General features: G+C 44.3%; 2 protein-coding genes, 2 long non-coding RNA genes, 2 other non-coding genes and 2 pseudogenes across 7 annotated transcripts; 3 read left to right on the top strand and 5 right to left on the bottom strand.

Annotated features, from left to right (window-relative positions):
* Window positions 1–25,746: 25,746 nt before the first annotated feature.
* TRAPPC11 (trafficking protein particle complex subunit 11) lies at window positions 25,747–68,004 on the bottom strand. Its single transcript, XM_066235342.1, has 30 exons — window positions 67,826–68,004; window positions 65,541–65,765; window positions 62,606–62,775; window positions 61,244–61,314; window positions 59,833–59,947; window positions 57,406–57,505; window positions 56,420–56,493; window positions 54,749–54,845; window positions 52,971–53,104; window positions 52,178–52,325; window positions 49,988–50,081; window positions 49,186–49,265; window positions 49,011–49,089; window positions 48,875–48,929; window positions 48,393–48,538; window positions 47,922–47,983; window positions 47,669–47,801; window positions 46,912–47,042; window positions 43,275–43,430; window positions 41,629–41,816; window positions 41,363–41,511; window positions 41,065–41,186; window positions 40,439–40,558; window positions 38,626–38,691; window positions 37,907–38,063; window positions 34,346–34,457; window positions 33,135–33,226; window positions 32,034–32,167; window positions 30,669–30,836; window positions 25,747–26,514 (listed from the first exon to the last, which is right to left on the bottom strand). The coding sequence occupies exons 2-30, from the start codon at window positions 65,742–65,744 to the stop codon at window positions 26,470–26,472; spliced, it is 3,402 nt and encodes a 1,133-aa protein (XP_066091439.1). The 5' UTR covers window positions 65,745–65,765; window positions 67,826–68,004; the 3' UTR covers window positions 25,747–26,469.
* Window positions 68,005–68,168: 164 nt separating this feature from the next.
* RWDD4 (RWD domain containing 4) lies at window positions 68,169–78,981 on the top strand. Of its 2 annotated transcripts, none has more exons than XM_066236528.1 (6): window positions 68,169–68,451; window positions 71,782–71,862; window positions 73,975–74,080; window positions 74,162–74,309; window positions 76,022–76,139; window positions 78,860–78,981. In XM_066236528.1, exons 3-6 carry the CDS (start codon window positions 74,055–74,057, stop codon window positions 78,964–78,966), a joined length of 399 nt encoding a protein of 132 aa, XP_066092625.1. In that variant the 5' UTR covers window positions 68,169–68,451; window positions 71,782–71,862; window positions 73,975–74,054; the 3' UTR covers window positions 78,967–78,981. The 2 variants fall into 2 exon arrangements, with proteins under 2 accessions (XP_066092625.1, XP_066092624.1); XM_066236527.1 differs by having other exon boundaries at window positions 73,971–74,080.
* Window positions 78,982–80,759: 1,778 nt separating this feature from the next.
* LOC136308799 (uncharacterized) lies at window positions 80,760–82,961 on the top strand. The gene is made up of 2 exons (XR_010726177.1): window positions 80,760–81,117; window positions 81,842–82,961. It is a non-coding gene; the product is annotated as an uncharacterized lncRNA (long non-coding RNA).
* Window positions 82,962–97,674: 14,713 nt separating this feature from the next.
* LOC136309711 (U6 spliceosomal RNA) lies at window positions 97,675–97,781 on the bottom strand. The gene has a single exon (XR_010726363.1). It is a non-coding gene; the product is annotated as a U6 spliceosomal RNA (small nuclear RNA).
* Window positions 97,782–99,314: 1,533 nt separating this feature from the next.
* On the bottom strand, window positions 99,315–100,219 carry LOC136309258 (developmental pluripotency-associated protein 2 pseudogene; annotated as a pseudogene).
* Window positions 100,220–113,245: 13,026 nt separating this feature from the next.
* Window positions 113,246–113,411, bottom strand: LOC136309643 (U1 spliceosomal RNA). The gene has a single exon (XR_010726336.1). It is a non-coding gene; the product is annotated as a U1 spliceosomal RNA (small nuclear RNA).
* Window positions 113,412–125,231: 11,820 nt separating this feature from the next.
* LOC136309257 (small ribosomal subunit protein uS8-like) lies at window positions 125,232–132,431 on the bottom strand (annotated as a pseudogene).
* Window positions 132,432–133,650: 1,219 nt separating this feature from the next.
* LOC136307616 (uncharacterized) lies at window positions 133,651–138,378 on the top strand. Its single transcript, XR_010725966.1, has 3 exons — window positions 133,651–133,928; window positions 137,386–137,576; window positions 138,267–138,378. It is a non-coding gene; the product is annotated as an uncharacterized lncRNA (long non-coding RNA).
* Window positions 138,379–144,179: the final 5,801 nt, after the last annotated feature.

Genomic DNA, 144,179 nt, shown 5'->3' with positions numbered 1-144,179 from the left:
TCTTGCATGCCAGGCCGATGCTCTACCACTGAGCCAACCAGCCAGGGCCTTATTATTTTTTTAATCTGGGTATAAGTAGAAAGAAGAAATTGTTCTGAAAATCACTGCCCAATGTTTCTGTCACATATAAAACCCATCACTTAGTTGACATCCCTTTGTCCTGTGAAATTATTCAAGGGAAAACACTTAGTCTCCATCTCTGAATTTTGGCAATTTAATGGTAATTTCTTTTAATCTATAATTTTTATTTTTATTTAGACAAAATTATTTTTTATCACATCAGTATCATAGTGAGGAAGTTGGGCTATCATACTGTGAAGATGTCCATTCAACATCAATTATTTACTTGAATATTTAATTTTTTAAAAATCTAAGTTTTGGCCCTGGCCGGTTGGCTCAGCGGTAGAGCGTCGGCCTAGCGTGCGGAGGACCCGGGTTCGATTCCCGGCCAGGGCACACAGGAGAAGCGCCCATTTGCTTCTCCACCCCTCCGCCGCGCTTTCCTCTCTGTCTCTCTCTTCCCCTCCCGCAGCCAGGGCTCCATTGGAGCAGAGATGGCCCGGGCGCTGGGCATGGCTCTGTGGCCTCTGCCTCAGGCGCTAGAGTGGCTCTGGTCGCAATATGGCGACGCCCAGGATGGGCAGAGCATCGCCCCCTGGGGGGCAGAGCACAGCCCCTGGTGGGCGTGCCGGGTGGATCCCGGTCGGGCGCATGCGGGAGTCTGTCTGACTGTCTCTCCCTGTTTCCAGCTTCAGAAAAATGAAAAAAGAAAAAAATAATAATAAAAAAAAATAAATAAATAAAAATCTAAGTTTTGGTTAAAGGCTACACCATGTAACCCTAATATATTCTAATCCCAATTTATCAAATTATTGAATTCAGAGCTATTTATTACAGTTTAATATTTTCCCCATTGTAAGATAAATATATATACAATATATATTGACTGCTCATAATATGGTTCCAAGAACATAAACAGACCTTTGCAGGTACAACCTGATGGTTAACTAATTGCTTAATAATCCCACACTGATTTATGCTACTGTAGCAATCTTATGCTGGATTTTCTAGTATCAAAACAGGAGTGTGGTCATTCTGTAAAGATAGTAATTATGCAAGAGTAGACCTAAATAAATTCTGTTGACCAGAATTTGCAAATGGAGACATCCCTTCAAAACAAATACAGGCCACCCAGAGAAATATAGATATATTTTTATATATTTGAGTATATAATATAAACACTTTCCTCAAAGGTGCCTGCATTTTGTTTTATAAAGCATGACAATCTTTACTTTATAATAAATGTTATTGTGTAACAGTTACATAATAAACACTTCATAATTTCTCATCTAGTTGAATAAGTCAAAAATATTTAAGATTCATACTTGTGCCCTTTCCTCAACATGTTTCTAATTCAATAGCAAGATTTATAAAATGTAAGGATTAGAAGGCTCATAAAATATTTAATTCTTCTCACTTTCAAATACTTTCTTTAATTTTTGGAAATATTTAGTAATGCAACTTAAACACTTTCTTTTTCTTCCTGAATCTCTCTGCCTTGGCAGCTACAATCAGACTGTTAGAAAATGATTCTCATTAAATCAGAAGGTCTTGGTCTTGGCTAATTGTTGAGCATGCAGATGCCCAAATTATGTAAGGGTCCCTTTAATCTGATAAATGACATCTCATGAACTATTTCTCCTCACTTTTGGCTGCAGATTAATGCTTTCTGAAACATTTACTTGAATCATAAGTAGGGTCTCCATCGAAAATACAGGCCATCCAGTTAAATTTGAACTTGACGTAAACCAGGAAAATATTTTTAGTACAAATACATCCCAAATATTACAGAAGAGATACTAAATTTCTTTTCATGGTTTATGTCAAGTTCAAATTTAACCTAGTAATATGTATTTTAAAAACAGCTTCACTAACATACTCATGTATGATCAAGTTCCAGCACTTCCATTGTACGAGTCCATGGTGTGTAGTATATTCACAGTTTCGCAACCATCACCGCAGTCTAATTGTAGAACGCTTTGCTCACCCCCAAAAAGAAGCTCTGTCACCATTATCAGTCACTCCCATCCCTACTCCCCAGCCCTAGGCAACTGCTAATTTACTTCCTGTCTCTCTAGACTGGCCCATTCAGGAATTTCACGTGCACGGACTCATTCATACCACATGTGGGTTTTTGAGACCGGGTTCTTTCACTTAACACGATTTCCAGGTTCTCCATGTTGTAGCACGCGTCTATCTGTGCAGCCTGTAGTTTTATGTGCTAAACCTGGCAACCCAGTCATCGGGCAATACCGAGGAGGAACATGTGGCCTAGTTCAAGGCCAAGAGCTGTTTTCTACTCCCGGAGGCAGGTCCAGACTCGTCCCTGCAGCCGCTCTTTCAGGTTCTGGCATCTCTGCTGGGCGGTCAGCATTTGCCATTCTGCATTGGCAAACCTGGGGTCAGTACTTCCATCAGGGTGACAGGAGGGGGCAGTTAGAGGAGACGTGGACAGAAACCAGAGGTCAAGGTTGGACAAAGAGCAGATGCCCCAGCTGGCGGTCAAGGACCTGCAGGAGAAGTAGCCGGCAGCAGCCAGGCCCACAAGCACGCGGGGGCGGGGGGCGGGGCAGGCTGCGCCCAGCCACACCTCTGGGCCTTTTATGAGGCCTCCGCCCTTCTGTTTCCTTTCTGATCTTCCCCTGATGTGGGCGTCTCCAGACTGTCCCTCTCTGAAATGTTAGGGAGGAAGGCTATGCAATTACAATTACACAGCGGGGAGAACGCACCCTGAAGGTAGGTTGGGATGGCCTGGGTAGTGATAGCGGTTGGTCCTGGGTAGGAAGATGTGATGTGAAGGAACAGAGCAGTTTTGTGGTTCAAGTCTAAAGAGCTTGATTTCACAGCTGCCAACATCGTTCAACCACCCCGGACCCCGGCTCCAACCTTCCCCACATCCCAGCCCCAACCTTCCCCACATCCCAGCCCCAACCTTCCCCACATCCCAGCGCCAACCTTCCCCAGCCCCCAGCCCCAACCTTCCCCCCAGCCCCAACCTTCCCCACATCCCAGCCCCAACCTTCCCCCAGCCCCCAGCCCCAACCTTCCCCAGCCCCCAGCCCCAACCTTCCCCCAGCCCCCAGCCCCAACCTTCCCCAGCCCCCAGCCCCAACCTTCCCCCAGCCCCCAGCCCCAACCTTCCCCCAGCCCCCAGCCCCAACCTTCCCCACATCCCAGCCCCAACCTTCCCCACATCCCAGCCCCAACCTTCCCCACCCCACACCAGTCCCCAACAGTCCCTGCACCCCAGCCCTGACTCCTGGGGCTGCTTCTTCCTCACTCATGTTAGCTTCCCTTCCCCACTCATGTTAGCTTCCCTTCCCCACTCATGTTAGCTTCCCTCAAGGAGGTGATCGAAGACCCGAGGCCCTGCTTTTGCCCGGAGAGTCCATTCTGTTCACTGCCGTACAGGTGACCGACCTTCCCAGGAACTGCTCTAGAATGTTCCTATTCGATTATGAAGGAGAGAGCCTGAGAGCCTCAGCAAACAACTCCACCAAATGATTGCTCTCTTTTGTCCTTTCTCTCTTTGTGCAATGTACTCTTCGCCTTCCTGAGAATTCAGAGACTTTTATTTTCTTAGCACGCACAGGTCTCGGGAGAAGTTCGGTGCCTTTGCTCCGGAGGGTGGGTGAGAGGATCTTGCCTCTCTCGGGACCGAGCAGTAAGTTCAAGGTCAAGGCTGCTCTCTGCCTTGCGTGCCAGGATGCTCCGTGCAGGCCTGGTGGAACCGAGGACAGCGCCCGCGCCCTCCTCTTGTAAAATATGCATTTCCAACACGATGTCTGTTTCAGCTTGAGCCATTGTCAGAGCTGCAGCCTGCGCGGAGAACGCCCCCAGGGCCTCGCTCTAACACTTCTGTCTCCCGCAGAGAAGGCAGCCTGCCCTCACCCCCCAGCCCCCACTGCATGCTCAGCTGGCAGAGTGGATTTCTATCACATTAAAAGGAAAATAAAAAAAAAAGGAAAAGAAACACCAACCATCATTCTCCCAAAACTCTTGCAAAGAGGTCAGCTTTAACCCAACGCCTATCAAATGCATTTCAAGGAATCCGAGGCCTGGCTAACTTGTTCCCAAACTTTAGTTTCTTAAGGTTTTTGGCTGTTTTGGTTTTTTTTTTTTAATTCCCAACCCATTTTAAATTCCAAATATCTATGGTCCCCTGAGAGTGAGCGGGCACCCTGTGCAGCAGGGCAGCCCCTCGCCTGTCAGATTCCGGAGGAGATGGTGTGATAAGGTGCCAAAGAACTGTAAAACTTAGTATTGGCAACGCCATTTTACAGAGGAAAAGCCAGGCTTCTTGTCCCCTCCTTTCTGTGGAGAACGGAGGGAGAAGAATGTGGGAGCTTCCTGGCTTACAAGGACAAGTGGGTCATCTAGTCATAGTTTAACTATAGTTCTCTGGAAGGACTGAGGCCACTACTTGCTAGACAACAAAGAGGATAAAACTGATCTGGAAACTCCCTCTTCCCCTTCCTTAAGATTCTTTAGAAGACAGTGTGTACGATCTTAATTAAATATTGCTACACTGATTCTAACTTTCCTCCCCTCCTGGAGTCCTGAGAGTGGCGTGTACCTCTACACAAAGGGATCATGAGCCCACTCCCCTTGCTTGAAAAACCTGCATTCTGTAGCATTTTATATGCTTTCTAATAATCATCCCTCTTGAAATCCTTTATACGTATAAAAACTAGTAAACTAAACAAGCGGGGACTGGCTTATTAGGTTTCCTAATAAGCGAGCCCCAACACTTTTAGCAAAGGCATAGATATTTACATTTGGTCTCTCTCCTTATCCTAAGCTAACCATTTCGCTGTGGCAACAGGGATGGGGGTAGACACTAGATTTGCGAATGTCTTTGCCGGGTGTGTAAAACAATTGTCACTATTGTTTTATCTCGTGGTGTAGGAATGCTTTTTTTTCCTTTTAATAGATCCTGTAGATAGATGTTGTAAGCTTGTTGGTAATTGACTATTGTACCATGCTCCTTCCTTACCCACCCCAACCGATACTTGATTTTGTATAAAAGAAGGTCAAGAACAGTAAGAGGGCCTACATGATTTGGGATCGTGCCCCATGTAGCTAGTCGGCTAATTAATAAAACTCCTCAAATTTCTTCTGTAACCTGCCTGGTGTCTCTATGTAACCCATGAATTACAGTACTTTACAACAATGGAAAAGTGACCTCAGACGTCACCGTGGGGAGGCTTGTGCCATGGGGACGCCATGGGGACGCTGCCGTGAGCCTCTGCACCCCGGATGAGCGGCTGAGAGGTGTGTGGCCTTAGGGAAGGCGCTGACCTACCGGTCTCCAGTCTCCGCTGAATCCGTTCCTGACCAACACCACGGAGAACACGCTAGCAGCTCATTAGGGGTCAGCACATTCACCAGTCAACAACAGCAAAGCCTAACGAGAGCAAGTGCACGCTGTATGGTGTAAAAACTAAATAAAAAATCTTAAAATGAGAATGTCATAGGAAACAACACACACAAAATCCCTGAATGAACCAGGACATCTCCTTGCCCTCTGTGGGCCCAGGAATTTCCCAACATCCGTCCCTGAAGAGGCCTCTTGTGAGGCCCAGCTTACAGCTATGTTATCAAGCTCTGCATCAATCATTACAGACTGAACACACCTACAGTATACAGGGTGGGGGCGTGGCGGGCAAAATGGGCGAAGGCGGTCAAAAAGGACAAACTTCCAGTTATAAGTAAGATCGGTCAACCATGTCTGGTGATGGATGTTAGCTCAGCTCATGTGGTGATTGTCTCGCAATATATACACAAATACGATGACGCTGTGTACCTGTGACCAGCATCATGTCGGGGGCAAGGATGCTTCAACGTACAGAAAAGTGCTGACCGCACCTCTCGTGGCTGCATGGGGTTGCTTCGTTATCTCAAAACAAAAACTCTCTAATTTAAAAATATGACTGACTTCCAAGATTTTACAGAGACTTGTGGGCTCATGAACAAAAGGTAAACTCTCAGAGCAAAAGTTCCTGGGAAGATCCCAGCTCATGGATTCCTCCTGTGTGGTCTCATGCCACGTCCTAGGCCTGGCCCATTGAGCCAAAGCGGTGAGGTAGCCACAGCTGTCTGTCATTCACCGGGCGGCTTTGGAGGCAGTGACCCTTCGCTATGGAGTGCCTGGGGGACTCCCTCCAACAGCACCCCCATTCTATATTATACCTATATTGTTCCTGAGTGCATGGGTGTGTCAGTGGGTGTGTATGCACATATATGTCTGTGTACATATGCATGTGTATACATACACCCTTATCCTGCTCTTAACTAAAATTAATCCACTTAATTTATCTCTAGCGTCTTTCAGATCAAAAGCACCAGGATTCTATGTTGTGTCCGTCAGTGTGTCGCTCAGCCCTGGGGACAGAGAACACAGGACAGGCCTGCGCTTATAGAAATGGGACGTTCTGGAACATAAGAGTCTGGCTAGGAGAGCGAGCTCCAGAGGGCTGGGCAGAGAAGGGCCTGTCCAAAGCGAGGAGGAGTCACATGAGAGCCGGGAAGACAGCAAAGTCAAACTCAGCCGTGACTACAGAGTCACCCAGAGCTCGGCCTATACCTGCAGAACTGGATCGAACGGCAGAGCGTCTACAAGTCGATGAACACATGACTGCAGGACCCAGTGAGGTCAGTAAGGGGCCGCATTCTAATGCTCAGGTGAATCTGCACTTACACCGTCAGTTTCCTCCTACTTCAGGCCTCAACTTTTAACTCCTCTCTTGTTGAATCCTAACAGGACGGGGCCAGAGGTTAATGGACTTGTGACTCTGAGGCTCGGTCACAGAAGTGCGCGTTCCATTATCACTTGAGCTTCCACACATTATCAGATGCAGTCCGTAAAATAACACCTCACTCATCTATGGTCCAACTATACAGCAGGTCATAAGTGGGGATCGGGAGAGTAGACAGGGGGCTGTGTGATGGGGTGGAGATTACAGGCATTGGGAAATCGGTGTTTGGGCTAGAGAGAAAGGGGTGGAGACAGTCGTGTTGTCATTCCTACTAACCCGCAAAGCAGGTAGCCTGCCTACATTGTAGACTATATTGGAGGGAAGCAAAGTTTTCTAAAGCAGTCAATTAATGCAGCTTGTATACTTTGCTTTGAACAAGTGTACAGAGTTGTGAATAGTGATACGAGCCTTAAAGAAAAAGGAAGAGTCACCCTGGCCTGTTGGCTCAGTGGTAGAGTGTCAGCCTGGCATGTGAATGTCCTGGGTTTGATTCCCAGTCAGGGCACACAGGAGAAGCGACCATCTGCTTCTCTACCCCTCCCCTCCCCTTTTTTCTCTTTTTCTCTCTCTCTTTCCCTCCCACAGCCATGGCTCAAATGGTTTGAGCAAAGTTGGTCCTGGGTGCTGAGGATGGCTCCATGGCCTTGCCTCAGGCACTAAGATAGCTTGGTTGCTGAACAACGGAGCAGCGGCCCAAATGGGCAGAGCATCGCCTAGTAAGGTGCTTGCTGGATGGATCCCGGGCAGGATGATGCATGCAGGAGTCTGCTCTGCCTCCCCGCCTCTCACTTAATAAAAAAAAAAAAGAAGAAGAAGAAGAGGAAGGACTAGTCGATGCAGAAACAAGAGCCAGCAGCAAGGGGACATAGCAAAGAGGACAGGGGCTCTGGCAGCTGGGACAGGGTCTGTGCCCTTGGCTGTAAAGCTGAAATGTTATCAGCTGATCCCTAATTACCAAGTATAGGAAATCAATATCAATACTGAGAATGGTTTGTGTCCCTGTCTAAATGAGTTATAGTATGGCCTCATTGAGTTCAGGCATTTTTTTTTAACAATCTCCAAGTTATTAAACCTTTAGAATTCTGGCTTATTTCTGTGTGTGCTGCATGTAACATCTGCATTAAATATAACTTACTCTATTCAAGGGAAGTCCCCTGGTCTGTTATTAATGGTGTTTAAGGCTAGATTTTGCAGTTACAGCAAACCTGGAGTTTGGATTTCTATCTCACAGAGGTTAGAAATGAGACAATGTCTACACAAATACAAACACTAACATCAGTAAGAAGTGACAGGTAGTAACAAAAAGGGGAAATAAAGTAGATAAACTCCCAAGTGCCTCACAGACCTCTTTAACAGACAAGTGATGGCCTAAGTCTACCCCAGAAAAAGTACAATTGGAATCAGTACATTGAATTTTTCAATGTTGAAAAGCAAGCAAGGATGTTTGGAAATATTTTGTTCACACGGGGTTAAAAAAAAAATAGAAACATGGCCGGAGCAAGTTGTCAAGAGATGTACACGACTGAGGTCTACACTGGGTTGAATAACGTCTCTCCAAAATTCATGTCCACCCATAATCTGTAAATATGACTTTATTTTTAAATAGGGTAGTTGCAGATGTCACCAAGTTAAGATGGGGTCATACTGGACTGGGGGGACGTCTACTCCAGTGACTGCTAGCCTTATGGGAAAGGAAAATGTAGAAACAGACACACAGAGGGAAGACAGTTACGTGAAGACCAAGGCCGAGACTGGAACGGTGCTGCCACGAGCCAAGGCGCACTGAGATGACCAGGGACTCCCAGAAGCAAGGTGGAGGGAGGAAGGACCTGCCCCTGGAGCCTTAAAGAGAGCACGGCTCTGCCGACATTTTGATTTCAGACTTCCAGCCTCCAGAACTCCGAGACAAAGTATTTCTGTTGTTTGTTAGCGACCCAGTGTGTGGTTTAGAAATGGGAAGTTCTGGAGCACGAGGTGCTAAGTTTGGCAGCCCCAGAAAAATGATCCAAGATGCTGTTCTGCCTGGTTCACTCAATTTATTTATTTATTATTTTTAATTTTTATTTTATTCATTTCAGAGAGGAGAGATGGGGCGGGGGGGAGAAGGTGGGAGAAGCAGGAAGCATTAATTTCCATATGTGCCTTGACCAGGCAAGCCCGGGACTTCAAACCGATGACCTCAGCGTTCCAGGTCGAAGCCCCATCCACTCTGTGTCACCATAGGTAAGGCCACTTAATTAATTTAGACAGTAGCTTTTGAAATAAGTAGATATTGTCTGTTGAGTGGTTACCATTTTTTTCCCAGGCGTTTTTTTTTTTTTTTCATTTTTCTGAAGCTGGAAACAGGGAGAGACAGTCAGACAGACTCCCGCATGCGCCCGACCGGGATCCACCCGGCACGCCCACCAGGGGCGACGCTCTGCCCACCAGGGGGCGATGCTCTGCCCATCCTGGGCGTCGCCATGTTGCGACCAGAGCCACTCTAGCGCCTGAGGCAGAGGCCACAGAGCCATGCCCAGCGCCCGGGCCATCTTTGCTCCAATGGAGCCTTGGCTGCGGGAGGGGAAGAGAGAGACAGAGAGGAAAGCGAGGCGGAGGGGTGGAGAAGCAAATGGGCGCCTCTCCTGTGTGCCCTGGCCGGGAATCGAACCTGGGTCCTCTGCACGCCAGGCCGACGCTCTACCGCTGAGCCAACCGGCCAGGGCCTCCCAGGCATTTTTGTAGGGGTCAGTTCACTCAATCTTTACAATAACCTCCTGAAGTAGATACTATTGTTATGAGAAAACCCTGAAACTCTGCTGTTATGGATGAGGATATGAGGCAGAAAGAAATCAAGGCACTTGCTCAAGTGCGCTTGGCTGGTGATGTTGGAACTGGAAACGGGACCAGGCAGACTGGTTCCAGACTCATGCTCTACTGCCCATTTGATACACTTTAGACACTGAGTAGATACACGTTGGACACTGAATCATCCTAATCAGTTGTTTTCATAGAGTGAACCATCCAAATAATTTACTTAGCTTCACTCTGGCTAATTCAGGCCAAAAGTTGGCAAAACAAAATGTAGTGAATTTTCTGGTTCATTGGCGGTTCTCTGTCATTGACCCTCAACTCTAGCAACAGGGTCTCGCCATCCACTCACTGACCGCTCAAGCCATCCACTCACTGACCGGGGTGCCCACCGTCCACTCACTGACCGCTCAAGCCATCCACTCACTGACCGGGGTGCTCGCCGTCCACTCACTGACCACTCGAGCTGTCCACTCACTGACCGGGGTGCTCGCCGTCCACTCACTGACCACTCGAGCCATCTACTCACTGACTGCTCAAGCCATCCACTCACTGACCGGGGTGCTCGCCGTCCACTCACTGACCACTCGAGCTGTCCACTCACTGACCGGGGTGCTCGCCGTCCACTCACTGACCACTCGAGCCATCTACTCACTGACCGCTCAAGCCATCCACTCACTGACCGGGGTGCTCGCCGTCCACTCACTGACCACTCGAGCTGTCCACTCACTGACCGGGGTGCTCGCCGTCCACTCACTGACCGCTCAAGCCATCCACTCACTGACCGGGGTGCTCGCTGTCCACTGACTGACCGCTCAAGCCATCCACTCACTGACCGGGGTGCTCGCCGTCCACTGACTGACCGCTAGAGCCGTCCACTCACTGACCGAAGTGCTTGCCGTCCACTCACTGACTGGGGTGCTTGCTGTCCACTCACTGATTGCTGAGCTGTCCACTGGTGCCTTTGCGATAGTTTTCGTATTTCCTGGCGTGTTCTGCCCAGCTTCCGCAGGGTTTAAATCGCATCTGATCTTTCAAGTCACAGCTAGAAAGGTTAGACGCATGTGCACCCAACAACAGATCTTGAAAATGCACGAAACAAAAACTGATAGAACTCAAGAGTCCTAAACAAACGCACAATTTTATCTGTTCATATTTTTTAATAGTTTATTTTATTTTACAGTGTGTCCGTAAAGTCATTGTGCACTTTTGACTGGTCACAGGAAAGCAACAAAAGACGATAGAAATGTGAAATCTGCACCAAATGAAAGGAAAACTCTCCCAGGTTCATACCTATTCAGTGCAGTTCGATGTGGGCTCGCGCACAGATTTTTTAGGGCTCCTTAGGTAGCTATCCCATATAGCCTCTACAGACTCGTCACTGACTGATGGCCTACCAGAACGGGGTTTCTCCACCAAACTGCCGGTTTCCTTCCTTCAACTGCTATCCCACCGAGTAACGTTATTCCTATCTGGTGGCACTTCGTTATAAACGCGCCAATATTCATGTTGCACTTTGGTCACGGATTCGAATTTAGCGAGCCACAGAACATACTGAACTTTCCTCTGTACCGTATACATCTCAACTGGCATGGCCGTGGTCTGCTCCGCTGTATACACAGTGTTACGTCATCATCTATGAATGCGCACATGCTGCCACATCATCCTACAGAAACTGGGAGGCTTTTTCCTTTTATTTGGTGCAGATTTCACATTTCTATTGTCTTTTGTTGCTTTCCTGTGACCGGTCTTTTGACATGGTGCAAAAGTGCACCATGACTTTACAGACACACTGTATATATTGATTTTGAGAGAGAGAGAGAGAGAGGGAAAGAGAGAGAAATATCAGGCCCTGACTGGTTTGCTCAGTGGTAGAGCGTTGGCCTGGTGTGCAGGAGTCCCGGGTTCGATTCCCTGCCAGGGCACACAGGAGAAATGCCCATCTGCTTCTCCACCCCTCTCCCTCTCCTTCCTCTCTGTCTCTTTCTTCCCCTCCCGCAGCCGAGGCTCCATTGGAGCAAAGATGGCCCGGACGCTGAGGATGGCTCCATGGCCTCTGCCTCAGGCACTAGAATGGCTCTGGTTGCAACAGAGCGACGCCCCAGATGGTCAGAGCATCGCCCCCTGGTGGGCATGCCAGTGGATCCCTGTCGGGCGCATGCGGGAGTCTGTCTGACTGCCTCCCCATTTCTAACTTCAGAAAAATACAAAAAAAAAAAAAGAGAGAGAGAGAGAGAGAGAGAGAAAAATATCAATCTTTTCCTGTCTGTGCCTGGACCAGGGATCAAACCCACATCTTTCTTTGCATATCAGGACAGCATTTTAACCAATCGAGCTATCCGGCCTTGGCACAAACACACAATTGTAGGTGGAGACTTGAACACTCCTCTCAGTAATGGAGATAACAAGTAGTCAGACAATCAGCAAGGATTTAGAAGAACTGAACACCACCATCAACCAGCTGGACCCAATTTGACATTTGTACAACACTCCACCCAACAGCAAAATGTACATTCTCTTCAACTACACATGAGACATTCACCAAGATAGACTATACCCGGGGTCACTGAGCAAGCCTTGATAAGTTAAAAGAACTCAAGTCATACAAAATATGTTCTTAGACCATAATGAAATTAAACTAACATATATTGTATAATAGAAAGAAAGATATCTGGAAAATCCCCAAATGGAAATTACACAATTCACTTAATCCTTACAATATAACCAGGTGGGGTGAATATCATTATTATTATTATTATCATTATTATTATTATTTACAAATAATAAAAATATATTTATTATATCTTTTATAATTATATTATATTTTTGTTATGTATCTTTTATTTATTATGTTTATTACATATTAGAGAAATTGAGGGGCTCATCCAAGTTCACTCAGCCAGTAAGCACTGGGGTCAGGAACTGGACTCAGGCAGGCTGGTCCAGTATCACTGTCCACATGTCCTCTTGAGAGCAGCCTACGTCCTGGACCCAGCCAGTGTCCATACACCAGGTGACCCAGATCATTCACAATCTTGAATTCATCAGAACTTTTTCCGGAGGTGACATGCCACGGTGACAGGTTGCCCCCGCCGTAAACACTTGCAAAGTGTATTTTCATCGTCTCCTGCCTCCATCGTTTCTGACCTTTGCTCTTCTATAGCTAATGTGCCTTTTTTCTTTGGCTGCTTGTGTCTGGTTTTTACCAGTTTGCCGATGACTTGGCTAATGGTATTTTTCTTTGAATTTATCCTGCTTGGGATTTGCTGAGCTTCTTGAGTCTATAGGTTGAAATACTTTTTTTAAAGTATTTTTATTTATTGATATCGGCGAGGGAAGAGAGAGAGAGAGAGAGAGAGAGAGAGAGAGAGAGAGAGAGAGAGGAACATCGATCCATTCCTGTGCCCTGACACAGGAATCAAACCGGCAGCCTCTGTGCTTCGGCTGCTGCTCTAACCCACCGAGCTATCCGGCCAGGGCTAGGTTGAAATACTTTTAATCAAACTTGGAAGCTTTCAGGCTGTTACTTTCTCCAAATACCTGTCCTGCCACATTCTCTCCTCCCCTTTCTTCTGGGTGCCACGTCGGAGGCTGTCCCACAATCATCGAGGCTCTCTTCACTTTATTTTTTTTAAGATTCTTTTATTTTGTTTGCTTCAACTTGAATGATGTCTATCCATCTGTCTTCAAATTAACTGCTCCTTTCTTTTGCACTTAAGTGTGTCCAATAAATGTTTTATTTCAGATATGCATTATCTAATTCAAGGAGATCTATTTGGTTCTCTTTAAAAAAATCTCCTGGCAGCCCCTAGAATGTAAGCTCCATGTGGTTATAAGGGCAGGGCATTTTATCCATTTTATTCACAGCTTTATCCTTGTCCCCTAGAACTGGCATGACATTTGTTGACGGACAAACACACGACTCCATCTCTGTGGCTGTAGCGAGCAAGATAAGGAGCAAATGTGAGCCAGCGAGCCTTTTCTATTATTCCCTCCAATGTCTGATGATCTCAAGGTCTGTGGATTCTTCTCCTTATAAAAAGGGGAGGAAGGAAGGAGGTGCAGGAGGGTAGAGGGGGTAGATGGTGATGAAGAGAGCTTTGACTTGGGGCAGTGAATAGACAGTACAATATACAGATGACGTATTGTTGAATTGTATACCTGAAACCTGTATAATTTTATTAGCCAATGTCACTCTAATAAATTCAATAAAAAATTTAAAAATCTATATTTAGGACAGTTGCTGATGATATTAATTTGGGTTCCAAAGAAGCAGACCCTGGAAACCCTAAATATTCAAGTACAAGCAGTTTATACTAGAAAGGATCCCAGGAAACATCCTGAGACAGAGAAAGGATGCCAACCAGGCAAAGGGGTGTGGCTGAGCACGTCACTTTGTGGACAACGGGTCCTGAACCCCAGGGACTTCTGGGAGTCAGTGTATGGTTATCCCACCTGAAGGTCCAAGGAACTTTGGCCTTCATACCCCAATCCTATCAGTCATCAGTTGAGGGTTGCTGGGATTGGGGTGAGGGAGTTGATTCTCCTGTCCTTTTAATCTGCTAAACTAACTTTCTTGGGGAGATGAGCGCCGGAGCCAAAGAAAGACATTAGGCATCAGAAGTCCTGCAGGGTGTTACAATGGAAAGGCATGAGGGGATATGCCTGGACCCTTTACCAGGTACTACACGGATAACCTCTATTCTTCTGTGAATATCTATCTAATAAGACAAATATTTACTACCGGGATGGCCCCATATAAACATTAGTCTAGAGCAGTAGCTAAATCATGGGTTTTAGAGTCAAGCCAACTTGGATTCTGTTCTAATCTCTTCTAGTTACCTGTTTTGTGACCCTGAAAAAATTTTACTCAAGTTCTCTGCTTTTCAGCTTCCTCGTTTATAAAAGGGTAGAGTACATAATATCGATGTGGAGAATAAATAAGACTGTACCCGGCACAGAGTCAGCACTAGAAAAGAGATTTCCAAACTTTTCCTTTTCCTGGCTTTGCGCCAAAACAATAAACTATGGAATCCCAGGCATCAGGGAAATTGGAGGAATTTGTATGGGGGGCATGAGAAAAAGGGAAGAGAACTGTCTGGCATCCTTAAATTACAGGTGGAGGGAAGACTTCTTTGCCCGACTTCCCAGTTTTAGGTTCCAGGGCCCAGGAGAGTGCAGCACAATTTACAGAAACACAGAAACGAGAGGGAGACATTGTTTCAGGGCGAGGATGACTAATGGAGCAATCAGTCAACTACGTGAACATTTAGTCCCCGGGAGGTCAAAGATTGTAACAACGTACTACCTCACCTTAAGCACTTAAGGAAAACGTATTTGCTTTAATACAGATCGTTAGATTTGAGTCAGAAAATCCAAGTTCAAGCTCCAGCTCTGCCACTTTTTAGCTATCGCTACACAAATCATTTGACTTAGTAAGGCTCAGTCTCCTCGCCCACAAAATACAATTATTTATGCTCTATTTCATAAAAGGATTACATGAAAACTCTATACAAATTATAAAGTGCTACTATAAAGGTATAAATATGCTATTAATACATTATAAAGAAATGAACATTGTTACCATTAATATTAACAAGTATTTCTATGGACTTTCAGCCAGGACAAGACCATTAGAACTATTTCCAAATTCTCACAGCAATAAGATCCTCGCATTTACAAACCCTTGGACAATATTTTCCATAGAATTAGGGGACAAGGTTGACTTAGGAACCACAGAATAGCTGTGGGGAGGTGGGATCAAACCACCGCTACCTACCAAACCTGCTCACACGCTTGGAGGGTCAGCGGCTATGCGAGGAATTTAAGGACCAAGGAAGGAGAGGCTGATGGTGCAGGAGCAGGCGCTGTGCTGATAACCGAGCTCTCCAAAAACAAAACAAACAAAAAGCAAAACTCAGAAACCAAGCTGAGCTGTAGTGTTCGCAGACTCGGGGGTATACATACTCCACCAGGATAAACTGACGCAGATGTGGAAGAAAGTGCACCCAACGGAGCCATTTAAGACAGCGTGACCTGAGAGCTATGGGATCAGAGCCTTGGAACACTACTGTTACAACAGAGCCGCCCTCACAAGAGAGGACTCCACTCCGACAGATTTCGCTCCTCAAAGATCTCAGAAATGCTCAGACCCCATGGATGCCTGACACCATGGATAGTGCTGAACCCCAAATATACTGTCTTTTTTCCTATGTACCTCTATACTTACGATAAAGTTTAACTTATAAACTAGGCACAGTAATAGATTAACAATAACTAGTAAACCAGAACAATTATGACAACATATCATAATAAAGGTGTATGATTGTGATCTCTCTCTCTCTCTCTTCAAAATATCTGACCATCCTGTATTCACCTTCCTGGTGAGGACAAGCGATGATACAAAGCCTATGTGATGAGATAACGGGAGGTGACACAGCTTGTGATGTGACGTTAGGCTACTCGTCACCTTCTGACGATACCTAAGGAGAAGAATCTTTGCACTGTGATGATGTCATGACATCCACCCACAAATGTAATGCCCTTCCCATCTTAACTAAGCACTTATTACACACGGTGGCCATAACTTTGGCAGTGTGAGGTGCGACAGCAAAACTAGCATGAATTTTTTTTCCTTCTTCACAATTTCATGGGTGGAAGACTAGTTGTTACTATAGATCAGGGGTAGTCAACCTTTTTATACCTACCGCCCACTTTCGTATTTCTGTTAGTAGTAAAATTTTCTAACTGCCCACCGGTTCCACAGTAATGGTGATTTATAAAGTAGGGAAGTAACTTTACTTTATAAAATTTATACAGCAGAGTTACAGCAAGTTAAAGCATATAATAATAATTACTTACCAAGTACTTTATGTTGGATTTTCACGAAGTTTGGCAGACAAAATCTTTATAAAACAACTTACTATAGTTAAATCTCTCTTTTTATTTATACTTTGGTTGCTCCGCTACCGCCCACCATAAAAGCTGGAACGCCCACTAGTGGGCAGTAGGGACCAGGTTGACTACCACTGCTATAGATCCTAGCAGCCTCAGTATACAATTTTTTTCTTTCCTTAGTAAGTCGAGAACTTTCACCTTTTCACTGACAAGGAGCTTCTCTGTGGCACATGCTGACTGCCAGCATCACTAGTCTTGTGCTTTGGGGACATTAAGTACAACAAGGGTGACTTGAACACAAGTTCTGATATAGAGTGACGGTCTCTCTGATCACCGACACAGCTGCTGAGCAACCCAAGGCGAAGGCGTGTCTACTGCGTGAGGACACCAGACAAAGGGAGGGGCCGCCTTCTGTGCGGGACTGAGCGGGACTAGCAAGATTTCATCACGCAACACAGAATGGCAAGCAATTTAAAACATGTGGATTGCTTATATCTAGAACTTTCCATCTCATATTTTCAGCCTACAGTTGAAGGATCATTTGTCCCCTACAGTCACCTATAGTCTGGATTTTGTCAACATCCTCATCCTGTCTCTAAATACGTCTTGTATTTTCTGTAAATTGGTAGTGAGGTATGGGAACACCATCGGAATGATGTTCAGTTTTTGGCAAAATTACTTCACAGGTCGGTGTACTTCCATGCGAGGCACACAGTGTGGGGGTGTCTCTTTCTGTAATGTCACAAGCTATTGATCATGGCCAACGTTCATCATTCGTTCGAATGTTTCTATGAAGACAAATTATTCTAGTAACTATTTAGTGACCCAAAAGTACAATTTGTTTAGGAATGGCAGGGGGAAATAATGCTTGATTTTTTTCAATTTATCAGTTTTCAATACAATATGGTGGTTCCTTAAAAGCCTCTCAACATGGCCAATGAATTCTGTGTGTTTCCTTCATCCGAGTGCCTTTATGAACTGATTGTTCCCGTGGGAGATTCCTGAGGTCACCTTGGCGTGACTCCAGCAATACTTGATGACATCCCTGGTTTCTGCTAAGACAAAATGTTCCAAACTTATATTTGCATTTCTTGTTTTCAGACGTGGAATCAGCAGTTACAGGGATTAGCTGCCTTTTAACTCCATTCTTAGCAGGAAATATACATTAAAAAAAAAGAAAGAAAGAAAATTCTGCTTGATCGGTAAAAAGAATTCTTGCTCAGCTATACCAAGTAATAAATACTGTCATTGTCAGAATAGCTACATCCACGACCCACCCCTCTGCAGGACCTAGGTTCCCCTGAGCAGCCAGCAGGACTTCTGGGAGCTCTGGTTTGGGAGAGCTTTCTCCCCAGGACTGGGTCAACACGGCAGCTGGTTTGAGATGCTCTCGCTTTTCTATAAGCAGTTCAATCACTGAGTTAACAAGCAGTTGGTTGTTAACTTAGGTGTTCCATTCACATAACTGTTTATAGTACTGTAATGAGCAAAGACAGCGCTGCTCAAACACATCCAGCTACCCCGCGGCCACCGGCGGCTGTGTCCTCTGAGCCCTGCGCTGGGCAAAGAAGGAAAGAACAAGGAGCTTCGTGCAAACTTTGAAGAAGTCCGAAGACGAACAGCCCACACAGGCAATGCTGGAGGGCCCCGGGAGGCCGCGGAGGGGCCCCTAAAGGCCGTGGGCCGTGAAGGGACCCTGTGGCGGGGATGACGCTCTGTGACCTGTCACACCATCTCCTCTTGGTGGGCCCGCATCCCCCTGCCTCCTCTAGCCACTGAGCTGTGGGTGGGCATTCCACAGCTGGCCTTTAAGAGGGAGAATAATGAGTCCTCAAATATCTCTCTGTGTCTTTGCGTCTTTCCCTTGTTGGTCCGCCTCCCTCTGTGCCCAGGCCCTGGCCTCTGGGCAGGACGCTTCTCCTGCGGGTCTCTGCAGCCGCAGCACACGTGACATAGAACCTAGAACATGCCTCGTCTCAGACACCCAACAGTGCTTACACCCAAAGGGAATTTCCCTTCTAGACGTGGGGGACCCTTTCAAGTCATGTTGCTAATGCGAATCCTCTGAGTAGGAAGAGAGAGTTCAGTGTGGGGACATAAATGGGACAATCACATCCTCACCTGGGAGCACTGCATCCTCGTCACACACCTTGCCCCCTTGTGACTGTCACAGGCCAGGAAGGAGCAGGGCTGTGCACAGAATGCATCCACGGACTCTCTTCCCATTGGTGCTGGGACACGTTCTTTTATAAATAACATTTGTTATTTTCTTTCTTACTAGAAAAGAACACAGTTTCTATAGGAAATGCTTTAAATCAGGTAAGATGAAGAAAATAAAATCACCTATAATCCAACAACCCCCAAACAGTTTGGTGTGTATCCACCTGGTCATCTTCCTTCGGGTGTGCGTCTGGGTAGTGTTTCGTTCGGTCCTACAGGACAAGATCACGCCACACGGACTGTTCTGAAACTTGCTTTTCCCCTCAACAATGTGTAGCGACCATTTCCCCATGTTATTAAATATTTCTCTCTGCCCAGAGCAATACGTTCACCAGGGAGGAGGGCCCTTCTTACAAAGAAAGATTTGTCTGGGGAGGTTCAGGCCCCACCGGGAGCTCTGGAGATCTGCCAAACCAAACAGGAAAGGAGGGTGAAGGGGGGACCGGGGCGGGGCAGCCCCCTGGGAGCGGAGGAGACTCGGGAGGCGCCTCCGCCAGGGGCCTGGCCACCCGCGCTCACCTCTCAGCACGGCGCCTGCCTTCTGGCCGCAGTTTCTCGCTTGCCTTCATCTGGACAACTGAGCCTGGGAGGGTGGGGGTAGCGGAGGGTGCAGGACCACCGTGGGGCGGGGTGGAGGCCCCCTGCCGACCCAGACACCCCCAGACTGCGGGGAAGTCTCGGCTAGGCACACCCCTTCTCTTCTGGACCACGTTTCCTCCTGGAAAGAAACGATACACTAAATGCCACTTCACCTTCCAGGTGGGTTTTGCAAAATCCTTCAAAGGCATTTTGCAGGAAGCCTCGGAAATGCCCTGGGCCGGGGCCGGAGGACTGCAGCAGGGCCCACCTTCTGGAAGCTGCCGCACTGTACTTACGACGGAGGCGGTCACCCGCAGGGTGGGCGGGTGGCCGGGTCACCGCAGCCCCGGCAGGGCCCTGGCACCCGTTGCTGGAGAGCTGCACCCCGGGGCGTGAGAGTGGGGACGCACTCAACCAGCACGGGCTTCTAAAGCCTGTTTTCAGCTAAGTACACGAAAACCTTTCCCTTCACAGCGGGGCTCCCATTTTAAAACATAAAGGCTTATTGTCCTGAAGCCACCCAGCCTGTCTGACGGCTCTGGGAATTTCTTCCCGCTCCACGGCACTCGGAGTCCGTCAGTCATCCCACCTGTCCCGGGCGCTGAGACAGGGCGCTTCCTGCACGGGCCCAGGGGCTCCGGAGGGGCGGCCGGGCCTGGTCTTCTAGGAGGGGGACTGGGCGACACTCACAGAGGAAGGTTCTGTTTACCCAGTGGGCGCAGACTTGGCTTTGAGAACAGTCAACACTCCAGTGCCTGACGGAGGAGGGGGAATTATTAACCTGCAAAATAAGATGCGTGGTTAACAGTTCTTTAACCAAGCTTAAACCAGGCTCCCCGCCCCCACCCCGGGCGCTCCGCTCCTCTAGGCCCGGCCCTGGCCTTCCCTCTCTGTCCCGGAGAACCCTGTTTGAGCGAGAATCCTTGTTCCCTGGCTGGTCCGCCCTCAGCAAGCCCCGCGCCCCTGTTTGCTCCTAGCCATTTTCCACCGCTGACCCTTCGGCTGCTCCTTGGCTAGATCGGCCCACGTGTCCTTGCTCTAGTGCAGTGGTTCTCAACCTGTGGGTCGCAACCCCGGTGGGGGGGTCAAACGACCAAAACACAGGGGTCGCCTAAAGCCATAGAAATGTATTGTATAATAAATATGTATTTTCCCATGGCTTTAGCCTGTATAATAAATATGTATTTTCTTCTTTTTTTTTTTTCAAGGTTATGAAGCTTTTTTTTTTTATTTATTCATTTTTAGAGAGGAGAGAGAGAGAAGAGAGAGAGAGAGAGAAAGAGAGAGAGAAGGGGGGAGGAGCTGGAAGCATCAACTCCCATATGTGCCTTGACCAGGCAAGCCCAGGGTTTCGAACCGGCGACCTCAGTATTTCCAGGTCGACACTTTATCCACTGCGCTACCACAGGTTAGGCAAAATATGTATTTTCCCATGGCTTTAGGCGACCCCTGTGTTTTGGTCGCTCGACCCCCGCCAGGGTCGAGACCCACAGGTTGAGAACCGCTGCTCTAGTGGAAGTTGAGTCCCACCTCCGTACAGAACCCCAATGTAGTACCCTTCTGCCTCACCGCCCTTAACAAGTGTCCTGAATAAGCATTTTTCCTTTTTATTGAATTTACTGGGGTGACACTGGTTAGCAAAACTATACAGGTTTCGGGTATACAATTCTACCATCCATCTGTACACTGTACTGTGTGATCACCATTCTAAGTCAAGTCTCTGTCCATCACCACCTGTCCTCCCATATTTTCATCCCCCCCGCCCTCCAGTCCCCAGGCAACCACCACACTGTTGTCCCATGTCCATGAGTTGTGTTGTTTTTTTTTTTGAGGAAAATCCTTCCACACCTCCAATCCCCCCACCCTGATTGACAGCTGGCAGTCTGTTCTCTATGAGTCTGTTTCTCTTTTGCTCGTTAGTTCATTTTGTTTATTAGACTCCACATAAGAGTGAAATCATATGGTACTTGTCTTTCTCTGACTGGCTTATTTCACTTAGCATAGTGCTCTCCAGGGCCATCCATGCTGTCGCAAAGGGTAGGATTTCCTTCTTTTTTTATAGCCACGTAGTATTCCCTTGTGTATATGTACCCCAGCTTTTTTATCCACTCAACTACTGATGGGCACTTTGGGCTGCTTCCAAATCTTGGCTATTGTAAATAACGCTGCAATGACCGTAGGGGTGCATATTTTTAACTGTTTGTGTGTGTATGGTGATAAATGCATCCGCCAGTGATCATCTGTTTTTAAAGAACTAATATAAAACAATTGATTAAACATAATTTCATCTTTCCTTCATGTCAGGCTTTTGCACTAATTTCCCAAGGTAATCATTTGGAATATCTATAATATATATATATTTTGTGTGTGTGTGTGTGTGTGTGTGTGTGTGTGTGACAGAGACAGAGATAGAGACAGAGAGAGGGACAGATAGAGACAGACAGGAAGGGAGAGAAATGAGAAGCATCAACTCTTCATTGCGGCTCCTTAGTTGTTCATTGACTGCTTTCTCATACATTCCTTGACTAGGGGACTACAGCAGAGCAAGTGACCCCTTACTTAAGCCAGTGACCTTGGGCTCAAGCCAACCATGGGCTTCAAGCCAGTGACCTTTCGGCTCAAGCCAGTGACCATGGGGTCATGTTCATGATCCCACGCTCAATCCAGCGACCCCACGCTCAAGCTGGTGAGCCCGTGCTCAAGCCAGTGACCTCGGGGTTTTGAACCTGGGTCCTCCACATTCCAGTCCGACGCTCTATCAATTGCACTACCACCTGGTCAGGCTAACATTGATTTTAAGTGCATGGCTGACAAAGGTTGCAGGTGTGAGTGTCAGATAACAGTTTGCAGAAGCTGTCTTGCTAGTTTTATATCTACAGCTGGAGATTCCTTGTACACTTGACTTCAAAGCAGAAGCTTTAAACAGGTGGGCACTGGTACCTGAACCCTCTGCTCAGCTGAAGCCAGGTGGATGGCGCTGGCTCCTCCAGAGGGGCTGACAGCTGCTACCAAACACATCACAGTCATCACAGCAACCTGACGTTCCTGTCTCTAGCCTTCCTGTACCAGATGATTTTATCAGACTGAGAAGAAAACAATGAAGACAAACAAACAAAACCAAAACCAAAGGTCTTCAACGACATTAGCTGAAGGCACCAATTCATTCCTTTGAAAATGGTAACGAGAAAGAATTAAGTTATTAAAAGTCACCGTTCCCTATAGGAACTTTATGTTAGGGTAATTGAATAGACTTAATGGGTCAGGGGAGAATTTTCTAGACAAAATAATTCTAGCCAAATAAGCAGAATAGCATTTTAAAATTACATTGTGCAACTTCTAATTAACTGATTCAGACAACTGCCAGATGGATGTTTAATGGAACCTTAAATAAAGGGATTAGGCTGTCATCCTTTAAAAGCCACTGATCAAGCTTAGCCTCACCAGAGGGAGGCAACCAGACATTGTGTGTGGCAATCCATTGTGCAACCTGTCATTTATGAGATATAACTACGAAAAGAAAAGAAAAGAAAAAAAAACCAAGGCAGACTCTCAGAGACCGGGGCAAACTTTGGCCTCCAACTCCCAGTCCACACGAATACAGGGGACAGAGAAACAAGGTCAGCAACACCCCGGGAAGCAGCCAGCCAACACCAGAATGTGGAGCATTTTACAAGAGAACTGACTGAACCTCTTCAGCACTTCCGTGATGAAGGAGAGAAAGGGGGAAGGGCACTGTTCTACAGTAAATGAAACTTCAAAAGGACACAGATACAACGATGGCCCTGTCTGGGTGCTGATTTAAACCAACCCACTGTAACAAGACTGCTTAGTCAATCAGGAAAAGTGAACCTATACTGTGAATCACGCAATCTTCAGGAATTATTGGCAATTTATTAATAATGCATGGCGGCTGCGTTTTTAAAAAGCCCTTTTATGACGGGTGCAATCACACAAGAGGAATAGGTGTGCAGTCGGCAAGTGCTAACAGCTCCGGCTCTGGGGGCTGAGTACAAGCCTGCATGTTCCGGTCTCCACTTTTCTGTTCGGAAATTTCCACAATAAAAAATAAAATGCAATAAAAGGATGGCAATCAGAGCAGAGGAAAGATTGTAAACGTGGTCTGAGCAACTCACACCTCTGACAAACATCATGAGCTGTCAGAGTTCCCCTGGCCTGCGTTTCATCCCGAATATGGGGCTTCCTTTTTTCCCCGTTCCATGTGGTGTTTGGGACTCGGTCCTGTGCAGAGACAATGAGGGTTATGTCATGTAGCATTTCATCCCGGATATGGGGCTTCCTTTTTTCCTGTTCCATGTGGTGTTTGGGACTCGGTCCTGTGCAGAGACAATGAGGGTTATCACCCAACAGCTAGCATTTTCCAAACTATAGTTCTCCAACCCCATGAACATGATAAAGCTAAAAACGGAGACGGGCTGGGCAGCCCCAAGTCCTCAAATGCCCACAGAAAGAGCCCTGCTCTTCAGAAACAGCAAGCGTTCTTTCTGTTCGCAGGTTCACTCCCCCGATTCTCTTATCGCTGAAAATGTACCACTCAGGTGCGGAAAAACGCCAGTCATTCAACAGTGGACAAGTCTGTCTATGCTCCAAGCACTCGGCAATCCCGCGTGCAGCGGGGTGGACGCCGGCCAGCACAGCCTTCATCACCTGGGAGGCTCTTCCTTGATTTATTTATTCTGTGGACATTTCTGTGTCCTCCAAAATGCAGCTCACAGAACACGATGTGTTCAAGGATGGAAATGTGCTCCCGTACAAGAAAAACACCGAAGAATTGTTATGAACACGGGAACAGCTCCAGCATCACTCCGGCAGGAAGCCCTACCCCACTGCGGCTTCCTCACCCCACCCCCCCACGATCACCTCCACTGTGCCTCCTCCTTTCCACATTCTGCCTTTTGTTATGTGAGATCCTGAAAATTTTCACACACCTCTGGAGTGAAATGAGACTCCCACGTACCCCCTACCCTCCTTGAACAATTATCAACATTTTCCACATCTTGTTTTACACATTTCTCCCCAACCTGTTTTCCGGTTTCGTGTTTGTTTCCTGAGCACTGGAAAGCGAATCCCAGACACCCTCCTGGGCTCCCGTGCATGTATCACACACTGTGGAGTTTGTCTACACAGCAGTGTCTCCTAGGGGACCCCTGGTCCTCAGGAGAGGCTTCTTTCATGGCTTTAGCAGCTGGCACCGAAACTGGCCCAGGATAGGCGCCACTGTCCGACAACTGCAGGGGTGACCCCGAGCCAGAAGTGCCCAGCCAGGCCCTTCCTGGACTGCTGACCCACTGGAGCCATGAAAGGGTGATCACTGTTTTAAGTCATTAAGTATTGGGATAATTTCTCTCGCAGCAATAGATAACCAGAACAGTAAGCAAGTCACTCAACTTCTGTGCCTCAGTTTCCACATCTGTAAACCGAGGATAATAACAGTACCTACACCACATTGGGCTTTTGCTAATATTACACGAGGTAAGAACATAGCCACCGGGCACGCTGTAATGCTCAATAAATGTTGGCAATTACCATCTGGGAAACACTCATGGGTTAGCAGTCCTGCCGAGCTCATAAAGACGGTCTGGACGAGCTCTTGCTGGCCGGGCACACTGCTGTTGGATAAGAGCACATTCCTCAGGGGGTGTGTGAGTTCTGCATTCCTTCAGTGACTGGGGAGAAAAGAGAGTTAATTCTTCCCCTGGCCTATCATTCCCATGGTGAATCGGCCTGCAACACAGGAGGTACTCTGATTGTACCTCCCCCACCCTCCAGGTAAAACAAGCCTTAGAAGCAGAATCAGGCCTTAAGATCACCTTTGCTTCAGGCCTCAGGTCGAGAGGAGGAGCTTCCGACAGGCGACCTGTGGGGACTGCATGCACCATCCCCATCAAAAGTACGAGCTCACCTTCTCCATCTGCTGTGTTTTCTTCCTTAAAAGCACTGTCTCTCATTGCAATGCCCACGTGGAAGTTACAACTCAGAATTCTTTACGGCCATTAGTAGGGAGAGTATCAATGGAAAGACTGCTAATGTTCTGGGTGGGTGGAGCTATATGGGCCATGAAAGACACGACTGGATTAAAAGAAAGTAAAACTCTTCCCTTCAAGAAATGTGAGAGACAGTTTACAAAATTCAGCCCTCTGCTCTCCACCACACCCCATGCAAGTGCTCTCAGTGAGAGCTGTTTCACGGAATGAAAATCAAACGAGCTCAAAGTAAAGACAAGACACACACAGGCATATCTGAAAGAGAACACATTTATTTACATCACTATTTCCTTGTTATAGCTCCTATTACTTTTAAATAATATGCATTTCCAGGAAAACAGGTAGTTTTAAATCAAGGTATTTAAACAAAGAAAATTTTCACAATATGATTTTTATTTACATAAATTTTCATCAGTCTTAAATGGTTTTTTCCAAACTGCACAACACAATGAAAAGCTCTTGTTTAGACAGTGTCTTTTTCAAAACCTCTCCTCTAGGAAATGATGCTGACAAGAGACCATGCGTGAGGCCCTCACAGAAGGGCCTTCACGGCACACCAGACACACACCCGCCCCACAAACGACCCCTCTGGCTGAGCTGAGCCTGTCTGACAGGTTGTGACGGCAGCAAAGATAGGTTTCAGACAACTGCATTGCTTCGATTAAACCTTTCTGCAGGTTTTCTGGGTCAGTCAGGCAATTGCTTGCAAGTTCCTGCGTCCATGTCCTGAGCACACAGTGAACTTAGGGGATGAACTCTGCGCAGTCTGGCCAATCGGACGGCCCCTCGGGGAGTCAGACCTCAGCGGGGCGGAGACCAGCGCACTGCGCTCTCCTCGTCCCCTCGCACTGGGGGCTTAAGTTTCCTCTGATGCTACACGTGCACATCATTGACTTTCCAAAGAATTTACTATTCATAAAATTACTTCCAACAATAACAACGGTCTGAAGGCCTTCCGCGTTGCACTGACAGATCTCAAATATTTATTAGTGAAGCTACACGAGCACAGATTTTCCTAATATTTTATGCATGAGTTCCTCTGAATACTTTGCATAACATCCATGAAAAAATAGACAAGATTAACGTTTACCACGGTCAGAGCTACGGTGGAGAATGACAGCCTCGCAGAGCTCTGGCCAGCCCTCCGCGAGGGCAGCGCGGCGTCAAGCGGCGGCGATGGAGGCGTCATCCGCGAGGCGACCCTGTGGCTATGAAGCGGGAAAATACAGTGAGTTTACAGAAAAACAGTGACCACGTAAGACGCATGAACTGAAAAGATTTTGAATTCTTGGGACTGTTCCCACACACAGTATAAACTTGTGTAAGTATCAAACAAAATAGATCTGCCTTTCATCTCAGCTTCTGTCTGCACGTGACCCTGGGGACAGCAGCTGTGTGGCTAGGTTCCCGCTGACCCCATGCGGACACCGCCAGGGACCGTGTACCTCCACCTGCTGAGTCCCCTAGTCCCCTTCTCTCTTAACCCAGCCTATCGCCAGGGGACTGTGAGAGGGAAGCCGTCACCATTCCTGCTTAGGTGAGGAAGTGTTATTCCCTCTCCTGCTCACGGCACTCCTGTGTCTCAAGCTCTCGTCGACAAGTCCCTTGGGGAGTCAGGGTCGCCTAATACCTGTCTGAGAAAACAAGTGATTCTCTGTGAACTCTAGGCTCCCTAACAAGGAACACTGACAAGCAGCAGATACGACAGACATTTTCTTCTCTAAAGCCATCGACTGAAAAAATGTAAAGCATCCCATTAGAAGAGTAAAGGCCAAGAATAAATAAAAGTATCATTGCTATCTTTCGGTGTAAAATTTCTCACAAGTTAGTAACACCCCAGAGTTGAGGAGCTTAAAAAAAATAAAATTCTTGCAAATAATTTTCTTATTATACAGATGTACGTTAGCAGACCTTGGTGGGGAGTGTGAGAGACAGTGTTTAATACCTGAATGAGAACAGTGTTACAACTTCGCCACCAAAGCCACCTGCTCTGCTTTAAGCAGAATGGTTCCCGCCGTGAGGAGGGAACTCCTGCTTTCAGTCTGCTTGCTGTGTGGTTGCACGCATGCGTGCATGTGTGTGGGCACGCACACAGGTACACTGGCATGCCTATATGCACGCATGCGTGCATGTGTGTGGGCACGCACACAGGTACACTGGCATGCCTATATGCACGCATGCAGGTATGTGTGTGGGCACGCATGCATGCACACTGGCATGCCTATATGCACGCATGCAGGTATGTGTGTGGGCACGCACACAGGTACACTGGCATGCCTATATGTACACGTGTGTGTAAATTAGGCCCCTGACATCGAGGCAGGAACAGATGACAGGAGGAACAGGTGCCTAGTCTTGCGTACTTCATGTAATGGTGAGTGCTGATGGGGAATGCTCAGTTTCAGAAACAGAATGGTGGACAACCTGGTTAAATCCCACCAAACACAGCTTTTCAAGCAGGGCAGCAAACAAGGACATCGTGCAATTAGAAAACTGAACTCTTCAAAGGAAGAACAGAACCAGCCTCGCTCCTGGCCAGCACTGTGCACAGAACTTCCTGTGACGATGGATGTGCTCTCCACCACGCTGTCCAACGCGCACCCACCAGTCCCTGCAGCTGCCGAGCACGGCACCGTGGCCAGTGCAACAGAGTAACTATTTTTAAATTAAATTTTAATTCGTTTAATTCAAGCCTCAGTAGGTGCACGTGGCTAGTGGCTACGGTACTGCAACAGCACAGCCCTGAGGTTTATTAAAGGTGTGACAGGACGTAAGACTCTAGCTGTGACTGTTCAGCGTGTAATCCTCACGCACTGCCCTTAGTGTGACAGGTGAAACAAGGCTAACGTCTCCCTAACAAGAGAGGAGCTGGTTCCGAGAAAGCCAGGCAGTTTTCTGGCAGCTGTCAAGTTACCAGAAGGTGGTACTCGTATTTTGAGGAAAGATCATAGCAGTTAGAAAAGGAAATGTTAATCATGTAAAAACGTATGAATGTTTATTTTTCTGGAACCTTCCCTTACGGATTTAAACACTGCCCAAGCTTCTTGGGGAAGAAAACCTGCAGCCGGAAGCAGCAGGAGCCAGGGCAGGGCAGGTGGGCTCAGCTGGGTGGGAGGGGGAGGGGGTTAGGGGGGGAGGGGGAGGGGTGGGGGGCTGATGGGGGAGGGATGATGGGGGCAGGGCGGGTGGACTCAGCTGCGGTGGGAGGGGGAGGGGGTTAGGGGGTGGAGGGCTGATGGGGGAGGGGTGGGGAGGCTGGGTGGGGGCAGGGGGTGGGGAGAGGGATGGGGGTGGGGAGATGGGCAGAGGGCAAGGAGAGGGATGGGGGTGGGACAGGGAGGGGGAGGGGAGAGGGAGGGACCAGGGGGATGGGGGAGGGACAGGGAGACAACAGCTGGAAGCAGCCCGAGCACTCAGCAGGACCAGGCCCCCCCCAACCCGCTGTGTCTCCCGCACATGACGTCGCCCATGTCTGGGCACTGACACACGTTCACACTGGTTAAGGCTGTGCTTCTGAGTCTAAAATAGCAAATTCCAGAAGCTCAAACACCTCAGAGGACAATCCCGCCCAGCTCCCCACCCAGTCCTGACCTCTCTCCTCTGCAGGGGCCAGTGAGGAAGTGATGGAAAATGACCTGACAATGTGATCAGGTGGAAATGTTTAAAAAGCCACTGTTGCCTGGGGACAGAGTGATCTCAAATCATGAGTTTGGCTTTTGTCTTTTTTTAAACAATTTAAAGTATGGAGTAGGACTGGGGCTTGGAAGGATTAATAAAATGATTTTTCTGTAGATGCATAAAATGTGTAAGTCTGGAAAGATGAAAGCTAGAACAATTATGAAGGACACACTAACAGAGACTAATGTATAATTCACCAAATCCCAGATTACATGAACAAGGCACAGCGCCCCAAACTGACAGACACGAAGAAGGAGACAGTAAGCAGTGTGACCTGCCATTCCCAGACGGGGCAGTCACTGAAAAGACAAGGAGGGCACAGGGTTCACGTGTCCCCATGGACGTCTGTCTGAGCCACAGAGGGAAGTCACACCTGACAGGAGGGACAGCCCTGATCTTCGGCCTCGTGAGCGGCGGATGCGCAGGTGAAGCTCGAGCCAAACGAATTTGCTCTCTCACTGGGAGCGCCTACACAGTCCCGCCCACACAGTCCCGCCCACACAGTCCCGCCTACGCAGTCCTGCCGGGGACCTGGGCAGGGGACCAGGGCGAAAGCATCCAGCACGAACCCGGAGGACGGCTTCCCACAGACGGTCATTTTCAAGAAAGACCCAATAGTACACAGTTAAGCTGAGAATTAGCCAAGTTCTTATACTGAGAAAGTCAATTCATTTTGATCAAGAATTAGTTACAAACCAACTCTAATTTAAAAACATACTTTACTAAAGCTAAAGATAAAAACATGTTTAAGGATACTACAAAGCATTTACCTAAGGGAATAAAAATCTTTGAAATTAGACTCTAAAAAAAATTAGTAACTCTATAGAAATGTATAGCAATATTGCCAAATTCATACAATAAAAGTCAAAACGATCCCTGTTACAGTCTCAAATTATTGTTTAGTGATGTTTACGTGAAAAAGCATCTTCTCCTGTTTGTTTCCAAGACAGTAGTTATCCCTTGCCACATCGCAGTTTACTTTTTGCGCTCTCACTGTATCGTGGATTTTTAGGTAATATATATCTAATTTTGTATCGTGGATTTTTTGCTATATCATGGGATTTTGCAGTCTATAGGTGTTTTTTATATTTATTTAAATTATTTTTGTGGCAAAATAAGCATTTTCTAGGCTAAAAAATTGAAAAAAATAAAAAATATTAATTAAAACCTATTAAAATAATAACAAAATAAAATACACAGCGTACAGCAGATGAGCAGCTCAAGACCCGCACGTACGGAGGCTGCGCCACCTGAGGAAGGGCTGCCCCTTCCTGTAGTGTGCTTCCCGGCTGGGCAGTGCCTCCATCTCCTCACCACCTTCATCGTCATCAGTGCTGCACAGCTAATTCATCATCCTCTTCACACGCAAGTTGTAGTCTAGTCACTGGTGAGTACCCATATAGAGTTTTATATGTTAAAATGACGTAGGTTTTAAGAGTGTAAAAGGCATTTAGGAGCATAGGAAGTGTTTATACGAGTGTGGGAAAGGTTAATAACAGCGTGAGAGAGGTTTATGAGGATGTGAGGAGGGTTTATAAAGCCTTAAAATACATATAAATAATAAAATAAATGTAAGGTCGCCCCTTCACGATGTCTGCCCATCGCGGGGGGTTCTGGAACCTGACCCCTGCGATGGACGAGGGACCCCTGTTCACGCAGAAGGTGGGTGGGGCCCGGGCCTCACCTTCACGAAGATGCTGGCGGGCAGGAAGCGCCTGAGCAGCTGGCTGGTGGAGCTCGGGAACCGCAGCAGGCTGATGCTGAGAGACGGCAGCCGCTGGTACCCGGCCATGAGAGGGTAGAAATTGTAAAGCATCTCCTGCTCGGAGCCAGGCAGGATACGCAGCCGGATCTAAATCATAAACAGTTTGAGATGGTCAAATACACGAACTTGCAATAGCTACGCTGTCACTCCTAGATTACTGACAAATAACTGGACACCCAAATCTTTCTGGTGAAATATTCTCCCTCTCCTCCATTTTCTACAGATTCCGAAATGTAGGGCCGAATTACTAAGAGGCTAGGACCACGCAGATAACACACGTATGAAAAATACATGTGTTATTTGTGTTCTACCAAGATCTAAAAGGCACTGATATAGTTTGCATCTGTAGACTAGGGAAATGTAACAGTCACAAAATGTTACAGGATAGTTTATAGAAAAGTATCTTTGTAAGCATTATGTCAACACAGGACAAAATGGTTTTGTTTCATTTTAGGGATTTCACCTTCTTGGTAAGTTCAGGGAGAAAAAGATGTTTGAAAAATTTTAACAATACTTTAGTAAGGAATGCAGACTGCTAAGATTTTGGTATCTTACATTATCAAATTACTTGTAAGTTAATATGTGAAAAAGATCAAGACACTCAAGAAAAGCTTACTCTTCTGCAAATGAGTGCACAGAGGTACATGATGTGTCCAAAACAGTAACTGCATGGAGTACAACATATCAGAGCTAATATTAATATTATACTTAATGTATAAGTTTAAATATGTAGATGAACTTAGCATATACTTCATATGCAGTTCTATTTTGCATCTAACAGCAGACATAGCACTGAGCACACGCACAGCACAGATGGCTGGTCAGGGTACGTGCTTCTGGGTGTTATAACAGGTTTGCTTCTCTGATTATGCTCTCATTAATATAAGTATTTACTGACTATAAAACTGCTGAAAAATTTCACTGATAGTTCAGAAGAGATGTAAGCCTCAATTATATGCCACACACACACACACACACATACACTAGTAATAAAAGGGAAATCTAAGGTTTTCGGGAATTCTATTATATAGTCCAAGGATTTGTGAACTCTTGTTTTATAAGGAGAAGAACCTGCCTATACACGGGTGATCTCAGTGTGAAGAGGTTTGCCCATTTACTCCACCTCTCTCACAAGTTGTACTTAATCTACAAAAGTGACAAACTTCACTACTAACAAAACAACAGGGACCAAGAGTCAGCCTTCTCGATCCATTTGCATAGCTCTCCATTTCCCGGCCACACTTCTGTGTCCACAACGGCACCCCAATGAGACGTGAGCTCTACCTGTTTCAGCCCAGAGAACATGAAGGCATCACTGGGCTCCACGGCAATCTCCACGTCTTGAACTAAACTGGTCTTGTTCTGTAGGTGGTACCTGACAGGCAGCGACTCTCGGACACGTCCAAATGACGGCAGGTCTGCAGAGAAAGAGGACCCGTGCTCCTGGTTAAAGAGACTAGCTCAAATGAGTCCTTCTGTAAATGAGTCTCATTCTATTAGACATGGGCTTACTTTAACGCACTGCACTCTTGCTAACAACAGCCACGGACTATGATAAAACAGGCTGAAACGAATAAAAGTCTCCTTGTAAATCTTACTGACTTACCAAGAGTGCTGGCTATCAAGAGCTGAATTACATTTTAGGAATAATTTCTAAATTCTATGCATGGTTTCCCTAAGTATCAACCAAGGTTCTAAAAGGAATGCTAGACTTGATGTGCCACTTGATGGGCGCGCATGTCATTAACAATAGAGTATTCTTGCCCAGAACTGGAAGCTGAATCGGACCACACCTCCAGATCTAACTACTAACTTATAGGGACAGAAAAACACTTCAAAATAATACAATCAGCAAAATCCAGACAGTAGCAAGCTCTACAGGACAAATGGCTCCATCCCCTCTGTGGATGAACATCAAGGATGGGGCGGGGGATTGGGCAGTGGAGGAGGCCAAGGAGGCGATGGCCACGAGCGGGGGAGAGGTGGTCTGCCTGCCCACCGATGTCAGAACATCAGCTGCACCGCAGAGGCCTGAGGACAAACTAAGGAACATTCCGAGTCGACTGGGGGAATCTCAATACTGGAATTCGATGATATTAAGACAATTTTGCCTATTTTAAAAGTCATGATAATGGTATTATAATTATATTTAGAAAAATAACCAGATATTAAAGATACACACTGAAATACTTAGAGATGAAATTATATCTGGACTTGCTTCGAATCAATGGGGCAGGAGGAGTGTGCAGGGGATCACAACAGCTCACAGTCTACTTTTGTAAATGTCGGGCTTTTTTTATAATAAAAAGGTTTTCAAAGTCTTAAAAGCTAAAACAAAGATTCTTCTTAGGTTCCTTCTATCAAGTGAAATCTGAATGCTGGGACCTGCGTTCACGTGCAGAGGAACGTTTTCCACGATCACGTGCGGCAGCGTGATGGCCGTGCTGATGACGGGGACGTCTCCCCGGGCGGAGGTCCTGCGGGGGAAAAGGGCACCTTTGATGTAGATGTTTTATGTGAGGCGTTAATAAACCAAAAACAGGGACCTGCACGTTCACCACCGAGTGTAAAGGAAATACACACCATCCACTTTCTAAAACTTCTTTAATTCAAGTGGCTGTGAAAGAAGAGCTTTCAGGACCCGTTTTGTTTTGAGCAGTTCCAGTCAACACAGGGTTTGGGAGACATGCTCTCCACGCAGGCAGTGGCGCAGTGATTTCCACTGTGACACCAGCACTTGGGCACACTGAGGACAGTGTCCGGGGGAGCCCCAAACCCCTTCCAGGTGCACCTGTACCTAGACTACAAGGACACAGGGGGAACTGAGGGGCTAAAAACATTTTACCAATAAAAGTAGTGACGTTCCAACATTACTGAGATAGAGTAACCATGTGAAAGTGTCACAGGCTTTCCCTGCACCAGTTAGGGGACCACAGGGCAGCCCTCTAACTGCCACAGGCACCCTCTGGAAGGGTCGGTGTTGAGAGGCAATATTAAATCTTAGCCAAATCCTACCCAAGACCACTCTTTCCCAGTTATTTAGGTCTTCTTTTAATGTCGTAAAGTTTTATCATCTTCGCCATGAAGGCACTGTAAATCTTCTGTTAGAGATATCACTACCTGTCCAGTAATTTTGTTACATACATGATTTCAAAAGTACATTGCCTACAGGTTTATTTCTAATATATAGAAATCCAACTGATCTGATGTTATACCCAGCAACCTTGCTGAAACTCTTATAATTCTAATAATTTGTTGATTCCCTTTGGTATTCTATGTAGACAGTACTATTAACTGCAAACAAGGGCAGTTTCTCTTAAAGTTTTTAATGTTCCTACCATCAAAATAAGTTTGGCTAACCTTTCATCAGAACATAAGTCACAAATCGGGACTAAACACAAATGAAAGTTTAATTATCCTCTTTATCTCTGTGTATCTGACAAATGGTCAGTGGTAGCACGTGACTAGTCTCCTGTCCAGGGCTGAGAGAGGCTCTCGCCTATTAAACGGCAATGACAAATAATAATAATAATAATAAAGGCATTAGAATAGCACAGACAGTGAAAAAAAGAGAGTGCTGATGTAAGTAAGTTTACCTCTTCCAGGAGATCACATAGTGCCCAGTGGCCACTCCACCTTCAACGTTCCCGAGAGCCGGGCACCGAAGACAGAAGCACTCGCTGGCGCTCTCCCCGGTCTGTAAGACAGCTGCAGGCAAGAACGTTTACAACCCTTGTGCGTGGGTCTGTAAGACAGCTGCAGGCAAGAACGTTTACAACCCTTGTGCGTGGGTCTGTAAGACAGCTGCAGGCAAGAACGTTTACAACCCTTGTGCGCTGTGCGTCTCCCACAGGGGTTGGCATCCGGGTAATACGAGAAAAGAATACCTTATTAGACCTCACTTACAGAGACTGGGACTCGACAGCTCAGAGATGTTAGACTTCTTCAAGGTCACAGGGTCCCTACCCAGTGTATTTCCTAAGCTAGCAAGATTCCGTTATAAAAAATGAGCGAGGCATCTGCATGTCTGTGACTCATTCCTATAGGAACTAATGAAAGGGAGAAGTCTGGAGTTAAAATAATACTCTTTGGTGAATATTTTTATTTCTCCAAATTATATCATGTCTCCAAAGGAAACATTCCACAACAGGGAATAAGCAGGTAATTTTAGTTACTCCTCATGGTACTCAGAATGTCATTCCAGAACGCTCTTGACTTCTCTGGGTGAACGCACACTGCTGCATCTCCGAAATGGAAACACGGCATGCGCTGCCTCCTTACTGCCGAGCGCGGCACTCACCTCTGGGGCAAGGACTGCTCCTCTCGCCAACTTCAGAGTAAATCCCCTGATCACCACGGACGCGCCTCTAAACCAAGCCCCTCCTGCCCTTCTGCTCATCAGTCTGCAATGTCACACCTTCCTGTGCCAGCTGGCAGCACCTTCTACCTAATGGCAACTTCCGCAGGTCTATGAGCAAAACCTGATAACACCAGCCAGGTCCCTGAACACCAAGTAACTGCTTTTATGGTTCTCCAGTGAAGAAGGCTGTGATAAATGCATGGTTATGACTGTGGGTAGGCACCAGAAACGAGAAGGAAAGAAGCTGGGTCAATCTTTACTTGAATTAACTACTCTTAATTTTTTGTGTGTGTGTGACAGAGACGGAGATGAACAGATAGGGAGAGACAGACAGGAACAGAGACAGATGAGAAGCATCCATTCTTCACTGCAGCACCTTAGTTGTTCATTCATTGCTTTCTCATATGTGTCTTGACCAGGGGGCTACAGCAGACCGAGTGACCCCTTGCTCAAGCCAGTGACCCCACACCCAAGCTGGTGAGCCTTGCTCAAACCAGATGAGATCATGCTCAAGCTGGTGACCTCGGGGTTTTGAACCTAGGTCTTCCGTGTCCCAGTTGATGCTCTATCCACAGCGCCACCGCCTGGTCAGGCTACTTTTAAGTAATTTTTAAGGACTAGGAAATGACATCATAGCCCAGCAAGTAAAACCCACATCAACTCAAGCCTCTTAGAACAGCTTGTTTAAAAACCTGGGGCGTTCATATTAAATTCCCCCTAAGTTCTCCCAAATTCTAAGAAGTTCATCAAAATGATCACTAACTTTCCTAACGATTAACATTAGGGTCAAATTTATGACCTAGGAAAGTTGTGACTTTTAATGTGTCAAACACGAATTTTACAGTGCACCAGTGCTGGTGTTCTCGGAGGTGGCAGACAGGATAATGCCACCCCCACAAAAGATATCCACCATCTGGTTCCCAGAACCTTCGAATGTTACCTCACATGGCAAAGAGGACTTCACAGATGTGATGAAGACGAAGATCTTAAAATAGGGAGATTATCCTGGATTATCTGGATGGGCCCAATACGATCACAAGAGTTATAGAAAGAAAAGGGGAGGCGAGAAGGAGCCTGAGGAGCAGCTGGGACCCCGGAAGCAGAGGTCACAGAGGGCGGGCCGGAAGCAGAGGTCACAGAGGGCAGACCAGAAGCAGAGGCCACAGAGGGTGGACCAGAAGCAGAGGTCACAGAGGGCGGACCAGAAGCAGAGGTCACAGAGGGAGGGCCGGAAGCAGAGGTCACAGAGGGAGGGCCGGAAGCAGAGGTCACAGAGGGCGGGCCGGAAGCAGAGGTCACAGAGGGAGGGCTGAGGACGCCGCCCTGCTGGCAGGAGGGTGGAGGAGGGGGCCGGGAGCCAGGAACCGAGGTGGCCCAGAGCCGAACAGGCTAAGGCAGGCTTTCCCTGGCCGGCAGAATTCAGCCCTGCCCACACCCTGATTTAGGACTTCCCCTCGCGATAGTTTTAAGATAATAAAAAGGTTTTATTCATTTGATAAACGCTGATTAACGACTGAGGCTGGTGATCCAGAGGAGGGAGTCCTGGCACCGGCTTGCAGGGGGCCGTGTGGCAGGGAAGCCTGTCGATGAGGGCACAGTGACGACGGGACGGGAAGTGTAACTCCGGTGCGGGTGTCCCAGAAGCCACGGAGAGGAGAGGGGAGAGCGCTCAGCCCTGCTTGGGAGGGTCGGGAGGACCAAGCTTCCCTAAGAGCAGACAAGAGTCCCATAGGCTGAAAAGGGACAATGGATGGAAACTGCGTGCCGCGGCTGAAGCCTGGGACGGGCAGAGGGGAGCAACGACACCAGTGGAGGCCCAGGCGAGCCGGTCTCCTCGGAAAGCTCTGGCACATCACGGAGGTTTGTAAAAGCAGAAACAACAAGTTCCAAATGGTTTTCTGAGGATCAGACTCTGGACGCATTACAGAAGGTAGACTAAGGGGAGAACCGGAGGGAGGCGGTGAGGCCAGAAGCTATGAGGAAGGTGGCGAGAATGGAGGGAAGCTGGACTGGGGAGACGTGGGGGAGGGAGCTGCCGCGCTGAGAGAAACGAGAGCCGGACCCACCGCTCCGCAGGCCGGCTGGCACAGACCAGCGTGAACTCCCCACGGCATCTCGTCAGCGTGACAGCGAAACTACACTGAAAAAAAACACTACTCAAGGACCTGCTGTATTATTTCATTTTCAAGGACACTTTTCAAAAAGATTATTTCCTTATAGCAGTAAAAATCTGATATTTTAAGGTATACTTAAACTGTAAATGATGCTAATTCCACTTTTTTTTTTTTTTTTTTTACAGAGACAGAGAGAGGGATAGATAGGGACAGACAGGAACGGAGAGAGATGAGAAGCATCAATCATCAGTTTTTCATTGCGACACCTTAGTTGTTCATTGATTGCTTTCTCATATGTGCCTTGACCGTGGGGCTACAGCAGACCGAGTAACCCCTTGCTCGAGCCAGCGACCTTGGGTCCAAGCTGGTGAGCTTTGCTCAAACCAGATGAGCCCGCGCTCAAGCTGGCGACCTCGGGGTCTCGAACCTGGGTCCTCTGCATCCCAGTCCGACGCTCTATCCACTGCGCCACCGCCTGGTCAAGTGATGCTAATTCCACCTTAATGCTAATGTATTTACTTTTGTGAGCATAATTCTCAAGTTCCATCCCTTCCAAAAAGCTAACTCTGTGGTAACCTACCCACATGCCTACATGCACGTACATGTGCGCACACGCGCACACACACACAATGCAAGCACAAAACTGTCTACTGCAGATTACGTGGGATGGCCCACACTCTCACCTTTGTCCAGCTGGGACTCCAGCTGATCCACGGACGTCATGGAAGGGGCAAGCTGTAGCTCACTGGAGACGACAGTGAGGGCCCAGGGCGAGGCACTCAGGAGCTCCGTCATCAGCAGAAAGGGGATGTCGGCGTAGACCCTTTCCAGGTGCTCAAACTGTCACAAACAAAGACAGAAGGTCTGGACCTGTGGTGGCGCAGTGGATAAAGTGTCGACCTGGAAATGCTGAGGTCGCCGGTTCAAAACCCTGGGCTTGCCTGGTCAAGGCACATATGGGAGTTGATGCTTCCAGCTCCTCCCCCCTTCTCTCTCTCTGTCTCTCCCTCTCCTCTCTAAAAAAAAAAAAAATGAATAAATAAAAAAACAAAGACAGAAGGTCTGTCAGAAACTACACAAATCCCCTTTATTTTTTCTGTTAATTTCTTTCTTTCCTTTCTTTTCCTTTCCTTCCTTCCTTCCCTCCTTCCCTCTATCTCTCCCTTCCTCCCTCCCTCCCTTCTTTTCTCTCTCTTTCTATTATTGATTTCAGAGAGAGAGAGGAAAGAAGAGAGAAAGACAGAAATATTGATCTGTTCCTGTATGTGCCCTAGCCGGGGATCGATCACACAATCTTTCCATTTCAGGACAATGCTCTATAACAGCTGACCTACTCGGCCAGGGCTTTTTCTGTCCATTTCTGTATCCTACGTGATTTCCAATATGCATCACAGGGTCATACCTTCGTAGAAACAAATTTAACTGCGACATCAAATGGAAATACGGTTTCTATTGTTACAGTTTCATCCTGCAGGAAAATGTAAGAGGTACATAAAATGGTTTTCTAAATCATACAATACGTAATGTTTTAAAAACAGAAGGCATACAAAATAATCTAAATAATCCCAATTTATATAATGAGAACCTAGAATTTTTCCCATAGATGTTTGTAAAACTCCATAGAGACCAGATTGCTTTTTTCTAATTAATGAACTCACTGTATTTTTATCACACTGCCCATGGCTTCCCTGCAGGTTATTTACTGCAGGATCCAGAGGAAGTGGGTGGGGCTGGCAGGGCTGCATTTTAGAGAAGAGGAACCAGAGATTTAGGAAGATATTAAGCGATTGGCCGTTGACCATAGCTAGTGGTGGCCAGCAGACTCTGGGTCTTCTGTCACCTCGACTCGGTAACAATGATGACAATGACAATAATGTAATAGGACACAGTGTTATCACTACACAAGTATTACGTAATGCTCATAATCGAGGAAACAGATGCAATTATTAATACGATTTGAAGATGAAGTTGTCACACAGCTAATAAGTCGCAAAAGGAGAAAGTGAACCAATTCTGACCCTGGAGCCTGTCTTTAACCAACATGCTACATCTCTTCTCTGGAGTCTACTCAGAAAACAGTGGGTCTGGTCTATTAGGTCTCTGGAAACAATCAAGCCACCCTGTTGGTGAGAAACCTTTAAAAAAGGTCATGCTGGCTAAGCACTTGGGCTGTAATGCTGGATTGATCTGGAGTTTAACCCGGACTGGGCACACACCAGCGGTGCAACCCTGGACACAGTGATGTGGCCTTGGGCAAGTTCTACTGTCTCAGTCGGCGTCACAATCTCACAGGGTGGTCATCATTAAGTGAGACAATGTACTAAAACATTATTATTATATGCTTCAAATTATTTCCTTTTTTTTTTAATTTTTTAATTTTTTTTATTTATTTTTTTTTAGTGAGAGGAAGGGAGGCAGAGAGACTCCTATATGGATTCTGACTGGGATCCATCTGGCAAGCCCCCTACTAGGCGATGCTCTGCCCATCTGGGTTGCTGCTCCATTGCTCTGCAACTGAGCTATCTTAGTGCCTGAGGTGAGGCCATGGAGCCATCCTCAGTGCCCGGGGCCAACTCGCTCGAACCAATGGAGCCATGGCTGCGGGAGGAGAAGAGGTGGGGAGCAATGGAGGAAGAACAAAGAAAGAGGGGGAGGGCATGGGGGGTGGAAAAGCAGATAGTCATTTCTCCTGTGTGCCCTGACCAGGAATAGAACCTGAGATTCCCACACACCAGACCCATGCTCTATCAGTGAGCAAACCGGCCAGGGCCTACTTCCTCTTTCAACATCAGCAAGCTGCCTTTTTAAAAGTGTCATCGGTAGGCATGGCGTTCTTATTCTGGCGGTGGGAAAGCGTGTGGTGGCTCCCTGCGTCGAACGCCTGGGGTCGCAGTGTTTCCCCACAGAAAATGTCTGCAAGGGAAGTGCAACTCAAGGGCTAGCTCAGATTTGGCCGACTGCATTTCTGCACGGCCCGCAAAGCAGGTTCTCGTGGCAGTAAAAATGAGATTAAGTCACTGAAGGAAAGGCATTTCCATTTAAATTTCCAAACATGTCTCCCAAATGACACTAGGACCTGTAAGATATTCCATGAGAACAGTGCTTCTTGGTGAAATAACTTTGAAAGATAATCACTATAACCTTCTCATTTTACAAGTAAGCTCAAGTAATAAAGGAACATTTATTCCTTAAGTAGATACAGAAAAAAAAAATACCTTGTGACACTTGCAAACAATTTCTTTCTCTTCAATAGTTGTGTTGATGAGGTAAGAAACATACACGAGGAACATTCTGGACCCCACAGTGCCACAGCGAACATACACTGTTTTTTCCAGCTGCCACAAAGTACAAGCAGTTTAATTCAATCATGATCACAGATTCCCATCTGAAATACATTCTAGGATAATATTCCCACTTTATATAATTTACTGTACTGACTGGCTAAATTCCTGAACCCTTTTTATGGGCTGTTCCTGTCACAGCTAAGGGGTCATTGCTACTCCATCTTTTATCATCATTCCAACTTCTTCCTGTTTGGTTTGGAAACAAAAGTTTTGACTGAAATGTTATTTCACTAAGGTACAAACTCAGTGTTATTTAGTATTATTTAGTTATTTTATCAGGCAACTAATTCTCCTTCCTAGGGTCATTTGTTCTACAATACCTTCTATAAAGACCACGTAAGACACCTTACCCACTTGAATATGTAACATGACATAAAGTGTGCATTAAATCAGTGTTTTAGTCTCAGGAAATGCTATTCACAAGCTCTAAAACTCACTACATATTTAAAACTACAAACTAATAGATGCTCTCTCCAATCACTGTTGACCAATTTTACCTGTTCCCCTGGGTGCAAGTCTCCGACAGGGATGTCAGTGAGTAAAGCCGGGCAGGACTCATCACACAGTTCTGTTCCGTGAAGAGTCACCTGAGTTTTCTGAGTTAAATTGGCATCCTGTCCTAAAAGCATTAACATTGGTGTTTTAAAATACAGAGAATGCAAACATTATCCCAACAATCTACTGCATAAAGAACACTATATCATAATCATAGCTTAAAGAAACGTCCAGAGCTGACACCACTGGTGTTTATTTCATGTTGCATTAATACAGACCAAATGTAAAAGGAATGTTTACCAGGCTTTAAACCAGCAGTGAGCTTCACGTCTCTGATCTGGGTCTTTTCGTGGGACTGAACAGTCACAGCCAAACAGTACATTTCATTCATCAGGGCAGGAGGGTCATGTCGCAGGTGCACCGAAATGTTTGGCACTCTGGAAATGATCCTTTGGGAAAAATACCATAGCTAAGTAGCCGATTGTTTTAAAAAACAAGTTATTCAAACGCAGAATTTAAAATAAACGAGAAGACCTTCCGCACCCCGCCTCACCAGGCCGACTCACATCGTGCTTGCCTGAATTATGACGCTGTCCCAGTGGACCTCATTGTCGGGGAGCCTGGGGCGTCTTCTGAAAGAACGTGAGGCCTGCAAGGCTTCTTGGGAGGAGGCTGCATCTCCTCCTCCTCCCTGCCAGTTTAAAACCACGCACCGTCCTGTCTCCTGGCCCAGAACCAGGTCCACAGAGGTGATCTAAAAGGAGGAGGGCTGTCAGAAACGCCAGCTGGTTCTCGTTTGCCGCCGACCCCTCTCAACAAATGACACAGCTGGTTCTCGTTTGCCGCCGACCCTTCTCAACAAATGACATCGCAGACGGCTGGTCTACGAAGTTCATATAGAGACCCAGGGAGTGACACCTGCAGTTAGTCTTATCCTAGCCATCCATTAGCCGGGACACTGAGTAACAGGATGCTAAGGGCCACCTCCTTTACCTTTACACAGAGACAGCAAGCTGACTTTCTAGCTCAGACACGGACTGTTATTTTGGTGCTGGCATAATACCTGATGTAACTAACAGGTCCTCAACCGGCTGCTGAGGTAGATGCACGGCTGCTCTGATAACTATTAACATACTCATGAGCTAACCCCACCCGGTTTTTCTGAAGACATCTAGGGTCGAGCAGTTGAATTCTGCACTCATTGACTAAACGTTCTTTTCAACTAAATCCATTAACAAATGTACTCACAATAGTATTATTAATTGTAATTTTTACCTCTGACAGACTTCCTTAGGTAACTTGTAAAAAAATGTAAGTAGGGATTTACTTAAAATCATGAAGACTTTTTAAAATGAACGAGCAAAAACTTATGGATATTGGTTAATAATAAATTCAACAGAGTCACAGGAAGTGTTATGGGAATACTGGTAGTGCCTTATGTTTCTATCTTAGAAAAGGTCCCAAGTTCACATTAGCAACCACTCTCATTCAAGCCCAGAGGGCTTGCACTTAATGAGTATTACTACAGCTAGTGACTATTCCAAGCACTTTACATTAACTAGCTCATTTAATGATGAAACATGGAGAGATAAGTACAAGTATCACCCCCATTTTACAGGTGAATAAACTGAGATATCAAGAGGTCAAGGAACTGCCCAGAGTCACAAACTAGTAAACTAGAGACTTGCAATTTAAATCCATGTAGTTTGGCTCCAAATTCATGCTCAATAAAAACACTACTTTCATCATTTATGTCTGAAAGGCATTTTAATTATCTACATTAAATGAATCCTTTAAAATATATATCTTTACTTCTTTCTTTAAAAATATGGAATCAGCAACGTTTAAACATCAAAATGCTATAAATCTTTAGATTGAGTTGTCATTATATAAAACATAATTGCTTACCATATAACATATATTTTATTTAATACCTTAAGGAATTATGTCACCATTAAAAAATAAGGTTGGTCTCATCTACAAATAGGAAATAATGTCTAATCTACACTATTAGGTAAGAAATCTTATGCAGAGTGCACGTTCTCAATGGAAGGAAACCTCCCAATCCATCACGAACAGCCTCCCTCGGACAGTCCAAGCGGCAGGCTTTCATTTTTTACTTAATAATCTTCTATATTATTTACATTTTTTCCTGACATATACATACACTTTGATCCTTTAAAATACCTCAGAAAAAAATTTCATAACTAACCTCAATTTTCTTTCCCACATCTTCAGTTTTTGCAACAAATTTAAATAAAAACTTTCTTGTTTTACCAGGAACTAAGCACATCTTTCCCTGAGTCAAATTTTCTAAAACTTCACTTGCTTTGGATGCTTCTTGGATGACACAGAACTGGTTGTATTCCTGAAAAAGAGGTAAGCAAGGGCCACAGTTTATAAACATCAACTGTCACACGTTTTGCTTACACTAGACACCGAGCGAGCTGGTTAAGTTTGCCTCTACTAAAACAGGAGCGTTCCGAAGTTATTAACAGAAAGAAGTTTTGTATGCAGTGGGAGCCTTGTCCACTCACTGCCCCACAAGACAGAGGCAATTCACCACACAGAGCTTATGTCTAAAAACACTCTCGGAGAGAGAAACAAAGGTCTGCTCTTTGTGGCAGTGGATGCTGTCATCCCCTTTTCTTAAAGACGTGGCTCCTGTGACCCTACAGAATCTCTAGTTTCTCATCCGCCACAACTGCTGCTTCCTGTTCTTCCTTCCTTCAAGGTCGGCCCTTTTTGCTTCTTCTTGTCCCCTGAACTCAGAGGTTCCCGAAGCCTCAGTCGTGGACTTTCAGCGCTTTTCCGTCTATGTTCACCTCTCCGTAGTCTCTCCACGCCCACCCATTCTGCACCTCTGTACTGAGGTTTCCCAGGTAAAAACTTCCAGTTCTGCCCTGTTTCCTTACTGGAGAGCTCACACACAACTGCTGGAGGGTAATTCCACCACCTCTTCCCACGCAGCGCGCCTCCCATGAAGCGCCGCCCCCTGGCGAGCAGCCTGCTCTCACGGGTGAGGAACTGAATGAAGCCTCTCGGTGTAAGTCCGCGGACTCCCCACGCGGGCGGGACACGGCAGAACCTCCGGGAGGTCCCCAGTCCAGCGGACGGATTCTCCCCACGGGAAACCCTTACAGGGACGGTTCACACTCGCGCTCTGATATCCGTTTGTATTCCAGGCCTAGGAGGCCCAACAACTTGCTACTACTTTCCTTGTGACTCGAACGTGAGTTTCATATAACATAACTCTAAAAACTAACTGCTTCAGTTTAATATTTTCATTGCCCTTTAATTATAAAAGCAACCTATGTTCGTTGTTTAAAGGAGAAAAGAACTAGAAGAGTAGGATCTGAGCAGAGCAGAAGCAGGGCCTCTACACTGACCCTAACTCCTCACTGCCAGCGAGCCATGTTTCCTGGTGAGCCAACAGATCACCTGTCCTCGTGGCGCCGACGGTCCAGTAAGGAAAAGCGGGATTTACAAGTCACCACACAGACAAGTGATGGCACAGCTGTGACAAGGACTGGGACAGGCCGTGGAGCCCGGCTGTGTCAACGGGCCATGTGCGCCAGGGAGGTGCCCGAGCAGGTGGGGCTTTAGGGGACAGAAGGTGAGGAAGAGGCAGGTGGGAGAGGGAGCAGCCAACCCGAGCGTGAACAGCCGTACTAACGCTGCCGTCCCAACCCTGGACGATCTTACTGATGTCTGAAATCGTCACCCGCAGAAACGGCACAACGGTAGCTCCCTCGGGTGGGGTGGGTGGGGGAGAGATGTTGGTCAGAGTACAAACTACCAGTTACAAGAAGAGTACGTTCCGGCTGTAACGAACAGCGACAATAATGAACAACACTGTGCTATCACTGAAAGCTGCTAAGAGATTATAATGATCCCAGGTGTCTCCCCACACATCACAAAAGGTTAATTATGTGAGCTGATAGATGTGTTCACTAACCTGACTGTGGTCATCATTCTGCGGTATGCATGCTATCAAATCATCATGCTGTGCACTTTAAATGTATATAATGTTATATGTCCTATCTCAACAAAGCTGTACAAATTAATTAAAAAGTAAATGAAATAAAAAGCTCTGGCCTTTAAAAGCTAGGTCCTGTCCTTGGCTCACCCTACCCCCACTCTCTGTCCCCCAGGAAAGCTCAGGAACCCGGACTTCCTTAACTGTCTCCTGCATCCCTTCCCTCAGCCACAGCCTCTCACCCACATCCTCACACAGGAGGTCAGGGAGGGGCCTCTGAACTGGGTCATAACCACAGTCTCTGACTGCTTTTCACGTTTCTTTCCCTCTATGTTGCTACTGGAATAAATTTTCTTAAAGCTTCTGCTTTAAAATTCTCAAACTAATTAGAAGAAATCCTTGGGTAGTGATTTGAAGTTGAATGAACACAGTAATCTTCAGGAGACCCAGGTGCATCTAAATGTTCCATTATAGGAACACTTCTCAGTTCTCACCAGTCAAAAAAACCCCAACTTTATTAAAACAGATAATATTCTTTACTACCATCCAATAAATAAATAGATAGACAGAACACAAATAAATGAATAAATCTTATGAGACTTCTACTCACTAGCCCGTCTCCGTTTAACCCCTCCGGTTCCTTCAGACCACCGCCCCCTCTCCTACCAGCGCCCCCACCCCCGCCCTCTCCTCTCACAAGGCTCCTGTCCCCACCGGCCACCAGCAGAGCGGGCACTCCTGCTCCCGTTCAGTTTCCACTGCTGGACATGCTCTCCACTCTGGTCTCCACACCTGTCTGAATTGTATATTCCCGCCCGAAACTACCTCCCTTCTCTCTAGCATGCCGACTATCACTGTATTTCTAGCCCACAGCCCACAGTCCAGTTCTCATCTCCTTCTCAGGCCATCTGTCAGTCAGTCCTGGCATTTGCCCCCAGATGCCTATATTTTAATGGGGTTCACATCTGCTCAACATCTTCCGGTTCACCATGACACTAAGGATGTGGTACCTCTCGGTAAGTGCTTGCTGGTTAAAAGGCTCAATATACTTTCTGGGTGGCCAGAAGGTAATTCTCTATTAGGGAGCTTATAACCGAAATAATTGGAATGTAACTGAGTACTTAACTAGACTATCCCACACTACAAAAGTGTTCAAATATGGGAAATGCAGAATGATCCCAATTCTGCAGAAAAAAGTTGCTTCTATATGTGTGCACTGACACTATCCAGACTGTTCAAGTTCATTGTGCTGAGCTCTGGGGACGGGAAGTGGAGAGCACACATTGACACAGTCACCCACCACTCCCATCTCTCCCACCTCAAATACTTTCACATCAAACTTAGAGCTCTAGGGACGGGAAGTGGAGGGCACACATTGACAGTCACCCACCACTTCCATCTCTCCCGCCTCAACTACTTTCACATCAAACTCAGAGCTCTGGGGACGGGAAGTGGAGAGCACACCTTTACACAGTTACCCACCACTCCCATCTCTCCCACCTCAAATACTTTCACACCAAACTTAGACAGTTCAATGATGAAAAACTAACATCCACTCTAGGTTGTAAAACAAACAATTTTGAAAATTATATTCATTCTGACATATCTTATTTGAAATTCAAGTTATATCATTATAAAAATGCATAGACAAAGTTCTTAGATTTCATAAGCATGGAGTGAAAACAAAAATAATAGGAAAAATGTAAAGTTTGAATGACTGATACAGAAGTTGAGAACTATAGACACATTCAATTTTAATTTGTACTACAAAATCATTAAGACCTAAAATTTATGAAGCTCATTTTATCTAATTTAACAGAAGCTAGAACAAGATGCACACATGGGAAGACACATCAAAAGGAAGCATTACCTGATTATTAAAGCTGACGCAGAGCTTAGAAAACCTAATGGGATGTGGACAATCAGCCCTCAGATAAATATCAAACTGCACGGGAACATCGATGTGGAAGCTTGGGGCGTGAAACTTGGCTTTGCATTGTACTGGGAACAAAACAAAAAAGGCCAAGTCACACACTAGCATGCACACTGGCCGCCCCCCTTCACCGCCCCTGAAGCCACGCCCACTATGCAGGAGGGCCACGCCCAGTCTGCAGGAGGACTGCACTACACTGGACCCCCCACCCTGCAGGTGGAGCACACTACACTAGACATTCCTACTGACTCCTGCACTTGAAACACTTCAACAGACATATGGAGCTTGTGTTTCAGACCACAAACCGAATTTATATACAGTTCTAAAACCATCTTTAATTTTAAAAACATAGTTGCTCCTGAAATGCAACTGACAGAATTCTGAAGGAAAAAGAACTATTTTGTTACTTTTGATTTATTTCAATATACCTGCCCTGGTCAGAGAAGCACAAGCTTTCTAAATAAATCTTTTCAAATGAGTTTCAAATAACATCTGAACTACAAATAAATAAATGTAAGGCAAACTATTTAAAATTTTGATCACCAATGGGGTAAAACAAAAAATCAGTTTCCCTATGAAATGACTATACTTTGAAGTCTTTCTTTGACTTTTATAATTATTATTCTGCGCCTATTCATTTGGTAGCAACAAGGATGATTTCCCTGAAACGCTCCTGCAGATGCTGGCTGCCCACCGAATGGCACGAAGTCCTGTACTCCAATTGTGAAGACGTTGCTGCCGGCCAGGGAGACCCGGTCGGCCCACAGCTTCTGAGCAGTTTTCACGGCTAAGGCATCACAGTCAGGTTCCGGGTCAGGACTTTCATTCTGCACCAACACAGAGTGAAAGAGTCGTTCAGCTACTTCTAAAAAGCACCCACGCAGAGATGCAGATCTAGGGATATAGGTATCCCCAGAACTTACTTTACATGAAGAATTCCAACCTACCATTAGAACACTGATGAGATTCTTCTCTATCCGAGATTTCTGGTCATCTTTCAGAGTGGAAGCTAATATGAAGAAAGACGGAAAAGATTTGGAACTGTAAGACACGCAAGTAAGTCCACTACCCCATTTAAGGTACAAAAAAATTGTAGAATAAACACCTCTGCTAAACACAATTCCAGAAAATTGACAGACAGCACAGTTTCTAAAAGTTAGCCCCAACACTTTATATACTTGCATTTAAGTCTATGTGAAAAATTATTTTATTTCCATGTTTTAAAACGGCAGAAAACTTCTGCTTTTCTTAACTATTTTAAGTTCCATAAATGGTACGAACCCCGTCACTTCACAAAGGAACTTGTACATGGTAAAAGTACTACCAAATATCTGAGACAGCTACTCTTCCCACGAGCTTAAACTTGCTAAATAACTCTAAAAATTCAGAATTTTGCTGAAAAAAATAACTCAAGTTACCTCTTCCAAGGAGTTCTAGGGAATAAGTAATGTAGTCTTTTAACTGGGCCATGAGGTAGGAACACTTCAGAGCGGTCGTCAGGATGGACGTGAGCAGCGTCCACCAGGCCTCACTCCGATAGTCACACATCACGTAGTCCAGCAACCTGGGGGGCGGCAGGGTGGGAGCCAGGCTGAGCCAGCTCCCGAGAGAGGGTCTGAGGGTTCTCGGAGAAAAGACAGCGCTCTACTCACTTTACATAAACCTCAGCAAGTCTTTCTGACATAGTTTAAGAGGTATTTTCACAGAAATGTAAGGTGTCCTAAGACTTCGAAAATGATCGTACTAGTAGACAGTACTTGAAAAAAATACCACTGACATGGAGTTTAACAGAAGTAGAAATAAACATGGAAATAACAAATCCTTCAATATAAACTTCTATTCTAATTTTGCTGTAAGGTAACCAGAATACGTGTAACAATAAATAGTAAAGGGGACTCACTTCAAAGCTTTGGTATAATCCTTTGCATAGTAATATTCCTCTCCCATCTGAACCACTATAAAAGGAAAAAGATTTGGTGTACATAACTTAAAATTATTCAAACTTGGAGAAACTGCAGCATGTTATGGATACATACTTAGATGGCTTTTCATTCTAGGACACTTGTACTTCTTAAACTGCGCAACCGCATTGCTCAGAAGACTTATGATTATTTCCTGTTCGAAAAGATTAAGTGTGAAACCTTCCAATTAAAACAATCTCATGCTTTCCCTTAATACTGTAAAAATAGCTGACACTGGAAAAAAACTCACAGAGTGAACAACATTCCTCTCCTTCAGCTGAATGGCGAGAATTCCCACCTTCTCCTTTTCAGGATCAGAAAGGTCAAAACCTGTGTAAGATAAGACACAGCCCATTTTAGAGAGCTTATTTACCATAAAGTCTTCACATGAACATTGATTGTGTACACTCCTTGAATCCTTTCATGTAATGGATTTAAAATTCTCAAACATTCTAGAATTTTAAAGACTGTAAGAGACAGCGTTTCCGCCATGGAAACTTCTCTGTGACCTCTGTTTAAAAGAGAACACCACTGAGCTCACTATTTTTTTCCCAGCTGAAATCAACCGCCTGAAGTATAATACCAACATCATTCTCTACAGAGAATACACTTCTTGGAGATTAAAGTAAATAATTTCTCAACACTTGCTACAGAAATTGCTCAGATTAAATAGGTATACAACGCAAAAACGGTGCAGAGAAATTATTTTTAAGGTGATACAAATTAATGCTGTTTTAAAACATCAACTATATCATTAAAGTCAAATAGAATTAAAATTTTTAAATAGACCAGAGTGGCTTATTAATTGTATCATTTAAGACAACAAACATTTTAATCATACCCACATCTTTAATTTTAAGTTATTCTGAGATGTAGTGATACAAACGAAACAGTCTAAACACTAAAAAACTGAAAATGTTTTGAAAAATGTTTAAAAAGCATACATTTTCCCCTCATCATTTGTTATGCCTAATGCAGCCCATGGAAAAATTATGATAGCAATATTTGCCTTTTGAGGTGGAGAGAAAAAAGAGGAGGGAAAAATTATTTACTTAGTATTCCTTGTCGCCATGACCTCTGTCCATAAAAGTCAAGAACGCCTGTTTGTGTTTCTAAGGGATCAGGATTGGGATACGTTACAGAAGCCTGTAAATTAAAACACAACCCTAAATAAGCGTTTATTAAAACCCAACACAAACCAACTCTCCCTCAATTTTTGAAAGAATAAAAGTGTTCATAAATACAAATACCAAACACATTCAGATATTAAAGTTGTGACTATTTTAACATAAATTAAATTTTCACAAAAATTACTAAGCCAAAATTTAATGTTCAGGTGGCCTCAAAAGAATTAAATTGAATAAATCAACCTGATTCTGACAAATGAGTTCTTGGACAGCAAGTCCTTGAATAATGTCCTTCGTTGTAATATTGATAAAATGCCCCTAGGACTTAACTCTTGTTTATATCAATTCGATTATGGTAAAACTGGTTTCATTATATATCATTTAGCTTGAAGTCATAGAATCTATCAACATTAAGTGAGAACTTACAGAACTAATTTCTTCACATTTTCTTTTTACCAGTAAAAATTGCTACAAATTATGATTGATGTTTATTCTATACATATAAGTAAATTTTTAGTAATGTTATAAAGAGTTTTAGAAAGGCATTATTTTCCTCATTTATCATTGTGTTTAAGTCCTGATATTGGTGGAGGAGGGATACCTTTGGCTCCAAGAATTTACAGATTTATACTGCTTTATTTTTTTTATAACTTTTCTTTTCTGAAACTAAAATATAATACAAGTACATTGTCAAAAACTGCAGAAAACATCCAAAAGAAAAAGGACATTTAAATCACTTATAAACCTACTGCCACTGTTAGCAATATATACATGAGTCTTCCAGACTGTGTATGCAAACATTTATTTGTTATCAACCGGACTAAGTTTTCACCCTGCTTCTTTCACTTATATGTACTCTGTACATTTCACCACATCATTAAATATTCTAAAACACTATTTTTCAGGCTGCCGGTTCTGCACTTAAAAAACTCCCCATAGCTGTTCATCTTGTTATTTCTATTTTACATAACAAAAAATCTGTCAGGACTTTATGAATAATCTTAGTACTTATCTCTTAGGATCTCTCTATCTAGGCTTTCTGAAAATAAAATTCTGAGTCAAAAAATATGCATGATTCGCTTGACCAGGCAGTGGCACAGTGGATAGAGCGTCGGACTGGAATGCGGAGGACCTGTCAGGTTTGAGACCCTGAGGTCGCCAGCTTGAGCGCAGGCTCATCTGGTTTGAGCAAAGCTCACCAGCTTGGACCCAAGGTCACTGGCTTGAGCAAGGGGTTACTTGGTCTGCTGAAGCCCCACGGTCAAGGCACATATGAGAAAGAAATCAATGAACTAAAGTGTTGCAACGAAAAACTAATGATTGATGCTTCTCATCTCTCTCCATTCCTGTCTGTCTGTCCCTATCTATCCCTCTCTCTGACTCTCTCTGTCTCTGTAAAAAAAAAAAAAAAAAAAAGCAAAGAAAAAAAAAGCATGATTCTGAGGCTCCTCAAATTGCTATTTGACAGAAATGTTATTTTACATTCCAGACTATGATATTTGTTAATGCCCATTTCCTTATATCCTTATAAAACCTAGTTTCAAAGTACTGTGTTCAAATTACAATATGCTATAGGAAAGCTAGTCTCTAAATATAATTACGTAAGAGAAAGGCAAAATGAAATGTCATGTTTAAGAAACTATGCAATTAACATTATGTCTCAAACAGATTAAGAGTTTTTAAGAAGGAAAACTCTTAAGAGAAAAGAAGGAAGAGAAAGAAGTCCACAGTTAGCCTCTCTGCTGGGTCAAAATAAAGCACGTGCCTGCAGCATCCTCCAAACTCCTACAGGCATGAGCACAGAAACATACGCTGGACTTCCAGTGTGACACAGACTCAACTGTGGCTTTTATTTTAAAGTCATTTTCTCATGTCTGAATCACTAGCTTATTGACAATCATAACTTAGTTCTTCAAAGAAAATGTTCTTCTTAATTTACAGGTAAAATGGAGTACTCAGGCCAAAATTGAAAATAATTATATTCCTAAGAATATAAAAAAGTGATTATATTCAAAGGATTGGAAAAAATTACCCCTATAAATTAGTTTTATCTTCTTTCAAGAGAAAAGGAATCAAATTCCTACATGCCGGGCCCCACGGGAGCCGGAAACTGACCTCATGGTGACAGAGGGCTCTGGCGAGCTGCTTGCGCTCCTGGGCATAGTACGCGGCCTGCTGGTAATAGAAGCCAGGGTTCTGCGTCTGAATGGCCGTCAGCCCTAACTTAATGGCTTCATCAAACAGGTCTCCAAAAGCCTGGAATCTTAAAGAAAAAAAACCCAATCAAATAAAGAATGCAGAAGCAAGAGGAAAGAAAAAGCTACTTCTGTGAAAACTCATCCCAGAACAATAACCTCAGCAAGCTGTATTAAAATACTGCTACTGATGAACTATAAATTAGTGAGGTTTCTTATGTGAATACTAATACACACTAATTAACTGTAGGTAACATAAATTCTGTATCTAAGTCAACTTTTCTCTGTTCCTAAGCCTTTATACATATACTACCAAACAAGATGTCAGCATAGTTCCCACCACTCAAATACATCCACGTTACTGGGAATAATTTCATTTTAGCCATTTTTAAACATCAGTTTCAAACAGAAAGTTCTCGGTCAGTAAGAATTTTGTTTCATTCACTGCTCTATTCTCAGTATCCTGACACACATGGAAGAAACTCAATTATTATGTTGAATGAAAGAGATAGTACCATCAATTAATGGATTTTCATTAAGCAATTGGATGAATCAATATTTACAGGTATTGGAAACATATTTTTATGAAAGATCATTAAAAACCTACTTAGTGACAAAAATCTTATTCAATTTAGATTCAATGTTCATGCTAATTCCACCCTCCAAATCCCATTTGTAAAAACTAGATGCTAAAGGAACAATTCACAACATACTGTTTAGACATCCAGGCAGCATGTTCAAAAGACAGCTCCGCACTCCCGATTTTTTTCTTGCAGAAGTCTATGTGTTTTCGGAACTGAGAAATTGCATCCAGTGGGGTATTGTGCTGAAAGCACAGCCTACAGATCTGCAAAATGTAAAACCAACCCCAAAAGAGAAAAGAAAATCAAAATCTAAAGGTGTATTCACTTAAAAATGTGTAATCTTCGAGACCAGCTTTAAAAAGACTACGACGCTCCCTTCTCTGAAGTTCTCTGCGATGCAGCGATTCTCTATCAGAATGGTTGTGCTAAAACCAGAGATTTTGCCCTTTTGATAAGTGAAATAAAAATGATAAAAATGAAATAAAACTATTCAGTATTGTACAAAGTCTATTCTGTACCTCAGACAAAGAATTTTAATAGTATAAAAACAGAATGAAAATAAATACCCACTGAAGAACATAAAGACGGAGAAAAATGAAATAGCAACAGCAGGTCACTAAGAAAGAACAGACTAACTTTCAGTTTCAGACTGTCAGAAAAGTCAAGATTTTCTGCAGCACATTTACAGCACAGTAGCCTCCACATCAAACAAGGATCACAAAAATTCTTGACAACTTCTGGTGGGGGATTCTATTTAAAAAAAGTAATGATCTATGTGTATTAGAAGAAACAAAACCTAAAGTTATTTCCATATATTTATTACCAGTCTTAATTTCATTTTTTTAGGTATAAAGAAATACTGTCCTTGAAAAGTTAAGCCTCTCATCTATCCAATCCCCCTACAGGCAACCAGCTCCCAGAATAGGTTTCACGACACATTCCATGCACAGGCGATGATGTGTCTGTCATTTATATACAAACTTATTTTTACACAAATAGCATCACACTAACTATGCTGCTTTGTGCCTTACTTTTTTCACCTAACACTGTATCTTAAATCTCATTCCATATCAACAATGAAGTTGCCTCATTCTTAATAGTTGTATAATAACCCACTGTTTGCAGTTATAATTTATGTTAACCGGTCACTTATTTCTGGGTGGTTTCCAATCTTTTCCTATCACCAGGTGCAATAAATGTCCTCATATGTGTGATCTGCAATTTTAGCACACATATCAGATAAATTTCCTGAAATGGAATTGCGAGGTCAAAGGGACATCCACTTTAAATTTTTAGTCATTGCAAAAATTATCTCTATAGAAGCTGGACCAATTTCTACATTTACAAAAACAATGAATTAAAGTATCCATCTGCCCTCACATGACCAACCCAGTGCCAGCCATCTTTAGAATACTGAATGTGGCAAGATTAAAAGCAAAACAAACAGCCCTCTCTTGCCTTCTGGGGGCATCGATTTCCACCATGTATAACCCTAAAATGTGTGAATAGCATGTATAAAGTGTCCACAAAGGTGAACAGACACCTTTCCTACGGCTCTGCCATTAAACCGCGGCAGCCTTACACGGTTCTATGGTGCACCTTTTACATTTCAGTAATAGAAGTAGTTTCTTGTCACTTCCTGCTCCCACTTAAAACCCAACAGAAGACCCTCCCCCCAGAGGAGTTCTGCAGCAGTAAAACTGCTCTGAGAACTCGGACACTCATTAGCTCGAAACCCAGCAGTCCACTCCGCTGCTACGCACCAGGTGCCCTCGAGCTGCAGGACATAAAAGAGGTGCGTAATTCAGCAAATCTTTTCCAGAGCAAGTAACTGTTTTTAATTTTCAAATTTGAAAAAGATACTCTGAAACAGACAAATTTTGTTTATTTGGAATTAAAGCTATTACCTTGTAGTTTATAAATCCTGCCATAGTCTTAATTTCCAGAATATTAGTCTCATGGGCTCTCAACTCATGGACAAGGTTATAGGCAGTCCTATAATTCCTAAGAGGAACATGAAGAAGGTCGTTAATTACGTATAAGTTCATTTTAAGAAAAGATTCCTAATAATAAAATTATTAAAAATAACAGCGACAATGCTGAGTCAGCATTTCTGGGCACTGACAGCTCAATAACATATACAGGTTAATTTCTGAGTTCCTGAAAAGTGGTATATTGGTTAATCATGTGCAAGAAGATGCAATGACTTTTCACTAAGAACCAGATCACCATATGCACACTGTTCTGTCATCAACATCTGTCAATAACTGATAGAAAATAAGTTGAAAAACAAAAGTAAAGTGGACAGTGGTCCAGAGTTACATTTAAAAATTCGTGTTGTTAAACAGGAAGTATTTCTTAAAAGCATCATCACGAGCTTTGCAAACAAACAGGAACTGTATTAGGAAAGAAGGTGCTATCAAGACAGCATAGGTCAATGGCTCCTAAACCCAAGTCTGTGCTCGAGTTCAGTGGCCATCGCCGGTCTGGGCACAAGCTGCAGAGGGGAAGTGTCCCGCGGCTGGGGCTCAGGGAGAGAGAATCGTAGGAGAAGGGTGCCGGGCAGGAGGAGGCCTCCCTGAACATGAATGAAGGAGGAAATCTCAACAGTCTTCTCCAAAGAAAACGGTGCTCCTAACTTCACCGGGTGAAAATTTTCTTTCCAGAATTGTTTTTGAACAGAACGAAAATGGAAGGTTTCTAACTACTACCACAGATTAAAAATGAAATACAGTAAAGCCAGCTGTAATTATCTGAAGTTGTTCTATAATTATCCGAAGTTGCTGAGATTTGGAGAACACAATTTGGTACTTAGCCCTTCAGTAACAACACACACAAAAAGAGGTTTCTGCAATATTGCTCTGAATGACAGACATATTTTTATTTGTTTCTCTATTTTTCTTCCTGTACACTTAGCCTGTCCTCAACTTGAGGCTACACTGCTGTTTTTTATCCCTTGTTACACTGCCACCGCCAGTCTTCAAACACTGAGCTAAAGCTAGAGAGAGATCATGTTTTATTAAAATGCAGCAAAGGATTAAAATGTTTAACTGTCACCAAGACAGCCGTACCTACACATCAAAGCTCTCAGCAGAGCCTCTGAATGAAAAATGATGCTTTCTGACAAGCACTATAAACAAATATAGTTAAAATAAAACCATACTTGAGTTGAATAAATGCACTCTACACATTACATTCATAGTCTGATTTAGATCATGTTTAATGTATACTTAATTTTGGAAATCAGTTTCAACACAAGCATTTTACTGAATAGACAAATAAGGAATAGAAAGTGGGAAAATTTAATATTATGTTTATTTAGATCATGTCATTTAATTAAAGTAGACCACAAAACCTTATAACACTATAAAATTTACTTCCAATAAAAGGATGTTTTTAAATCTAAAAAAATACTAGACTCCATTCATCTCCAGACAAGCTACAGTAAAAACTATATACCTAAATCTACACCAACATAAACATTTTAAAATTAGTTTGGATATAATTCAGAAATTGGCATTAATATGTTATTGTTAACATAAAGAAAAATTTCAGTTTGACAACTGTTAAAAACTTACTTCAGAGCATTCTGGGTATCTTGTTTGAGTTCACTGAAGAAAGCTATTTTGAACTGATGTCTAACAAATAAAAGCTGAAAAAGAAAATTAAAATCATCACTATCACACATTCTCTTAAAAATATGAAAATATGAATAATTTTTATTAACAAGAGACATAAGGATATAAGAAAAATATTCAAAATTGAAGTTCAAGACTCATTCCAACAAATACGTGTAGTTAAGAAGGCTACAGCCTGACCAGGCGGTGGTGCAGTGGACAGAGCGTCGGACTGGGATGTGGAGGACCCAGGTTTGAGACCCTGAGGTCGCCAGCTTGAGCGCCGGCTCATCTGGTTTAAGCAAAGCTCACCAGCTTGGACCCAAGGTCACTGGCTTGAGCAAGAAGTTACTCAGTCTGCTGTAGCCCCATGGTCAAGGCACATATGAGAAAGCAATCAAGGGACAACAAAGGTGTCACAACAAAAAACTAATGATTGATGCTTCTCATCTCTCTCCATTCCTGTCTGTCTGTCCCTATCTATCCCTCTCTCTGACTCTCTCTCTGTCTCTGTAAAAAAAAAAAAAAAAAAGAAGGCTATAAAGCCCTGGCCAGGTAGGTCAGTAGATAAAGTGTCACCCTGGAATGCCCGAGGTTGACGGTTTGACCCTGGCCAGGGCACATACGAGAAGTACTCTATGAGAGCACACCAGATAGAACAAATGGGTGAACAACAAGATGATGCCTCACTCTCTCTCTCCCTTCCTCCTCCTCTCTCCCTCAAATCAATAGAACAATAATAAATAAATAAAGGCTATAAAATCTACCTTAAAAAACTCTAAGGGCAAAGGATACAAAAACTCATTAGCTTTTAAATGTTTTAAAAGTACTGAAGCCATTTAAAAACATTAAAGTATTAAAGACATTCACCGGCTCCCTCAAATTAGTCGGCAATGATTATCTGCCCTACAATGCGTCTATTATTTCCTTCAGGAAAAACCACGTACCTGGTGTGTTGTTTTATTCAAAAATTCTTTATGAGATTTCACTCTTCTGATCTCCGTGTAGTAGTAAGTCTGTGCATGTTCATAAAAGGCGTTTTCTAATCTATTGTTTTTAAAGTAAAAACAACATTCAAACACTAAAGTTATTTTAAACCAAACTGTTTAATAATCATAACTGTAAGAAATGAAAGTAAAATTCTGACAGCGATAATATCTAGTTTACCTCATGATTAAGAGAAGTAAAATAAAACTTGAATTTTAGATTTAAAAATCTAAAACCAAAACTTCTGAAAAGGCATTTAAAATTATTTACAATCTAAAAACTGATAAAAAATAACTTTTTGTAATTTGTAAAAATTTGGTAACCTCTAAGATTACTTCACTTCTATTTTATAATTTTATAAGTCCAAAAGAAACAGATATCCAAGACTCAATTAGATTTTTTACCGTTGTTTTTTTTTTTTATGATTTTAATATTTAGGGTTGAAAGAAGAAGAAAACTAATGGGAAAAGAAGCAAAAAATGAGAACTGGCAAATGAGGTGAAGAAACATTTGTGTGACTGAAAGCCCACTTCACCCCTTGACCCCGAGGCCCCCGGGTGCTCGGACAGCCAGGCTGGGGACAGCCCGCAAGGCAGAGGCCTCGCGAGAACAGACATCCCGCACGCTCCTGCGGCTGGGCTCGAAAGCAAGCTGAACTCCTGCTCAGATCAGGCTGGAGCCTCAAGCGCTTCCCGCCTCCTCATTAAACAGAATTCTGAAGCTGTACTCAAAGGATTTAAATACATCTGAGGCAAGTACAAAGAAAAAAAGAAAGAATGGCTAAGTCAAAATTAGATACTCCTATTTAAATTGGACTTTCTAGGTTAACATTTCCTATTTTCAAAGATACAATTAAAATGTTTTTAAATATGAAAAAAATTTAAATTAGATTTTAACTTTGAACTGTATTATGTTTGAAAGAATATTATTAACCCAAGCTGAACTGAAATAAGCTGAACTTTTCAGTTTTTTAAACGAGTAACAAGAAGACACTTACTAGAGTGTCTAATCTTACAGTAGCCGGAAATCTATCTGGAGGTTATTCCGAATGATTTAAAAAAATTCTTCTCAACAAAGAAACCTGTATTATTAATCTAGATTATGTCAGTAAAGATGAAAGATAGGCTTGGTTTTCTTTTTCAGGTTAGATATGCACTCAGAGATAAAACACCTATAAAATAAGTTACTACAGAGAATTAAGAGCACGTAGGCCTGATAAATCCTGTTATTCACTCTAAACTCAGTTTCACAAAGTCAAATCCTTCCCTCCCTTTAAATAGGACAGATTAAATAGTTACAGACATATCCTTGAATGTCGGATAAGTGTAAGACTTTGACTTTTAATTCACAGACTTCTATGCCACTCGAGGGTTTCATTTTGTTGTTTTGAGAACAAACATATAACTAGTTTAAAAACATAAAAAGAATACATGACAGACCTAGTCAAGATGTGAGGAGACTCATTCCTTCAGCACATATTCTAACATTATATTGTTAAGGTGACATCAAACAACTAAGAATGCTTTTGAGGGTAAATTAGGGCTTGAGTTTGACTTTGAGACCTACAGCAGAAAAGCCGACTAATTTAGACTTCCCATTTATTGACTTACACTCAGGGAATTTTACGTCTCCACGGTTTCGCAGGATGCCTCCGCCCCCAAAGCGCCACTGCCACGCCCACGTCCCCTCCTCCGGAACCGCCCGGCACAGCTGCAGTCCCCGCTCCTCTCTAAACCCTTCCCAGGGCGCCCTGTCCACCTGCTCTCCGAAATCCTGAAGGACTTACAACCGCCTCACAGACTTTACACCTGCAACGCGGGTATTTAATGTGGGTGTTTTCAGTCTGACCAATTCAATTCGTACCTCCATAAAGGCAGGAACTTAACGGCCTTGTTCTGAACCAGACAAGACACAAACACACGCACACAGACACACGTATATATGGTTACGCACACACATAAATATATTCACACAGACATCTATACTTTAAATCTACTGTTGGACCTGTCTCATATGGTAGTTACTGCGAAGTACAATAAAAAACATGAAAATGTTTTTTAAAATCTAAGGCTGACCTAGAGGTATGTGTGGTGTCAATGAGGTCATGTTACGTGGCAGTTCAGTATATGTTGTATGATTACATTTATTTTTATATAAAAAGACATTTTTAGAAAGGAAACTTAAGTTGTTGGTACTGGTTACCTTAAGGAATTGAGAAGGTTAAGGAGTTGACAAAGGGTATTCTTATTTTTTTATCTTACATCCTCAGTGCCATCTGAATTTTTCCCATCAACATATATTTCTTTTTAATAAGTAGGTCTAAATTACCAACTTCTCACTGTCTAATGCGCAACCCCGAGAGGAAGATGGTGAAGATGTCCCCTTACCGGATGATGTAGCCCACCAGGTGGTCAGTGTGGGGCAGCACGAACAGGGACTTGCCCGAGAGCTCGCAGGCGTTACACAAGGCCGCAGCCCTCTCCGAGGCCACCACGTCTTCCCCTGTGGACACGACCGCAGAGACAGAGAGAAAACAAGTAACGTATTCTAACTGAGCAGACCCCCAAATCTGAACCACATAATTAAGAATAAAAATCCAAACCACTTTGATGCCAGCAGGGCCCTGGGGGTCCTTGAGAGCACTGTGGGGTCCTGAGAAGTTACACAACTCTCACCTGTTAGGAAAACACTGGCATTCCCTACTGAGCCAACACAGGCTAAGCAATGCCAACACGTACCGCGTAACTACTTCCAAACCCTAACCAAAAACGGAAGCCGTATTCATGCGAGTGGGTTTAGGATGTTATAAGTGTCAACACACAAACAAAAAATATTTTGGCCTTTCAATGCCTGAGAAGGTAGAAGAAACAAGCACTTGAAACTAAGACATTTTCTTTATAGGAAATTAGAAATTCTATTGTGGTTTTTTTGGCCCTTTTGCAAATGAAGGAAAAAGATATTACATAAAGGAATATACTTTCAAAAAGATCTCAGAGCCTGACCAGGCGGTGGCGCAGTGGACAGAGCATCAGACTGGGATGCGGAAGGACCCAGGTTCAAGACCCCGAGGTCACTAGCTTGAGCACGGGCTTATCTGGCTTGAGCAAAAAGCTCACCAGCTTGGACCCAAGGTCTCTGGCTTGAGCAAGGGGTTACTCAGTCTGCTGAAGGCCTGCAGTCAAGGCACATATGAGAAGGCAATCAATGAACAACTAAGGTGTCACAACAAAAAACTGATGATTGATGATTCTCATCTCTTTCCGTTCCTGTCTGTCTGTCCCTATCTATCCCTCTCTTTGACTCTCTCTCTGTCCCTGTAAAAAAAAAAAAAAAAAAAAAGATCTCAAATAAGCAAACGATTTTTAAAAATCGAGTGAATAACTTTTGTCACCTGCTATATGCCCAGATTAGGAGGTAAGTGAACGGGGAATAGGACTTAAGAAGACTGGCATCCTTGAATATTCTTCATTTTTTACCAATAAGTACTTCTGCATGCAGTATTAGTACCTTTTAAAGTTAACACACCATCTTTCCTGTAACTGAATGCATAAAAGATTTCAACATTAGGCCCTGGCCCAGTAGCCTGGCTGGTCAGAGTGTTGCCCGACACGCCAAAGTCACAGGTTCGATTCCGGGTCAGACACACACAAGAATCAAACAATGAGTGCGTAAATAGGTGGAAAACAAACCAATGTTTCTCTCTCCCTTCTTCTCTCTCTCTCTTTTAAAAAAATATTCAACATGAAAAATTCTGCTCCTTGGTATTAAGCAATTAGTTATTAATTAACTTTTTAATACCTGGGGGCAAAGGGGTCTTCTTCTGAATTAGGACCACTGCAACTTTAGTGTTTCTCCCTTGCAAACTTTGCCTGCAGGGGAAAAATGATAACGTTAATTACATAATTAAATTGTTTTTTAAAAATGTAGTCAAGGCATTACACAAAATACAAGTTTGATAATCTAGAGACAGATAAATTTCAACTAAAATCTCAAGATGAGAGGAAATCTTTTATATGCAAAAAAACATATGACACAATCATTTAAATTTCAAAAATATAATCTCACATCATCAAACTTCTAATGCTCACCAAAGTCGGCTTTGAAAGCAAGTTTAATATACACTTTTATGTAAAGGTTATAATATACTATCTTTACAATGATACATTACACATTAGTCAGTCAAAAGAATTATTTTGAAACTGAAATGGTGACAGAGCAAATTACTGTATCTTCGTAAAATAGAAGTGCAATAAAACGCATTTGGAAATTCAGATCAATTTAACTTTTAATTGCTTCACACTGCTTCGCCTTGTATAAATTACTATGAATGCTTGCTGTTTGGCACTGAACACGTTTCGCTGGAGGTCAGCAGTCCCCAAAGTGGCCACCACCGCAGCCTGAACAGCAGCGAGCTGCCTTCAGTCAACGTCAGTAGACAACAGACAGGTACAAGCTAACGGGCGAGTGGACCCGCAGGGCCCGGACCTGACTGTCTCCACTCCGGTGGCGCGCTCGGACCTGACTGTCTCCACTCTGGAGGCGCGCTCCGGACCTGACGGTCTCCACTCTGGAGGCGCGCTCCGGACCTGACTGTCTCCACTCCGGCGGCGCGCTCCGGACCTGACTGTCTCCACTCCGGCGGCGCGCTCCGGACCTGACTGTCTCCACTCCGGCGGCGCGCTCCGGACCTGACTGGCTCCACTCCGGCGGCGCGCTCCGGACCTGACTGTCTCCACTCCGGCGGCGCGCTCCGGACCTGTCTGTCTCCACTCCGGCGGCGCGCTCCGGACCTGTCTGTCTCCACTCCGGCGGCGCGCTCCGGACCTGTCTGTCTCCACTCCGGCGGCGCGCTCCGGACCTGACTGTCTCCACTCCGGCGGCGCGCTCCGGACCTATCTCCACTCCGGTGGCGCGCTCCGGACCTGACTGTCTCTACTGTGGCGGCGTGCTCCGGACCTGACTGTCTCCACTCTGGAGGCGCGCTCCGGACCTGACTGCCTCCACTCTGGTGGCGCGCTCCGGACCTGACTGTCTCCACTCTGGAGGCGCGCTCCGGACCTGACTATCTCCACTCTGGTGGCGCGCTCCGGACCTGACTGTCTCCACTCTGGTGGCGCGCTCCGGACCTGACTGTCTCCACTCTGGTGGCGCGCTCCGGACCTGACTATCTCCACTCTGGTGGCGCACTCCGACTGCTTCTCCTTCCACTGAGGCTCGTCCCAGTCCAGCTCGTAGAACACAACCACCAGGGCCGGCACCAGGTTCAGGTGTTTGTTCATCCAGCCAGTCTTCAAGATCCCTTTCGGAATGTACCATTCATATGAAGTTCTCTGCAAACAGAGGCGAAAGTGGCAGAGTCACGTGATGGCGGTGGCAGCAACACCTGCTCCCCCCCCCACTCTGTGCATTTGTCTCATCCAGCATACGAACGAGCCATGTTTAAGAGGAGAGAATCCCAGCTTAAAGAGATTCGATAAGAGCTACAAAGTCCTAGAGGAAGACAATCTCAACCCCAGAGCTGTGACAATTTCCATTTAAAGAATGACCACAGCCAGCCTGACCAGGCGGTGGTGCAGTGGATAGAGCGTCGGACTGGGATGCAGAGGACCCAGGTTCCAGACCCCGAGGTTGCCAGCTTGAGTGCGGGCTCATCCGGTTTGAGCAAAGCTCATCAGCTTGGACCCAAGGTCTCTGGCTCGAGCAAGGGGTTTCTCGGTCTGCTGAAGGCCCACAGGCAAGGCACATATGAGAAAGCAATCAATGAACAACGAAGGTGTTGCAACGAAAAACTAATGATTGATACTTCTCATCTCTCTCTGTTCCTGTCTGTCTGTCCCTGTCTATCCCTCTCTCTGACTCTCTCTGTCTCTATTAAAAAAAAAAAAAAAAAAAAAAAGAATGACCACAGCCAAGTGTTTCTGATGAGGTCAAGAGTCTCACACACACTGGAAGCACACAGCCCTTTTCAGGATTCAACTTATACTCCTCACCATTCCGGTTTCTGTTCTTGTTAAAGCTGGTCAAATAAACTATTACCTAAAACCCAACATGGCTCATTTACTTCAAGATCTATTGCCAGGATGGTGTTCCACCTTCCTCGTGGACAGAGGGAAAATGACAGACAATCCTTACACAGAAGTATAATGGCACTACTCGGGTACGCATTATGCGACAGGTTGCGCGATAGATGTGTGAGCCGGGGGAATTCCGGTGACATTTCAAAGTGCTCCCAAAACCCCTGCACTCAGACTACCCCAGCTCATGTTGGTCTAACATCTCCTTTAAGTCAGGAATGACCAGAACAGTAAGGAAACCTGGCATAAAACAGAAAAAAACTTGGGGACTAAGAAAAGAAGTGGCAAAAGGAAAATGAAAAGCCCCTGAACTGGAGAACTGATCGAAAAGAAACTGGGTGAGCTGTCCTGGGCCACTGGCCTTTCTGGACGCAAACATCACATTAAAAACAAACAAACGTCTAAGGGCCAGGAGTGCTGTTCCCTGCACAGTCTCTGAGACTGCTCAGTCTCTACAGCTCGGTACACGACACTGTGTCTCCAGTATGTGGGTCTCAGACACACAAGCAGAATGAGCTGCTGACAAAGCCATAGGCCTTGTCCTCCCAGACTTGAACCAAGGAGGCCTGGCACGCACATGTTTATAAACGCCCCAGGTGATGATGAGGCACTTGGGCCAGAGGCCAGACTGTCAGAAACACTACTCTAGGGCAAATGAGTAATTAATTAATTTATTTATTTATAAAGGAGAGGGATAAGGAGGAATTTTGAGTAGTGTGCCTTGTTAACTGACTGTCAGACCAACCTCACAAGATTATAATAAATAACAAATCAATCAATATACATAACTTCCTTAAAAAAGTAAATTGACAGCTCTGGCCAGACAGTTTGGTTGGTTAGAGCTTCATTCCAAAGCACAGAAGTTGCCAGTTCGATCCCCGGTCAAACAGAAATGGATCTATGTTCCTGTCTTCTTTCAAATCAACAAATTTTTAAAAAGAACTACAAAATAAAAGTAAACTGATCTACTAAGTACTATATGTGTAGTAGCTGTGATTATTAGTTCTATATGATCATTATAGTAATTACTTTTCTAGGTAAATCAGAGTCTCCGCTATGGTGTTCATCCTAAAAATCAGTTTTGAATTCAATACCTTTCCTCATTCCACACTGAGTACACTGTTTTAGTTTATGTAGATCTCCCCAAGGACGGAGCACATCTTATTTAAGTTTCTACTACCAGCCTATTGCATAGTTCCAGGTACCTAACACAAAACAAGTGTTAAAAAATAATGCGTGGGCCCTGGCCGGTTGATTCAGCAGTAGAGCGTCGGCCTGGCGTGTGAAAGTCCTGGGTTCGATTCCCGGCCAGGGCACACAGGAGAAGCACCCATCTGCTTCTCCACCTTCCCTCTCTCGTTTCTATCTCTCTCTTCCCCTCCCGCAGCCAAGGTTCCATTGGAGCAAAGTTGGCCGGGGTGCTGAGGACAGTTCCATGGCCTCCACCTCAGGCACTGGAATGGTTCCGGCCCCAACAGAGCAAGGCCCCAGATGGGCAGAGCATCACCCCTTGGTGGGCATGCCAGGTGGATCCCGGTTGGGCACATGCGGGAGTCTGTCTGCCTCCCAGCTTCTAACTTCGGAAAAATACTAAAAAAAACTAAAAAATAAAAGAAAATAAAAATTGTGCAGGAAATTGAGCCAAACTTGAAAGGCCATGGATTCTGTAATGATACTGGTAACAGTGAATGGAGAATGTGAAAACTTCCTCTTAGAGAGGGCTTTACAGAGACTTGTTTTTTCGTTAAACAAATGAAAATAGAAAAACCTAGGCTCACAGTATAAAAAGCTTAATAATTATAAAGTAATTATTCCTCTGGGGTTAAAAATAACACTATTATTAAACAAACCTGTAGTGCCTTACAGACATGAAAAGCCCAGGGTTTTCTATATACATCACTGCAACCATCACCTTGATACACTCAGGGGTTTTCCAGCACAGACAACAGGAACAGAAAAGATACACGCACATAGAGGGAGAGAGGGAGAAAAGCAGAGCACCCACGCCACCATGTCGTTACCTTGGGTCTACATTTGGGATACTCGTGGTCACCTGGGAGCACCTTGAAGGAAATCGGAACCCGGTCAGCCCTCCGATTGGCACAGAACGCGTCCCAGACAGCTCGATGGACAGCATTATAAACCACATCCAGGCCAGTGAGAGTAACAAAAGCCATCGGCCGACAACATAATTCCACCGGGAAGTCCCACTGTGTGGGGATCATCTTCAGGGCTCTATGGAAAACCTGAAATACAAATGTTGATACATTCATAACTATTTAAAAAACCCGTATCTATTTCTAATATATGAATCTCCACCATTTAAAGAAAACGTTACAAAAACAGGGAAGAATCTGAAGTGTCTGCAAACTGCTGAGCAAATAAAAAAGAGATCAAAAGTATTTGAAAAGCTTAATTCCCAAATTGATCTACTGAAATTTAGTAACTATTGGTATTGTATTTTTTTTTAAAAATCATTCATATTACAAATCTTGTTAACTTTAAGACTAATCAGTATTTTCAGTAACATCTCAAGATGCACAGAACTTTGAATTGAGCAAACCAAGAAAGCAAGAATGTCATCAAATTAAAATAGGTCTCATGACCTACTTCAGCTATAAGGCAAAATAATTGACTTAGATATACAGTAAAGTATAATTATCTCTAGTTTCTCTGTGATTGCTAACATCTAATTTATGAATTCCTGAGATGTTATTAAAATAACATGCTAATTATCTAAATAGAATTGGCCCTTCATGTCCAGGGGTTCCACATCTGCAGATTCAACCCTGTCATGTACCCTATGTGCATTTTCTAGCAGCCCCACTAAAAAACTAGAAACTGGGGCCCTGGTGGGTTGGCTCAGTGGTAGAGCGTCGGCCTGGCTTGCAGGAGTCCTGAGTTGATTCCTGGCCAGGGCACACAGGAGAGGCGCCCATCTGCTTCTCCACCCCTCCCCCTCTCCTTCCTCTCTGTCTCTCTCTTCCCCTCTCGCAGCTGAGGCTCCATTGGAGCAAAGATGACCGGGCGCTGGGGATGGCTCTGTGGCCTCTGCCTCAGGCGCTAGAATGGCTCTGGATGCAACAGAGCGACCCCCCCAGAGGGGCGGAGCATCGCCCCCTGGTGGGCATGCCGGGTGGATCCCGGTGGGGCGCATGCGGAAGTCTGTCTGACTGCCTCCCCGTTTCCAGCTTCGGAAAAATGGGGAAAAAAAAAACAAAAAACCAGAAACTGGTAAAATTAATTTTAATACTGTTCTATCTAGCCAATGTATCCATAATATTATCGTTTCAACATTAATATAAATGCTATCAACAAGAAATTTTACTAGTTTTGTATTAAGTTTTCAAAATCTGCTGTGTATGGTACACTCATAGTGGACCTCATTGGGTCTAGCCTATTTCAAATGCTCCACCGCCACATTTGGCTACCGAGCTGTCCATGCTGGACAGCGCAGCTCTTAAGTTATTGCAATTCTGCCCCCAAAAATTACCTTATGAAAATTGCATCAGAAATTCTTGCCACATTCTACCTTAAAAGCTTTGGCATTTGAAATGGGTCCTGCTTATTCTGCAGCAAAGGAACGGGAATGGCAAAGGACAGGTACAGAGGTTGCGGGGATCTCAATGAAATTTCCAGGCCTCCTGGAAGAAGCCAATGACGTGGGGAAAGACGCAGAAGTAGTAAGTGAACACCTGGACGGGAGACCATGAAGCGCAAGGGAAGTAATCTGAGGGCTGGCATGGCAGGTCAGAATAAGGAAGGCTCTTAGAAAGGACGGTGATACAACGCAAAGAAAGGCGACCTATTCAAAATGGACGATAAATGTATGTGGTCACTATTTTTTAATGAACGGAGACTATTTTTTAGTAAACGGAGGTTCAGGGTGTAAGACAAGGCTAATAAAGGCTACGATTCGAAGAAGTTCAACTACAAAACGACCATAAAAGGAAGGACAGTTGGAGGCCTGAATAATGGAGGAAAAAAAAAGCTGATGCTGAGGACGTGAAGCAACAACCGCTGTAAGAAAGGGGATCGTCCCACGGTCGCCGAATTCTGCGCTGGGAACGCCTATCAGGAAAGGCGGAAAAATAACGCCGGAGCCTTAAAAGCCCCATCTTCCTCCCCATCCCCCTTTAACCCGGAGGCCCTAGTTAGGACGTGCATTGAGGCTAAAAGAGAAATGCCAGCACTGCACCCGCTGACGCCTTTGGAAAGGCAGGCCCCCCAAATCTGCACTGTTAAGAGGCAGCTCTCTCCCTCGGCGTTGTTGCCTGGCCCTGCAGGTCTCCGGGCCCGGACTCACCCAGGCCGCACGCCCTGGGCCCGCTGCAGCTGTGGCCGGTCACCCCCAGCCGGGAGGGCGCAGGAGGAAGCAGGCAGGGGTATCTAAAAAACGCTAAGGCCCGTCCCCCTAGCCACCGCCGCGGAGCCGCTTCCAGCGAGCAAGACTTCCCCGGGTGCCCAGGCGCAGGCACAGGAAGCACTTTCTGGGCATGAGTGACAGCGCTCTATACCAATCGCTACCCCGCAGCTTTACGCTGCTCCACAAGACGTACGGATGACGCTCCATTTCCTAGGGGAGAAGGAGCTGGGGCGGAGAGAGAAGGAGCCAATAAAAGGAGCGAGAAAGAAGAGAAGGCGGGGCTTCTGCGGCTACGGTCCTGCTGTCTCTTTTCAGACGCACCGGTGCCCCGCCTGTCGCGGCCCGGGGCTCCGCGCCCACAGCGCTTCTTCTCGCCGCGCGACGGCCGGGGGTGCGCGTGGCTGTCGTCTGCGGTGCGAAGCGGGTGCCTCCCGCGGCCGAGAGCGCGGAACACGGGCGCCCCGGCCTCCGGGCCACGGCTCGCGCTTTCTCTTCGTAGTCGCGAGCGCCGTCCGCCCGAGAGGCGCCCCGCGACCCGCGCGATGAGTGCCAACGAGGACCAGGAGGTGAGCCCCGGGGCTGCACGCCCCTTTCCCCGCGCAGGCGCGGTGCCCCGGCCCCGAGAGGCTGGCCGCCCATCCCCTCCCCCCACCGCCGGCCCAAGTGCCACCCGGCGCCCTGACGCGCGGCCCCGCACGTGCCCTCGTCCCCTCAGCGGACCGAGCCTGGCAGCGCGGCCCCAGGCGGACCGATGCCCCGCGGGCGGAGGCTGGCCGTACACCCGCCGCTGCCTCCCCGCTGTTGTCAGTTTTGTCGCCCCACGTCTCCTTAATCTTCGGAACCAGTGTCCTTGGTCCGCGACCCGGTGGCCTTGGTTCGCCTTAAGCCCCGTGAGCTGCTGAGCGCTTGTTAACCGAATTACGTCAATTAGAACCGGATCGCCTTTCCGTTTTACATCTGTTGTCATGTAGAGAGAGTTATATATAATAGTTAAATTTCTGATGTTGGAAAAGAATGACGCGAGTGTCCCCGGGCTCTGGCCACACTGTTTGGTGGAATTACTCATCCATCTGGTAGTTGTCCAGTGGAGACGACGTTTATTTTGATCATACGGAAAGTTGAAGGGGATGCTGCGTGTCATCTCGAGGGGGACCTTCCAGTTTTGTAATGTGGACGGATGGAGAGAAGGTCTGCAAAGGTAAATCGCTGGCTCCAGGGCTGCACAGGGGTAGAGGCAGGTCTGGAGTCTGAGTCGCCAAGGCAACCGGTAGTTTACTATTCCTTTAGAATAGATTGCCTGAAAGCTCGCACTTTTACGCGATAGATGTAATAGCATCTCTGGATTGTAAGTTACCTTTACAGCACCCGAAGTCCAACAAGCCAGTTGATACCTGGATCCCTTCTAAAATATTCCTGCCCGGTGAGTTTCTAAGCCAAGATGTGGAGTTCTTGCTATGCAGCATGGAGCATATCTTGTGATGTGCCTCAGAGTTGGGCCCCTGGACCGCTGCTGTAGAACCATGTGGGTGGGTGTTGGAAGATCAGGCCTGCAAGCAACCTCAGATCTACGGAATCACACACAGTTCCTGTGATGCGGGCCCAGCAATCTCCATTTTCACAAGAGAATTTCATTCAGCGTCCGTATGACTGATTTTGCGATCTTTGAAGTCAGGATTCCTGCTGCATTTTTCAGACCTCCTCTTATACAAATTGGATTTATTTGTTTTTTACCCTTTCTCCATGTTTTTGTTTTTTTGTTTGTAATTCCTCTGGAATTGTGTTTGTGGGCAGATTATAAATTTATGTTCTGTTTTAAAATTGTGGCATCATAGTTCTCTACAGTTAGATTTACTGTCAGCTAAAGCCCTTTACGTGCTTTATGCAGAGTGGTTGGTCTCTCATCCTCCACTCGTGTGTTTAGGCACCTAAGGGTAAGTTCTACTTATCCTGTATAAAGTTTTATCTTGTTAGAATGGTTTTTTCTTGGACTTTTTTTTTTTTTTTTCTGAAGCTGGAAACGGGGAGAGACAGACAGACTCCCTCATGCGCCCGACCGGGATCCACCGGCACGCCCACCAGGGGGCAACGCTCTGCCCACCAGGGGGCAATGCTCTGCCCCTCCGGGACGTCGCTCTGTCCCGACCAGAGCCACTCTAGCGCCTGGGGCAGAGGCCAAGGAGGCATCCCCAGCGCCCGGGCCATCTTTGCTTCAATGGAGCCTCGGCTGCAGGAGGGGAAGAGAGAGACAGAGAGGAAGGAGAGGGGGAGGGGTGGAGAAGCAGATGGGCGTTTCTCCTGTGTGCCCTGGCCGGGAATCGAACCCAGGACTTCTGCACGCCAGGCCGACGCTCTACCACTGAGCCAACCGGCCAGGGCCTTTTCTTGGACTTTTTGAATTCTTGTTCTACTACCGGCATGATTCACTGACCCATCAAATTGTCATCCACAAATCTGGCAAGCACGCTTGCTTTCCCCTTTTGTTCCTGTCCAGGTCATTAATTAAAATATAGGAAAGGATTAAGGACAAAAGGAGTGGCACTATATTTTGAGTAAGTGTGTTTGCTTCAGTCTGACAGTCTCAATTATTTTGATCCAGGTTTGAATTTCTGTAAAGGTAGCAAGACAAATCTGTAGAGCCTTACTGGAATCCAGATTGACTGTTTTCGTGCCTTTCCCTTAACGTACCAATCAAGTTACCCTTGCTAAGAAGGGTTGTTTGCATAAATCTTGTTTTTTATAAGCTTGCTAGGTCTTAGGAACAACTTCTTACTCTCCTAGGTCCTCATAAACACTTTCTTTAATAATCTGTTCTAAAATCTTGTCCACGGCGGTCAGATCCACCCATCTTTAGTTTGTAGAATTCATGGCATGCATTTTTTTTTTTTTAACTAAATACTGTATGTGCCCAAGTGCAGGCTTTCTTTTCTCAGGTATTCATCAGTACTCACCACAGCATTTAGTCTTCTCACCTGTAAGCCCACAGTGCTCTAAGAAATGTTTCCAGGCAAGGATTGCTAGTTAACATTTTCTCTTGCAGTCCTTTCCCCTGTCTTGTGGACAGATCCTTTTCAACCTTTTTCTAACTATCATTTTTTTCAGAGTTCTTTTTGTTTGTGTTTTTTCAAGTTTTGTATCGTTCTGTAGGAAGGGTTACAAGTATAGGTGAGATACATAAGCAATGCTCTTCGTGCTCTTTCTGCTCCAGGCACATGCTCTGGACTTGCTTTAAACCAACCTTATTTCCCCTCCACCCCCACCCCACCCCCACCCCACCCACCTCAATAGGAAGGAGAAGATATTGAGATTTTCCTCATAGGATTGATATTAGAACTAAGTGAGATTATGCACTGGAAAATGGCTAGCAGGGCCTGGCACATCATTTTGAAGTATTAGTTGTATTGTGATGTCTTGGTATATCCACATATATTATAACAGGGGTCCCCAAACTACGGCCCACGGGCCGCATGCGGCCCCCTGAGGCCATTTATCTGGCCCCCACTGCACTTCTGGAAGGGGCACCTCTTTCATTGGTGGTCAGTGAGAGGAGCATAGTTCCTATTGAAATACTGGTCAGTTTGTTGATTTAAATTTACTTGTTCTTTATTTTAAATATTGTATTTGTTCCCGTTTTGTTTTTTTACTTTAAAATAAGATATGTGCAGTGTGCATAGGGATTTGTTCATAGTTTTTTTTATAGTCCGGCCCTCCAACGGTCTGAGGGACAGTGAACTGGCCCCTGTGTAAAAAGTTTGGGAACCCCTGTATTATAAACATCTAAGGCCATATAAGTTAGTCAAGTTTTACACAGTTGAGAGGGCTTGACTCAGAAACTAAAAACCCTCTCTTTCTAATGCATTTATGCCACTAACCAAAACTCGTTGACTCATGTCTTTCAGATGGAACTGGAGGCATTACGTTCTATATATGAAGGAGATGAAAGTTTCCGGGAATTAAGTCCAGTTTCGTTTCAATATAGGGTAAGAAAATGTGTGAGCAGGAGCGTTGACTGCTTTGCTAGAAAAGACTAAAGGTTGCTGAAAATGCTGATTTTGTGAATTTAATGGTTTGGATTTATTATGTCTTTGGATTTTCTGAAGCATTTAAATGAAGACACATCACCATGACATCAATTATTTTTAACTTTTGAAAGTATAATTCAGAAACCTTTAAAAACAAAGATAAACTTGTATTTATTGTACCAGAATTATAAAATGTTATAGATGAAAGAAACCTTTTAAATGGTATGGTTTTACATTGTAATCTGAAAGGACTTTTCTCCTTTAAGATTTTCCATGCTCCCTTAGCTGATAATTGATAACTACTCGGATTAAAGCTAGGTCTCTATTCCAAGTCTGCTACTCTTTTTACTACCCTGTGATGTAGTCAGAAAAAGTTGATATTTTTGTAATCCTGTATGATTAATAGGTATGAATATTTTTTACATATATGCAATGTTGATTTTTCTCTCACCCTGTTTTCATCATGAAACAGTAGCACTACTTCATTTCATAAATAATATAAACCATTTATATAAACAATTATAAGTAATAGTAGTATAGGAAGAATTTTTTGTAAAAGATTTATGGTTATTAACATTGTCACTAATGAAAATAGATTGTGTGAGAAGTGATCCTTGTACATAATTTCTATAGAGTATCCCAGGCGGGGACTCTGAGGTGGAGAGGGACAGAGAGAGTCCCAGGCGGGGACTCTGAGGTGGAGAGGGACAGAGAGTCCCAGGCGGGGACTCTGAGGTGGAGAGGGACAGAGAGAGTCCCAGGCGGGGACTCCGAGGTGGAGAGGGACAGAGAGAGTCCCAGGCAGGGTCTCTGAGGTGGAGAGGGACAGAGAGAGTCCCAGGCGGGGACTCTGAGGTGGAGAGGGACAGAGAGAGTCCCAGGCGGGGACTCTGAGGTGGAGAGGGACAGAGAGAGTCCCAGGCGGGGACTCTGAGGTGGAGAGGGACAGAGAGAATCCCAGGCGGGGTCTCTGAGGTGGAGAGGGACAGAGAGAGTCCCAGGCGGGGACTCTGAGAGGGAGAGGGACAGAGAGAGTCCCAGGCGGGGACTCTGAGAGGGAGAGGGACAGAGAGAGTCCCAGGCGGGGACTCTGAGAGGGAGAGGGACAGAGAGAAGGGAGAGTGAAATCAGACACGTTTAGTAAATCGTATACACTTCAGCGAGTGTTCATTGTTCTATTCCAGTTTCTCTGAAAGATTAAAAGTTTTCAAAATGAGGGGGAGAGTAAAAGAAACAGGAAAGACGTTTTTAAATTACTGAAATGAAGAGGATCATGGTATGTAAGGTACAGACAGCATGGTGACTGTACTTAATGAGACTGGATTGCGTATTTGAAAGTTGCTAAGAGAGTAGGTCTTAATAGTTCTCATCACAAGAAGGAGATTTATAGCGATGTATAACAATGAGTGTTAACTAGATTTATAATGGTAATAATTTCACAATATATACAAATATCGAATCATTGTTATACACTTGAAACTCATACAATGTTATATGTCAATTATATCGCAATGAAAAATAAAAAGAAAATAATTATTTAGGAGTTGCTGTCTAGCGTTGCCTTTTCTTGTTTTCTCTAAATTTCACACTTCATTTTTGAGTCTCTCAGAATTAAAGCACATCAGTTTACTTGTTCCAAATGCCCTTATGATTTAACTGTTGGAAAACTCAAAACAAGGATGAGGTGTTTCAAGTTTGTGGATTATTATTTTTGCCCATTCTTTTCTTGTTCCCCACAGTTGATGTTTTAACATATTTTCAGAAAGCTTTAATTAAACCATATACGTAAGACCTAGTCTTGGTAGAAGACAGGGCTGGACAGAGACCCAGGCCGTGCCGTCGGTGACGGCTGTTGAAACAGACTACACATGAGTTAGAAGTCAGGCCCTCGACTCAGCTCATCCCTGCTGGGGCTTCACCTGGACCCCTGAGCTTTTCCAATGGAACGTTTCTGACCTGATCCAGAGCATTGGAGAGAATTCATCATTTTAAAGATCGTAATTTAATATTCTGTCTTTGTATCACTTTGTACAAGTGGGATTCCCTGAGATTTCCCTTTTCTTCAGATAGGCGAAAACGGCGACCCCAAAGCCTTCTTAATTGAGGTTTCCTGGACAGAGAGCTACCCCCAGACACCTCCGGTTATATCTATGAACGCGTTCTTTAACAACACCATGTGAGTAGTGTGTTCTTCTCATTGACTTTATTTTTTAACACTGTTTTGCTTTGCTCTTAGTGTATTTCTCGTGCCTTACAGATCCTCAGCTGTCAAGCAGAGCATACTAGCCAAATTACAGGAAGCCGTGGAGGTGAATCTGGGCACCGCCATGACCTACACGTTGTTTGAATACGCCAAGGACAACAAAGAGCAGTTCATGGAGAATCACCATCCCGTTCACTCCACGGTGAGTGCAGTTCAGTTGTGACAGGTTTCTTACTGTTTCGATTTTACTCTCTGTAATTAGTTTTTACTAGCTATTTTTTTAAAGTTGGAGGAGACTGTGTTAAAGTGAGTTACATCTGTGTTAAATAAGAACAATGAATTTCAGATTTCTCAACTTCTATGTAACTTTAAAAATTAACTTTTACTCTCCAGATTTTACCCTTCCGAGAGTACTTCGTGTGCCCACCCAAACTGAGATATTATAGAAACAATGTTTATCAAGTTTGTTTCATTTCTCCATAAAGCTCAGAAATAAGGTTTCTTTAGCTAAAATATGTTTGAAGTTTTTTATGAAGACTATTTAGTTGTAAGTCCTGTCACAGTTCAGTTTGAAGGTATTACAGCTTAAGGAGACTATTAATTAGAAAAAATACTTTTTTTCCTAGAATTATTTTAGGAAATATTGTATTTCCCCGTATATATAAGACACTCCCAGGTATAAGACATGCCTTAATTTGGGGGCTCAAAATTTGAAAAGAAATATATTACATAAAGTTATTGAACTCGTTTTTCATCATTTTATTCATCATAAAATTCATACAACTAACTCCTCATCACTGTCTTCATATATTGCCTTGTCCTCAGTTCCATCTATGGCATTTGAAATCCCACAACCACTGTATAAGACCACTAGGTTTTTAGGCCCCAAATTTTTCAGAAAAGGGTGCATCTTATTCATGGGGAAATACGGTAATCATCTTTTCTAACCATGAGCTTCTGTGAATTGGGCCCTTTGCACTGTGCCCTGCACTGAAAACTGTCAGCGATCAGTGTTGAGTTTTGTCTTGTGAACCAGGCTGTGAGCTTTTGACAGCAAAGGCCACGTCTTGTACGTGAGCAGGTCTAGCTCCGCATTCCCAGCAGAGCACCAAATGCCATCAACAGGCACCTGGAGAAGCAGTGGGCGTGGTAGCAAGGTCAAGGGCTGTGGGCCAGACCATGTGGGTTCAGACCCTCACTGCACCACTTCCTGGATGACTTCAAGCAGGTTCCTTAATCTCACTGTGCTCAGTTTCTTCATCTGTAAAATGGCAGTGATAATAGTACCTACCTTATAAGACTGGTAAGGATCAAATGAGTGTGAACATACAACATTCATAGCATTGTTTGCACCTCGTAAGCATTTAAAATTTCATCTATCATAAACTCTGGCTACATAAACTGAAATACAGGAGTAGGGGAAAGTAGGTTTGCAGTTGTAATACAAATAGTAATTAGTGATGATACAAGAATAAACTCTGTTTTGTGTTCTGACAACTTGAAACCTGGTTTTGCTTACCCTATATTTTAAAGATTTCCTTTATTTAGGGAACCAGGATAATCTAGGTAGGCACATGTGATTTTTCCAAATGCTTATTTCAGTTTGCAAATAATAGCATATTAACTAAATTGTAAAATTTCCTTGGAACGTCAAAGCTTCAGCATAATGCTGGTGTCAGCTCTTCCTTCTGAGGGACCTGGTTATAACACCTGCACTGACATTGTGTCCTTCAGTGTGAACTTTTAGAAGAGTGAAACCAATATGTTAAGTTCAGCTGAACTAATCAATGAATAGAACAACATAGGTTTCTTTTATTTCCCAAATCTAAAAATTGCCAACTTACTTGAAGATATAGCCATGTTTTGTATAATTCAGTAAGTTATAAGGCATGGGTCTATATTGCTTTTTTCTAGGCATCCGTAAGCAACATCATCTCAGTTGAAACTCCTAATACAGTTCCTTCAAGTAAGAAAAAAGACAAAAGAGAACAGCTTTCAAAAGCCCAGAAACGTAAGCTGGCAGATAAAACAGGTTTGTGTTGGGTTTTTTTCTCTTATAACAGAAATAAATGTGCCCACCCAACAGTTGCTTTTTAGTGCAATGTGGGTGCTTAATAAGTATGTTTACATTTAGAAGGTTAGTCTCTACTCTTTATTCCTGGAACTATGACTGTGTTAGCTCACAGATGTATATCTGATCAGAGACTATGTTAGCTCACAGATAAATCAATATATTGAAAATATTTCCTACTTCACCACAAGAGATAACCATTTGGGAAGTAGATGAGTGACAAAGTAACTATAAATGAGTCTTGACTTGCAGGGACATTAGAATATTATGCAGATGTGTATCCTACCTGTACCCTCTCTGGTAATTGTGGGATTGTTTGATTTGTTTATCTCTGTGGCAGATATGTGTATTATGGAAAATTTTTTTGAAATACAGCTTTCATTTGAAATAAAGTCTAACCACAATAAATATTTTAATGTTTTTGTCTATAGTTGACTTATTTATACAACTTAACAATTCCTATGTGTCTTAAACCAGAGTCATTTGATAGGAAGCTTTGGAAGAGCATTATAAACTCCAGCTCATATCAACCATTAATATTTATCCTTTTTCTTTATTTAACCTTAAAATTTGTAAATTGCTATCACTCTGTAAGCCTTTTTCCTAGGTAAGGGAAATGAGGGTGTTACCCTGCGTGCCTGTGTACATTTATATACATATACACAGTGTGTGTGTAAATATACCGTCTGTGTATGTGTGTTATTGCTGTGAAATTACAAGCCGCTCTGTATTGAGAACTGAGCCTTTCACATTGGTGAGGAAGTTTATTTAATGCCCTTTGTTTTGTAAAGTATTGGCAGTTTTTTTGGTTGTCTATGTTTTGTTTAATGTCTGGCAGAATTAAATGATAGATAGTAACCCTGTACTGAATTGACCCTCAAAATACATTTTTGGAATTTTAATGGTTTGTGAAATAAAAAGTCTGGAATCCATTACACCAGTGTCAAAAAGGCATTAAAGTGCAGTGTCAGCAACTGAAGCAGTGAGTTGTTAGCCACTACAGTCTGTTTTCTAGAATTTTGGTCAGTCACTTTTTGGAAAGTTTGGCATCTATGGCAGTTCGTTATCTGTTGCTTCCTTACATAATGACCTATGATCATTCCCTTTTATTAATATTTCCCTATCTCCATCTCCTTGATGCCTAAAAGTCACTATCATCTTGTAATTATGGTATAGGAGTTTGTGACTTGGAGCTTGAGTGCTAAATAGTACTTTAATGGGACAGTCATGGATGGCACTGTACGGAAGTTTTAGTGACCAGGATTGGTGATCTGCCTTCATATGCCCCTTGTAACCAGAGGTCAGTGGGGTAAGATTCTTCTTGGCATGAAGGAGAAAAGAACCATTAGCATCTAAAATTGAGCTCCAGCAATACTGCTTCTCTTATAAGAATCATAGAGTTAGTTTGTTTCCCTTGCTGTAAAATTAATGTACTTGTTTTGAGAACAGATTTTGAAATTTTTATAAAATAAGACATATGGCTATATCAAGCATAAGGGAAATCAAGCCATTTTAAATTGAAAATGTTTTAGGTTGTACTTATTAAACTATTCTTTAAATTTGAATATTCTATTTTGTGTGTGTGTGTGACAGAGACAGAGAGAAACAGATAGGGACAGACAGGAAGGGAGAGAGATGAGAAAATCAGTTATTCGTTGCAGCACCTTAGTTGTTCATTGACTGCTTATTCATATATGCCTTGACCAGAGGGCCCCAGCAGACTGACCCCTTACTCAAGTGGGCAACCTCGGGGTTTTGAACCTGGGTCCTCTGCGTTCTAGTCTGATGCTCTATCTGCTGTGCCACCACCTGGCCAGGCTAAATTTGAATATTCTATTGAAATTCAGGCATCCCTGGGTTACAAACGAGATAGGTTCTGTAGGTTTGAAAGTGTGTTAGAATTTACATGTATAGAAAGGTAAAAATAAATAATATGTTAAGACAAATACCCATCTAAGTTGCATTTAATAGGTAAATGTGCCTGTTCCAACTTACAAATTCAACTTAAGAACAAACCTACAGAACCTATCTTAATCATAACTGGGGGACTGCCTATAATGAAATTACTTTTACTTTGTAAGTTATAAATTCTTATATAAAGGTTGAGATGTTTTCAAGCACTCCCAACAGATTAAAGCCCTGTTTAAAAAACATCAGATTAAGGAACAAGTATTTTATCAGAGCACAGGAGTTAATAGGTTTATCAGGCCTCCTCTAATCTTGAAGCCAAACATTTGGTTATAAGGCCTTTTGTCTTGAGCCTGACTTCCTCTTGTGAAAAACGAATACATGCAACAGTGAACTGACACAGCTTATTACTTAAATAAGCAGTTGCCTTGCATAGAGCAGTAGAATCCGTGTGCAAGTACATGAAACTAATAAGTGGTTTCTCTTTCTGGCATTTCCAACTCACCTCCTTTTTTTTTTTTTTTTTAAAAAAAATAATATTAGATTTTGTCTTGAATGAAGACAAGGTCATGTCAAAAGGATGCACGTGAACACTTGGCAAGCGTGCCCAGGAAAACAGTGATATCAATCATAATGAGGATAGACTAGTTTTCCAACTGTGTGATTTAGTTTTATCTATGTTGTGCTGAATAGTGGATAAATCTTATTAGAATATTTATTTTAAAAATACTGATTGGTCTTAAAAATAAAGTTACCATTTTTTTACCCTCTAGACCACAAAGGAGAACTTCCTCGAGGATGGAACTGGGTTGATGTGGTGAAGGTATATAATCTTTATATTCTCATCTTCAAAAAAATTATGACTATTGCCATTGAATAACGGAATTTCTATCTTCCATTTTCTCCCCCTCAACCTCTGGATTTTACTGGGATGTCTGCTTCCTGTCTTACACCCAGCATGTAAGTATTAACAACAATAAAATATGACTTATGTAAGTACATCTTACAAATGGACACGCTAAAAGTATGGCTCTGAATTAGTGGTAATGTGGAAACTGAAGAAACAAGTCACAGGAGAAAATGCTTTGATTTCTTAGTAGAGAGTAAGTACTTAGCTCAGACCCTAGCTGTAGTTCCCCATCATTATCAAGAAAGATTTTCTGTTTTTACTGTTTAAAATGGTTTACTTTCCATTTTGAATTTTTCTGCCGATTACCCTCAATATTTTTCTTGCACAAATTGTAGCTTCATATGTTTGAAAGTCAGTTGTTTGGGCCATGGGGATGCCTTTGCTATAAAAACTGTTTAACATAAACTTTGTGCTTCTAGAATCTAGTACAAAATATTAGCAGGCATGACCTATACAGTTGGAATAAAGGAACAGCACCGCTCGCCTTGGTGGGCAAGAGGCTGATGGTACCCGGATGTCCATGGGGGCGGAGCTTCCCCGGGTGCTCCCCCTGACCGCAGCCCCTCGCCGGTGTGGAGCAGTACTCGGCTGTCCCCGGTGTCCTGAGATAGCTCCCCAGCCAAGCCTGCCCTCTGCTTACACTGCTGCAGGCCCGGGAATGAGCTGGTTCCAGGTCAGAGTGAGGGTGGGTCCCTGCAGTGCAGCAGACCCCGCGCAGAGTGGCAGAGAAATGGCTGGTCCACCCAGAGCTGGAGCGCTCCGCCTTCTCTGGCTCCAGAAGAGTTTTGTTTTTAAGAGCCCTTGTTATATAAATTAGAATTTCAAGCTATAAAAAAATGTCAAATTTAAATAATCCAACATCTTTGGTAGATGAGAAATGATGATTTTGAAAGGGTTACCACTGGACACTGGCCTCAGAATTCCATCATCCTAGGCTCGTGGTTTCCAGGTGTGGTCTGATCGCCCAGCAGGTCCTGGAAACCCGCTCCGTGGCCCTGCAAGGTCAGACCATCTGCATCGTAACAGTAGGGAGCTGTTTGCCTGTTTCCCTCATTTGCTTGCAAGGGTCAGTGGCCTTTGCAGAGGCTGCAGGCGTGCAGTGGAGTCCCTCACGCCCTGCTGTTAGAGCCCTGAGAGAATTGCCCTTTATGTTCTTGTTTATTTGTCAGAATTTTCTAAGATGGTATTTGGGTTTAGGATCTAAATAAATTTGCTTTGTTTTGTTTGTTTTAGAAAATTCAGTGTTTCATTTAAAAAATGTTGCTGAGTTATAATGGGTTTGTTGTTACTATTACATGAATTTTTTTGTTTTAATTTCAAATGCAGTAGCTATTAACCTAAGTTTCAAAAAGAAACTACCAGGCCCTGGCCAGTTGGCTCAGTGGTAGAGCATCAGCCTGGCATGCAGGAGTCCTGGATTTGATTCCTGGCCAGGGCACACAGGAGAAGCGCCCATCTGCTTCTCCACCCTTCCCCCTCTCCTTCCTCTCTGTCTCTCTCTTCCCCTCCGGCAGCCAAGGCTCCATTGGAGCAAAGTTGGTCCAGGCGCTGAGGATGGCTCTATGGCCTCTGCCTCAGGCGCTAGAATGGCTCTGGTTGCAGCAGAGCAACGCCCCAGATGGGCAGAGCATCGCCCCCTGGTGGGTGTGCCGGGTGGATCCCGGTCGGGCGCATGCGGGAGTCTGTCTGACTGCCTCCCTGTTTCCAACTTTAGAAAAATACAAAAAAAAAAAAAAAGTTGTTATAATAAAAGAGAAAAACAAACTATTATTCATTCATTTTATAAATGGTACCTTGTGTATGTTCTCGGGTCCAGGGTATTTTTGGAAAGCTTCGGGGGACCCCCCTTTGCTCTGTGGGCTGTGTTTGCAGAGAGTCCGTTCTAAGTGTTAGGTATGGTGGAAGCTGCAGGCGGACTAATTTACTTGAACCTTTGTTGTCTCGTTCCAATAGCAATAAATGTTTCCTTTTTATATGAAGTGGAAATATTGAACTCACTGTGAGAGCTTGCACCTGTTGAATATTTCTTTTATCTTTTTTTTTTATAGTTGAGCAAAACTGGCTCTAAAGATGATGACTAGCGCTTGGAATTTGAAACGAGGCAAGAGCATCCTTTAAAAAGTAAACTGGGTTCAAAATCTTTCGTTCCCCTTTTCTGGTATTGAGGTGGCTTTTTTATAAAACAGTTTTTTTGTATCTTATGTAAAAATGTTTTAAGCTGAAAGTTCATGAAGAGATTTGGTTGTATTAATGAAAGATCAGAGATGGATTAAGGTCAGTTGAGGCCCCGGGAGCAGAAGAAAATATTGGGCCCCTTACATTAGAAAAAAGTGTCAAGTTGGGGTTTTGCGGGGCCCTTCAGAAGTCCCCGGGGCCCAGGGTGCGCGCCCAGTGCGCCCGCTGTTAAATCCGCCTCTGTGGAAGGTGAAAATATTCCTGTTAGTATACTTTGGAAGCCTTTTGAGCTTTGTCAGTGACAAATACAGATGATAATAAGTAATCAGTGTTAATTTATATCATCTTATTCCAGTGGATATGATAATATTTTAAAGAAGTATGAATCCCTTTTCAAAAACTGCTGTCCCAGGGGAATAGAATACTGAGTGAACAATTAATTATTCCACAGCATGATCCATATTAATAGGTTTCTCGTCCTGATAAAATGTTCATCTCCTCTTTCTCTTAATTTCTAAGGCATCAATTGCTTCAGAAAAACTTAAGTACTGGTATTTGAATTTAATATTTTTTGTAGTTCCTTTTTATGTGTCAGGGGCGAACTGCTTCTCTTTAATAAGTAAACTTTGTTTTTTCTCTTGGTTTGGGTCACGATGTTTGATCATCAAAGCCTTTCACGGTACGTGGAACAGGAGGGCAGGAGAGCAAAGCTGCTAAAAGCGTCAGGAAGCGTCTGCGCACCGTGCTGGGTCCGGTGCGAAACACCTGGCTGCATCCACCGCAGTGGGAGGACAAGATGCCTTAATATTGCATTTTTGTATTGTTGGAGACAGTGGTTTTAATAAATTTCTATTTACCTGGTATAGTGTATTTTTAGTTTTTTGGTAACATAAAACAACATTTCAAGTCTTGTTTCAAGTATTCAAATGTATTTCTCAACCCGAGAATCTTTGTAATAGCAGAAGTATTTCAAATGCTGAACTGTAGTACGTGCTTCACTTTATCTTGAAACCATTCATAGAGGGAGCTGTTCGCGCAGCTCTACCGGGAGTCGCTGATGTGTTTGTTTAACTCCCAGAGAGCGGGACCTGCTCCCCAGCTTTCCGGAAGGACCGCTGCTGCGCAGGGCCGAGGGCTGGTCCCTTGGGGCACCTGGGCCGCTGCGCTGCGCTCTGAGCTTTGAAAGAATAATGACGCGTTCTAAGACATTTCTGTAGCATAAGAGCAGTTTGAGTGGTAGTTGTGGTTTTTACTGGGAGCATTTGGCTTTTGTTAAATCATTTGAGTTATAAAGTAAGTAAAATGATGGAGTAGAAGTTGAATCTCATTATTAAAAGCCAAGTCACATTTTTCAAAATATAGAACATTAAAAATTCAGGACCACTGAAATATGCCGACTTTTGTTTTGGGGTTTTGTGTGTACTTTTGTTGTGTTGATTTGTTGGATTTTTAAAGAAACAAATTGCTATATCTGATAGTGGAGGGAAGTACTTGGTTTTGCCCTGAAGATTGTGAAATTGTTCAAGCTTATCATGGTTCATAGATCACAAAGAATAATGCTAGTAAAATGCCAATGAACTATTTTTACTCTTTTTATATGAAATGTGCAGATCCTGGGGGGTGATGGTGGCAGCGGTGCCTCTTTCTACCTGATGCAAAACACTTGAACATTCTCTCATTAATATTGCCATCACTGTTTATCACTCCCGAGTATATTTTCTCAAACTCTGTTTACTTAAAGTTGTATGGAATGACATAATTAATAAGCAATAAAATCTGAATTACAATGATTTTTCTACATTTTCTTTCTTTTTTTTTAATCAAGTGAAAAGGCAGGGAAGCAGCGAGACAGACTCCTGCATGCACTCCGACTGGGATCCACAGGGCAACCCCCGTCTGGGGCTGACGTTCAGCCCATCTGGGGGGGGGGGAGGAGCGGTGTTGCTCTGTTGCTCAGCAACTGAGCTGTTTTAGCCAGGTGAGGCCATGGAGCCATCCTCAGCACCCAGGGCCAACTTGCTCATGTGAGCCACGGCTGCGGGAGGAGAAGGAGGAAAGAAGCAGATGGGCGCTTCTCCTGTGAGCCCTGACTGGGAATCAAACCGGGACATCCATGTCAGGTCAACGTTCCACTGCTGAGCCAACCAGCAAGGGCCTCAATGTTTTATTTCAGATGACTGGAGAGTGAATTGATTTTATAAACCTGCCTAGTCTTATGGTCCAAGGTGTACTCTCCTACTAGAAACTGTTCAAACTGTTGAATAAAAAATACTTTTTAAATGAACTGACAAGGTAAGGAATACCCAGTCTAGGAAATTAAATGAAAATTGGACTCTAGAGATTAGGGGCAGCTCTTTCTTTCAAACTTCAGGGGTCCTAGAAGACAGGAAGTGACATCGGGGTAAGGAGTCACACACGCACACGCCCTACCCATGCTTGAGGCTAGTGTAATCCGCCAGTGGACCCCAAGGAAACCTTTCTGCCCTGATCTTTGTTTTTTAACAGAGGGGTAAAATGTAAATATATATACATGTACTCTCCTGACTACTTCTAACAGGGGTCCCCAAACATTTTACACAGGGGGCCAGTTCACTGTCCCTCAGACTGTTGAAGGTCCGGACTATAAAAAAAACTATGAACAAATCCCTATGTACACTGCACATACCTTATTTTAAAGTAAAAAAACAAAACGGGAACAAATACAATATTTAAAATAAAAAACAAGTAAATTTAAATCAACAAACTGACCAGTATTTCAATGGGAACTATGGGCCTGCTTTTGGCTAATGAGATGGTCAATGTGCTCCTCTCACTGACCACCAATGAAAGAGGTGCCCCTTCCAGAAGTGTGTGTGTGTGGGGGGCAGATAAATGGCTTCAGGGGGCTGCATGTGGCCCACAGGCCGGAGTTTGGGGACCCCTGACTTAGGTTGCCTCTCACTTGGATTTCAGCCCAAATTCCTCCCCATATGGGCCATCAGAAAAAGAAATAAAAAGCCAGGATTTTAGTTTTACATGGTACCCAGTGTGCAGAGTCTCTGGGAGATGTAGAAGTGACCACAAATTCGCTCTGGAAGAACCCACACTCTAAAGAAGCCCCACTAGAGAGTCCAGGGACTGTGTGCTCCCAGCCAAAACCCACAGCACACAGGCGCAAGGCGCTGAGAGCCTGCCGTGAAGGAATTGAGGGAGGTGGGGGTCTGGAGGATCCATCGATGTCACACAGATTCTTGTGTATTCAGAAGAAATGGAGGAAGGAATAAAAAGCTATTAAAATTATCAAGTAGATTTGGAAAAGAACCAAGTAGAACTTCTCAAAATGGAGAATAATTGAAATTAAAGTTACAGATAAAGAATCAATTACAAAGTATAAATATCCTGTGGAATGAAATCAAATTTGGGGGGTTTCTCTCTCTCTCTCTCTCTCTCTTTTGATTATAGCTATAGCATTTCAGTCACTCCACGTCATTGCTTAGCTGGGTGATCCAAGCCTTCACATTTGACACCGCAGATGTGTCCACCCTGGACCTTGAGTGTTTTCAGTCACAAGATGGAATAACAAGGAAGCGACGTGTGTATGATCTGACGTGTTTGAGGGACTGCAGGTCGTGATCCGTCAGTGAAGAGCTAATTGAGGGGCTCGGTCAGCGGTTTCTTCAGTGGAATGGGTGAGGGGAACGGAACAGACACTCCCAGTGCACCCTGCACTCTGTGAGGGTACGTTTGTGTGTGTATCTGTGGGTACTATGTAAAATTGATTTCTTAATGTGAGGAATGGTAAAAAGGGGGTTTGAAAGCCATTGGTTAAAGCATCCAAAAGATGGAACAGATTTTATATGAAGACTCTTAAAATGCAGCAATCGGCCATTCACAATGTCAACAACATTGATAGTTGATTTTGCATTATTTTTGAAGACCAATTCAGGAAAGCTACGTTGCCTAGCATAATGGCAGAGAGCAAAATGACTACATTTGTAATAACAAAAATCCTTGCCTGACAGTGTTTGCTTATATGAAGAACTGAAGAGAACACATAAGAGCTAATGCCTGAATAAATCATTTTAATACCCTTAATGTCTAACTAATAAGAAACAAAAGTAAGAAAATTAGTTCAATTATCCCACCATTTCTAGACGAATAATTATTTTCTTCCTGAGTTTCCTGTATAATTCTAGTTTTCAGATTAAATTGTTGTAATTGGCAGATGGTGGCGATAACACAGGAAACGTCCCCACCCCTGCCTGTGTCTCCCTGGATCACCGCTGATGTCCGGGTCCTTGTGGAGCTGTGCCACCACCTGTCCTTTTCTGCGGCTCTCACAAAGATTTGGCCTGTGGGGACATTATCGGTATATTAAGGAACATTTCATCTCTGTGCCCAGCTCTTCATCCTCTCATTAAGGAAAGAAAGCACAACTTACAAAAGGAGGAAATTGTTCCGGTTGCGGGGGCAGGCGTGATGCTGATGAAAACATTTTTGCTTCGTAATTAAGTGCTTAGAAATGAACCTTGAAAGGCTTAATGTCCAGACAGTTTTTAGAGCACATGAAGATAAGGAGAAAGGTTTTCCTTTAACAGGTGGAATTACAGAGGCTAAGCCTGACCGTGTGTGGGCCGAGGACTTCGCTCTTCTGTGCTCCCACGCCTCCTTCCTGCGTCTGCTGCAAGGTGAAACGGAGGCCCTGTTCTTACAGAAGGCGGTGGGCGTTCTGCATGACCATCACAGCATCTGTGGAGGAACATTCTAGGGTTTGGACTCTGTGTCCTGGGAAAATCATCCCTCTGAGGTTTCAATGGAAGCAAACACTTGACTAATGTATACATTCTTATTTCTGTTTTGTATTCTTAAAATCACTTTTTCTTTTTCAAATTCTACCCAATAGTATGATTTTTCTTTTTTTAAATAATTTTATTTATTTAATTTTTTAAAGATTTTAATTTATTCATTATAGAGAGGAGAGAGAGAGAGAAGGTGGGGAGGAGCAGGAAGCATCAACTCCCATATATGCCTTGACCAGGCAAGCCCAGGGTTTTGAACCGGCAACCTCAGTGTTTCCAGGTTGACGCTTTATCCACTGCGCCACCACAGATCAGGCAAGTATGATTTTTCAAAAACACAAAGTGAAAGAAATTCAAAGTGTTGAAACCTTTTTCTCCTTTGTTCTATTTCTCTAAAGATCACTAAATCTAGAATTGGTAAATTTGCCATTTCACTTGATAAATGCTGAAATTTACTAAATAATACACTAAATATTCCTTACCTTTCAGGAGCTGCCCAAGACAGTTTTAAATTGATGCATGTGGCCCTGACCGGGTAGCTCAGTTAATAAGAGCATTGTGCTGACGTGCCAAGGTCGCAGGTTCAATACCTCGTTAGGGCAAGAGTCAGCATGCAGGAGTCAATCACTGAATGCATTCATATGTGGAACAGTGGGTCAATATTTCTATCTTTCTCTCAAATAAACAGTTTTTAAAAATGGATGGATGTTGGATGTTGGTTATTTAAAATCTTCATGATAACTGAGAAATGGTTTGGTTGTAAGGATGTCCAGCCATCTGCTTGCTAAAAGAAAAGCTTAACTCCTACTGCATGCTGACAACTGCCATCTGTTCAACTTTCCTTTTAATTTCTATATTTTTCTTTTGTTAATGTTTTTAAACTCCTTATTAATTTTTTTATTTCTATCAAAGTCATACATTACATGTTGTTTTAAACATCAAATAGGCTTTTCATATAAAAAGATCGTTTTCTCTGCCACACTCCTCCTGCTAATTCCTACTCGACAAAGGTAAGTGTCTGCAATCAGTGGAGCTAGGACAACTGGGTAGCCACCTGGGAGGAAGAAAAGGAGAGACCTCCTGTTTCACACTTCACGTTCTGGTAACTTGCAGAGAGATCAAGAAAAAAGGAAATGTTGGAGACTCTTCAATGCATAATTTTAGGATGAGACAAACTTCTTTTACTCTGAAGCCATAAAGAACATGCGAAGTTTGATGACTTAAAAGTTAAAAAAAAATCTGTGTAGGAAAAAATTTCATAAATAAAATGAATAATAAATGTATGTTTCTCTTTGAAAGAAAATTTAATTTTTGAAAGAAAAGTTACCTTCAATATGCATATAAAGCACTTGGAAATTATCAAGAAAAAAGACAACTTAATAGAAAAATAAGCAAAATATGTGACAGTTTCAGAAAAGGAAATGTAAGTGGCTTTAAAAGATGTTCACTCCTAAGATAAAATTGTGAGAAGATTCTGTTTTTCTCTTATGAGATTGGCAAAGACTGAAGACTTTACTAACACCATTCATTTTTAAAGGAGTGAGGAAGCATGTTCTCTTACAAAGTTTCTGAGTATGAATTGCTACAACCTTGACGATATGATTTAGCCAAATCTATCAAAATCACACAGGTGTTTCGTCCAGAAATTCCATATCTAGGGATCACTCCCACTTCTATACTTCTTTGTGTGTGAAATGTCCGTGTGCGTGGATAGTGTCCTAAATTGCTGCTTTCCCACACTCAGGAGCAGTTAGTATGTTCAGGTTTTCCCTGCATGAAAGGGACCAGATTGGACTGGGGACCAGCGAGAGGCTGTGTGGTCGATGACCATTTACATCAGAATCAAGCGAACGTATTAGAACGTATGGCCTACCATAATTATCTGTGTGAATTTAAGGAAATTATTTCTCTCAGCCTTGAGCACTTCAGCTATAAAATGGGGAACTGTTGGGAGAGGTGGACCACCACGGGGCCTACCATAATTATCTGTGTGAATTTAAGGAAATTATTTCTCTCAGCCTTGAGCACTTCAGCTATAAAATGGGGAACTGTTGGGAGAGGTGGGCCACCACGGGTTCTAAGGAGCCCACATGTCCTTGCTGAGAATGCCAACCTGCAAGGCCCTCCCTGCTTGCGACCTTGAGCTGTTAGTGTGGGAGTCACAGGGGCCGCCACAGCACAACTACCGGGCACCCTGCTCGCCACAGGTGGGAGGTTGGCTGGCTACCTCTTGTTGTCATGGCTGCTGAGCCCTTGGCTGGAGGTCAGCCATAGCACAACCTGTCATGGTGGTCCCCTCTTATTCGCAGTACTGATTTCCATGTTTTGAGTCACCTGTTGTCAACTGTGGTCCAAAAATACTCCATGGGAACTTCCAGAAATAAGAATTCATAAGTTTTAAATTGAGGGAAGTTCTGAGCAGTGTGATAGATCTCGCGTCTCCTTCCTTCCCCTCCCGGTGATGTGACTCCCCCCTTTGTCTAGAGTCTCCGCGTTGCAAACCTCTCCCCGTCCATTAATCACTCGGTAGACACCTCAGTTTTCAGGTCGACAGTCACATGATCTCAGAGCTTGTACTCAAGTCACCCTTATTGTACTTAATAATGGCCCCAAAGCTCACGAGGAGTGATGCTGGCAGTCAGGATAGGCCACAGGGAAGCCGCAGAGTGCTTCTTCCGGTGAAAAGGTGAAGAAAGGTCTTGGTTTACTAATGAAAAAGAAAATCCTCTGCTGAGGTTGCTAAGACCTATGGCAAGAATGACTCTTCTGTCCATGACATTGTGAGGAGGGAAGCAGAAATGCATGTTAGCTTTGCTGTCGCACCTCAAACTGCCAAAGTTATGGCCACAATGCATGATGGGAAGGGTGTTAAATTTGCGGGTGGAGGACATGAACAGAAAGTTTGTTCCATTGATGCAGCATATGGTGTCAAAAAATGCTGGAGGAAGACTTCAGCAAGGGGTCTCCCGAAACGAGTGACACCAAGCCATTCACACTGGGAGTAAGGGACGCTTACAGATTCCAGACTAGGCTTGGGATTTCATCATTTCACATCATCACAAGAAGAAGGGTGAGCACAGTACAGTAAGATATTTTGAGAGAGAAACTACATTCACACAACTTTATTATATATGTCGTTATAATTTTATTATTAGTTAATCCCTTACTGTGCCTAATTTATAAATTAAATTTATCATAGGCACACAGCTATAGGAAAAAACATAGTATATGTAGGATTCGGTTCTACTCACGGTTTCAGGCATCCACTGGGGGTCTTGGGCACTCCCATGGGGATGCTGGCCTACCAGTTCAGTGACTGTCACTTGTCGTGCTGAGAGTAATAAACTCTCTCACTCTGCTCCACTGAGTCTCACTTGTTTACAGCAACTATGGAGCTATGGAGTCTTGTGGCTTCTTGCCATCCTCTGTGAGTTGGGGGTTATTGCCTTGATGGGCATAATAGCACCTCGAATTACAAGGTTATGAAGATTAGAGAAAATGTGAAGAGCCTAATACTGTAACGGGTGCAGCATAGGTCACAAGTGGCGGTTGTTTTTTAAATAAATACCTTTGTCATCTTTGTTTTTGAATCAGACATCCTGGAATATCAATATCAAATGTTTTCCAGTTTACAACCTTGTCTAGCTATCACTCCACTATACAGAAAACTGAAATAGAGAAAAACACATTTCTAAACCTGTGTTTTTCCAATTGGTTCACAACCCGTTACTAGGTATAAATTAAAATTAGTGTGCTTGCAGTAGCATTTTCTTTATTATTGATTAATGAGAGAGAGAAAGAGAAACATTGATTTGTTGTTCCACTTATTTATATAGCATTCATCGGCTGATTCTTGTATGTTCCCTGACCTGGGATTCAACTCACAACCTTGGCATATCAGGACAGTGCTCTTACCAACTAAGCTACTTGGCCATGGCAGCAGCATTTTCTTATTGTAATGAACAGAATACAGTAGAATACAAGTACAGGAGATCAGAACGCAGTAGGATATGTTCTAGAATAGACACCATTTTCTGAAACATGGTCAGCTTGTGCTAGAACCAGTCTGTTTATATCCTGGGTGGCAATGTAAATATACTGTGAGTTTTACTTTTTTTAATTAAAAATCACTTTTCTAAATCCTAAATTGCTGCTTAGCTTAAACATTTATTAGGGCTTTAGTGGAGTCCCATCAAATAATCTTGTATTTAACCAGAACAGTGCTTAATGGTACCAAAGATGGCAAGAAGTCAGTAGGAGGGCCTGACCAGGTGGTGGCGCAGTGGATAGAGCATCGGACCGGGATGCGAAAGACCCAGGTTCGAGACCCCAAGGTCGCCAGCTTGAGCATGGGCTTATCTGGTTTGAGCAAAAATTCACCAGCTTGGACCCAAGGTCGCTGCCTCAGGCAAGGGGTTGCTCTGTCTGCTGAAGGCCCATGGTCAGGGCACATATGAGAGAGCAATCAATGGACAACTAAGGTGCCGCAATGCGCAACGGAAAGCTGGTGATTGATGTTTCTCATCTCTCCGTTCCTGTCTGTCTGTCCCTCTCTATCCCTCACTCTGACTCTCTCTCTGTCTCTGTAAATAAATAAATAAATAAATAAAATAAAACTAATTAATATTAAAAAAAAAAAAAAAAGAAGTCAGTAGGAGGGAGCTCTAACAAATCAACCGGCGGAAGCTTTATCCCGGACACCAGCCCATCTAACAGAGTCTTCAAGAGGCTGCAGGAAACAGATTCGACCACTTCTGTTGTCAGCAAATGGAGTCTTCCTCTGCATGTTAAGTTTTCCTCTAATTTAGAGTGAAAGTGTGCATTTTATTTAAGTCTCCTGTTTCTTTAATGAAACTGCAGAATTAGTTGGTTTCCCACCTGAACTGTGTACCTCTGAGTCATCCTAACCGTGTCATCATGCTTTAGGGCAGAACAGCTAGCTCCTTTAAGACTGGGCTGAGTCAGTGATTAAAAACAAAAATATACTCCGCTTGGCCGCCCACACGTAACTCTTTCAGCAAAAGGAGCCTGTTGTTCTGAAGCAAGTGATAATCAGCTTACCATTTCTCCATCTTTCTAAATTTCACCCTTAAATAATTCCCCTTTTCTGTATTCAGTGATTTTTATTATTATTATTATTATTATTATTATTGAAAGAGATGTTGAGTGACAGTGTTTTAGTAGAAAAAGCTTGTCGGGCATCTCCACTTAGACAGTGGGCAGTGGTCTGGCTGCAAAGGAAGCCCTTGAACCTGTGCCAATAGTGGGCGACACGGTCTCTTGTCCCTCTTCCTTAAGTTATTGGACCAAAGCTCTTCCCAGCACTTCTCTCAACTTCTCTCCCCGGTGATCTTGATCCTCACTGATTAACTCAGCAGATTTTGGTTCCTGCTAGGATTTCAGGTCAGGGCAGAAAGAGGCCGTCTACAGGCGCTTCTGTACGACGGACAGCCTACGGACACTACAGAGTGAGAACTGCACTTCCATCTCCCTGGGCTGCTCCGTTCCCTGTCTTCCTCTCTTCGGTTTGGAGGCAACTACTTGCTGAAAACAACTTGTCTTCCCACCATCACGGCCACCACCCTGACGACAGGTGTGCTTGGCTTCTCCCTGGGGCGCTGAGGAAAGCATTGGGTTCTTTCTGAGCCTTCTTGTCCACTGGCTTACGACTCCTATCACCCCTGATACCCACAGATACCCTTTCTCCCTTGTGTCTTCAGTTGCCACCTACCAGCATTCCCTTTGGCCAACATCATGTTCTAGGGTCCCCTCCCAAACAAGGAAAGCCAAGGCCCTTCTGTGAGCCCCTCGCCCATCTCCACCTCCGCGCCTCCTCTCTCTTCCCTGCTCATAGAACTTCTTCCCTGACGACCGGGCAGTACTGAGCGCCCCACAAGTGCCCAGCCCTCCGTCTCCCCCCAGGGATGGAAATGACGATCATTCCCCTTCCACACCAGACCCATTCACTCCGGAGTACCTCTCCCTTGCCCAGGCCGGTGTGTCTTCCCAGCATTGCAAACGGATGGCATTTTGGTGCCTCTGAATTCTGCCATCTCACTTTACAGGGTGCTCACTGCATGGTGCTGTGTAGCAAGCCTCTCCCCTGCTTCAGAGGGGACGCATGAGCATGCAGGGCAGGACCTCGCTTCACGGGGAGCCCTGGGTCCCCTGGGGAGGAGGGACTCGAACTCTGACCTCCCTGGCTTCTGAGCATCCAGGGAAAGCAGAGCTGTCGAAGTCCCCAGGGGCAGGGGTTGGGGGTGTGGAAGGATCAGAGTCAGGTCTTCCTTCTCTGAAATAAGTTTGGTTTTTGTTTTGCATTCCTCGGGAGATCCCTTCAGCTTGGCACTCAGCCATGGGGACAGATGGCCTTTATCTCAGCAAGTGTTTCTGGCTGACAGCTTCCAGAAGGTGCGTGTCACAAATAGCATCGGCCTGTGTAGAAGGGGAGGGCCGAGACGCGACAGGGAAGTCTGGGGGAGTGCGGGGCAGCGCGACCTCCCGCCCCCGTGCCATTTGCTCCTCCTCGTCCCGTGGCCTCCCTCTGAATCAGTTATCCAGCGCCGGTGTTCCTCCGTCTGCCCAGAACTCAGTTGAAGAACAAGGCCCTCCGGGAGCTTGACTCTCTGAGACCTAAACACAGCGTAAATCCATTATTCTTTCTTCAGGCCCCTGCAACCCTGCGGATGTAGAAGATGCGAGGTTGCAGACAAACGAAGTCAGAGATTGAACGCCCATATGCCGCGGTTCCGTTCCGTTTGAGCTGACTGACAGCCGCCCTCGTGCAGGGAGTTTGGTGAGACGCAGAAAGAGGCTCTGGCGTTTTGTCCTAACGCCAAAAGGCTGCAAGGTCCGAAGGGGCTGCTGTGTGGCACCTTGTGATATCTGTGCAAGTTTTCATGTTGAAAGTTAAATAGAAGTAATGGGTTTCATAAGATTATTGTATTTTCATTAATCTTTATTTTGAAGTAATTTTAGATCTATGGAAAAAATGGCAAAAAGTAAAAAATAATACAAAGAAATTCCTTATACTCTTCACTCCGATTCTCCAAATGTTGTATTTATTATAGTTGACCACATTGGTGTTATCTTGTTCTCTCCCGAGCCCTCCTCCATCTCTCTCTCTCTCTCTCTCTCTCTCTCTCTCTCTCTCTCTCCTTACAGATACATGCGTACACACCTCTGACCCATTGCAGACACCTGCCCTTTCCCCCTAAACTCTTCAGTATGCCTCTTCAAGGATAAGGATAGTCTCTTGCATACCTACCGCACAGGGATCCAAATCAGGAAGTTCACACCCAGACGGCACTAGTATCTAATACACAGACCCGTTCAGATTTCATCAGTTTTCTCAATTGTCCTTGACAGCAGAAGAAAAACAATTTGTTCTGTCCCAGGCTCCAGCCTACGCTCTGACCTAAACTTTGTCACCGAGCCTCTCTGCTCTTTTGTCTGGAACACTTCCATAGTCTTCCTTAATCTTCCAAGACCTAGACATTTTTTAATAATAGGGGCCAGATATTTGTAGAACATCCCCCATTTTGGTGTGTCCAATGTTTTCTCATGATTAGAGGCAGGCCATGTGGCTTTTTTTTGGCAGGAACATCTCAGAGGTAGTGGTGTGTCCTCAGCGCTTCCTGTCGGGTGGCACGTGATACCTACTCTAACAATTCCTGGTGGTATCAACTCTGAACACTTGGTTAAGGTAGTGTGGGCAAGGTCTCTTCACCATGAAGTTACCATTGTTTACCTTTGCAATAAATAAATATGTAGTAAGAAGATATCAATACTTTGATATTATGCAAGTATTTTGTTCCATATCCAACTATCGGCCATAGTTTCTATTGCTGATTCTTGCTTAAAATATCCATGAGTGTGGACATAGCCAAGTGGTGACATGCTAATTCCATCACTCCTGCATTTATTTGTTGGCATCTAGAGTATGACATTCTCCCGCACATTTTTACATACATGGAAATGAGTCCGTGCTGATTTATTCTATAATCCATTTTATCATTATATAATTTGATGTTCTTTTCCCCTGTATTTGGCCTGTGAGTGCCCCACCAAACTGTCATCGATGTCCTTTTGAAAGGGCCTCATCATATTTGAGCAATCCTTTATTTTCTGGCACAGCGGGATCCACAAGTCTGTTTCCTTTTTTTATTTTTCCTTTTTTGTAACAGAGACAGAGAGAGTCAGAGAGAGAGGGACAGATAGGGACAGACAGACAGGAAGGGAGAGAGATGAGAAACATCAGTTCTTTATTGTGGTTCCTTAGTTGTTCATTGATTGATTTCTCATATGTGCTTTGACAGGGGGGGGGAGCTACAGCAGACCGAGTGACCCCTTGCTCGAGCCAGCAACCTTGGGCTCAAGCTGGTGAGCCTTGCTCAAACCCAATGAACCTTCACTCAAGCTGGCAACCTTGGGGTCTCGAACCTGGGTCCTCCAGGTCCCAGCCTGATGCTCTATCCACTGCGCCACCACCTGGTCAGGTACGAGGCTGCTTCTGAATGAGTTCTTGAACAAAATCCCAAAACGTGGGTCAATAAAAGTAGAGAGCCAAGCTGCTGTAATCCAAAAATACTACTGATGGTCTTGCTTAACTCAAGGTTAAAACTCAAAGAAACTGTAAGAATGGAAACTCTTCCACCAATCTTTTGTAAATATTGCTTCTCTTAATCAGGTTTTTGATGAGATTTGGGCATCAAACCACTTAAGATCTTGTTTCCTGGCAAAGATCAGCAGCGTTGTTCAGCAGAATTGAGATGATGGAAATGTTCTGTATCTTGTTATCCATGCAGGTAGCCACTCACCACGTGTGGGTATTGAGCACTTGCAATGTGGCTAGTGCGAATGAGAAACTAAATTCTTCATTTACTTTACTATAATTTTAATTTATATAACCACATGTGGTGAGTGGCTGCCGTATGGGACACAGTGATCTTGGGGAAGGTTTCCTATGATGTTGACAGAGAATGGATTGAAATATATTAGAGGAGAGATGATGAAATGCAGCCTCAAATGATTAAACAAAATATTTGGGGGGTAATTGTACTCAAATCCTGTGAGTAGTTGTATTTGTGCATTATTTAAATACACAGATTGTAAAATCAGTCCATTCTCCTGAGGCTACTCCTACTTTGTGACAGTATCCTCAGAGCAGCAGCTTCTGGGATGTTTGACCCTATGTTCTTTCCTGTAGGGACCATGCATGCAGATTATCAAAGGTGGTTTCAAGTCAGTGACATCCAGGGGCAGGGATGGGAGAAAGGGGGCAAAAAAGTCTTATTTTATGTTCCCTCTACTATCTAAATTTTACTTAAACATGCTTTATTTATTTCATTTATGAATTATCTATATACTTTGTGGAAAGACAAACGGGACTGTCTGACCCTGAAGACCTAGGTGGTTGCCTGGCAACAATCTGAATGGTATCAGAGCCGCCCCTCTCCAGCAGGAGGGGCTGTGCTCAAGCGCAACTTCCCACAAGGTCAACAGGTGCTGGCCACACCAGACAGCTAACTCCTGAACAGCTGCCATCTAACCTCACGGCGCCTGGTGCCCAGGCAGACATCGTGTCCCAGTTGGCATGGCCCCTCTCATTCTTGCTCTATAAACAGGGAAAGCAACGAAGTGGGGGTAGGGGACTGCAGTCCTTCTCCTGCAGTCCTTCTCCTGCAGTCCTTCTCCTGGAGTCTAGGCCCGGATTCGTGCAACCTGCCCTGACCCAGGTGCCCCTCCCTGCCGAGTGCTGAGCTCAGAGACCATATGTCTGCTCTACCTCAGCTCACGAGTTCCAGCCTGTACCAGAAAACTCACACTGTTAGAAAGACACATTGTAATAGAAATAATCTGTATTCTCCTCCAAATAGCTGATATTAGGGGAAATCATCGAAGAAAATTCAATCAATGATCATAGAGGAAAGAATGCACTTGACTATGACCTGTGGAGTGGACGGCAGGAAGAGTTCATTATTAATTTCCAGATTTGACGGAGGTAGTTTGCTTAGGTGGGAGAATGTCCTTGTTTGTAGGATTTACAAACACAAGAATTCGGGGGGGGGGTACAAAGAAAACTGGATAGAGGGTGACGGAGGACGATCTCTCTTTGGGTGATGGGTATGCAACAGAACTAAATGACAAGATAACCTGGAAATGTTTTCTTTGAATATATGTACCCTGATTTATTGATGTCACCCCATTATAATAAAAATTTATTTATAAAAAAAAAAAAAGAATTCAGGGGGGTTGGGGCATCATGCCAGCAACTCGCTCTCAAGTGGTTCAGGGAAGTTTCTTCTCCTAGTCTAGAAACTTCTCTGTATGTTTGAAATTATTTTAAAATCAATAGCAAAAGAAGTATGTTAAAGGAAAGAGAAATCCACTCCCCTTTCTGGTCACATGTTCATACTTCCTTTCTGCATTGGATATATTTGCTCTCCTCCATATTGGTTTCCTCCCCTTCCTTCCCAACAGAACGCTGGCTGTGGGCAGAGTGGAGACCTGGGTACAGCCCCAGCTCCTCTGCAGCCGAGGGCCGCTGGGAGAGGGTTTGCTTTCCTGACACCTCTCTGCTTAGCTGGAAGGTGGGCCTGAGGTTGGCAGAGTAGCCCTCCCCGTGTGTAGCCCTCAGGCACTAGTCTAAGCACTTTCCACGCATTAACACATTTATTGTTTCCAACCCTACCATACAAAGTACTGCTATGATTATCATCATCCCAATTATACATGAGGCGACAGAGGCACAGAAAAATTGTCCCTGGTCCACGTCCGTGCTCGCAGCGTGCACACTACTGCCTGTAAGGATGGGTTTGAAGATCAGATAGAGACAAGGCTTTTAGAGGGTCTTATTTTTAAAAAAACAATAATAAATCTATAATAAATGGCAGTCATCTTAATTAATGATTTCATTCACTGTCCAGGGAGTGGGTAAGACGGTGAGCAGCTTTAGGGAGAAAGCCTGGCAGATTGATAAGATATGAGAGCATTATAAAAACAGCTCTTCCTCTGTGCTGTATCCTCAGCGCCCAGCGGCACATGAGGCCTGGGCCGTCCCTAAATATTTGTTAAAGAACAAATGAGTAACTCTAAGCTATGACAGAGATCATAGACTCTAAGCTATGATCAGATGGGTAATATTCATTGATGCTAACATAATTTTTAATGACAGTGGGAAGGAAGAAGTAGTGAAAAATAAAAGTAGCTGTTTGTTATTTCATAACTTCTTTAGTTTTTTCATATAAAGACTGCATCCTGTTAAAGTCTAAGGGATCTTCCTCACCATCCCTCTCTTAGCCCATTCAGGCTCCTATAACAAAAATATCATAAACTGATTGACTTAGGAACAGCAGAAATTTATTCCTCACGGTTCCGGAAGCTGGAAGTCCAAGTTCATGGTGCTGGCAGGTTTGGTGTCTCAGGGGAACCCACTTCCTCACAGATGGCCCTTCTCACTGCGTTCACATGGTGGCAGGGGTGAAGGGCATCTTTTATGAGGGTGCTAGTCACTCCCAAAGTTCCCACCTCTACATACCATCACCTTGGGAATTAGGGTTTCAATACGCAAATTTGGGAGGAAACATTCAGGCCATAGCAATCTGCAAATCAGTTCCTGTTCTTTTCCTCTCTTTAAGAGTTCTTAAAGTGTTTATGTTTGGTTGGTTGGTTGGCTTTTGTGGGAGGGGGTTTTTTTTTTGTGTGGGTTTTTTTTATCTTTAAAAAAAAAATGGAACTTTTCACGAATTTGCGTGTCATCCTTGCACAGGGGCCATGCTAATCTTCTCTGTATCGTTCCAATTTTAGTATATGTGCTGCCGAAGCGAGCACAGCTTTTGTGGGTTTTTTTTTGTTGTTGTTGTTTTAGTTTGTTTGTTTGTTTGCTGTGTGTATGTAGTGTGTGTGGTCTTTTGGTTTTGGTTTTTTTGGTTCTTTTAAATGACCTATGTTGCTGAAACAGCAGAGGGAGCTCAAATTAATAAACTGGGTTTGCTGCTGTCATTATCAATGCTTCCAAGGCACAAAATACTTGAAGCCAGTCACGTCAGCTTTCTACTCCACTAGAAACAGGGTTTGAACCGGAGCAGGAGAGTCAGAGCCATTAAAATAAGGTGCCAGAGCCAAGGCATTGCTTTCATGTGCTGAGAAAGCCTAACTTATCCAACCACACAGTCCATAGGAGCCCTGCAGGACCAGCACTCTGGATTCTAGACCTGCAAATCCACACATGTAATCTCAGCCCTCTAGGAGAGAAGTTAGGCCTGGAAGTTACACTTCCAAAAGATACAGGCCTCCTTGGAAGCGGTCAAGTTAAGAAGAAAGTTCTGGACCACAACCAATCTCTTCACACCATATAGTCAATGTATGTGAAATGTAATCACTGAAGTATTTGGGTTTAAGCACACTTTTCTATTTGTCTCTTCTGTTTCATATGTTTTCGTGATGGTTCATTTTATATGTCAACTTGGCTGAGTTCCTATATATTTGGCCAAGCATTATTTTGGGTATTTATGCAAGAGTTTTTTTTATAAGATAAACATTTTAAGTGGTAGAATAAAGCAGATTGCCCTTCATAATGTGGTGGGCCTCATCTAATCAGCTGAAGACCTAAATAGCCCAAAAGACCAACCATCGCCTGAGTAAGAGAGAATTCCCCAGCACCATTTAGCTCTCCTGTGTCTGGTCCACACTGCAGATTTGCGTTTGCCAGTTTCCATAATCTTGTGAGCCCGTTTCTCATAATAAATCTCTTTTTATATATATTCACATCTTATTCATTCAGTTTCTCTTGGAAACCCTAATAACTTTTTTCTCTCTTTTTGTTATTTATCATTTCCACCCTCGTTTTTACTCTACTTGTTTGAAGGTTGCTTCTGCATTTTAGTGATATCCAAGAAATTATAAGATACATGCCTAAATTTTCAAAAACTGAAGTTTTTGAATCTCTTATTTTCTCCCAGGTAATCCATTTTAATGCTTTGATTTTTAAGACTTTATTTATCCCATCTACTTATATTATTGGTTTTTTTTTTAAAAAAAAATTTATTTATTAGTTTTAGAGAGAGGAGAGAGAGAAAGAGAGAGAAAAAGGGGTGAGGGAGAAGCTGGAAGCATCAAACTTGTAGCAATTGCTTCTTGTATGTGCCTTGACCAGGCAAGCCTGGGGTTTCAAACTGGCAACCTCAGCATTCCAGGTCAATGCGTTATCTACTGCGCCACCACAGGTCAGGCTACTTATATTATTGTTATTGTGTGTTTTAGTTCTCTATTGTTGTTTCAGTTTAGCTGTGAGTTCTGCACCATTTATTCTTTATTGAGACATGAACCATCCAAAAGGAATGATGTGGGTCTGTTCAAATCAGGCTACTTTTTCTTCCTCGTTGTGATTAATCTTTCCATCATCCTTTTATTCCCCTTCACACATTTAGGGCATAACATGTGATCTTCCAGGTCTGAGTGTGGGAAAGTGCAGGGTGGTAACAGGAAGAGGGAGATTACCTGCTTGGGAGTGTCAGGCACCCAGGCCTGCCCTGCATGGAACTGCAGGTGCACCCAACCCTGTCTGCCTGCCAGGAGAGGTCGGCCATGGACCAGACGCCACCAGACACCAGATGTTTGCAGCAGAAAGTCTGAAGCAGCGAAAGAAATGGAATATGAATTCACAGCCTTAGCTTGCATGGCGCTTGCAACAATTCTCGCCTGTGCTGCCAACATGGCCTCCCATACTGAAGTTACCACTTCAACTGAATTGGTCCCTTGCTCTCCTTACTCATCTCACTTTTCTCACTCCTTGCTTTCTTGGTCGCCATCTTGCATTTCCGTGACTACAATGTGGCCTCCTGTGGTATTTCAGCAATACTCTTCTCTGTCTGCCTGCTCCTCACTCACTCGATTTTCTTCAGAGTAAGCATGTTCCTTGAGCCTCAGAAAAACCTCTATTTTCTTGCCATGAGCACTCAAATTAAGCTGTTGACACCAGTTCTGCAAAGCATACCAATGCACCTTATTCATTTAAGGCAAAACGGTCGGCCAGGGGAGGACTGGTGTTGGGCAAGCTTTGATCGTTCATTGGTTTAAGGAAGGTAAACTTGATCGTTCATCCTGAGCATCGTCAGGTTGGCTTCTGAGGCTGAAGAGACGTGTGGTTCCATTTGATGTTCTTCATTACGCTCCTCGTTAACTGGACCCGAGGTGAGAATCATGCTTTCTTCCCCTAATTCATCCTCATGGTAATTCTTCCCGCTGCTGTCGGAGCTGGGGCTCGCCATTTCCAGGATCGCTCCGAGGGAGGCAAAGCCAGCAGTGCCGAGGACACCTGCAGCTTACTTCTTTTGCCCTCTCTGTTGTTGTTTTTCACTTCTCCAGTAATGTTCATTTGGATTTTCCCACCACGGAAGAAATTCTGATATCACTGCTTCCCAGAACACGGTAAACTTGCTCTTCCCCACCCTCTTGAAATTTGATGTGATCATGTGACTTGCTTTGGCCAATGAAATAATGAAATGTGAGGGTCAGTAACTTGTGTCACTTCTTGGGGGAAGCCGTTGAGGGCCACTCCACCTTCTTGCCACTGTCTTTTCTTTCTGCCGTGGCAACCAGCACGATTCCAACACTCCAGACATTGCTGTTCCGTCAGCCTCCGTCCCTGAGGGGGAGACAATGGGAGGCAGAGCCCCCAGCCAGCTCCCCGTGGACACGCGGCCTGTGTGGGCGGTGCGCCTGCGCTGTTTCAGCCACCGAGCGTTAGGGGCGCCCTGTAACTTTGTGCCACCCTCCTCTACTACATCACGGTCGATCGTGACCAAAACATGTGCACTTTAATCATTTTCTTTGGTCTTTATTCCTCCTTACATCTCTGCTTTTACTTTGCTTCTGCTGGAAATACGTCCTTCTGGATTTCCTGGAGCACGGGGCCTTTGGTGGTGTGCTCTCTCAGTTTTGTCTGTGCTAAGGTTACGTGATTTGCTCTCATTCTTTAAAAAATATTTTCACTAGAGAGAAGAATTCTATGTCGGCAACTGTCTTCTTTCAGCAAAATGAAGCGATCCGAAGACCATCTCCTGGTTTCTGCTGTCCCTGAGGAATCGTCAGCTGTGACTAAGCTGCTCCTTTTAAGGGAATCCGTCCCTTTTTTTTCTCTGGATTCTTTCCTGTGTCTCCGGTGTCCTTCATTTTCACTGCACCACGTCTGGGGGTGCAGCTTAATTGAGATGAACTGGGCTTCCTCAGACGGGGTGTAGGACCCTCGATCAGTTCCCAGCACTCTGAGCTGAGTGGGAGGTCTGGTCACTCCGCCCACGCGGCCCACGCTCTTGGGTTCCTATTCTGTGTCACATGGTTAAGTTAGTGCCTCGGCTTTCCTGCTGATGGGCCCGCCATATACAGATGAGGTTGAAATGATATTCCATGCCATTCACTTTAAGATAGCAGTTATCTGTATGATAAGTTTTAGAGAGGCTTCCTTCAAAGTGACAAAGATGAACATTTCAGAACCTAACAAAATAAGCTTCAGAGATTTAAAAACTGTGTGCACCGCCTCATTCCCTGATTCTGGTGTTGAACGAATGCGTGAGCTGTTATTATCTATTTATGAGTCTTCCTGTCTTCTTATCATCTCATAGCCCACCGATTCCAGTAGGAGCGTGGCCGAAGTCACAGGGTAAGCTTCTGGGAGGAGGAGCTAAAGCCTCCATTTTCTGGTATTTTATTTACTGATCCAACACTATACTAACTGGAGATCATACATGAGCCTTTTTTTTCTTGCTTCTGTCTGAGTTCTCAACGTATTTTACCAGTGTCAAACCTACTGACACAAAACAGGTCACTGCCTTGCTCTTATTAATATGTTGAAAATATTTGCTTCCAACATCTGTCATTTTGCATAACTATGAATACAAATCATAGATACCATCTGGGATGTCAGGGCAAAGGGGAATGTGACTGAATTTAATTCAACTTAATTTCACAGTTTTTAAAAGTCTTGTTTTTCTGCCATAATCATCCCAGGGAAAAATAATTAAACAATTATCTTCTGAGTGATAAAATTATTACAAATTAAGAAATAGTTATGAATATAATTTACAAATAATTATGTGACAGGATTGTGAAAAGTGCAGAACTAATGAAGCAAAATTAATTAGAGCTACTCAGACGTAATTTTCTTTTTTATTTATTTGTTTGGTCCCTTAAGGACAGACTGTCAAGATCTCTACATCACTGAGAACTATGATTCAAACAGAAACCTGAAGAGCTTTCTCACAAATAAATGTGGCAAACGTATTGAGTTGCATTACCAGTGGCAGAAGAGGATAGGTCTCATCAGAACCTTCAGGAAAACAGAGTTATCCTAACACAAAACGTCAAAACTATTCACATGAACGTGAGGCAAGGCTGAATATACCGATGTCTAAACCAGTGCTTCCTTTTTGGGAGTTGATGTCAGAAAAATAACAAAATGAAACCTCTGAAAATTATTTCTCTAAAAACAATAAAGAACCTGGTTTTAAAAATGTCAGGATATATAGTCTTTTCAAGAAACAGTGCTGGAACAACTGGACATCCACAAGCAAAAAAAAAAAAAAATAGGATCTAGACACAAACTTTAATTACACCCTTCACAAAATAAATTCAAAATGAATTGTCGAGCTACATGTAGATGGTAAAACTATGAAACTTCCAAAATAAGAAAAAGCTTAGATGACCTTGGGTGTGGCTGTGACTTTTTAGATGCAACACCAGACATACCATCCAGGAAAGAAATGCTAAGCTGGCCTTTGTCAAGGTTAGAAACTCCTGCCTCTGAAAGGAAACGCCAAGAGAAGGAGAGAACAGGCCACACTCCAGGAGAAAATAGTTGCAAGACGTATCTGATAACTGACAGTTATCCAAAATATATAAAGTACTCTTACAACTCCACAATAAGAATACAAAAATACCAATTCAAGTAAGCCAAAGACCTGAACAGACACCTCACCACAGAAGATAAATGGATGGCACGTAAACACACAAAAAGAGGCTCCATGTCACAGGTCATCAGGAAAATGCAAATAGAGACAGCAATGTAGTGTTGCTTTTTACTCTGACCACTTTTAAAATGTTAACTCTAGCCTTCATTTTTAGCAACTTGACCATAAAATGCCTAGGTGATTTTTTTTCTTTCTCTAGCTTGGAGTTCTCTGAGTTTCTTGAATCTGTGAGCTGTTGTCTTTCACTGATCTTGGAAAAATTCTCAACAATTATCTCTTCAAATACTTCCTCAGTCCCTTCTGGAACTTTGGGTTTGCATGTACTGGGTTGTTTGATATTGTCCCACAGCTCTTGGTTGCTCTAGGCTTTTAAAAAAATTATTTGTTTTTTCTCTTTTTGTTTTCATTTGGATAATTTCTATGAACCTGTCTTCACACTTATTGATTCTTTCCTCAGCTCTTCCCAATTTGCAGATAAGCTCATTATAGGAATTCTTCATCTCTAATATCATGGGTTTTTATTTACAGAACTTCCATTTTATTCTTTGAAGTAGTTGCTATCTCTTGGTTAAAATTTCTGATTTGTTACTGCATGCTGTTCATATTTTCCACTGATTCCTTTAACATATTAATCATATTTACTTTAAAGACCAGGTTTAATAGTTCTAATATCAGAGCCATAGCTGGATCTGGGTTTCTTTTTTGATGACTTTACCTCTTAACAAATCGCTTTTTCTTGCATTTTGTGTCTTGTAGATTTTTTTTTAACTGGTTTTTAAAAAATAGTTTTTAAAACAGAAAACTTGTAGGTTCACAGCAAAATTGAATAGAAAGTAAATAGCTTTCCCTTATACCCCCTGCCCTCACACATGCACAGCTTTCCCCATTGTCAGCATCCTCCAGCCCCTCTTCTCCTCTCTCTCTCCCCATCCTGCAGCCATGGCTCATTCGAGCAAGTTGGCCCCACGTGCTGATGATGGCACCATGGCCTTGCCTCAGGTGCTAAAACAGCAATGGCCTCAGATGGGCAGAGCATCACCCCCTGGTGGGCATGCCAGGTGGATCCTGGTCAGGGTGCATGCGGAGTCTGTTTCTCTGTCTTCCTTCTTCTCACTTATTTAAAATAATAATAATAATAATAATTAATTTTTTTTTGCAAGAGAGACAAAGAGGGACACATAGGGACAGACAGACAGGAAGAGAGAGAGAGATGAGAAGCATCAGTTCTTCATTGTAGCACCTTACTTGCTCATTGATTGCTTTTTCATATGTGCCTTCACGTGGGGAGGGGCTACATAGAGCCAGTGACCCCTTGCTCAATGAGGTGGTGACATTGGAGTCAAGCCAGCAACCATGGGATTATGTCTATGATCCCATGCTCAAGCCAGCAGTCCTGCATTCAAGCTGGTGAGCCCACACTCAAGCTGGTGACCTCGGGGTTTCAAACATGGGTCCTCTGCATCCCAGGCCCATGCTCTATCCACTGCGCCACTGCCTGGTCAGGCAGCAATTTCATTTTCAATCAATATAATTATAAGCAATACATTATTCATCCTTGACAAACACAAGATCACAAATAATTCTGGACAATTTTTAATTCTGAGAGGAATGAATGAAACTACTTCTGAAACGGCTGGAGTAATTATGTTCTGTAACAACATTGGGATACATTTCTGATAAATTATTTTGAAATATAAAGTCTAACGGTCCTAGAGATGATGACTCTCAGAATAAATTTTCTAAAGTAGATTTAATTCTTCACACAAATCAATTTCATGTAAATCTGAATAAAATTTTAATTTTTAAAAATTTTCACACTGGCAATTTTAGGTTTCTCTGGCATTTCCTCTAACTTGTGTGCAAGTTTTTTAAATTGGCTTTATAATTTTTATATAACTTAAAACTCTTGTTTATGTACTCTATAGTTATATCTTCAATTACAAGAAAAGTTTAATTAAAAAAATGTTCAAATGTTCTTCCTCATTAATGATCGGTTCATATGAAGCTTCTTAGAAACGTGGTGCTGTCTTCTGTTGAATGCACTGACCTTAAATTTAATTTTCAAGCCCATGGATATTTGCTTTGCTTTGCAGTTTTCCCGCAGTTTAAACTGGAGTATTCCTAAACGCTGAGAATTCTAATAACTTCCCAGTACGCGCTATTGCAATGCCCATTGGTATGCTTTTCTTCTGGAATAATTTCCTGACAGACTTTACTGCCTGAGCACCCACAGTTCCTGTCCTGCTACCCAGGCCGGAGAGTTATCATTGTGCCGACACTGCAAAAGCAAGCGGTGGGGACAGAGGGGCAGGCCGCCTCACCCAGGTCCTGGCACTGCCCCCAGACAGAGCACTCCTCTCTCCCGTGGCTGCAGCTGCTGCCACTGTCATCACCACCAATCAATCAGGGCCCAGGTCCTGGCCTGGTCACCTTGGGATTCCCGGTGTGGAGACTGTCCCTGGGACAAACATGCGTGCGCCTGGCCATCCGGCCACTTGTTCAGTGCCTGGACCCCTGGCTTACCTCTGCTACTCACGTGCACATAGTGTTGTCCCATAGGGTTTCACTTATAAAACACAAGTTCAAAGATAAAATGATCAAGAATTTCAGTAGGGTAACAGCAGAGCATTAAACCACGTGCTAAGTGAATGAAGCTAGTCTGTCTGAAAAGACCAGAGATCGTATGATTCCGTTTATACGAAACCAAGTCACCAACTCAGGAAGCCCGCCCTGGCTTTCACTTGCCCATTTCCTACTGTGGTGCCACCTCCCATCAGGAGCCCCGAAGGGCCATTGCAGGTGGTGGCAGGCATCCTGTACCCTGTGTTCCACCCCTCCCCCAACCTCCATGCCTGCTGTCACCCTGGGTAGTCACCCAACCTCCTCCATAGGTTCCCGCCTGACACATGCCAGGCAGTCCTCCGGCGTGGCTGTGCCTGTCTCCTCCGTGGGCTTTCAAGAGTGTTACTACGCGATGCCAATGACCCTGCCAATCCCATGGAGCTTCTGAGCAGTGTCCTCTCTTGCTCCCAACCAACGTGCTAGTTGTTTTGCCAGGTAAAGGACTGACACCCCTGGCATGAACCGGACCACTCCCCTCTTCCTACCCGCGGCCCTTCCGGCCTCCCTGCTGGGTAGTGTCTGGAAGCGAGGGGAGCAGACAACACTCAGAGAGACCAACAGTCTAACAGCACGGGGGTTACATTCTAAAGAGTACAGGAGAAGATGCGTTTGGATAGTGTGTTGTTGTTCCATGTTTAAACTATCACATTCCAAACAGAAATGCTAACCTGACCAGAAAACACTGCGTTGTTCCCATTTTCCTGCATATTCTGGGGAAGACCTACATCTGTGGTCCTCGCCCACAAAGCACAGTAACAGCCTTTGAGAGAGCCGTTGGAAGCCAGTGGTCAGGGGCAGCCCAGGGACGATGCCACACCGTGAGTAATGATGTCGCCAGCATTAAATACACGGCGTGAACTGCGGAGACAAGAAGAGCTGTGTTGTTTCAATGCATACGGGCTCCAAAGAGCCAAGGCAGCGTGAGTATTAACAGTGCTGCTAACTTTTCCTCAGGATGGGAGATGTGAAAATAGTCACGGATGGGGCATTTTCACAATTAAGAACACAAGAGATGATTCCTGGACGTGAACAAAGAGAGCTGATACAAAGAAGAATTTTTCTGTCCACTGATTGGACCATAAAGAATACATCAATAAATCTTTATACCTCATATGGATCAATGACGTTAGTGATATGTTTTTAAAATCAGATGGTTTATATGGACGAAGGACTTGCAAAAAGTATTTGTCCAGGACTTATACATGGTGGGTAACCCTGACCTCCCCTCCGCCCCGAGACTATAGGCTTCCTGAGAACAGGAATTGCATCTGCGTTGTTTGCTATGGATCCTAGCACTGTACCGCCGCAGATTGAACTGACTGCTCTGTGCATATCAGCTTCTAGTGAACTTCATGGGTTTCTCCAAATGACGTGTTGTACAGAAATTTTGCTGTGGGAAACCGCTGCAATAATTGGGACTTAGAGATTATTTTCCAAAATAGAGATGGCTGGGTTGGCATTTGGCATTGGCCACATTGTGATCACGTAACTCTTCTCAGATTCAGTGAACCGTTGCCTAACACCTGTCAGATTTCAGGCACTTTTGCAAACAATATTTCAGTTCACCATTCTGCCAATCATTACACCATCTGCACTTACGAGCGAGTAAACAGACACAACAGGTACGGATGTCACCCTGTCATCGGTGGAGCAAGAATGAAAACAGCACATCCCATGTCTGAGAGCTGCTGGGCGCCCGACCCTTGCCTCTGCATCTTAGGCTACAATATTTTACTCATAAGATCTTAACCTTGGTCCAGGCAGCCTCCAACTGCTGGGAGGGTGCCCTGCCTTTCATACAGAGGTTGATGCCATTCACCTGGGGATTATAACAGTGGCTTTTCGGCTGTCCCTGTTGCCTCTATAGTCAGTGTTCTGAGTACTAAACTTCAGGCAATAAAATAGCACCATTTGTGGAACTATTGGCAGATCTCTGAAAAAAAGAAGTTGGTTGAGGTTATGGTTGCAAACGAGCCCCAAAAGTTTCTTTATAGACAATGAGTCATGGCTTCTCAAAGGGCCTATTCACACCTGGCTTCTCTGCAGCCTGAGACTGCCTGCAAACCTCCCCTCAGCAGAGGCCATTCGAGAGGCTTGACTCTAGAGAATGCGTTTAGTTTGGGGTAGTCTGGAAGTTCCTAGCTACTTCGTACATCCTCGTGGAAGCGCCACCAGGTAAACATCGCACAGACTTAGCTGCAGCATCACTGACAGGCTTGTCACACCGAGGGCGGAGCTCTTGAGAGCATGCTCATCGGGCTGCGTAAAGCATGACCAGAGATTGCTAGAAGCGTAGTGAGCAAAGGTCAGGGAGAAGGCTCTACTCATCCAGAAATGCCCGAATAAGACACTCCTATTCTGTCACTCAGTTCCTGTGCCATAATTCATAGCCAGCCCTCCAGGAAAATGACACTTCAACATAGATTTAGAAATTCTTGCAGAACGCGTGTAGCAGACAACTAAGATAAACGCCGTGGTTATATGGGAGCCACTCTTTTTCTTACGTAAACTTTCTGTACCGGCTGTCCACCAGGTGAGGAACGGATAAGCAAAAATGTGTGTGTCCACACAATGGAATGTTACTCATTCGGCAATAAAAGTACATGAAGCATTGACACGTGCCGCTACGTGGAGGGACCTTGGAAACATCATGCTCAGTGAAAGAAACAAAACACAAAGGACCACAAAGTGTATGATTCTACTTCTACATAATGTCCAGAATAGGTCAATCTATACAGACAGAAAGTAGATTAATGGTCACTCGGGACTTGAGGGTGAGGTGGGGGGGGGGAGAGAGTGGGGACTGCCATCTAGTGGGTACAAGGTTCCTTTTAGAAGGGACAAAACCCCTCTAAAGTTAGATGGTGATGGTGGTTGCGTGACCTGGTGAATGGGCAAAAATAACTGTTAAATTGTCGACTTTAAATGGACAAATTGTACCAGATGTGAATCATATCTCATTCACACTACAAAATTTTTTATTTGGGCTTAAAGTATCGACATATTTTTACAAACTATTAACCTTACTTTAAGAACTAGACCAGCCTCCCTTCAGAACCGGGTCATTCAGATCAATAACTTTATGTGCGGACCATGTTCACAGTACCGAACGTGACAACGAAAGAGGACCAAGTTATAAATAGCCTCGTCCTCAGGCTCCTGCTCTCCCCTGACACCTTGTCACATTCTGGAGCGAGGACCGCGCGAAGGCTCTTACAGCAGGGGAGGAAGGTGACACTTGCGGAGTGCGCTGTGTGCCTGAGACTGGAGCTTATAAGTACAGCCGAAAGCTGGAGAATCCACCAGATTCATGGTTCCCATGGAAAGAGGCTAACTCAACTGTAAATGGATGCAACATCAAGTTGAGCTCCATCTTCTCACGTAACACTGTGTAAACTGTCAGGCACAGCCTTTGGTGGGAATTAATGGCAGCGTGCTGACTTTTCATGGAGTCTCTGGAGAGTCGACAGAACCCTTTCAGAGACAGTAGAAATGATCTCCAACCAGTGTGGAGGAAAGGGAAGAAGTTCTGCTACACATGCCTTCCTTCAGAACAGGGGAAGAGAGCCGAACAAATAATTCATGGAGCCCATAAAAAAAGCAGTGGAAGCCCTGGCTGGTTGGCTCAGTAGTACAGCATTGGCCTGGCGTGCAGGAGTCCGGGGTTCGATTCCCGGCCAGGGCACACAGGAGAAGCGCCCATCTGCTTCTCCACCCCTCCCCCTCTCCTTCCTCTCTGTCTCTCTCTTCCTCTCCCGTAGCCAAGGCTCCATTGGAGCAAAGATGGCCCGGGCACTGAGGATGGCTCTGTGGCCTCTGCCTCAGGCGCTAGAATGGCTCTGGTTGCAGCAGAGCGACACCCCAGATGGGCAGAGCACCGCCCCCTGGTGGGCATGCCGGGTGGATCCCAGTCGGGCACATGCGGGAGTCTGTCTGACTGCCTCCCAGTTTCCAACTTCAGAAAAATACCAAAAAAAAAAAAAAAAAGCAGTGGAAATTCTGGGCCTTAAATTTAACTTCATTTAACCCTTTAGGACAAGTACAAAGGCATCAAGTGCTTTTACTTCTGAAAGCAAAACCTGGGTCTTTGAAATCTTTTGAGCACGAACTTAAAAGGTCGTGTGTTAAGAATATTGTTAGTGAAATGTCTTGCTCTGCCACTCTGGTTTTTCTCTTGTGTTCCTCTGATGAAAACTGCAGCAGCTGAAATGGCTCTGTGAGCTAGCTGGAGTTCCTGCCATCTCTCAGGAATCTGCGTCTGTAGGGGATTTTGCCTCCGAATCCTGATCAGCAGGGCTTCACTCTCTATGTGACGCTCCGTTCAAGACGGGTTAAGAACCAACATCCGCTGGTCCTCGTTTGTTTGTGGTTCACTTTGGGGGACCTCTGCTGTCTCTGTAGAGTGCCTTTGTATCTCGCCCTTCGGCCTGGATTCCCCTCATGACCGTCGAGAGTCATCTGGGCACCAGCTCTGCCTAAATCAGAAAGGGCCTCCAGTGAACCTTCTGTCTATCTTTCCCTCTGAACCATCTGGTATGTGGAATAATGACCTGGGGTCTATTTTTGTCCATGCAACCCCTCTGCATTTTGAACTCATGACCGAGGTCTTAGTATTTGATATTCTGCATTTCAAATTCCCCACTTTTCTGTAGTTTAAAGTGCTTCTGGTCTTATGCTATCCATCATGAGACTGAGTTGTTTAGTAGGACAGTCTGCTTTTTTTTTTTTTTTTTTTGCATTTTTCTGAAGCTGGAAACAGGGAGAGACAGTCAGACAGACTCCCGCATGCGCCCGACCGGGATCCACCCGGCACGCCCACCAGGGGCGACGCTCTGCCCACCAGGGGGCGATGCTCTGCCCATCCTGGGCGTCGCCATGTTGCGACCCTCCTGGGCGTCGCCATGTTGCGACCAGAGCCACTCTAGCGCCTGGGGCAGAGGCCACAGAGCCATCCCCAGCGCCCGGGCCATCTTTGCTCCAATGGAGCCTTGGCTGCGGGAGGGGAAGAGAGAGACAGAGAGGAAAGCGCGGCGGAGGGGTGGAGAAGCAAATGGGCACTTCTCCCGTGTGCCCTGGCCGGGAATCGAACCCGGGTCCTCCACACGCTAGGCCGACGCTCTACCGCTGAGCCAACCGGCCAGGGCTTAAGTCTGCTTTTTTTATGTACTGTGTCTGACTAGAAATTTAAGAAGCTTCTACCCTGACTTGGTTATATTTTAAGAGTGTTTTCAGCCCTGGCCGGTTGGCTCAGCGGTAGAGCGTCGGCCTAGCGTGCGGAGGACCCGGGTTCGATTCCCGGCCAGGGCACACAGGAGAAGCGCCCATTTGCTTCTCCACCCCTCCGCCGCGCCTTCCTCTCTGTCTCTCTCTTCCCCTCCCGCAGCCAAGGCTCCATTGGAGCAAAGATGGCCCGGGCGCTGGGGATGGCTCTGTGGCCTCTGCCCCAGGCGCTAGAGTGGCTCTGGTCGCAACATGGCGACGCCCAGGAGGGTCGCAACATGGCGACGCCCAGGATGGGCAGAGCATCGCCCCCTGGTAGGCAGAGCGTCGCCCCATGGTGGGCGTGCCGGGTGGATCCCAGTCGGGCGCATGCGGGAGTCTGTCTGACTGTCTCTCCCTGTTTCCAGCTTCAGAAAAGAAAATGCAAAAAAAAAAAAGAGTGTTTTCAGGTCTAATGGGCACTGAGGCCCCAGGATTCTGACCCCCCAGGTTCTCCCCTGTCTCCCCATCCCCTCATGTCCACGGCATTCATGCTCTTCTGACCCCCCTTTTTAAAAATGGTCATAAGATTAGCCTGACCTGTGGTGGCGCAGTGGATAAAGCGTTGACCTGGAATGCTGAGGTTGCCGGTTCAAAACCCTGGGCTTGCCAGGTCAAGGCATATATGGGAGTTGAAGCTTCCTGCTCTTCCCCCCTTCTCTCTCTCTCTCTCTTCTCTAAAATGAATAAAATAAAAAAAATAATTAAGCCTGACCAGGTGGTGGCGCAGTGGATGGAGCGTTGGACTGGGATGCAGAGGACCCAGGTTCGAGACCCCGAAGTTGCCAGCTTGAGCACAGGCTCATCTGCTTTGAGCAAAAAGCCCACCAGCTTGAGCCCAGGGTTACTGGCTCCAGCAGGGGTTACTCGGTCTGCTGAAGGCCCATGGTCAAGGCACACATGAGAAAGCAATCAATGAACAACTAAGGTGTTGCAACGCGCAATGAAAAACTAATGATTGATGCTTCTCATCTCTCTCCATTCCTGGCTGTCTATCCCTCTCTCTGACTCACTCTCTGTCTCTGTAAAAAATAAATAAATTTAAAAAAATAATAATTAAAAAATAAATAAAATGAGATGTTTAAAAAAATGGTCATAAGATTTAAAAATTACTCCATATTCTATATATGCTCTAAGAGATTTTGTGTTCCTTATTCTTAATTCAGGAAATGGGTTGAGCTAACACCATTTATTCCAAACTTTCATATATTAAACAATCTTCTAAGCTAATTTGATGTTTTAAGTGAGTTAATTTATACCAGTTACATCAGTAGGTTTACCTTTGTTAGTTAATAAATAAGCAGTCTTGTTAAATTAAAATGTAGAATGTGGAGAAAGAAAGGGAGAAGGACAATAAGAAGATCAGAGGACCAGAGGACCAGAGGACTAAGAAAGATCTATTCTAAATTTGAAATTCTCTAACCCCTGAGATTCTATATAGCAGATGAATGGGACATTTTGTGTCTTAGGTGCAATACTTATTCAAAAGGCTGGTTGTTATTTTTTTATAATAGCTTTATTAAGATATATTTCTGATACCATATACTTCAGCCATTTGAAGTATATCTCTTAGGGGTTTTTAATATATGCACAGAGTTTTGCAACCATCACTGAATAATTACCGAACATTTCATCCCTCCAAAGAAATGCCATATATATTCGCAGTCATTCCTCAGCCCCTCTCCCCTCTGCTGTAGACACCCCCAATCTACTTAGGGATTTGACTATTCTGGACATTTTGTGTAAACAGGATCCTATAATATGTGATCCTTTGTGACTCGCTTCTTTCACTGGGCATAATGTTTTCAAGGTTCATCCGTGTTGGACATGTACCAATATTTTTTATTATTACTAAATAATATTACACTGAATGGATATGCCACATTTTATTCATCTATTCATCAACGGATGGACATGGAGTTGTTGTAACTTTATGGCTATTCGTGCAATACTGCTATGAACATTAGTGTACAAGTTGCTGAGTGCACGTATGCTTTCAGTTCCCCTGGGCACATACCTAGAGATGGAATTCCTGGGTCTGTGGAAACTCTTATGTTTACCTACTGGGAATCGCGACACTGCCTTCTAAAGTGGCCATACACCATTTTACATTCCTACCAGCAGTGTCGGAGGGTTCAATTTATCTACCGTCTCGGCCAACAGTTATTATTACCTCCTTTGCATTATTCTGGTGGGTATGAGGTGATGTCTGATTGTGACAGGGTTGTTAACATGTAACTGGACTACTGAAAGTAAAAAGAACAGGAGACTTTAACAGTTATAGTCACCTTTGTCATCTCTTAGAGTTTACGTTCCCCAGGCTAATCCCATTGTTTTTTAGACTAGTGTTTCTCAATCTTTTTCCCCCTCACCTATGCCCCTCTTGGAAAAATACTAAAAGCTCATAACGTCCTGAAGTTCTCATATACCTCCTATATATATATATTTTTTGAGAGCACAAACGCAGTCCCCCACTACCACAAGTTATGCAGTCGAGTTTCCCACATTTGGGGAAATCGCAGGGGTCAGTCAGTACATCCGGAGTGCGATGGATAAGCCTCGCCTTGGGAAAACCACCTTCGTGATCATGGTATCTCCCCTGCCAGGTAAGTATATATACCTCCTATATTGATAATCATCTTAACCTGAGATGATTCTGAGACATTTTTATTTCACAGAGCAGAAAAATTAATTTTCCAATTTTCTACTTGGCCAATTATCGACCATTGGAGGCATAATTTCACCAAATAAAAGACAATTAACCCTCAAAATAGTAGAGGAACTATTTTAGATTTAAAGATAGTTTTTTCCCCCAATCTCACCTGCATACACACACACACACACACACACACACACGTACACACACCACCCTAGTGAGGATTAAAGTCCTACTTCCCCGCATGGATTCCTGTGGAATCTATGGTAAGAACTACGTTGGAATAATGTTGATGTGCTCACAAGCCAGTGTGCAAGTATGCACACCTAGAGGCAGGCAAATGTGTGAATGAACAGAGACACTGGGAGAAACGGATGCCACCTCTGCAGGAGCCAAGAATAGTCCTATAGCCGCCTCCATAGACACTTGAAGCAGCTCTGTGCCTCAAATACTAGGCCTGTTTGTCCTCATAATCTGGTTACAGAACGGAGCTTCTTTGATGGAGACCAAAGCCATCAGCTGGGGTGCTGGCTGGTGGGGAAGCTTCATCATGCTGCGATCAGCCCCATCCCGATCCATCTTAGCCTTTCTAAAAGTAGGTCAATAAGGCAGGACATGTCACCTAGTGCAACGCCAAAGGAAGTACACGGCACCTCGTACGAAGGATTCTTGACCGTGAAACTGAAACGGAGGTTATCATTTACATATTTAGGTCTAACAATCCATTTACAGAAAAGATAGGGGTTTGCAGAACAAGGGAAATGATACCACGAAGAAACAGTCAGCCAGTACAGACTGTGGGAGCGTCTCTAGACACATGCCTCCTCTTCTTCTGCACAGCACAGCACGTGGAAAAGGGACTGCTGTAGAGAAAGGGACTGAGGAGACACGGCCACCAAATGTAATTTGTGATACTTGCTTGGGTCCTGCTTTTAACAAATAACATGTAAAAATACATTATTAAGATAAAGTGGGGCAATTCAAATATGCGCTGGGTATTAGTTTATATTAAGGAGTGGTTATTAATCTTCTTCAGTGATGAATGTCGGCGTGGTTATACTCTTTGAAAAGTCCTTATTAATTATGCACACTGAAGTGTGTGTATGAGACACACCGTCTGGGAGTTGCTTGAAAATGATCAACGAAGCTCCAGGCCTGGCAGCCTGGCCGGTGAGTTCCATGCGGCTGGCTTCCCACGGCGGGGTAGGCTGTACCCAGAAGCCAGCCCTGGGCTCTAATCCTTGCTTTGGGGGAGATAAGCTGATGCTAACCCACTGACTTAAATATGACAGAAACTCAAGCTACCCAGAGATTAATGTGAAACAAAAGTTATCTTTGACTAAACGGAGGGCAAACTATAGGAAAAGAGCTCAGGCATGAAAGAGAGATGTCATGATCGGGAGCCCAAGAAATACAACTGTGCGTAGCCAAGTGGGGACAAGGGAAATACAAGTTTAACCAGGGAAGTGTCAAACCAAAAGGTTATTAGGTAATCTGTTCTCGCTGTGGATCCCCTGATCCTGTTACTCCTGACGATGACATTTTCTCTTCCAAGGTTAGTGTTAAAATTTCAGTTGAGTAGCATGAATGGCCTTGGCCTTCGGCACACACAGGCCCTGGAGTTTACGGTAATTCTGTTTTGCTGGTAGGAAGGTGCATAACTGGCAACATGTCCAGTGTCCTCTTACACAGCTGGCTTCCCAGGCCAGGCTAGGCTGTAACCTGAAACCAGGCATCGGCTCTAATCCTCACTGACCCCCAGTGGCTTTCTTGGACAATGTTTGAGGGGCGTGGCTAAACCACATGGAAGAACTCACATCAGTGTAGATGAGATCAAGTGTTCTAATTCAAGCCCCTGGGCAAGGCATTGGTGCTAAGAGATGCCAACCCAGCTTCTACATCAGCACTGCCCAATAGAAATACTGGAAGCACAAAGGGAATTTTACATTTTCTAGTAGCCATAGATAAAATTAATTTTAATAATCTTTTTTATTTAGTCCCACATACCCAAAATACTGTCACTTCTATATATAACCAATATTTTAAAAACTACTCTTTAGAGAGTTTACATTTTAAAAATATACTAAGTCTTCAAAACCTGGTGAGTAGTTGATCTTTAGGTACGTCTCAGTCTGGATCGGCCGCAGTCCAAGCGCTCAGTGGCCATGTGTGGAGGCTGGCCACCATCCTGGACAGCACAGTCTTGAATGCTTGATGGTGAAATTTCACAGATCTCAACTAGGAAACCTTCAGCAATACACAAGTACAAGTTAACTATTTTTTATTAGCAGGGAAAATATTAAATTCTTACATGTTCACTTGGGTCTTGTGGCTGGTAAGATGGGGGGGCACTAGTCGGCATTAGATGTAAATTAAGCCTTCTCCTCTTAGGTCAGGAGACTACATGTTGTGTACAAAGAACCATGGGATGACAGAACTTGTTCATACAGGCATATAAATGTGGCTCTGTAATATGTGTCTCTATAATATGTAAGTCCTAGAAAAAAGAACAATTAGTAACAGCTGGAGAATTGAGAGAACTGAACCCAAACTATTCCCCACATTTATGGCTTAACCACATTTACAGGGCCTGGAAAGTTACAATGCCCAGATATACTCTCACAGGGTTCAGTTCATCCTTGCTCTTTTATTTTATTGTAGTTTATTTTAGTTTAGTTTTAGAAAGAGAGACAAATAGACAGATGGACAGACAGACAAGAAAGGAGAGAGATGAGGAGCATTAACTCACAGCTGCATCACTTTAATTGTTCACTGGCTGCTTCTCATATGTGCCTTGATGGGAAGGGGGTGGGCTCAAGCCCAGCCAGTGACCCCTTGCTTAAGCAGCATCCTTGGGCTCAAGCCAGTGACCAAGACCATGGGATCATTTCAATGATCCCATGCTCAAGTCGGTGACCCCACGTTCAAGTTGGTGACCTTAAGGTCTCAAACCTGGGTCCTAAGTGTCTCAGGTCGATGCTCTATCCACTGTGTCACCACCGGTCGGACATCCTTGCTCTTTTAGTTATATTAAATTCATAACTGTCTGCTCCTTCTTGTACCACCCAATATCTGCCCAACCTGTATATTCCACTGGGTTTCAATAAGTATGTTTTTCAGGCTGAGCTCACGTGGTCAGAATCCTAGTCACTGGGATTCGGGAAGAGGCACCTACCTCTCTTGCAGGAACACTGGGCTACCACGTCAGATCATTGCCTGACTGTACAAAGAAACCAAGAAGTTCCAAGTTTGGGTAAGAAAAGCATATGTGCCAATTAAATTAAAAGTAATCAACGGCTGACAATGCCCCTCTGAGGGCCACGGCCAACCACATTATTAAAACTCTAAGTAATAACACTACTTTTTTCTTTTTTGACTGAAGACAATTAGCACAAACCAAAATATAATGTTTAAGTAAAATTCATGAGGACTGGAAGTGTCAGCGTTGGACCCAATGGGCTGTGGCTCACTGGGAGCTGATTTGGTTTCACATTTATCAAGATCCAGCTGAACTGGAACAATCTCATCCAGGACTATTTTAAAATTAACACAAACATCTGCTTCGCATTTGTACATGTTGGCTTGTCTCACACTATTGTCATGATGGGATTGAGTGTCATTATTTTACAAGTCCTAAGATATTGCTAAGACAAAAGCCCCCTTCTTCATTTTCCCATGGGGAATGTCAAATACAAGGATTTGCCGAATCTTAAAAAGAGTATGGCGCCCATCTAGTCCCACTCGGTGGGAAGGAGAGAAGGGCGTAGACACCAGGGGACCATGGAAAAGTTCTTTCAGGGGCTTCTCAGCCAGTTGCCACATGTGACGCTTTCACTGGGGGAAAATGTGGGCTTGATAAAGTGTTGCTGAAGTTCCAAGAACATAATGTTACAAGGTCTGGACTGTACCATTCCCCAAAAGTGATTAATATAACTTGTTACAAAGGAAGGAGTACAAAGTAGAAGAGTTCTGTCCAACTTTTTCACTTAGTCACAAGAAAGCATCCCTGATACTACTCTGAAAGCACAAATGGAAAATGAAGAGAGTAAGGGCATTGTGAGAGATACTCCTGACCTCTCCTCCTTGAAATTTCAACGAATTGAACAGCTATCACTCGGCAAAGGAATCCCAGCTGCGCTCGCAGGTATCCACGCACTCTATCGACTAAAGGTGGGAAGGTTAAAAAGAAAACGAGGGCGGACGATAAGATGCACTCACCATCCCCTTGAGAGAGGGGAGAAACCTGGCCTGGTTCAGCTTTCCTCCGACGGAAAGGGGAGAAATCTGGAGTGACTGGGTCTTCCGCCAGCAGGAGCAGAGGGGTTGGGGGGAATTCGGTGAGACACTGAACCAAAGCAGCAGAATGCGAGGTCACCAGCAGTGTTCTCACAGTCTGCCTCCGCCCGCACTGGGACAGAGACACAATAATACAAAGTGCGGCCCCCCAGCCTCCCAGATCCCACCTCCATCCCCTGGCGGTACGGAAAGTGACAGAGACATACCTCACAGCTGAAAAATAGAGGTGCTCTGTATCTGGTCCTCTGCTCTCTTGGGAAGCAGGAAGGAGCACTAGGAAGCCCGAGGTCACCATTGTTAAAGCCGTAAAGCCCTCACATGTCCCGCCCATCATGGCAACTGCAGCCCCGCCTCCACCTTTCCAACAGCAACTTCTCAGCAGCGTTCAGCCCGGGATCTTACAGAGCTAAAACTAATAACACAGTGCCACCTATTAGAAAGAGATAGATAACCTTTTTGGAATGTTTTTCTTCTAATTTTTTGTTTTTCTCTAGTTCTTTTTGTTGTTTTTGATTTGGTATCTACTGTATTTCTCCATGTATAAGACACACACTTTTTCAAAAAATTTTGGGTCTAAAAACTGGGTGCATCTTATACAGTGGTTGTAGAAATGTGGCATTTCAAATGCCACAGATGAAACTGAGGGCAAGGCAATATATAAAGACAGTGAATCATCATCAGACATAGATGAGGACAAACTAATGGATGGGAGTTCTGACAGTGATGAGGAGTTGTATGAATTTTATGATGGATAAAACTTGAGTTCAATAACTTTATGTAATACATTTTTTTTTCAAATGTCAAGCACCAAAATTAAGGTGTGTCTTATACATGGGAGCATCTTATACACAGGGAAATACAATATTCTTCTCAAAGTCTTCCAAAAAATTGAAGAAGAATCAATACTCCCTAACACATTTTATGAGGTCAATATAACCCTGATAACCAAAACCTGGCAAAGACAAGACAAAAAAAATAAAACTATAGACTAATATATCTAATTAATACAGATACAAAAATCCTAAACAAAATTCTAGCAAATTGAATACAACACATTAAAAATAATAATATATCTATTACCAAGCAGCATTTGATAAGAGGTCCACTGGTTTTGGTAAACAATAAACATTTTTATAACAGTAAAAAAAAAAAAAAAATTAATAATAATAATAATATATCATTATCAAGTGGGATTCATTTCAGGAGCACAAGGGATTGTTCAAGATATGCAAATTGATCAACATAATACACCACGTCAACAAAACAAAGAACAAAAATCTTATGATTCTCTCCATAGATGCAGAAAAAGCATTTGATAAGATACGATACCCATTTATGTTTAAAACACTCAATAAAATGGGTATAGAAAGAAATTACCTCAACATAATAAGGCTTTATATGATAAACCATCAGCCAATATCATACTAAGTGATGAAAAACGGAAAGCTTTTCCTCTAAAATCAGGAACAAGACAAGGATGCCCACTCTCTCTGCTCTTATTCAACATAGTACTTGGAAGTCTTAGCCACAGATATCAATCAAGAGAAATAAATAAAAAGCATCCATATTGGGAAAGAAGAAGTAAAGATCACTTTCTGCAGATGACAGGATCCTGTACATAGAAAACCCCAAAGACTCCACTGAAAAACTATTAGAAACAATAATTAAACACAATAAAATACAGAATACAAAATTAATATACAAAAGTCTACTGCTTTCTTATACACCAACAATGAAAATCAGAAAATAAGTTGAAAAAAGCAACTTCTTTTACAATTTCAAAACAAAAATATGAAATACCTAAGAATAAACTTAACAAAGGATGTGAAGGACCTATATACTGAAAACTATGAAGCATTATTAAAAGAAAATGAAAAAGACAATGAAATGGAAAAATATTTCATGTTCATGGATTGGAAGAATCAACATAGTTAAAACAGCCATATTACCCAAAGTGATATACAAATTTAATGCAATCACCATTAAAATCCCTATATCATTTTTAAAAATAAATAGAACAAAAAAACCACCAAATTTGCATGGAAACATAAAAGATCCTGAATAGCCAAAGCAATCTTGAGAACAGAGAATGGAGCTGAAGGTATCAATACCTGACTTCAAATTATACTACAGAGCCACGATAATCAAACCAGCATGTTATTGACAGAAAAATAGACATAAAGACCAATGGAACAGAATTGAGAGCCCAGAAATAAAACCACATATATATGTGCACAAATCATCTTCAACAAAGGAGCCAAAAACACACAATGGAAAACAAAAAGCCTCTTCAATAAATGTTGCTGAGAGAATTGAAAAGCCATATGCAAAAGAATGGAATTTGACTACAGTTTGTCCCCATTCACAAAAATTAATTCAAAATGGATAAAAGACTTAAATATAAGATCTGAAACAAATATATCACATAGAAGAAAACACAGGTACTAAACTCTTGGACCTGTGCCACAGAGACCATTTTATAAATTTGACCCCAGAGTCAAGGGAAGTAAAGACAACAATAAATGAATGGGACTAAATTAAACTAAAAAGCTTTTTGCACAGCAAAAGAAACTGAGAACAAAGCAAAAAGGCAGCCAACCAACTGAGATATGATATTTACAAACAACAGCTTCAATAAGGGGTTAAAATCCAAAATATATAAAGAACTCACAAAGCTCAACAACAAACAAGCAAACAATCCAATTAAAAAATGAGGAGAGGACCTGAACAGACACTTCTCCCAGGAAGAAATACAAATGGCCAACAGATATATGAAAAGATGCTCATCTTCACTAGCTATTATAGAAATGTAAATCAAAACTACAATGAGATACCACTTCACACCTGTTAGACTAGCTATTATCAATATGACAAGTAACAACAAGTGTTAGAGAGGCTGTGGAGAAAAAGGAGCCCTCATTCACTGCTGGTGGGAATTTAAACTGGTACAGCCATTATGGGAGACAGTATGGTGGTTCCTCAAAAAATTAAGAATAGAATTACCATATGACCTAGCAATCCCTCTACTGGATCTCTATCCAAACAACTCAAAAACATTGGTATGCAAAAATACACGCACTCTCATGTTCATCGCAGCATTATTCATGGTGGCCAAGACATGGAAACAGCCAAAATGTCCTTCGATGGAGGATTGGATAAAGAAGATGTGGTACATGTATACAATGAAATACTATTCAGCCATAAGAAATGATGACATATTGCTATTTACAACAACATGGATGGATCTTGAGAACATTATACTGAGTGAAATGAGTAAATCAGAAAATTCTAAAAACTATATGATCTCAGACATAGGTGGAATGTAAAATTGAGACTCATGGACATAAATCAAAATGAAATGGTTACCTGGGAAAGAAGGTGGTAGGGGGGAGGAAAGAGGGACAAATATAAAATACACAGTGACGGAAAATGATATGACTTTGGGTGGTGGGCACGCAGCCGTCAGCAGCTTACAGGCCATAGGGATGTTCACCAAAACCCTACGTACTCTTGTTGATCAATGTCATCCCATTAGATTAAATTAAAAAAAAAAAAAGCAAGCACAAATGAGCACACCTTACTGCTTTAATCAGAAAAGAGAGGGCCCTGCCCCTGCGTCCCACACAGGAGAGAAAAGGTTCTAATTGGATGTCATTGCTGCCATTAATCCCTGTTATTTTTTTTTAAGTGTCAGGAGCTCACTCAGGAAGACAGGGACCAGTTATCAGTCTCTCAGCCTGACCATAGATGAACTTCTGTGTTTACTCCTAAGACAGAAGGAACCTTCCGTATTTGGACTTTTAAGACAAAAAGAAATAAACCAGCAGAGGGTTGAGAAACTGGTGTCTGTGACAGTCAACTGCAGAGAAAATAAAAGGGCTCTATGAAAAGAAATAAAATGAAATTTGAACCTTAGATCATATACTAAGGCAGACTCCATACGGATGAAAGCCCTCACCTGTTAATGAGAAGAGCCATGCAGTTAACAGAGATAATGTAGGAGAATATCTCTGTGACTTAGAGATGAATTGAAGATATCTATTCAACAGAGAACACCACGAGAAAACTAACAGATCATAAAGTTAAAGAAAATATTAGGGTTGGTTGGTTTGTTTGTTTAAGTGAGAGAAGGAGAGACGAGAGGCAGATTTCCGCATATGCACTGACCAGAGTCCACCCAACAACACCCATCTAGGGCCAATACTTGACTCCACCAAGCTATCCTCAGCACCCAGGGCCACACTCAAACCTATCGAGCCACTGGCTATGAGAAGGAAGAGGGTGAGAAGGGGAAGAGGGAAGGGAAGAGAAGCAGAGGGTGGCTTCTCCTGTGTGCTCTGACCGAGGATCAAACCTGGGATGTCCACATGCCGGGCCCAAGCTCTATCCACTGAGACAACTGGCCGCGGCCAATATTAGTTTTTTGTATTAAGATGAACTAATTCCATTACTATATTGACTGTTTTTAGAAGCTCTTGCATATCAACAAGAGAAGAAACACAATGGTAAATGCACAAAAGATTGGAATATGCAATCCAAAAAGACAAGTGCTGTGTAACTCACAAGCAGATAAAGCAATATTCAAATTCCTTAGTAACAGAGAACCATAAATAAAATAATGAGGTATCAATTTATATCCATAGATGGGGCAACTGGAAAGCTGGGCACAGGGGAATGCAGGAATCCTCATGTACCATGTCTTGGTACTGTATGAAAGATATAGACACTCCAGAAAAAAACCTACTAGCATTAGGTCAAATCAAGATTGTGTGCATCCTGCCTGGCCAGGCGGTGGCTCAGTGGATAGGGCGTCGGACTGGGATGCGGAGGACCCAGATTTGAGACTCCGAGGTCGCCAGCTTGAGCGTGGGCTTATCTGGTTTGAGCAAAGCTCACCAGCTTGGACCCAAGGTCGCTGGCTCAAGCAAGGGGTTACTCGGTCTGCTGAAGGCCCATGATCAAGACACATATGAGAAAGCAATCAATGAACAACTAAGGTGTCGCAACGAAAAACTAATGATTGATGCTTCTCATCTCTCTCCGTTCCTGTCTGTCTGTCTCTATCGATCCCTCTCTCTGACTCTCTCTCTGTCTCTGTAAAAAAAAAAAAGATTGTGTGTGTCCCATGATCAAGTTGTCCCATCTTACTTAGAGACTTCTCTCACAGGTGTAGTGAGAATATTATTAGTGTGGCTTCCAGTAAAGGGAGGTGCAGACAATCTGGGTGACCATCCATGAGCCGATGGGTAAGGAAATACGAGGAAGCACTGGTACCCACGGCAACACTGAAAGCTCGCAGGTATAGAGTAATACATGAGAGAGAAAACATGGGGAAATGTCTGGAGTACCATGCAGTTCTTAAAGCACCCATTATGACATCACTGAAGTAAAAGAATTCACAGCAAACACACCAGAATGATTGTCTGTGACAACCAATGGGAGTGGGGATATGAGAACTTAGTAAGTCAAGAGGGAGCATTTCATGGCCCACCATGAAAGTGCCATCAACTGAGAAGTAAGATGAACCCAATCCAAACTTCTGCATCTGAAAGTGTAGGGAGAAAAAAAACAAAGTGGAAAAATCCTTTTGATTGATTCCTCTTTCCTAGAGTGCTGAATGCTCCACTTACGTTTTTGTTTTTTGTTTTTTGTTTTAAGGTTAATTTCTGGCAGGGGAAGAGGCCTCCCTTCATCTTTGGCCAAGGATTCCTCGTAAAGGATCAAAAATCTGTGAAAACTTATTCACGAAAAGCAGCAGCTCCAGCTTTTGCAACGGCAGTCTAAACCAAGATTCCATCTTTGAACCGCCCACCAGCCAAGAATAGCTTCACAAGCTTTACATTTTAGTTTGTATTATAAAAACAATTTTGTTTCATTTCCTACACATAAAAATTATATCATAAGAGTGAATGCCTTTTTCCTGACCATGCAGAGGCACAGTGGTTAGAGTGTTGGACTGGGATGTGGAGGACCCAGGTTTGAGACTCCGAGTTCGCCAGCTTGAGCGTGAGCCCATCTGGTTTGAGCAAGGCTCACCAGCTTGAGCCCAAGGTCGCTGGCTCGAGCAAGGGGTTACTCGGTCTGCTGAAGGCCCCATGGTCAAGGCACATATGAGAAATCAATCAATGAACAACTAAGGAACCGCAACGAATTGATGTTTCTCATCTCTTTCCCTTCTTGTCTGTCTGTTCCTATCTGTCCCTCTCTCTGACTCTCTCTATCTCTCCCACAAGAAAAAAAAAAGAGTGAATTCCTTTTAAAACAGCTTACACTTATATGAACGATCTGTTTTTGCATTAAAAATTACTCCAAAACCTATTGGCTTAAAACAACAAACATTTTTTTTTATTGTTTTGGGGGTTTTTTTTTGTATTTTTCTGAAGCTGGAAACGGGGAGAGACAGTCAGACAGACTCCTGCATGCGCCCGACCGGGATCCACCCGGCACGCTCACCAGGGGCGATGCTCTGCCCACCAGGGGGCCATGCTCTGCCCCTCCGGGGCATCGCTCTGCTGCGACCAGAGCCACTCTAGCGCCTGGGGCAGAGGCCAAGGAGCCATCCCCAGCGCCCAGGCCATCTTTGCTCCAATGGAGCCTTGGCTGCGGGAGGGGAAGAGAGAGACAGAGAGGAAGGAGGGTGGGGTGGAGAAGCAAATGGGCGCTTCTCCTATGTGCCCTGGCCGGGAATCGAACCCGGGTCCCCCGCATGCCAGGCCGACGCTCTACCGCTGAGCCAACCGGCCAGGGCCAACAAACATTTTTTAAGATTTTTTTTTTTTTGCTTTTAAAAAAAATGTTTATTGGCCTAGCGTGCGGAGGACCCGGGTTCGATTCCCGGCCAGGGCACACAGGAGAAGCGCCCATTTGCTTCTCCACCCCTCCGCCGCGCTTTCCTCTCTGTCTCTCTCTTCCCCTCCTGCAGCCAGGGCTCCATTGGAGCAAAGATGGCCCGGGCGCTGGGGATGGCTCTGTGGCCTCCGCCTCAGGCGCTAGTGGCTCTGGTCGCAACATGGCGACGCCCAGGATGGGCAGAGCACCGCCCCCTGGTGGGCAGAGCGTCGCCCCTGGTGGGCGTGCCGGGTGGATCCCGGTCGGGCGCATGCGGGAGTCTGTCTGACTGTCTCTCCCTATTTCCAGCTTCAGAAAAATGAAAAAAAAGAAAAAAAAATGTTTATTGATTTCAGAGAGAAGAAGCTGGTGTTTCTCTCTCTCTCTCTCTCTCTCTCTCTCTCTCTCTCTTTCTCTCTCTCTTTTGCTAAAATCAATAGAGAGAGGAAGCAAAAGAGAGAAAGCGACAGAAACATTGAACTGTTCTTGCATGTGCCCTGACCGGGGACCGAACCCGGCAGCCTCTGTGTTTCCGGATGATGCTCTAACGGTTAGAGTCTAACCAACTGAGCTATCCAGCCAGGGCAACGAACACTTTTGACCTCACAGTCCCTGGGGTCAGAAGTCAAGCGTGGTTTGGTTGGATGGTGTGGCTCAGGAGGCTGCAGCCAAGATGCCATCCAGGGCTGCTGTCATCTGAGGGCTTGACTGAAGGCTTCCAAGATGGCGCGCTCGCGTGGCTGTTGGCAGCAAGTCCCAGTCCCTTGTGAGGCGGGCCTTTCCATCAGACCGCTTGACTGTCCTCATGACACAGCAACTGGCATCCCCCGTGATCGGTGATCTGAAAGAGAAAACAAGGAGACGCCACAGTACTTTTTCCTCCTGCACGTGGAAGCCACACCCTGCCAGCTTCACCACACTCTGTTCATTAGACTGAGCTCTGAGTCGGGCCTTACTCCAGGGGAGGGAAATGAGGCTGCACCTCCTGGAGGGAAGAGTGTCAAAGAATTCAAGGGTATATTCGCAAACCCCCAGGACGCTGTTGGATGCACTTCTCCATCTGGGATGCCCTGACCTCCCCCACACCCACTCTCTGCTGTAAATTCTTCAGCACCCCCTTAAAGGTTCCTCGCCCACACGGTACTTTCTCTCCAGTCCTATCAAGGTCCCCTGACACAGGCTCCTGAAAGAACAGCCCGGGTCAGTGTTTTTGAAACTTCAGGTTTTGACCCATTAGTATAACTTGGTCAATGTTCTTAAATAGATGAGAAAAGGCATGCGTGCATCCCACACAGTAAGGCTAAGTTTCATGGAACATTGATTTCAGTATAAGTCATTCATTTGCTTAAATACTTGTTGAGGACATTCAACGTGCCAGGCACTGTTCTGGACACTTGGGATGAATAAGTGAACAATGTGGACAAAGATCCCTGCTCTCCAGGAGTTTGTGGTCTGGTGTAAAGATTCAGATCATAAAAATAGACATAACGAACTCAATTATTTAGTATGGCCAAGGCTTGATGGAAAAGGTGAAGTGGAGCGATGTCAGGGGGTTCAGGAGTCAGAGGGGTGTTAGCTGTAATTATAAATCTTTATTATATGCGGCTTAAGTGTCTGTTTGTTGCCGATAGTTTATTGGTTGCTTGCATAACTGTACTAGCCAATGGGGTGAAGTTGCCACGGCATTCAAATAGTCCCGCCTTCTGGCATGCCACCTCACAAATTGAGGTTAAAGATTGGAGCAATTATTATGCTGTTAAGAAATCTTAACACCAGAAGGGGTCTTTCAATGGTACAAGACTAGAGGTTCTCCAATTGAAAAATAATGTCATAATAGCTAAGTCTTTGACTGGCTCCTCTAAAGGTGAAATATTAATACATGTCATTCCAAGAATTGATTTGGCTCCATCTCAAACAGGGTTGCCGTTTCAATTGAGACGTAGACAATTTCCTGTAAAACTTGCCTTTGCTATGACCATCAATAAGTCTCAGGGCCAAACGCTTAAGCGTGTTGGCATTTTTGTACCTGAGCCTGCATTTGGACACGATCAACTTTATGTTGCCTGTTCAAGAGTTCTTGAAAGAACGAACGTAAAATTAAAAATAACTGATGGTCCTCTGCAAGGCGAGCTTAAAAATGATGGAAAGATCTACACAAGAAATGTTGTGTACAAAGAGATCTTTGACATGTGAATTAACATTTTATTATTTAAATCACCTTTATTTATTGAGCTAGCCTTGGCTCTTAAGAAATGTACCGCCAGTGGTTTCCTTCATTGCACTCTAAGCAATTAAGCAAGTAGAAGAGGGAAACCCCGTGGGGCAGTAAGCAAAGGGGCGTCCTCGCCACCTGCCCTGAGTAATTCAGTTTGAATTAGCAGACATCTTTGCACAAATCATTTTAATTACAATTTATAATATCTTGAACAGCGGTCATTTCGTATGACCGCCGGGCTTTCTAGTGTAGTAAATAAGTGGGCCTTCTTGAGAAAGAGGCAAATGGTATGTGCATACAAGTACATATGTGTGCATGCGTGTGTGTCTGTGTGGACCGAGTCGACTATAAAATCAAGTGATTTATAAAAGTCGTTGCCACGAGACCACAGTGTGACCCAGACACAACGGGAAGGGAGAAGAAGTCAGGAGGAAAAGGAAAAGGAGAGTTCTTTCTTCTCCTGAGCTTCCAGCACCAGCGTGGGGAGCCCTTTAATGAAGAATGCGGTGGGGATCCTCCTCCATACCAGCACCTTTTAAACTCGCAAGGTCCAGCAAGTTCGCCAGTAATGAGCTATAGTGTGGGTCACGTAAAGAACAAACCCTGTTCTGGTGGGGACGCATGCGCCGGTTCCAAATCCTGATGGGGTCAGACGTGGAGGAAGAGATCCAGGGAACTTTCTGGAAATCGCAGTTATGAAGAAGACTGTGTGGGGAACGGGATTGCTATGGAGAGGGAAGAGTCGTGCCAAGCCCCGGCAGAGAGGAAATGACGGCACAGAGAGAAGACAAACACTGTGGTTCTAGATTGCGGGTGGTAAAGCGCGAGACCAGAGCCAGCCTGACGTTAATACCCATGTCAAGGGATTTGGACTTGACCCCCAGCGCAATGTGGTGCCATTGAAGGATTTTACACCCAGAGAGATTTGTATTTCAGAATGTTGGCTCTGGCAAACGTGAATAGCGCGGATCTTCAAAATGCAGCGTCAGCAACTTAGGAGGTGTGCAAAACAGTCTGCCAAAGAGTGGAAGGAAAATATTAGATCCACTCTTCCTGAAAAAATGTATTAAGCTTTTCCATTTAATATATACATAATCTATTTCATATTTAATCTACATAATATATAAAATTAACATTTATTTAATCTGCATCGTAGACTTAATAGATTTGGGCGTATAATTATATTTATAATTTATAAAAATATATATTGGGGATACATACGCAAAAAATTTTTGATAGGAATGTGCAATCAAAGAGACCACAGATACAGAAGACGATTTGGAAGGAAGCTCAGAACGTCCTTCCCCCCTCCCAGCTCTGTGAAGGAATTCTCCAGCCAGGGACTTGTTCGCAGCCGATGGGCCACTCGGCTCAATGAGGTAAAGACTCAGGAGAGGATTTCATGGCTACCATCCCAGTTCTGGTCCCAACAGAGCTGTTTCCAGGAGGAACCCTGGCCATCCAAGCGGAAAAGACAGCAACAGGAGGTCCTGGCAGAACCCTGGGGAGGTAAGCTGGCAGCGCCGTTTGGCAAACACCTTCAAGGTTGAAAGAGCCTCGGTTTTGGCTGCTGTTCAACGACAAGTTTGTGCAGAGGCACAGAATAAGGCCTCTGCACAAATGTAGAGTTTGACCTTGAACTATATTCTTTTCTAAGAGGCACTGCTAACTATTATAAAGGCTGTTGTCATGGTTACTTATGGTTAGCCGTTCATTGTGATAATGAAGCGTTTTGGCCGCCCAGGCTGCCCTGCTTGGGGAGAGAGATTTTCCACGTCTAAACTACTCCTACGCATTGGATGACCTCTCTCAAGAGAGCGCTTAAGATATGAAAAGACTGTTTAATTATATGTGCTACTTGTGCCCTGTGACTGCATTGCCAATGCGGTGCGTTTGAAGATCCTAGTTGCTTATTTGAAGCTGTTTGTATTGTTCCCACTTGGTATTTACTTTTCCCTTAGCTTTAAATGGAGCGTACGTACAGTAAGACTTTGCAACCAATTTTTGTTTATGGGCGCATGCCCTTTTTAAAACTCTGCTCTGTGTACTATATATTTTCAGCCTGTTTTAATCTTTTACAATCTTCCTCACTTGCCACGAAATAATTAATAGTTGTCAAGTACACACTGAAGTTTTTCAAATGTCAGTCTCTTTCAGAATACAATTTCAGTAAAATGTAACCATGGACTAAGGCAAGAACTTAGATATTACAGTTTTGCAAATTTTTATTTTGCTCTTACTACAAAGTCATTGAACATCACTTCATTGTTATCCAGTGGTTCATTATTACATGTGACAAAAACCCATGACCACTGGTACTAGCTAAATCTGAGGGTAGGAGTATCGCTTCAAGAGAAGGGGACCTCAGAACGTCTGGATGCTACTTGGTTTCACTGAAATTCCTTAGAGGTTGTTTAGACTAGAATGTGACAGTGGAGGAAAATCAAGAGCTGTTCCTCACGTTAAATCAGCAGAATTATGTTGTATTGAACTTGGAAGGCGAAAAGGGATAGGTTGACAACACCGCATAGGTTCCTGCTTGTTCACCAGCATGGTGGGTCCTGTCTCTGAGCTGGGGAGCAATGGACGAGGACCAGCCTTGGCTAGAAAGACAACAAATTCAGTCTTGAAACTGTGGAGCTTGAAAAACTTTTGAGACATGCAAGTAGAGAAGTAAAGTAGGCAAGATCTGGAGGTGAGAAGAGAAGCTTGGGCTAGAGACATCACTTTGGGGGCCATTAGAATATAGATACTGACTGAAGCTATTGGCGGAAGTGAGACTGACCTAGGAGAGCAGGGAATGAGAACAGAGGTCAGGGCAGAGCATTAAGGACACCTGATATGTAATGGCCAAAGGACGGGAGTTCCAAGAAGGAAAATACATTGTTATCGTGTTAAATGCTGCTTGGCGAGCAGGTGGGTTGAGCACAGAATGATGTGCAGGGCACAGGAGACCCTGACATAAACTACATGGATGAGATGTGAGGGGCTGAGCAAGGAGAGATGAGGAAATAGAAAACAGAAGTCTCTTCACATCTATCAAATAGCTCTGTTGCCGTGAAAAGGACTGAATGAGACCTACAGGAAAGGACAGTATGAGATCAACCGATGGCCGAGGTGGTAATGAGGGCAATGAAATAAAGGAGGAGAGGAGATGCTGCATGTTGAAGACAGATGTTCTGGGAGGAATGTGAATATAAAGAGGAACAAAGGGAGAAATTACAGAACATGTTGTAAATGTCCAGCTTTTGTTCTGCTGTTTGGCCTCTCACTATCGGCAAGTTTCTGTCTCCTGGAGCCCTGGGTAGAGAAGCAGAGAGTGACTTTCTCCAGGTGTTTCCATTCCAGTGTGTTCAGTTGCTTCCTGGTTGAAGGAAGGGTAGGCAAGTCCTAAAATGGACTGGTCTCTTCTGTCCGTCTCGAGCTTTGCTCTTTCCTCTGTGTTCTCTGTTGAGAGGTGACCCTTCTCGTCAAATGTACACATCTTTCTCCTTTAGTGTATGTCCAAGGGAAGTCTAAATGGAAGGCCAGTATCTAGGTCAAGAAGTTCTGCCCAACACGGGAGCCTGCCTGTGCTCAACCCTGCCATCTCCCTCTCTATCCACTCATCCTCAATCCTTCTGCAAACCCTCTCCTTTCCACCTCTGAAGTGCCTTCCAAATCCATTCACTTCTCCCTTAGCCTCCACTGTTTCTACCTTGGGTCACCACTGTTTCTCATGCAATATACACCTGCCTTTAGATTGGCCTCCCTGCTACTCCCACCCCTGTTCTGTCCACTCTCACCCCTCTCTCTTCCCTAGTCTGTTACTCCATGGCCAACGATTCCTCTCCAAAATGCAAATCTGATCATGCCAGCTCACTGCTCAGCTATGCAGTGGCTCCTCACCACCCTAAGTGGAGAGCCCCAACCTCTTACATCTTGAGCACCAGGCCTTTGGTCTGTCCTGTTTTGCCTCCCCCAGCATTTACAACTGAACCTTCTCTTCCCTCCTCTCATCCTGCCTCTCTTTCCCCTCAAGCCTTTCACTATCTCCTCCCTCTTCCTGCCCCATTTGCTGCACAAATTCCTAATTCTAGTCTCTGTTTAGACACAGAGCACTCCAGAATGCCTTTCTGAACCCAATCACTTCTTTGGACTCAACATTTTTTTTTTCTCTAACCATTGATGCCAGAAAAATCTTTATCAGATCTTACTTGGGTTGAAAGCTCTCTCACTGTCAGGATTATGTCTATTTTGCTCAATGCTATATTCCTAAGCACAGTGATCGGACTATACGAAGTTTTCTAAAACATTTGATTGAATAAGTGAATGATCAAATGAACTATCAATGCAACCCACAGATTTTTGGGACTTAATAATTAGATTTGGTTAATGTTCCAGATTTGATCAAACTTGGGGAAAGGACTGACAATGCATTGAATCGTATTAATCAAAATAACAATTCATTCATTTCAGTACGAAATATAACTGACAAGTGACCCCCAAGTTCATGTAGGTCATGGAAAACCAAATCACAGAATATTTTTTGATCAATATAGATTCAGAGAAAGGGAAGTTATGGTTCAAGTGTTTAATAGCATATGGATGTGATTGTCTCATTTCCTTCATTTTTATAATTGGCTGGTCCACCTGCCAGGTGTTGACCCTGCATCCTGTCCCTGGATGGCACTGCTGGCACCAGCCTTTCTGACTGTTGTTTTTTGACCCTCTTTGCTGCCCCCCCCATTATAGCGGCACATTTAGATAAGCAAACATCCTCTGTTGTGTTATTAGAGTCTTTCACCAGACTGAGTCCTCAAAGAGATTTGCATATCTCTGTTCTAATCCCTTGGAGTTTTTATTTTTCCTTCATTCTCACTTGATATTTTTTTCCTCATTTCCAAGTCCCTGGTGGTGACATGCCCCAAGTAACATTTTCCACTGGAGCATTCTGAGCTTGTGCTAGTGATTGGTGGAGCTAGAGATTGCATTAGGTAATTTACCGGGTCATTGACGTTTGAAATTGAGGGCTTCTTAGCAATGATGCTTGAAAAGAGAAAAATATTGAGTCGAGCAGACAAGACAAGCATTAGAACAGCTTTTGAGGGTGAAAACGGCAAGATGGCTTGAGACCACACAGCACAAAGACAGGCTGGTGACAAAGAGCCAACCCTCTGAAGCTAGAGGATGGTCGTTTTATTTTATTTTTTGAGCCAAAGTCCATTGAGGCATTTTATTTGCATGTATGTATTACACCTCCAGAGAAAGAAACCCAGGATTTTCCCTCCCATGTGTTTTTGTCTTGCTTCTTTATGGTTCAAGATGCCCGCCGAGGTTTTCAGTACAATGAAACCAAATGGATGGGAAGGAAGCACAGTGTTCGGCCATTTTTCTATATAATGGTGTTTGAGTTGCACATCAAATCTAGGGCTGATGACTCCACACTCGTGTAACCCACCCATGAGGTTCACAACAATTTTCCCAGCTCTATGATCATCAATAATTTCAAATTCACTAATGTAACATGCTTCACCGTCACAGAAACTGGAAGATGACTTCAGAGCACAGCCTAGTAAGAGCCTGACGTTTACCTCTCTTTCTGGCATTTTCTGGATACTCTTGAGCGCATCAGCAAGACAGCCAGCCATGTGCACCATTATGGCAGCACGGAAAGATGGTGGAAAGACCTAGAGGATGGTTATTTTAAAAAAACTATACTTTAAGAACTTCACGTTTTAATATCTTGTTATTTGTATTTTTCTATAATCATTTCTTCTTATTCTCCCTTAATGTTTGTAAGTTCCTCTTGTACACACTAAACAGTCTCTAATTGTCCTTATGCTAACAATAACTCATTCACATTTATGTGTTTAGTGTATTGCCATCTACTAAAATGACAGTTCCAGGAGGGACAGAATCTAGGAGTCTGCCTCATTCATCCCGGTTGCACAGGATCTAGAAGAGAATCCAGCTCAGCAAAGATGCTGCATTAACTCTCATCAGATGAATGGATGAATGAATGCATGCTCAGGGGAGTCAGAGAAAGATTGTTTTAGTCGAGGTTGGGGTAGAGTTCAGACTCTGTATGGTCTGTTTCGGTGGTCCAGATTGGGAGGTGATAGAGGCAGTTAAACTGAGAAAGTCCACTGAGAAAGTGCGGCCCCAGAGGAAAGAGGAGACACGTTCCAGAAACAATTCATCCCAGACCAAAGGTCATCCTCCAGCGCTGTCCTTGGCTGAAGCCAGTGCCCTGCATTATTAACATGAGAGAGGTTCTCGTACAAGAGCCCCTGTGGCCAAATATAGTTTCAGAATAGAAATACCTAACCTGAACCCGGAAGTAAACACTGAAGGACCATCTGGTATTTAAAATTATTCATTTATTTATGATAACAAAATGTTACATCAAGTATTTACTTTTTAACCCACAAATAAACCAATAAAGAACTAAAGAAAATCAGAAAAAGTGATAAGGGAGACAACGGCTTTCCTAACTTGACCTCCTGACCCTCAGATGTGAACTGCTCTTTAACCCTGTTTTCAGCTTTAACGACCAACAGCCCTCTCAGTCCTCTTAGCGCCCTCCTCTTCCTACGGCTGCATCAGACGGCTCTGAAGATGGATTGCGTGAGCACCCTGTCAGAATGTTTTACGGAATCATCTTGGTACAGTATGTTCTTGTCTCTTGACAAGTAAGGCCATGTTTTTAAAATTTCTGTCGAAGTCCCTGCTTTAGGGGCTCAGTGTCCCAGGGCCAGCCTTTCTCACAGTTTGACGCCGGAAAGAAGTTTGTCTCTAAAAGAGCTGGCGACTTTTTAAATGTCAAATAACAAAAAGACACATAAATCATCATTTGTTCTTGGCTGCCATGAAACTCAGAGCTAAATGTTGGGCTCAATTAAAATCGCCCTTAGCTTAGGCTCAGGACACCTTGAATTGGAAGTATTCAGACTGCATGCTTGAATGCCTGTGACTTCCATGCTGTAAAATCATGGGAGTGTGGAACAATAAAGATGTTATTCATGCCACTTGGTCCTGTTCCGCAGTGAGCTCCGGGGAGAACCCAGTCTGCAACTATTTTGTTTCCTCAGTCTCTTATGGAAGCTCATTAACTACTGTCCCATCCACTGATGCAAGTCAGCATTCGGAAGAAGGTATGTATGCTATGGGGTACTGTGCTTTGTACAGTATTTGTATTTTAAAAATAAATTAGATAACATATTTACACTTAAAATTATGTGTTTTTTTAAGATCTGAAGAACATGGTAGTGGTTACTGGCACACATTGTGGTTGGATGCTACTCTCTCCCCTTGTGTGAGGTGTATATTTATGTACACAATTATGTCAGGTTCCAAAAGACAGGAAGGTCACATTTCAGGGAAGTAACCCTTCACCAATCTGGAAACTAAGCTGTACAATTATCTCTCTCCTTCACCACATGATTCTTATGAAACTATCCACATTTTAATCATTCTTTATGTAGCTTTGATTGCAAATTCTTGGAAACTTCTTGAGTAGTCTGACTTTACATGACTTTAAAACAAAATTAACTCTGCAGAAAGCACATATCAATTAAGCAAAAGCTTCACAGACTGAAGTTAAAATATTTTGGTGTTGAAGTTTTGTGGTAGACAGTTCTGTGGCTTACTAATCATTAAAATAGTGATTTATTTCTATACTTATTAAGTACCTATTATTTCTTGTAGGTCTGATTAAGCTCAGAGGTGAAGAGAAACAGTCAGGTAATAGAATATTCTGGGAAAATTCTTTCAAAGCAAAACAGATATGAATTATATAGGCTTGAGCTTTGGTTTGGCTGGTGTTGGATTTAGATGAAGGAAAATAAGGAAAGAATCCTTGTTCAACCCAGAGAGGAGCATTAACAGAGTTTACATAAAGGACATCAGTACTGAGATGTGGCCTGTTCATGCCCAGAAGTGGGCTGAATGGAGATGTCAGGTGGAGAGTTAGAAAGAGAAGGTGAATTCTCCTAACAAAACATAGACTGGGGCCCTGGCCGGTTGGCTCAGTGGTAGAGCGTCGGCCAGGTGTATAGAAGTCCTGGGTTCGATTCCCGGCCAGGGCACACAGGAGAAGCGCCCATCTGCTTCTCCACCCCTCCCCCTCTCCTTCCTCTCTGTCTCTCTCTTCTCCTCCCGCAGCCAAGGCTCCATTGGAGCAAAGATGGCCCAGGCGCTGGGGATGGCTCCTTGACCTCTGCCCCAGACGCTAGAGTGGCTCTGGTCGCGACAGAGTGACGCCCTGGATGGGCAGAGCATCGCCCCCTGGTGGGCGTGCCGGATGGATGGATCCCGGTCGGGCACATGTGGGAGTCTGACTGCCTCCCCGTTTCCAGCTTCATAAAAATGCAAAAAACAAACAAACAAACAAACAAAAAGAAACATAGACTGGAGAGCTGACTCTGGGACCGGGGAGTGGAGGGTTAATCTCTCCAACTGATACACACTGAAGAGCCATTGTAATCTCTTGATCACAGCAGAGAGATAATGGAAAAGGTACTTCAGAAAGAAGCCAATTGTAGAGATAAGAGGCTTGGTAATTACAAGATCAGAATAGGATGTGGAGGTTTCATCAGCATCAAGAGCTATCTGAGCTACAGAAAATCTCTACCCGCTACAGAAAACTCAGGCTTAGATAGAGCAACACAGAGGACAAGAAAAGGAGTAGCGAATGATGATTTTGTTAAAAGGCTAGAGTTCCTAGTATAGCACTGGTGACAAGGTCCCCTTATTCAACATTATTGTTTTTGTCATCATCGTAAGAGTATTTTGCATTGTGCTTTAAAAGAAATAGAAATTGAAAGAATCGTACATCTGTTGTGTACCAGTAGGTAGAATCAGATTTATTTTTTATCTTCCCAATAACCCTAATGGGCAGATAGAGACTCAGAATGGTTAAGAAACACCCATACTCCATCTATATCCATTTAAATGACAGAGATTAGATTTGTAACCAGGTCTGTCTGGCTCTGAAATCCACGCTTTGCCCATTTGGCCTCTGAACTAGGAATCAAAAGACCTGCCGGGTCCTAGAGGAGCAGATGCATAATTGCAACTGGTTTATGCTGTAAACATATCTAAGAAAGTGTCCGTGAGGGGGGCAGTGTTCAACAATGGAACACAGAGAAAAGGGGGTCTGAGAGGCAGAACTGAGAGTGGATTAGCTCTATAAAGCAGAAAGGTGGATGGTTCCAATGGATACACACAGTCAAGTGGTGTCCTTTGAACCCACGTGGTGCTCTGGCTCCACTGGGCTGGGGTGCTCTTTTCCTCACATTTCTACATTTACCCAGAGGTTTCACAATCGGTTTCTCAGGTGCCTTGTTGGACAGGAAGGTATGCTCTTTGGGGAGGAACGAGAGAGGAAAATTCTGGCTCCAGAAAGGATATTATTGCACTTCATAAAGTAAGGTACCAATGATCTTATGTATACTCTGGGCTCTTTTCGATTGTATTAGCATCAGCCATTTTTTCTCTGTGTAGCTAATCAATCTGTCATGTTAGTAAGATAAACTTTCTGGATGTGCCCAAGTAAGACAAAAAATTATATAAGGGAACTACTACCCGTGAGGCCCCTGGGGGCCAGGCTGAAGACCTTCTCCTGGTGACACCTCTCATTTCAAAGTCCAACAATGCGGAGTCCGTATTCCCTAGAAGTGTAGCTCTCTGGCTGTGTCTTCAGTTTCTGAAAACCTTTTCAGTTGTAATTATCCTCATCAAATTTTCTATGGCTAAGAAAGGCCATATGTCAGTTATATTCACATTTCCCATGTGAACAGCCCCATGGTCACACCTGATGTCAGCGGCATGTGGGAGAAGACTTGGCAGGAAAAGTAGCAACTAATTAGGAATAACAATAGAATGGACCACACGAATGTGAGTGTTTGCTTACTTCTTTGTTGAAGATTCAATTCCTACTGACAAAGATAATACTTTCCTCTTGGATACATTCCCTGTTGTTTCTATGAGCACTGGGTTTAATGGCTCATATTAAAGAGAATGATTGTTTTAATTTTAAGGATTTTGATTGACTTCTGTATATAGTCCGCTTTGCTGCATAACAGACAACTCCAAAAGGCTCATTTCATTACAGTAAGAAACACGGTTATACATCGCTCTCCATGTGGTCACGGCAAGTTGCTCTCCATGTCTTCTCAATCTCAGATTATCTATTGTAAATGAGAACATGTGCTATTCACATGAAATGTGATGGTTTTGTTGACTGGCTTGTTTTATGCTGTCAGCAACCCTGATCTGGGAAGGGCCATCAGAGGCAGAGGGCCGAGGCCAGCAATCACAGACAAAGCCTCCGCTAGAACGTGCAAGTCACAACTGCTCCGCTGGCCCAGCCTGGCAACGAGGGCTGGCAGTACACCCTGCCGGCTTATGGGGGGGGGGGTGGCAGCATGAAGTCACATGCAATGAATAGGGAAGACTAATCCTTTTTTTTATTAAAAGGAGGAATGAGCAGTTGCAGACAATAAAACACTAACACAAAATCCATCCGGGTTTTCACTGAGCTTAGTCCGTGATTTGAAGGACTGTTGTTCCACGCGACTTAACGTGTGGCTCCTGTTCTTGCATTTCTAGATTGATCTTCACCTTCTCCAGCGTCAGCTATCACTGCAGCCATCAGCTCTATGTGGACCCCTACCAACTTCACACAGGCACCAACCTACGGGACACGTCCCTCCTCTGAACGTGTCCCAGGAAATGATTATTTGGCATCTCAGAAGATGGTCCCCAGAATCAAAGTTGATAGCAAGCAGAGGTCAAGCTTGGTAACTTGCCTTCATAGTGGCTGTTCCCCTTCCCTGCCTTACTCCTTTACCTCTCTCCTGTTCCTGGAAATTGCACTTCTTTTTTTTTTTTTTTTTGTATTTTTCCGAAGCTGGAAACGGGGAGGTAGTCAGACAGACTCCCACATGCGCCCGACCGGGATCCACCCGGCACGCCACCAGGGGCGATGCTCTGCCCATCTGGGGCATCGCTCTGCCGCAATCAGAGCCATTCTAGCGCCTGGGGCAGAGGCCAAGGAGCCATCCTCAGCACCCAGGCAAACTTTGCTCCAGTGGAGCCTCGGTGGCGGGAGGGGAAGAGAGAGACAGAGAGGAAGGAGAGGGGGAGGGGTGGAGAAGCAGATGGGTGCTTCTCCTGTGTGCTCTGGCTGGGAATCAAACCCGGGACTCCTGCACGCCAGGCCGATGCTCTACCACTGAGCCAACCAGCCAGGGCCGAAATTGCACTTCTGATATAGAGAAGCAGGCAAGCTAAGGTGTTCTATGCTGAATGTTAGAGCACCCCCAACTTCACATGTTGATGCCCTATACCCAGTGTGGCTGGATTCAGAGATGGTATCTCTGAGGAAGTTAGGTTAAAAGAGGTCATACGGGCAGGGCCCTGATCCAGTAAGATTGGTGTCCTTATAAGAAGAGACACCAGAGGACTTGCTTTTTCTCTCCCTCTCCCAGAGCGCATGGTCGGAGGAAAAGCCACGTGAGCACTTGGTGACACGACAGACATTACACGCCAGAGAATCGGCTTCAAAGCGAAACCCACTTTGCCAGGGCCTCAGCCTTGGGCTTCCCAGCCACCAGCATTGTGAGAAATAAAAATCTGTCCCTGAAGCCCCCCAGCCTGTGGTATTTCTTTGTGGCGGCCGAGCAGATGAACGCAGACGGGCATCTCGCACACAGCAGGCATTCCGCACGCAGTGGCTGTCCCCGTACTCTCTTCTGTGCCCACAGCCTTCACCTTCGCCAGCTGCTTTGGGGTCTCAGAATCCCTCTGACAGTGAAAAAGCCAAGACTTAGAGTAATCTGCTTCCTTTCCCCTCTCTCTCTACCTCCCTTCCTGCTCCCCTCTTTTTCTCTCTTCCCTTCTCCCTCCTTTTGCTTCCTAGCTTGTCTAATGTTTTAGAGAAAGTCTGCATCCTTTGCCCTTTTCGACCGCATCTTGCCTTGTTTGCGGAGGTCATTTCCTTCGGGTCACTTCAACCTTACGGATCAAGCGGAGACCCTCCAAGAGAAAAGTGAGTACATTCCAAATGAGGAGGGTCGATGAGAGGCTAATGAAGAGGCTGTTCACAAAGGGACCGCTGAGGTGGAGGGAAACCACAGGAGATCCTGCCACGCCACGTTTGGGTCAGCTGGTCGGGGCGAAGTCCACGCACCAGGAGAGCAAGGGGCCACCTGGAGGGGAGTGTGACCTGGGGACACAGCCGAAGAGGACGGGTGAGCAGAGCACACAGCGACAGAGCCGATTTTTACAATCCAGCAGCACAAACCACTATCACGCTCGTGTAGTCGTTAAATACATGAGAATACACACTTGTCCTCTTCGACGACTTTCACAAATTACCAGCTTAGGGCTCTGTGCAAAGACACATGGGAGGAAAAAGTTGGCCAGTATGATACACCCGCTTAGAGCACAGATGGAGGTGCTCAATGGAAGCTTGTCGCTCTCCTAATGAAGAAGGTTAAGAAAGGTAAGGGTGCCTGCAAGGGAATTCCCGCTCACTATTGTTCTCTCTGCTTAAACATTTTGGTTTTGATGAGAATCTCTAGTTCTGGAGTCCCTAGCTGTCATACACCTACTCACTCGGAGAGCCAACTATGAAATACTAAAAATTGGCAAGTTGAGCAAGCCATACTTCTTTTGAGTCCATTTCAAAAGCCTTCCGAAAATGACCCGTTATAATAAACTCATAAAAATCCATGAACATAGTATGCAAATTGAATTAAAATGATTCATCGTTTTGAGTAAAATTTATGTAAACCTCTATTGATTTTTTTTTTTTAGAGAGAGAGGAGTGAGAGAGAGAGAGAGAAGGGGGAGGAGCAGGAAGCATCAACTCCCATATGTGCCTTGACCAGGCAAGCCCAAGGTTTCCAACCAGCAACCTCAGTGTTCCAGGTCGATGCTTTATCCCACTGCGCCACCACAGGTCAGGCCAATGTAAACCTTTTATGGAAAGTTTATACATAAAATATTGTTTAAATGTGGTAACTGATGCAACTCAGGTTGGGTGTAATTGCAATTTCATTTCATTATGGTTTAGCATACTACTTTGTCACTGAATGATACCTCACAAAAAAATTATTTTTAACAACCCCTGAAAACTAAGCTGTTGTTGTTTGGCAGGTGTAAACTGTGGACAGAGTCTTCCAAAGCAACATTCAGCCACTTCCAGTGGGCTGGCCAGAGTTCCTGCAGGAAATACGGTGACCTTGGGCCTGCGTCCCTCTCCCAGGGAGGCTCATAAATATTGCTAAAAGCAAGACTGAGACACCCATTTTAGAGATAGGAAAAATGAGGCACAATCTAGCTGAAAACTTCGGTCAAAACCCCCCTTCCCTTAGCAATGTCAGCGACAGAATAGAATAGAAGTCAGTATGGAGACTCTGGTTGAGTCAAGACCGTTAGTCTGTTTATCTCTTTGTTCAGCAAATAATTTTTGACTACCCACCATATGCCCAACTCAGCTCTCACTGTTTGGGATGCAGCTGTGAACACAACAAAGTTTCTGACCTCAGAAAGTTCACATTCCAGTTGGGAGGGAAAAGTAATAATAAAAATGTCAGGTGGTGCCCTGGCCGGTTGGCTCAGCGGTAGAGCGTCGGCCTAGCGTGCGGAGGACCCGGGTTCGATTCCTGGCCAGGGCACACAGGAGAAGTGCCCATTTGCTTCTCCACCCCTCCGCCACGCCTTCCTCTCTGTCTCTCTCTTCCCCTCCCGCAGCCAAGGCTCCATTGGAGCAAAGATGGCCCGGGCGCTGGGGATGGCTCTGTGGCCTCTGCCTCAGGCGCTAGAGTGGCTCTGGTCGCAACATGGCGACGCCCAGGATGGGCAGAGCATCGCCCCCTGGTGGGCAGAGCGTCGCCCCATGGTGGGCGTGCCGGGTGGATCCCGGTCGGGCGCATGCGGGAGTCTGTCTGACTGTCTCTCCCTGTTTCCAGCTTCAGAAATATAAAAAAAAAAAAAAAAAAAAAATGTCAGGTGGTGACAAATGCTTTATAGGCAATTTTAAGCACAGCTAAAAGCACAGACATGTGCACCCATGTTCATAACAGTCTTACTCACAATAGCCAAAAGGTGGAAACAAGCCCAGTGCCCATCCCAGGATGTTTATACAAACAGAGTGTGATATGTACATATAAAGAAATACTATTCTTAAAAAGGAGGGAAAGTTGGCCCTGGCCGGTTGGTTCAGCAGTAGAGCGTCGGCCTGGCGTGCTGGAGTCCCGGGTTTGATTCCCGGCCAGGGCACACAGGAGAAGTGCCCATCTGCTTCTCCACCCCTCCCCCTCTCCTTCCTCTCTGTCTCTCTCTTCCCCTCCCGCAGCCAAGGCTCCATTGGAGCAAAGTTGGCCCGGGTGCTGAGGATGGCTCTGCCTCAGGCGCTAGAACGGCTCTGGATGCAACAGAGTGATGCCCCAGAAGGGCAGAGCATCGCCCCCTGGTGGGCATGCTGGGTGGATCCCGGTCGGGCGCATGTGGGAGTCTGTCTGACTGCCTCCCCGTTTCCAGCTTCAGAAAAATGAAAAAAAAAAAGGAGGGAAAGTTGACACATGCTACAATATGGATAAATCTTGAAGACATTGTGCTAAGTGAAATAAGCCAGTTATAATACATAATTTATGATTCCACTTATATGGGGTAGCTCGAGTCATCAAATGCATAGAATGGTATTTGCCAGGGGCTAAGGGCAGGGGGTAAGGAGTCACTGTTTACAGAGTTTGCTGGGAAGATGAGAAAGTTCTGGAGCCAGATGGTGGCGATGGTTCTACAACAACATGGATGTCCTTAATGGCACTGAACTGTGCACTTAAAAGAGGTTAAGGGAGCATTTGAGAGCTTGCTCCCTGGAGTAGGTCATCAGTTTGGCTAAAATAAACTCTTATAACAAAATAGTTAAGATGATCAATTTTATGTTGTATTTATTTTACCACAATTGAAAATCATATTCTAAGAAAGAATACACAACCTCAGGATGGAGGGGTGTGTCTTTTTAGTTTCAGTGGTTAGATAAGGGTTCTCCAGACACCTTACCCACATGGCTGCAGACCCATTTCACACCCGTTTTCTACAACCTTATCAATATTTGGAGCTGGAACAAGATAAATGAAAGAGTATGAGCATTTATTTCTTCTCAGTGGCGGTGGAAAGGAGTTGGCACTTCCTCTTAGACCTTTAGAATGGCGTAGCCTTGGCATCTCAACACCGAAGAAGAAAGGTATCAACCCCCCCCCTTAACAAAATAAAGCCCCGTTTTTCAATGTTGGCAAGTGAGGGTGAAACTCTACCCGGGAGAGGACACTGTGCTTTGCAGGTGTGACTCATCCCAACTTCCCCTCCCCAGAGGATCCCTCTGGTCTGCTTGACTTCAAGGAAGGAAGGGCTCACCTGTTCCTTTTACGCTCTTGAGAGCATGATAGCACAGCTGCAAGAAGACTAGATTGTTTTTATAAGACTGTGCTTACAGATCCAAAAAAAGCACATGACACCCTAACACTAAATTCTTTGGCTTATCAAGTATATCTTTCTCTGAGTGCTTAAAGGCTGCGATCCACCGCCAACCTGCTCTGCAGCTCAGTGGCGCGGGCTCCTTGAAATCTAGAATCAAGAGAGGGCTTAAGTCCACATTTTGAATTGTGCCTCCCGGCTGACAAATGTGCTTCTTCCAGGACAGGGAAAGTGTCGTGATGGCCTCAGGGAAAGCTCCACCCTCTTCACAGAGGGGAGGCTCCTGGTAGCCTCCGCAGGAAAAGCATTCTGAAGTCGACACAGTCAGCAGCGAGGCTGCTGCTCACTGTGGTCCAGCCTGGAAACGTCTCTTCCCCATCACCACACCAACCCAGTCCCCGTTTGTCCTGGGCTTTCCCTTCTCTTAAACTGGAAACTAAAAGATCATCCTGCTTTTCCACGTCCCACCTCCCCGCATCCAGGGAGTCTCCCAGTCCTCCTGTGAATGGACTTTCTGAATCAGTCCGTTCCCCTCGGCCCCCAGTTTCAGTACCTGGTTTCCTGCCTTCATCATCTCTAATCAGGGCGCCACGGTCACCGTCATGGTGGTCTTTCTGCCTCCAGTGTCTCCTACTCCTGTCAGCCTTCCACACTGTCTACAGTGATTCCCCCAAGTCCAGTCTACTCACATCAGTTCGCTAATCAAAAACATTCACTGTCCCCATGGCCGCAAGACCAGTCCTGAGATCCTCACAAACAAGTCTGCACGCACTTGTCTTATTTTCTCCATTCCTCTCAAAAGACGGTACCCTTGAGCCTTCGGAACAACTGTGGGTTTCCCAGAAAGCACAGACTTCCCCGGCTCTCAGAACTTGTTCCAGTTGTTCCTTCTGCCCAGACTCCACATTTTCCACCTGGCACATTCTTAGTGTTCCTTCGAAACCCATCCAATGTTTTTATGGTGTTTTTGTGTGTGTGTCTTTTTTTCTTAATGGTAAATTTCCCTGACTGCCCTCCAAAGTTAGCGGCTCCCTTCTCTGATTCCAAAACACTTTGAATGGAATTTTAATAGCTTCTTTCATATTTTATAGTCACTGTTTTCAATTCTGCCATTCCTCCTCTTCCCCAGATGGTAACTTCTGAAAAGAGAAGACTGCCATTGATCTGTGCATCTTCATCGCTAAGCACAGGGCCCAGACATAAGAGGAGCTCAAGAAATGCATTTGTTCACTCCTTGAAAATGGAATGTCTGGCACGGTGGATAAAGCGTCGACCTGGAATGCTGAGGTCGCCGGTTCAAAACCCTGGGCTTGCCTTCTCTCTCTCTCTCTCTCTCTCTCTCTCACACACACACACACACACACACTCTCTCTCTCTCTCTCTCTCTCTCTCTCTCCTCTCTAAAAAAAAATTAATAAAAAAGTAAAAAAAGAAAAAAAAAGAAAATGGAATGTCTGCTACTCATCAAACCGTGGGCAAGGCGCTGGACGTGCAGCAGTGACAAATACAGATGTGACCCCTGCTTTCCGGGGACTTGAATGATGAACGATTTCAATAAATGTCCTCGGCCTTCTTCTTCTTCTTCTTTTTTAAATCTAGTTTTGGCTTTGCCTAACGTTTTCCCTAATAATACTTGTGCTACTGTTTGTCTCTTAAAACACCAACCCTGCCAGGAATGGTGTTAACCAGCACAGATAAGTATCACTGTGTTGGGCCTGACCAGGCGGTGGCGCAGTGGGTAGAGCGTCAGACTGGGATGCGGAAGAACCCAGGTTCAAGACCCTGAGGTTGCCAGCTTGAGCGTGGGCTCATCTGGTTTGAGCAAAAAGCTCACCAGCTTGGACCCAAGATCGCTGGCTCGAGCAAAGGGTTACTCAGTCTGCTGAAGACCCACGATCAAGGCACATATGAGAAAGCAA

This window comes from Saccopteryx bilineata, chromosome 6 (assembly GCF_036850765.1).
Source record: "Saccopteryx bilineata isolate mSacBil1 chromosome 6, mSacBil1_pri_phased_curated, whole genome shotgun sequence".
NCBI classification, from domain to species: domain Eukaryota; kingdom Metazoa; phylum Chordata; class Mammalia; order Chiroptera; family Emballonuridae; genus Saccopteryx; species Saccopteryx bilineata.
Note: the sequence above shows the minus strand (reverse complement) of the source record. Positions and strands in the feature narration are given on the sequence as shown.

Bases quoted from the DNA above. Each gene is read 5' to 3' on its own strand.
- TRAPPC11 (XM_066235342.1), bottom strand. From the start codon at position 65,744: ATGATCCCCACACAGTGGGACTTCCCGGTGGAATTATGTTGTCGGCCG. The intron at 43,431-46,911 runs GTAATGCTTCCT...CCTCTTTTTCAG, and splicing joins GCGTCAGCTTTAATAATCAG to GAATACAACCAGTTCTGTGT. The intron at 33,227-34,345 runs GTAAACTTACTT...TTTCCCCCGCAG, and splicing joins TATGTGATCTCCTGGAAGAG to GACCTCCGCCCGGGGAGACG.
- RWDD4 (XM_066236527.1), top strand. From the start codon at position 68,428: ATGAGTGCCAACGAGGACCAGGAG. The intron at 68,452-71,781 runs GTGAGCCCCGGG...CATGTCTTTCAG, and splicing joins GTGCCAACGAGGACCAGGAG to ATGGAACTGGAGGCATTACG. The intron at 76,140-78,859 runs GTTTGTGTTGGG...TTTACCCTCTAG, and splicing joins TAAGCTGGCAGATAAAACAG to ACCACAAAGGAGAACTTCCT.